The sequence below is a fragment of the Anguilla rostrata genome, chromosome 17 (genome assembly GCF_018555375.3).
Source record: "Anguilla rostrata isolate EN2019 chromosome 17, ASM1855537v3, whole genome shotgun sequence".
Lineage (NCBI taxonomy): Eukaryota > Metazoa > Chordata > Actinopteri > Anguilliformes > Anguillidae > Anguilla > Anguilla rostrata.
This window is the reverse complement of record NC_057949.1, coordinates 6,918,487-7,058,180: the sequence shown is the minus strand read 5'-3', so window position 1 is coordinate 7,058,180 and position 139,694 is coordinate 6,918,487. Positions and strand designations below refer to the sequence as shown.

Genomic DNA, 139,694 nt, shown 5'->3' with positions numbered 1-139,694 from the left:
AAGATGGAAGAAAACGGTGGCTGTACTGCTGCAATATTAATTTAAATTTTCACGCAAGTCCGAGTTTTCATTCTATTTATTCTTGTCATTTTGCGATTGTGTGGAAATGACGATGAGAGTCGAATGAATCAATTCAACAGCCGAAAATGTTTACGACGTGCGCATGTTTTCTGCTATAAATGTTACCAGTAATTTGTGGAATGTGAATGCATTCTGTCGCCTCGGATGTCAAAACATAATGAATGTGTTTGAGAGGATTATAAAAGTTACAATCTGTGTATTGGTCTGTTATATCCTGTTTGTTGCATAACAACGGTCCAAGTCGAACCACCAACGAGAGTTTAGCTTGACAACGGTAAAATGTCCAAACGGCTGCGGAAAAATATTTCAATTTCAGGTGATTAAGTTGATAAAAATCAATAAATACTAAAGTAACCATATATAGTCATTATTGGTAACCCGTTGTGTAAATGGAATAAACCCCTCCGGGCTGTCCTGTTAATGGAAAATAACATACTTCGGTGGCAGTATGGAGTTACAGAAGAAATCATAGGACAGATGGACTGACGATGACGTCCCTTTTATCACACGTCAGCAGACTAATTTGCCTAATCTTCGCGGGACTTTAGACCGCGGTGGAAATGCAGACAACAGTGGGCTGAAGGAACCTTTCAGTTCCTTGAAAAGTAGTTCCTGGGACTAGTTCCGGGTACTTTGGGGGGGGGCGCGGCTGAAGTGTGCTTCAGAAGCCTTCCTGCTGTGGCTCTTTCCAGCAGACGCTGTGAGCTGATCCCGGTTTTTCTACCCTCTTTAGGAGCAGCAGGAAGTCACAGAGCCGATCTCCTACCCGAAAACGAAGGAAATGATCTTGTTGGGGCCTCCCCGGGAGAGTCTCCTCGACGCTTCGGCTTGGTCACTCCGTGCTGAACGGGGGCCCAGGTTGGACGGAAAAACATCTGGAACTCGAGAGGAGATCGGTGGCAGCAGCAGCAGCGCATTAAACGAAGGACACTGATTTATGCGAGGGGGGAGCATGATGAATCGCCTGATTTTTGTTGAACAAGTGAAGAGGATCTTGTACAAAAGGAACAATAGACCCAAAAACCCTGTTTGTAATTCAAGTTTTTTTTTAAGGGGTAGATCAATTTTATTTTAATTGTGGTAAGAAAAATGCTAAATAAAAATGGAACACGGAGAGGAAGGGAGCCATGAATATACGAGACCTGTTGCAGTGTCACTGTACCTACCGATGAATTCATATACGACTGTACAAACCATACAAGTAAAAAAGTGAAATACGTGGACGTACTACACTGAAGAAAATTCACACTGTACCTTCTCTCTTTTTACCTCCAGCTCTGTTTAAAAAAAAAAAAAAAAAAAAAGGCTTCTGTACTTTGTGTATCACTGTAATGAGGGGGTGCAGTTGCAGGTGTCTGTGAGTGGAAGTTTTGAGTCCTGTTTTTTTTCCCCGCTTTGAGAAATGATTAAATAAAAAAAATGCAATAGTTGCTTTCTCCCTCTTTGTACGTGCCTAAGGAATGTATATTGCAAAGTTCATAGTTTCTATACCATCATCTTCAATGTTCTTTTGGTCCTGTTTGCAAGTGAGTACAGAACAGTGTGTTGGTAAAATTTGAAAAGTATCTTGTTCTGGATTAATTTTCCAGCACAGCAATGTGGCCATCTGTTTATTCTGTCATGTTCTCTTTTTTCAGTCTGAAGTAAAGGTCTAATACTAATTGTATTTGGGGGTTTTCACATTGCAGTTTTAAGTGGTCAAGTCAGTGGCTGATGTGCCATTTCAGTTGTTCAGCAGTTAATCCAGATCCCAGATCTGTCACTTAGATCTATTTTTACCCTACCTAGTCAATTCATTGCTTCACTTAAATGTGTATTGATATGTGGATATCGGTCTATTGTGAAAAATTTGTCTTCATTTAAAAAAAAAAAAAATTTTTTGTGGAAATAAAGGATTCATAAATATAAAACCAACCCTAGGGGTATCAGGATTGATTAACAATTAGCGATCGTAATTTGAGGGTGCTTTTTACAAAATGGTGTTGAACTGGTGGTCATTAGCAAAAACAGGCATAAAAGGAGGGTCTTTAAACCACATAGATGTATATTCCCAGGTAAATGTGTCTCTAGTCGTTTGATATACATTCTTAGAAACATCAGTGAACGTTTGTAAATGCAAGACCTGCATCCCATTTGCTCCTAGTGCTCTAAGCCTCTCCGAGTTGTTGGAGCAGTTGGATATCCCCTTGCCCCTCCTCCTCAGGTTTGAAGGGGACGATATTCTGACGTCATATTTAGGCGTCCTTGTTTGAATGGGGTAGTGCTCTCAAAGCCGTCTGGAAAAGCGGAATTTAATGCACAATTGGTTATCTATAAACAACCAACACATTGAATAAAATAACATCTGAAGAATTATTATTCCGTGGAGAGAGAAGGAAATATGGGTCCAGTTGAAGTAAGCTTGATTGTCAATGGGAGCGTTTGAATTGGAATGATGTGGTAGCTGGATGTTCTTATTCCGATCGATTTACAGCATGAGGTTGTGTGTGTAAATAGTACGCTAGGAAAGTATTTAAGACCAGTTTATATTTCAATATAACGTTATGTATACGTTGCTTAAAATTCTGGTTCGCCAGTGGTATATATCCCGTCTATGTGGTTGCTGTTTCATCGTGTATGTGCCTCTTTTTGCTTGCAGGAATCAATCAGTAATCTTTTCCCTGTGTGTATTCTAGCTTCTTCACATGTCCGTATTCTCCCAGAGCTTCTCTCACTGCGGCCGTTTCTTAGCTGCAGGGAACAATTATGGGGAGATCGCTGTGTTCAGGTGAGCTTGGTGCGGTAAGCAAACGGCACTGCCACACCATCACCAAAACGGGTGTTATTTTATTTCTGGTTTCAAAATCCTGAAGTGGTCAGATTCTGTAACTAGAGGATTCGTTTCTTTAAAAAAAAGAAAAAAAAACTTTGCAACTTTAGCATATGGAGCGCGTGTGTATGGGTGTTGGGAAATATGTTTTCATTGACGCTTTTTCTGATCATTTGTTTTCTCCGGCAGTCTGTCCTCCGCTCTCAGTCCAGAGGCCACCAAAATCAGTCAGAAACCCATCTTAACCTTCACTGGTCAGTCTCAACCTCACACATACATTTGTATGATGAATACGGTACATACAACTGTTAACTGAAATTTCTGATTGCATATTTTTTCCTGCTGTGACAACTTTTATGTCTATATGGTACACATACTATATGTTGAAAAGCACCATTTTACTGATTTGTGTGAATATAATTCAATAATTCAGCAGCTTGTATGTCAGCCTGTAGCCGATACTGAGCTTAGATAAGTACCTAATCAGTTTTGTTTTGTAAAAACACAGTCATTAATTGATCTATTGAAAACCCTTGAAAATTTTGAATGTACCTACGGTTGATATTTTATGTATAGCCGGTCCTATGATAAACACATGTGGCTAAACTGAAATTAGGGTGGGGGGTCCGGAGGGGTCAGACTGTGATCATGGGAAACCTGTAGGTCAGAGTGGCGTGCCCGTGTGAGCGCAAACGCAGAGCTAGGTGGGAGTAGTGTAGTGACATGGCCCTAGGGATGCCTAATCGCTCACAGAGAACCTCATCCTCAGCACAGCGGTTAGCCCGGCCTCCCCTCACCCCAACTTTGTTTTTCTCTCAGCGCATGAAGCTCCTGTGTTCTCCCTCCTTTCCACTGACACCCACCTCCTGAGCGCGGGGAACGGAGAGATCAGCGCCTGGAGCTGGGCGGAACTGACCAAGAGGGTAAGAGAACGGGGCAGAGCTTGTCCTGCATTTGTTTTACTTCCTGTCATTCATGTAGTCACTGGCCTCATGGATGTTTCATTTACAATAAAGACAGTACTAGTTGGGTCCAAGATACGTGCTGCTCAGACATTTTTCATTTTTTGAAAACCACAGTGTTTAACAGCAGTTATTCTGTGTGTTTTTGTGCCTCTTTCCTACTAGAACACTAAATCTATTTGGACAAGGAGACCACAGTACAAGTGAGTCAGTTAACTCATTTTAAATGGAGTATCCTGTAAAACCCAGGTTCTGTGTGTGTGTGTTTTTAAACTTACTTTTGCTTCCTCTTTCAGATCGAGTCTAGAGATTCCGGAGATAAATGCTATGATCATTAATCCAAGAGTAAGTGAAACCGGCTCGTGTCAAAAAACACTTGGAACCTTAAGAATCTTAAGTGGTAAGATTCTTCAGGGCGATTCTTTGGGGGGATGTTCCCTGGGTTGTCTGACCGTACAGAGTTCGTAACTGTTCCGTAATGTGAATAACAGCATTTCACAGCCTCGGGTTAGCCTGTTACCGTGGGAGAAACCGGTCGTCTCAGCCTAAAGGAGAAAGCGCAATCCAGGGCCGTAGATTACCTCCTCAACTACCGCGGCACCACAGATCCAACCCAGACTGCACCCTTGCGTCCGACTCTTTCATCCGATGTCTCTGAGAGGCACAGTCGGATCATTTTTGCTTGTGTAGGCATAATGCTTATAACCAGCTGCCCGTGAGAGGAAGACGTATGTGGATCAGGTTATAAGTATCAGGGCAGTGGTTTGTCAGCAGGGTTGTGCCATTTGTAGACCTTCTGTTCAGTTTCTTTCAGTTACTTTCAGTTTCGGCGATGTTACCTCGCAGAATAAAATGGAAACAAAGTGCACTGAAGGGAAATTTTGTAGTGAAGAAAGTACAGTTGGCATTGCTGTAAGAATGCAAATGAAGACGTGAATAGTTTAATTTGCGCACACACTATGTAGCGCAGCTGCTGTAAGTAATAGTGACACAGACAGTGTCCTTCACAATGACGGGATCTGCTGCTGTTCTGTGACCATGTCAGAAATGCTGGCTATGCGCTGTCTTTCAGGACAACAGTCTGGTCGTAGGCGGGGGAGACAACAACGTCCACATCATGGACCTGGAGAGCGGAGTCTTCAAGGTGGATAATGATTCAGTGCTTTTATGAGTGGTGCCATGAGCTTTTCCTGACTTCTTAACCTGTAGTTCCATCTTCAGCTGGATCTTTGATTGTATAATTGGCCATGGTTGTTGACTGTTTACCACTGATTACTACAATTAGTGCTCACAGTGACCCCTTGAGGGTAAGGACTGAAGTGCAGGTTAAATGTTTCTCAGGCCACATGTTCAGGAAGAAATCATGGCTCTGTGGTATTTGACAACTGCATCTGCACTTGGAATCTTTCCTTGAACACCCCCCCCCCCCCTTTTGGTTTCGGTAGTCGGTGTTACAGGGCCATAGTGACTACATCCACTGCCTGAGCATCAGGGAGAGAGAGGGAGAGATCCTGTCTGGAGGAGAGGACGGAGCCGTCAGGATATGGGGTGAGAGGCACTTTGCGTCATTCTTTACTTGTTTTTTTTAATGTGGGATACTTTATCATTTAATCAGGGTAAATCTGTCCATTCGTTTACCTCCAGACTCCAGGACCGGACAAACTGTGCACTGTATAGAGGTCTACAAGTACGAGGTAAAGGAGAAGGAGAGTGGCTATGTTTCTCTTGTCCTTTCAGGTGTGAGGTCACCGATGTGTCATTAGAATGTTGTTAACTGAACATTCTAATGCTGATGTAACAATCACTACTGGTAACTGAAAGCAATAAGAGTTCTAGAACACTGACTGAGAATTTTGAGGAAACATTCCAAATTCCAACATTCCAGTTCAAAGGGTTTAAGGGGTGCAATGATCCCATTTGTGAGCAGAAGGCTGCATGTTTCTCCATGTAGGATAAAGCTGATGTTGATGACAAGTAGAGCGATGACATTAATGAACTGCAGTGGCATTTCTTTTCCTCCTGTCCCCTGTGATGATCCAGGATTGTGCACGGCCCCAGTATGGAAAGTGGATCAGCTGTCTCGCTACTGATTCCGAGTGGATGGTAAGTGGCGGCGGAGTTTAGGTTTATCACGCAGCAATGAGAGCCGTTTGTTTTCGGAAACAGGGAGCGGAATAGCGATGTGAAAGGCGACGGTGGTTTGTGGGAGAGGTGGAATTGCGCTCATGGTTTTGAGTGCAGTGGCAGTGTTTTCTATGCTATGCTGTCAGTGACTGATGCTCTCTTCCTGCTATTTTGCAGCTCTGCGGAGGCGGGCCGGCCCTGTCGCTATGGCACCTGCGCACCCTCTCGCCCACTTCCGTTTTCCCGCTTTCTGGCTGTCAGCGACAAGCAGCTTTCTACCAGGACCTGGTGAGCCCAGCACGTTCCTGTACTTCTTGTAGTTATTGGCTGTTCTTGCAGTTGCCGATAGTTTTTTGTAGTATCTGTAGTTCCAGCAGTTATCTATTGGTGTTTTTTCTAGTTACCTGCAGTTCCTGTAGTTACTGGTTGTTTCTGTAGTTGGCCCTTCATTCATCCATATTCACAACAACCATAACAGAGTACTAGAGCACACTTTTTATTACCATCCTCTCTGTATTTGTGAATAAACCTTTTGTCTATGGCTGGTTCAGATCAAAAAGTCATCGGCCCACAAGATGGTCTTGGAAAGTTTTCAGAATATTTTTTCAGTGTGAAGTACTGAATTTTAAACCATTTTCTGGAAGCTGAAGTTGTCTCCACGCTGCAGTGTATTAGATCTTGAGTCCAGAATCAAAAACAAAATGGGTCCATTTAACCAACTCAAAACTCAGTTATGGAAAGGTTGTTGATTTGATCAACCTTCATTTTGATGTAGACTGTTTATACTTGGCAACATATGTTTTTTTAAATACTTGTCCTCAACTTGTCTGCTTTTGCAGCTTTGCATTGTACTCTGTTTTGGGCTGTAATGGGTACTGTTCTGGTTCTCTGTAGATCTTGTCTGTTGGAGAGGGGAAAGTTGTGTCCCACTGTCTCATGGGTGGGGAGGTAAAGTCGCTAATTCCGTGCACACCGCCATCGCTCAACACGCTGGCTATCAACACCAACAGCACTGAGCACAGGGTGAGTTGCGCTGATCGCCGTCATAACTCCTATGTTAACGCTAAAAGCCAGCTATGATCTTTGCAAATGCTCGTGGCTGTTGACACGCGGTTATGAGCCGAAGCATATCACGGGTAATTCAAGTCAGCGTGACGACGGTGATGTCATCTGTATGCGATGAAATAAAATGGGAATATGCAGTAATGAAGTTGTGGGGAGTTGTGGATAGACTGTAATAGCTTCTCTAAAATTGTTGTTCCAGGTGCTGACAGTAGGGGGCAGCAGTGACCAGATAGACGTTTTCACAAACTTGTCTTACAGAGCATTTTCCCTTTCTTTCTGAAGGGCTACAACACAATCTCAACACACACACCCCTTCCTGACACTGTAGACAAATTCTCCCAGACGCTGTGGTAATTTATCATTTGAAAATAATTCAGGAACATATTTTTTATAATAAAGTACTTTTTCCCTCTCTTCTATGCATTCGTTCTTTTTGACTCCTGTGTTTAAAATCATATTTGCATATTACTGGATGAACTGAATTGCCACTAGAAAATGCCGCACTATGCCGTTTCGAAAACGCATAAATGCATAATGATTTCCCCATTGTTCATCGGGAGGGATTATGTTAAATTCTAAACATAATTCAAAGCATAATCTGAATTTGAAAAGCAATTATTTGTGTTCAGATGTTTTGGTCATGTATTAAAGACCGCATCGCTATAATCTTTAAAGTCTTGATCAGTAAATCTGACCACATTTGGAGCGGTCATCTAGAGTAGAAAAAACGAGTTACTAACTTGGATTAAGTGGATTTACTGAGGGCTTTCAGATGACAATACGCTGTTAGCAGGCACAAGTACCGTTCTTGTTTTTATACGGAAAAGACTCGATACCAGCTGTAACAGGGAAAGAGGAACAGGGAGTGAACGGCGAATGGAGGGAGGGATCAGAAGAGAGAGAGACACATGATTATCCAAACCAAGTGACTCGATTTTCAGGTGTGGCCTAAGGCGGCGGTCCCGCACCCTCCGGCAGCCCAAAGACCACGAACTTTCCTGATCAACTTCCCCGGGAGCCGTCTGGACCGGTCAAGCGATGCTAATGTGAGACAGGCTGTCGAAGTAGTTTTCCATTTAGACGACCGTTTTATTGAGCGCCTCACAGCAGGGCGTTTAAAAATTACTGTTTCTCCAACGTGGAAAGTACACGGAATGGATAAAGAAAACTATTGTTAGCTAGTTGGCTAACGTTAGATTGCTAAATATGAACTATCCTTAGCCGAGGCTAGCCAATTTGGCTATCCTTGCTTTGTAAGCTATTGAAAACAGACAGACGGATTGCTCGTAGTTGTTAAACTATCCTAGCCATCGAAGTTAACTAAACTGTCAGAACCTCGCCAAACCGAAGTGAATCTTACTTTATGGTAAGTTATTAGTTATTTACTATCATTTTGCTATTTGTAAGGTTTGGAGTATATCATTCCATGCTAAATTTACAGATGACAACTATAACCAGGTTGGGCTAGAAGAAAAGCGCAAATACATTTTTACAGAACCAGTAAAACAGTATTAAAGTAACTAGGGAATATAAGTATAATTCGCTTACTTGACCACGGAGCTGCCGTGACTCATCTGCCTTGCTAATTGTGCAAGCCAGTTTGTAACGTTCGCTCCGCTACGCAAGCTTGACAGTTAGCCTTGGCTAACTGTTCTGTTAATGAGTTCTTTCCAGCTCATTAATAATATCATTAGCCGTTTCTGATTACTGTTGCTAAACGTCGCTGTTTAGCGCCAGTACTGGTTACCTACTTGTAGCATGTTTCACATGCGGATGGGCAACCTAGCTACGTCACTGTCAGTTTACAGCATAGGTTAGTAACTAGTAGCTAATATAATAGCTACATAAATATATTTTCGAATTTCCTGGTACACCTCGCAGTGTTAGCTGTGTGTTGTGTGTAAATATACCAATTGTAACAGTTGCTTGTTTCTTCAACAGCGTAAATTACATTGGCTAGTCGATGTTCAGGAACTAGCAAAGTCGGGATCCTTTCCTGTTTTTGTGGAAACTCCTGGTACAATTCGCTCTATGGTCTGTAGTTGCAGTGCCTCTGGATTAGACAAGGTCCAGTCAGGCGTGTATTTGCTTGTATCGTCTGCCTATTTTACACAACAGTAAATGCTGTACTAAATCACGGCAGCGCTTCCACAGAACGGTCAGCATTTGTAACCTTTCCCCCTTTTCCATTCTATATTATCAGTCTTCAGGTGTGGTTTATATGTCATCGTTAAAAAGGGAAGCAAATGAAGAACCTGTTTGATGTGTAGTCAAATTTAGTGGCACAACTTTTGTGGAGAGACCGTGAGAAAGAGAGGTATAAGCAGAAGTCTTGCTTACAAGTGGTAAATACTATATACAGAAGTATCTTACTGACCAGACATAAAGCAACTGAGGAGTTATTAATAAGGAACTGTTTGGTTAAACGGTGCCTCTTTCCTGTCATACTTTGTGAGCTGTAACCATGTTGTTTTCTTATTTCAGGTTCAGGCTGAGATGAGGGAACCACCTGGACAGAGGTGTGGACGACCAAAGTAAGGGACAAATAAACTAAGAAAGAGAGAGTGAGCAAGACCAGTCAATGCCAAGGACGTACACAGAGAAGACAACATCAGATTGAGAGGTTTCTCAAATTAAAGAAAAAAAACATCTGAATTTTGGACAACAGACTGACAGACATCTGTTCAGTTCAGGGGAAAATCAGAAAATATTATTTCACCATTATTCTGTGTTTATGTTTAAGATTACGGTGTACAGTTGGGCAAGAGCAATCGAAACACCTGTTGTTGATGGGATTCACCTCCTACAGGTATCATAAGATATTCAAGCGCATATATTTCCCACACTTAAATACACTTATATATTCCGAATTGTTTTCTCAAGTGTCCTGCAAGTTAATAACAGCACTAAATTGCCCTTGGCAATTCAGTCGCAGTAAACAGACACTGAGTAGACTGGTTGGAAACTCATTTTGGGAAAATGATACTAACGCTAAATAAACTGGTGGACGTGCAACTGGAATAAAGGTGAGTTGTGTGAAAAGCACCTTCCTGGGATTTCTGCACTGGAGCTGGTGGGGCTGGCCTACACTCCACATACTGTTGAACAGAAAGTGAAATTTAATGACAAGGATACGCTTAATCAGCAACTGAAACCGCATGTCAAGATAAACAGGCAACGGGAGGTTAAACATGAAGCAGGTGCCGTGAGGAAAACGGAATATTGGGAGAACGCTGGACGTGCCGCTATTTACTGGACTGCGGGGGCAATGAAATATCCCGTTGCTCTGAACTGGAAATTAAACCTTCTAAACTGGAAATAAAGGACCACAACAACCTGGGAGAGCCAAGCCCTGGAATTGCCTGCTACCATTAAACAGGTTTTGACTGGAATACATAAGGAAATGGCGGGAAAAGACTACAACCATCTCTTCAAACTGCTCATCATTGGAGACTCAAGTCAGTGAAATTTTAAAACCTCTTCATATAACTTTTGTCAGCTTCCGTGAACCGAAAAGATTAAAACCGTAGTTACTGTCGGTTCCTTTGCATGTCTGATTTATTTATTAATTTGAGTGATGCAATTTCAGCAGAGTTTTGGGTCATCATTGGTAACTGAACTGAGCACACCAGTAAATTGTCTAGCTAATAGGCTTCAGCTGCTGAATTGGTAGCGCAAGGCCTGGCAGTAACCTCAGGACCTGCAGTGTTTGATAGCTGGCTGACGTCAGCTGTTCATTTTTCACAGATGTGGGGAAAAGCAGTCTGCTGCTTCGATTCGCTGACAATTCTTTTTCAGGTGAGTTTTGCCTGTACTGTACCCTTCTACGTCTTGCAGGCAATCATATGGCGGTGGTTATAATGATAATTCATCGTTTCTGTCGTGTAGTGAAATGTCTTGATTTGATACACGTTCTTTATCTGGAGTCACTCAAAGCATCCAGTGATGCATGTGCAGAGTACGTGTGGTCCTGAGTGTGTGTGGAGGTTCTCTATTGGGAATGATGCTATACTTCTGTGGCCTTTTTCACTTAAAATGCTGTTGGGGGAAGAAGGAGGAGGTGCAGAAGTGTGTGCGGGGGAGGGGGAGTTACAGAATCTGTCAATACGTCAGGCTGCATTGCATTCACTTAGCAAACATTCTTATCCAAAGCTGATTGTGGGCAAAAGTGGAGAATGTCAGTATTAAACTAAGCAACACAAAAGTGTGATATCATTCAACTGTAAAGTCAGTCAAAATATCGCTATACTGTGTGTGGTTTGGTTTACGTTTTCAACAGGCAGCTACATCACGACGATCGGAGTGGACTTTAAGATCCGCACGGTGGACATCGAGGGGGAGAGGGTCAAGCTGCAGATCTGGGACACCGCGGGGCAGGAGAGATTCAGAACCATCACCTCCACGTAATTTTTTGTGCAAATAAAACCCCACACAATTGCCACTGACAACAGAGGACATGCTCAGGAGTGTCTGTGTTGGTTACTTTTGCTTTAGCACTGGAGAGAGGGTAGGAACTGTGACCATATGTTTACCAAAATGGGTGTGAGAAGTTGGCTGCATCCTGGTAGGAAGTATAATAGGGAGGGTTTCTGTGTCTCTCATATTATCCCATAAGGTACAGACAGAGAACATGTACAGTGCCCTGAAAAGTATTTGCTCCAATCCTGATTTCCTCTGTTATTGCATATTTGTAACACTGAATGGTTTCAGATCTTTAGACAAAATGTAATATTAGACAAAGGGAAGCTGAGTAAGCACAAAACATCTTTTTAAATTATTATTTTATTTATTTAATGAAAAAAGTTATCAAACACCCATATCAAAGTAATTTCCCCCTTACACCTAATAACCTTGTCTTTCACATTGCTGTGGAGGAATTTTAGCCCACTCTTCTTTGCAGAACTGCTTTAGTTCAGAGAAATTGTTAGGCTTTTGAGCATGAACTGCTCATTTCTGGTCCTGCAAAAGCATTCCTATTGGGTTACGATTTTGATTAGGCTATTCCAAAACTTTAGTTTTGTTTCTTTTCAGCCATTCAGGTGGACTTGCTTTTGTGTTTTGGATCATTGTCTTGCTGCTTAACCCCATTACGCTTCAGCTTTGGTTCATGGACAATTTTTCTGGTACAGAGCAGAATTAATGGTTCCTTCAATAATGGCAAGTCTTCCAGGTCCTGGGGCAGCAGAGTGTCTCCACACCTTCACACTACCACCCCCATATTTGACTGTTGGCATGGTGTCCTTGCAATGAAATGCTGCATTTTCTTTACGCCTGATATAATGGACCTGTGCTGTCCAAATAATTCCACTTTTGACTAATCTGCCCATAGAACATCCCAAAAGGCACGGGGATCATCCAGGTGCTTTTTTGCAAATGTGAGACAAGCATTGATGTCTCTCTTGATTAGCAGTGGTTTTCACCTAGCTAATCTCCCATGAATTATATTTTTGTCTAGGCTCTTTTTTATTGTGGAGTCATGACCACTGGATATAGCTGAGGCTAGAGAGACCTGCAGTTCTTTAGATGTTCTTATGGGATCTTTAGGGACATTTTGCTGGATGAGTTGTCACAGTGTACTTGGAGAAATTTTGGCAGGCTGGCCTTTCCTGGGAAGATTCACTACTGTTCCAAGTGTTTTCCATTTGGAGATAAGGCTCTCATATTAGTTTTTTGAGAAATTGCCTTGTAACCCTTCCCATGTATTTCAAAAACATTTTTCTCATCCCTTTTGAAATTTCCTTTGGTCGTGGCATAGTGTGCTTGTAGAAACTAGGCGATCACTACTTCACTGTGATGGCAAGGTTTAGATTCAACAGCGCTGGCTGCAATCAAACCTGGCTGAGTCCAGTCAGCTAAACCTAATTATCAATTAAATTTGGGAAATTGTTTATTGTGTTTTGTGTTTACTCAGGTTCCATTTGTCTAACATGACATTTTTTCTAAAGATCTGAAACCATTCAGTGTGACAAATATACAATAGATGAGATCAGGAAGGGAGAAAATACTTTTTCATGGCACTGTAATAACAGTCTGGATTTAAGAAAACTGGCAATAGAGAAAAACATGACACCAGTGTGGAAATGAAAATTGTGTGGTACCGTTGGTTATCCAGTTCACCTAAATTCTAACAAGCACCATTAGGTAGAGTTTATGTGATTGTTAATCATTCATTTTTCTGAGCTGTGTACAAACTGGCATACACTCTGGTTAAAGAGTAACCCATAACCAGACTAATCACCATTAATCTATATGACTTGTGTTAATACACATAACCAATGTTTGATCTCTCTCTCTCTCTCTCTCTCTCTCCCTCAGGTATTACAGGAACACCCACGGTGTAATTATTGTATATGACGTCACAAATCAAGAATCATTCATAAATGTCAAGAGATGGCTGAATGAAATTTCCCAGAACTGTGACAACGTGTGTAAGATTCTAGGTGCGTATTCTCTTCCAGGCCTGTATACATGACCACATCCACAGATGGTGAACGGTCTGAGTTTAGCGATGTTTGAGTTTCTCTCTCAAATGGCTGAAAATACTGAAATAATGAGCGAGGGTCACTGAACCTTTCTTCGCTACCATGTTTTTTTGAAGTTGGCAACAAGAACGACGACCCCTCTAAAAAGCAGGTGGACAGCCAGGATGCTCAGCGTTTTGGGGAATCAGTGGGCGTTAGAGTCTTTGAAACAAGTGCCAAGGAAAACATCAATGTGGAAGAGGTGAGTCAGACAGCATTCATATGTGTCACGTTCATATTGTGTTCACACCAGGCAGGAGAAGAAGGTGAAAGAAGCAGATCCTGTTAAAAGGGGATTGTAAGTGTATGATGTAATTACTGTCTGACCCAGGCTGACAAGGAGTGAGTGTATCAATGCAGAGCTGAGAGAACATGCTTTTCTGAAGACATTTTATTGTGTACACGTGGAACCACATCACAGCCCGCACTGCTGAATATTAATTAACTCAGTAGAACCATAGAGGTATAAACCCTTTAGGAATAGGGATTGTTCGGGACTCTGAAATGCGGTAACTTTGAAGGTGAATTCAAAACACACCAGATTTAATTTGAATAATTTATCGGAATGGTTCCTTGTATTTAGCCTTTTTTTTTTAATGGGCTCTGTTTTCGTAGCTATAAATCATTTCACATTTCATTGTCAATGACCAATGATCAAAAAAGCCATAAGTGGCCATAATAACTCTTCCCCTTTGTCAGCTTTCTGAAACATGCAGCATATTAAGACAGCACAATACAGTAGTAGCCTGTCTATAGTTGAGAACTATTAGCAAACAAATGCTACCTGTCTTGCATTCTCAAAAGTGAAGGTATTAAAAAAAACTTTAGATACGTCATAAAGAATGTTTGTTTGAGACGCTGAAATCTACTGACCAAGTGAAGACGAGAGCGAGGCAGAAGGATGCATGTACTGGACCGTGATTTTAAAGCAAAATGAGAATGATTCCAGCTTCATTATAAAATAGACCGCTTCAGTGCGGGAACACTGAAAGGGCAGCTGCGGTCCCCTGATGAGCAGACGGGTTCTGGCCAGTAGTGAGTACCCAGCTCAGCCTAAACTGCTTCTGAATGCAGTCTTCATGAGTAAAAGCATCCCGTCGCTGTGTCAAGCAACGTTTTAAAAGGCGTTTCATTGTAAACAAGGTGTCATTCTTTTAGTTTCATTGTCTCACTCCCTCAAGAACTTGCTTTCCGACTCGCAAGTTTTAGATGAGTCCGACCTGCAGTCATCGAGAGAGTTGTTTAAAAAAAAAATTATCAACAGAAAATGGAAAGTGTATTCTAGTTTCATGCAAATTTAGTTTGGGATGGGTGTTAATAACAAAGAGACTATATTGTGTAATTAGGAGCTGGAATATGGAATAATTGGTTAAGCCACTCCTAGGTTCACACCCTGTTCCATCGACCTGTAAGGTTCTTCTGCATACATTAATGTTATGATTTAAATGTGCGTTATTTTTGCAACACTTCCAGCACACACGCACACACTCACCTACACGCCAGGTGTTCTTCATGTTGTGTCTGCGGTTCACGCTCTCCTGGTCCTCCTCCTCCTCAGATGTTCATGTCCTTCACCCATATGGTCCTGCGGGCGAAGAAGGTGAGCCAGAGCCGCGCCGAGCGGGAGCGGGAGCGGGAGAAGGACACCGTGCACATCAACTCGCACCGCGACCGCGAGCGGAGGAAGAGGGGGAAGAAGTGCTGCTGAAGGAGGCCGCCAGTGTCCCATTCACACTGACTCCATTCAGTCCCACATTAACCCTAACATTGCACTGAGACGGTGAAGGAGGGGAGGAGAGGGGAGGGGAGGGGGGCAGAACCACTGTTATGTGCCGAATTTATTTTTTATTTTTATCCTTGTTGTTGTTGTGGTTGTTTTAAGAAATGTCATTCCTTTTACTGTTGAAAGGGAAAGAATGGGGACGGGCAGCGTGTTCTCATCCTTACGCTTGTGTGCGCTGAGAGCTTTATCGATTAAAAACATGAACTAGGAAGGACTAACGCGTTTGAATGGTTTAACCATGACCAGTGTGTGAAATGTTCATTTTATGTTAATAAAGAAAATGCAATAGCAGAAACAAATAAAAATAAACAATAACGGCAATAAAACTGGAAGCGTGGGTTTTCCTTATTTTTCATCTGGAGTCTTGTATTGCATTATTATTTCTGCTGTTAAGAAGGGTTCCATGTGATGTCCTTACAAGTTGCATGCATACATGGATACTTCGATCTGGCCCTCGAGCAAATCCGGCCCTGGTTTTCATTTCTCCCAGGCAATTAACTGAACAATTAGTGCTACTGATTGATCAGACTCTTCACACCACACACAGAGCGCTAGAGGATATATTTTTCCAAACCACTGAAGAAAAAAAAAAAATTTTGCTTCAGCAGTTTCTGCGCATGTTGAGATCACTTTCACGTGAAGTTGGACCCCCCTTTGCTGCTGTAACAGCCTCAACTCTTCTGGGAAGGCTTTCCAGTAGATTTTTGAACATGGCTGTGGGGATTCGCTTCCATTCAGTTACAAGAGCGTCAGTGAGGTTGGAAACTGATGTTGGGCGTAAGGCCTGGTTCACAGTCGGCATTCCAAATCATCCCAAAGGTGTTTGATGGGGGACAAGGCAGGGCCAGTCAAGTTCTTCCCCACCAAACTGCAAACCGTTTCTGTGCAAGCCTTGCTATGTGCATGGTGGCATTGTCAGACTGAAACAGGAAAGGGTTTACCCCAAACTGTAGCCACAAAGCTAGATTTTCCGTCAATGGAACTGAGGTGCCTAGCCCAAACCGCAAAAAACACCCCCAGACCATTACTCCTCCTCCACTAAAGATTACAGTTGGTGCTATTTGGGTCAGTACTACACATTCCACCAAAACAAAATTCATCCGTTAGACTGCCAAATAGTGAAGTGGTTCATCACTCCAGAGAACACGTTTCCACTGCTCAAGTCCAATGGCGGCGTGCTTTATACCACTCCAGCCGACCCTTGGCATTGCACATGGTGATCTTGGGTTTGTGAACTGCTTTTTGACCGTGGAGACCTGTTTCATGAAGCTCTTTTGACGAACACTCATTGTGCTGATGTTGTTTCCAGAGGTAGTTTGGAACCCTGTAGTGAGCGTTGCAAAACGAGGGCAGATGATTTTTATGTGCTACATGCTTCAGCACTTGGCGGTCCCGCTCTGTGAGCTTGTGTGGCCTACCATTTTGCAGCTGAGCTGTTGTTGCTCCTATACATTTCCACTTCACAATAACAGCACTTACAGTTGACTGGGGCAGCTCTAGCAGGGCAGAAATTTTACAAACTGACTTATTGAAAAGGTGGCATCCTATTACAACCTATTCTACTGCCAGTGTTTGTCAATGGAAATTGCATGGCTGTATGCTTGATTTTATGCACCTGTTAGCAATGGGTGTGGCTGAAATAGCCGAAACCACAAATTAAAAGGGGTGTCCACATACTTTTGGAAATGCCGTGTATATATTTGGTAGAATGTGCACCATCATCGCCGTCATAGTCCTAGTTTGCTGGGACAGAGTTCGTGATTATTTTGCATAGAGTTCTGGCAGGTCTGCTTATTGCTTCCGTACAATTCTGTCAAGAGTGGAGGAAAAATAAGACGAACTCAGTTCATGAGATCGAGACGAAGTACGATGATTATCGGTTCTTGGCGTGTATTCGCAAGACAAATGATTCACCAGTGATGCATCTTGCTCGACCGACCATCTTTCATGACTGTGTTGATTTTGGAAGTGCTGACAGCCTGACCGCCTGGTCCCCGGCGAAGGTAGAATGAAGATGGCTGCGGAAAGCGAGTGAGTTTGCCTGATGGAAATTTACGAGTTCACGTTAGTTTAGAACTGGAAGCAGAATGTTGAGCGAGATGGTTTACATTTTTCACAGTTTACAGATTATATCTGTACTGGAGTGTATACCACTGGTTTAGTAGCCTGCTTTGTATCCGTTTATTGGATGTAAATTTATTAGCTGGCGAGTTGGGTGGATAGCTAGTATGTCACGATTCCAGTGAAAAAATTTAAATGAGTAGCGAGTTAGTAGATTCCATAGCTTTATAAGAAAAAAACTTGACACCATACACCCGTTTAGCTAGCGTGCTACATTACATACGTAGAAATGAAAGCCGTCGTATGATTTCAGATAAGCAAGCTATAGCTAGCTAGCTAGCTACTGCATGTTTTGTTGAAGCCTTGGGATATGACTAGTGCTATCTGACCAAGATAAAATAGCTGTGTGAGGTTTGTAGTTGTAGCTGAGTTTGTGCGACGTATTCGTATTATTTAGCTCTTTGTCCTAGATCAATGCTAAGGCAGATATTTTTCTATTACGTAACCATTTTACGGGTATGGTAACTTGCTAGCTATTGATTGCAAGCAGCACTTTTTTATGTCTGAGTAGCTATCTTGGTAGTTTGCTAACATTACTTAGTCATACGTGGACGCGACAGTAGTGTTGTGAACGTCGTCCCCTGACCTGGGGTTCCGAGGCCGGGAGCCTGGCTTCGCTATTATCTCACACCTAGCCGTCCTGGAAGCGTCAATTGTTTAACTAAGTCATGCTTAGATTTTATTACGTTCAAGTTAAATCGAACATGTGCAACTGTTATTTGGAAGAATATCACAATCTGGGAAATGCTAAATTCCTATTGTCCGTGAAAACTAAAGTCAGATTGGCCCAGATTCCAACGTAGGTTTTCAACCAACAGTTCTGTGGTTGGACCTCTGGTATTCATAGTTTTCAGTTACTTGACTGCTACGAAGGGGTGGTGGGCAAAACATGGACGGCAACACTGGAAACTAATGAGGTACACCACAGACCTGTACATTTTCGTATTTTACAGCAAACGAGCATTTTGATCACCCCTCAAAATATGTGAAACAAAGATATGTTGCACGTCTTGGGCACGTAGCATACAGCACCAGCACCAGAGCTATTCACATCCTTAACAGCAGCAAAGTCCTTGACGTATTGTTTCTTTAGACACTATTTCATAGTGTTTGAAATGGCGTTATTTTTGCAAAACAAGAGGTGACATCATCGTTTCCCCCCAAACCCAAACACGGGCATATCCATTATCACAGTGAAATAAAATTCAAAACTAACACTACCGCTCTTGACATCTTTGCTGCAGAGTGTCAGCTGCCTTAAATTTACTGGCTATGTGACTATTCCTGGGCCTTATATCACAAAAGTAGCACAATTCGTTTAAGGCAAGTCCAAGTGAACCGAGTTAACCGATCTAACCATTGCAATCACGGATAACGGGTATCACTACAGTGTTTATAAATCCGCCCTGTCTACCCAGGATTTCCCACTCGAGCTGTCTGTGCGTTGAGTTCACATAAAAGGGCCAGTGTTTGAAACAACTGGCCAATCGCACAGAATCACAGAGAAAAGAGTGACGTATTGCTTTACGCAATAAATCTTTTTTTTGCAGAATAAGTTCGGTATGTTCGTGAATAATTCATCAGCGCATATTGAAGAATGGGATGTGAGGGGGACTAATTGAAATTCGTCGGAGCCTTCACGTTTTCTTTAAAAAAAAAAAAAAAAATTATTGTCAGTCAAGATACGCTTAGGTAAAGTTTCTATGAATTATTCATGAACCTTCCAAACTCATGTTTAAAAAAATAAAAACTCACTGCCCGTAAAACCAATTTTATAATCTGTGCACCGACATGAATGGATATGGAAGAATAATCCGGTCGTATTTCAAATTAAACTGCCCCAGGTTTTCAAACACCGCCACATCACGGAGACACTATGTTCAGGGGAGGCGACAGAGCATGAAATATGTTATGCTTTCACAAAGCAATTGGGATTTCATTGAATTAAATTCGACTAGGTACTGCATGGTTAAACCCCAGCAACATTTTTTATGATGCCTATTTGATAGAAGTGGCACCATATTTGAAGAGTGGAGGGTCCCAGGTTTTCAAAACACCCCCTAATCACCAAGACTCTGTGTCCAGGGGAAGGAGCAGAGCATGATGTACTGTGTAATGTGATGTTTTCACCTATACAAACATTATGTGCAAATATACTCCAATTCTCCTTGCCAAAACACAGTAATACCCAGCCACTTTTTCATGACAAGTTGCATAGTTGATGTTACAAGAACGTAAAATTATTAAAATAAAATGTCTAATTTTTTTTGTTAATAACACTGTTTACAACAGTGTCCCTCAGGTAGAGATGGTGGTGGAGTTCATGCCGTTCATATGGTTCATACTCTGCATAACTATATTTTGATTTATAAAAACATTTGCCTATGCTTGAAACTTGATTTGACTGTTTGTTTAGCTTACCTCGGTGTTATAAAAGCCTGTTGTGGCTATATAACATAGTTCAATGTTTGTTAAACACAGCTTTAAAATTGTTGTTAAACTGCATTATTATTTATATAATTGTAAAACCATGACTTTAATGCTTTAATATCTGAACAATAGCAGTGCCAGTGATTATAATGGTAAAATATTTATATAATGGCATTTTATACAGCTTTGGGTTAAACTCCACATACTTCTGGTTATAGCCACACCCACTTCCGGTTTATCCAAACCCAAATACAAATAATTTTTTGGTTGAACATTTACAGATACAAACAGTGACACCTCCCTCCACCCCTAGTGACTCTGTTCATTTCAGTCCAACAGCTGACTAATGCCTTGGCACAATCTCTGTTCAGCAGAATAGTGCACATTTCCTTCCCCTTCATTAGCTATTCAGTGTCCAGGCTGATGCAACCCTAATGTAAGAATACTGACACTAGTGCTGTTCCCTTCCGCTGTGAGGTTGTGACATTTTACCATGAATGTCCGGAGGACCTCCTCTGCATGGTCATTGTTCACAAGTTTGATCCCAAAACGCACTGCTAAAGCAACAACAGTGTTTTTCAAAGCCTAAAACTGGAAAAGTTTTGACTGGCCTAGTCATTCACCCAATATGAATCAAACTGAACATGTGTTTTACATGCTGAAGAGAACTTAAGGCAACTAGGCCCCAACAGAAGCATGAGCTGAAGATGGCCGCAGTACAGGCCTGGCAGAGCATCACCAGAGAAGACACTCGGCACCTGGTGATGGCTGTGGGTCGCAGAGTTCAAGCAGTCATTGCATTCAAAGGATATGTGACAAATTACTAAGCATGACCACTATCATTTGCATAACATTAATATGTCCCAAACAGTATGGTGCCCTGAAATGGGGGGGGGGGGGAGGTGAGTATATATAAAAAGTGTTGTAATTTCCACATGGTGAAACCAAAGTGTATAAAACACCCTTGAATAAAAGCTGAGAATGTGTACTTGAACCACATGTAAATTGTAGTTCAAGTGCACATGATTACAAATAAACAATTATGGCATACAGGGCCAAATCAAGAAAGACAATATTTAGTTATTTATCAGTAACTCTCATTTCTGTAGAGTTCCTGTTCACTGAATACAGCCCTGGGGTCTGAGCCCTTTGACACAGTGCTGCTCCCTTATGCCCTGTTGTTGGGGCGGGCATAACCAGTTACACCTTTGTCAGTAACCATAAAATTCATATCCGTCACCCTGAACCGCCTTTTTTATTTTTAACTGTGTTCAGTAGCTGGACAATATTTGCCATGTTTGGTCAGGGTGTTGGCTGTTAATTTGGCTGTGGCTCTCATTTCAGTGTGCTGTCTGAGATTGAAGTCCTCCAGTCCATCTATCTTGAAGAACTGAGGGTCTGTCGTAAAAGCGACAGGTAAGATACGTGCAAAGAACATTCCAGAACGTGACAGAGTATCTTGTGCTCAAACACATTCTTCCCTTTAATTTGATGTGACTTGTGAACACCTCAGTGCAGCCATTTTTAATTTCTGCGATAAGTTCTCGTAACCTTTACACCAAGCGTTTAACAAGTTTACCGTGTTAAATTATGCAGAATGTCTGTAAGATAAGAAAAGTTGATAGTTTTATGGCACTGAAATTCACAGGTTTAAAGGTCTACAGCAGGTTGTAAGATGGTGACCGAGGGAGTAGAGGCAGGAAAGGGATTGTGGGAGCTGAAGGAATTGAATGAGAGAAAATGGCCGCTTGTGCCGCAGTTTACTGAACCCTTGTGTTGCTGCGGTTTTTCGTGCAGGGACTGGGACGTTAGCGTGGATCTGTACCCCTCCACGGCCGAGGACTCCCTCTCCCAGTTTGTTCGGCTCACGCTCACCCTAACCCTCGACTCGCAGGTATGGTCGACCTCTCCGTCCCCTCCTTCGTTAGGACCCGTCCTCCTGTGGTTTGGCTTTTTAGGCGATTGGCAGTTTTTTTTTTTGTCGCTGTTGATTCTGTCTGAAATGGCTGCACGTGTCACAGCAGGGAACTAAAGAAGGTGTGAAAGGATGTGTGTGATTGTGTCTCGCTGGTCTTTGCAGCCACCAGCGGCAGGTGAGGCAGGCATTTGGACTGATCGCAGGTCAGCCTTTCTCCGTAGCTGTGCTCAAGCAACGCACATGCAGCCCAGCCACTGTTTTACAACACGTAAATCTGGGAAGCATTCTTGTAAACATCTGCTGTGGTTTGATTTATCAAACCAAGCAATTTTTACATTATTATTATTATTATTATTATAGCAATTATTATCGGCTAGAAATACAATACCTATTTTGTACAGCTATCTTATTGAACCTGTGTTTTGTAGTTGTCCATGACCATGAAATGCACTTTTTGTATGTCGCTTTGGATAAAATGTAATTACAGGGGGTGTCATTGAGGAAGTAACTTAGCATCAGCTATGCGCCGATCCAAGGAGTTGAGAGCCCGCTGGGCATCATTAGCATTTTAGTGTGATTCAGGAAGGCCATAATAGCCCCCGAGGGTACTCCCACTGGATCCGCGTGACAAGAATTTGTGGTGTTGTTTGTGTTCAGATAACTACTTGAGAGATGGACGTGGCATGAGCTGAAGCTAGCCTTTGCATTAGTATCCCTGTTTGCCTTGCAGATTATAAGAACTAGCATTACACGCTGAGATTGAGACAAAAAAGGTTTTTTAGTGTTCAGAGGTGACTGACTGGCTGCCTGATGAACCCTACAGTCTGGATCTTGACTGTGCCCGTGCTGATTGGCTGGGGGCCCCACAGGGTGATGCGTACTTGGCCACAGCATTAGCCAATAAGGGCCGAGTTCAGTGAGCATGGTGTACCTCACCTGCTCACTGTGATCGGGGTACTGCAGTCTGGCTGTAAAGCTCCTGTACAGCGACTGCTCAGACGAGCAGGCAGATTGCAGAGTGCGAGTTGGCGCCCCCTGGCTGCTCGCTTTGGCAGGTGCGCGCACCCGAGGGAGCATCAGCTCAAGCTGACGGAGGACCTTGAGCTGAGGTGTGAGAACGGTCTGTGCTGTAAGGAGTCTTTAAGAGTCGCATCTACAGAATAATAACTGAGAGGACGTCTCATGGGGCCACATTTATCAGACCAAGTGCAGCTTAATCGTAGTCCTAGTCGGACGGGCCACAGGGTCCGCTGGTTTTTATCGTTGTTCAACGCTATTAAAGCATTCCATTACACAGTCGAAGGGGAATTTCACCGCGAGACAACATCTGGCTCATTTAACAGATCACGGCGTAACTGACGAATTCCCTTTGTGTGGCTGGGCCAAGAAATCGATGTACTGAGATACCGGCAGACTTTTGGTATGAGGGAAATTTAGTTCTAGAAAAGGACAGCGAGGTTCCATTCGTGCATTACCACCGTTAGGATTTGGTGTGATGGCTGCTCAATCATCAGATCCATGTGTTTAAAAAATAACAGAGACTTGACAAGCTGATTACCGAAAACATTAAAGACCATGCTTGCGGTAGGATGACTGTCAATTGACGTAATTGACCCTAACCTTGTAGGTGGTGTAACTACATGCGAAGTGACTAAAAACCCTACAATTAAAACATTTCGTTTTTAACTGTTAGTAGAACTAGTGACACTGCTAATTTATTTGTCAGACCCACATGTGCAACTTTTGTATTTATTCCACTAAAATGACGAGTCAAGCAGGTAGTTGCGCCGCTGATGTGTCATTTGAGAAGCAATGAATGATCGAGAAGTGACAGATCTGTCAGCCTAAATTTATTGAAATGGGTATATGTGGAGAATATCAGCTCTCGTATGAGGGAATGGCAACCACACATTTCTCCTTCGTCTCCTCTCCCCCATTCTCTCCCCTCACTGGTATTCCATAGAAATGTCTGTTCTTGCCAGATTTATTTTGGCAACCAAATATTGAACAAGTCGTGACCGTTTCTGAAATAGCTTGTTTCGAGTTGACTGCATAAATCAATATTCAAATAGTTATTTAAATCTTTGTTACATTAAACACATGCAATTTGCCCCTCTGAAGCACCATTTTTTTTTTAGTAGAACTTAAGCAGTAAACTGAACTGAACACAAAGCTAGATTTTCTCTCTTCAGTGGCTAGCTTGCTAGCGAGAAACGTTACCCTCTCTCCAGCCAAGTAGTAATGCCCAGCCCCACTGTTTGTACTCCGTAGGAGTGGCAACCTGTGACTGGCATTGTCTGATGCAAGGCCATGGACTGTAAGTGCCTGTAGTCTTTTGTAAAGCTGGTACCTGGAGCATTCACAGTAATTTGGGTTTGTATCTTTGCAGTTACTATAGGTTGAGCTAATTTTAATCAGGAGGACAGCTACTCTTCTACAAGTAAAAGTTAATTCTATGGTGAAATTCCCCTTTAACTCACCTCACCTGGTTTCTTGGGTCCGAGTTGGTTGCTGATATTAAGGTGAAAACAAAAACCAGCAGACCCTGTGGCTCTCCAGGACCTGGAATGAAGATCACTGATATAAAGAAAGGCATATTAGAAAAGTGCATAGAACAAGTAAGATATCAGTCTCTTTTAGCTGGAGAAAACATTTGAAAAGGGTGAATAAAATTTTTGTAATCCTAAATGTGATGACATTCGTACACTTGATTGTATGGGTGGTGGGGTTGTTTGGTTATTAGCTGATACCTTGACATGCCAACTAATTGTTTCTAATGTGAGGGTTTTATGTAGATTTTCAAAAATCATTAACACTGCAGAATAAACGGCTGGTTATGCCATTAGAGGCCCAATTTTTTCTTTCCTTTTTGTGTTCGTGCTCTTGCGTTCATGTTCCTACGCTCTTCTACGTTCACGCTGTTTTAATGTTCATTGTCTTTTACGCGTATGTTCTTATCTTCATGTTCTGTGCTGACGTGTTGCCATGGCTGCATGGTGATTTTTCATTCACCTGGTGAATTAAACGTGCCATTAGTATATTTTTATATTTGCAGGCATCTCGGTGCTCTGTTGCCTTATCTGTTTTGGATGCTGTTGCAGTTTGGTGAAAGGGGGGGATGGTTTCCAAAAAAGAAGCAACATTTTTAAACGGGAGCGCTTTCTCTCCTCAAAATGGCCGAATGTGGTGTAGAGAGAGTCTTCATTGCTTGTAAGAGCAAAGCAACACCATTGCATTGCGAATTAAGTTCTGTCATCAATACTGCATATTTAAAGAGCGTTTTACAAGTTGCGTGTTTAGACAAACTGGTTATGCGGAGAAAAATTCTCCCAGGCCACATTACCTTTCCATGTATCAATGTGGGATTGCTTCTTAAGCTTTTACCATATCCCTGGAGCCCTGTCAGTATTGTATTTGCATATGTTCTGTATCGGATCGTTTGTTCTTCACCATGGACTGACGCTCTGTATGTCTTCACACGCGGTGTATATTTCTTTGTCTGTCTGTCGATCAGGACTGCACGCTTCCATTCCTCTGGAATCTCCGGCCTGTCGTTTTAAAGGCTGCTTCATACTTTCCGCGTCCGGCGTGTCCGCGAGGGTCCGCTTTGGTCCTCGTGGCGTAAATGTCGTCATCCGCCCGGAGGGTCCTGTTTTGTGAAAAATTTGTGACCGCGCAGACTGTACGCATAGCAAGCGCACCGACTGCGTATGCGCCAGATAAGAAAATTTAATGGATGCTTGTTTTGAAGAGTTGTGCGAAGAGATCTGCCGTTACCCACATTTATACTGTCTATCTGGGCATTCATAAAAATATTCTTTCACCGCTCAAAAATCCTATTCCGTCAGAGCAACAAGATAAACCCGACAATAGCCCTAAGATATGCCTATACAGCAGTGAAAACGCTGTTGACTGAATAACAAAATAAACGAGACAAAGTTTTAAAAAATGATACCATACGATGTCATTCTACAGTCAATATCTGGGACTAAATATTGAATAAATATACAACCTTCCCATTGGTTTTACGCGTAGAGAGAGTCCCCCTTTGAGACTGAGTGGTCATATATTGTCTTGGACAATCCGTTTGTGAAATACACGTGCATTTGTGATGCCTGGGTACCTTCCAAAATAGCTGTGTGTAATACCACACCTGTTGTTTACGGAGTTGTCGCCCTTTTTAGTAGCCTACAGTTTGGCTTGATTGACAATTCATGTATTCAGTAGGTGAGAGTATAAGCTTTCTAACAATGCATAGCACGTCTAATTTTGCTTTTGGAATAGCGTTTTATAGGTCAGCGTAACCAAAAATTTTCTTATCGTCGCATTCACTTACGCATTCACTCCGTGGTAATGGGACTGTAATGGAGTGTAGATCGTAAAATGCGCATGTGTGGAAAACCGGCCCGAGTGCTAATCTCTACTTCCCCCCCGCCCCCCCTTCTGTCTTTCAGTACCCTTCATCTCCTCCCACCATCTCTATTCACAATCCCCGCGGCCTCTCCGATGACAATCTGCTCAGGTAACTGATAAATCGCATTTTTCACTCCTTCATGTTATAACATGTTTCCCCATTGGTAGCGTCCAGCAATACCACACAGGAATCCAAGACTACTCAACACCAAAAGTGCACAAGACTTTCGTAACATCAAACTTTAATACGGTGGAACTTTTCCGACTGGAATTGATGATCTCTTGGTCTAATTTAACTTTATTTGTTCTGGTAAATGTCTTTATACTCTTTATTGAATATATGATCAAACCTGACACAGTGCAGATGTGCTGAACTTTACCAAAGTCTTGCCTACCCTTAAGCACGTAGCATGTACTGAGATCATTACAAGCTTCTTTGAACTTTTTTGAAAACATAATGGCAAATATATTTTACAACAGTGTAATATATTGGAATATCTGAAACAATAATGAATATATTCACCATAAATGGGGAAGTGTTGTAATATGTGGTTGATATTTTTGGTATATTACCCTGATGTAAGGGGTGGTTTAGCACTCTCACACTGTGAATAACACCCACCCCTCCTCCCTCCCATGCCTCCCTCCTCCCCTCCTCTCTCCCTCTCTTCGCCCTCTCTCTCTACCCTCTCCCCTCCTCTCTCACCCTCACAGTGTCCAGCGCTGTCTGGAGGCTGAAGCTCAGGCCTGGCTGGGGACCCCTGTTCTGTACCAGCTCATCCAGGTCATTACTGCTGTCTCTCCAGCATTGCTCACTCATCACAGAGTATAGCTACTGCTAGCATTAGCGGTGCGGGTGTGTGGGTGTGAGTGTGAGTGTGTTTAGTTTATGTAGCCGTGTGTGTGTTCATTTTTGGTATTGAGGAACAGGAAAACGACTATTCAGCATCCCTCCGTCTTTTCACACCTCTCTCTTTCTCTCTCTCTCTCTCTCTCAACAGAAAGCCAAAGAAATCCTGACGGAGAGCAATATTCCTCACGGGAACTGCGTCATTTGCCTGTACGGCTTCAAGGTAGGTGCTGATTGGCTGAACCAGAGCAGAAAAGCATGTTGCACACTTCAGCTCCGCCCAGTGTCTAGTCGTTGCTTTGATGAGTGGGCTCCCGCCCGGCTCGTCCCTCACCGACTCTGCCCCCCCCCCCCCCCACCCCCACAGGAAGGAGAGGTGTTCACCAAAACCAGCTGCTATCACTACTTCCACTCGCACTGCCTGGGCCGGTACGCCTCCCACTCACAGCACGACCTGAGAGAGAGGGAGAGAGAGCGGGAAGAGGACAAGACCCGGGGCAAAATGGAGGGACAGGTGGGGGCGCTATGGCAACAAGATTCCACGCCTGCAATTCCTACACACACCAGATACAGTTCTCCAGATACCGAAACACAGGAAGTGCCGTTTTACTGTGGAAGAATTGAGCCAATTGGGCCACAGCAGTTTGTGTGTTGATTGACACGTTATTAGACTCTCTAAGTCCTTATTTGGAAATGTGTACCTGGATTCATATGTCTAAGTTTTACTTGACAGAAAGCATTTGTTATCTTTGTTTTACGACAAGTGCAAAGAAATAATCCGCCTTCTCCCCCCCCCTCCCCCTTCTGATAGGAACTGTCAGTGGTGTGTCCAGTTTGTCGAGAGCCGCTGACCTATGACCTGGAAGTTCTTCTAAACTCTCCCGCGCCTCACTTTCCCAAGGTCAGAGTTTCAATGTGTCTGAGCTTAAAAATACAGTCTGTGTTGAGCAGTAAAATCTAAAATGCTCTTTTCATTCTTGAATGTTGTTAATTGAGTGTCACTTTACTTGTGTATTCATCTGCAAGTAATGAAGCTTGTGAATAATTGTCCTGTTGTGCTGTTAAATGTGGAGCTGTTATTTCACCTCATGACCAGTTCATTGTTGTTTTGTCATTTCCTGTGTACCACAGACGGAGGGAACAGTCCTAGGGGCGGAGTTTCAGAGGAAGTGGGCCGAACTTCAAAGTATTCTGGAGCGGCAAAGGGAAAAGGGCGGGATTATAGACCCCGAGGCGGAGTCTAACCGTTTCCTCATACATATTAATCAGGTGAGGGAGTGATTCAGCATCATCTGACAACTGCATGTCCACTAACATTCCAGTCCTATATTTTACACGTTTAAGTGCTCTGAGAGTGTTTCTCTAAATGACATTACCCTGCATGCTGTTACTGATTTGTTCTCTTTTTTCTCTTAACACAGGCACCTACTGAAGCCAGCAGCATTGGTCCTGACCCAGATTCTCCTCTCAGCCTATCGCTTCCCTCCACTGTCCCTCCCTCCACCAATCAGGTCACAGCTTCTCAGGGTCCACAGCTGTCTGGCCAATCAGAGTGCAGGACTGGATCTGGCAGCAGGAGACGAGGCCAATTGAAGTGGAGCAGGAGGCGCGAGACCCCGCAGGAGCGCAGGGGGAGTCCCAGCAGCCTTGGCGAAAAGGACATGGCTAAACTCTCCCTCTCTTCAGGGCGTGGGACTGAGCTCCGGGGGGGCGGGACCGAGCTCAAGGGTGGGGGGTCTGAGCTCAAGGGTGGGGGGTCTGAGCTCCAGGTGGGTGGGCCTGAGCTCCAGGGGGCGGGTCTGAGCTCCAGGGGGCGGGCCTGAGCTCCAGGGGGGCGGGCCTGAGCTCCAGGGGGGCGGGCCTGAGCTCCAGGGGGGCGGGCCTGAGCTCCAGGGGAGCGGGACTGAGCTCCAGGGGGGCGGGTCTGAACTCAAGGGGGGTGCGGCGGTCGATGATGACGGCATACTTGACGTTGGCGTGAACCACACTCGGCGAGACCTCGTCGTGCAGTCAAGCCGGTCGGAGAAAACCGAGGGAGAGGAGCACGTGAGAATCAGCCAACCGGAAGCTGTAGCTTGTGACGGACAGGAGCAGACGATAAACCAGTCGTGCCCGGACATTTTAAAATCCAGCAACCAGTCTGACTCTGCTGGACCTGGGAGAGGGCGGGGCCAGAGGTACGGCCAATGGGGGAGAGGCAGGAGGAGGAGCTCAGGTCAACAGCCTAGACATTTTGAGGAGAGGAACATCCACGGGGTGGACCGCTCGGACACTCCGAGGGACAGCGCACATCACAGAGGAGGCCGAGGGTTCGGCTACTGGGGAAGGAGAGGAGGCGATCACAATGCTCACTTTAGAGGAGGCGGGGCTTACAGGAAGACTGGGAGGGGCTTCACCCGGCGAGAGGCAGAGAAGGAAGTAGCCAGAGACGGAGGGCCTTGAAGTGTCATTACAGGAAATGAATGATGTGCCTCCGTTAAAATCCACCGAAATAAACCTCTACGCTCACTCTGAATCTCACTGTCGGCCTTATTTTGCACGTGTTCATTTGTCACTAACCGGATGCCCAAGAAAACTGTATATAAAGTCTGAATTCATATTTATATATTTATATACTGTGTTTCAGTGGAGTAGTTATGTTCACTGGCGCAGTGACCACATACTTTAACTTCTTGGTGAAACCTAGCTGCTCTATTAAAAATGATACTGCAGTTGCATTACACAACCCAGTCTTAGATGGATCGTCTAGAGACGATTGTCTTGTCGATAGAAAGCTCCATGGGTAATAATCTCCTTCCTTTTGGTCCTTTTTTTAAAAGGTTGGGAAGTTATATTTTTTTCCCCCCACATTGGCTCAAGTGTGGGTCTTTTCTGGTTTGTTTATTCCCTCGTGGAAAATGTCTATTGAGAAATTCTTATGTGACAACCAGTTTGTTAACAGCGCTGTACAAAATAAAGCACTGTGATTAATAACACTGGAAACAATCTGGATAAAACAACACCAGCCCGTAAAACTTTGTGAAGATTATATTGGAACTCCTATATATGTTCATTTCCCATTTTATCAAGACAATAAGGAGTACCCTCGGCCAATGTAAGTGAAACGACAGTAAGCATTGGTACCTTTATTTTGAACAATGCTATTGTAAAAATACCTAGAATATATGTGGAGGGTTGTCTGCATTTTTTAAATTATTTAACTTGAATATGCTGTTGCTATGTGCTTCTGGAGTGGCACATCCACAGAAATCATGCTAGTGAAGCACGTAACCAAAACAAATAATGCAAATAAACCTGACTGCTGAAAAATGGCCGTTTTGTTACGATCTTTTCTAATTTTACAGACATGACCTTGTACACAATTACCAAGCATCTGTTTGTCACCTGTGGCTCAGTTAAGTATAACGGACAAAAATGTTAATGAATGCCACCCATGAATGTCCGCATTCAGAAAAAGGTATATTTAATCAGTGGAATGCGAGATACGTGAAACGCCGTGAGTGCGGTTTATCACTCCTTTTAAAATTAAATCTGGAAAACAAAATGCCTGTGAATTGGCAACTTGACTCAGACTCGAAATGGAACATGATTATGACTCAGTGGAATCCACTCTTTTCTTCATTTAACCTCCAGACGAATTTATAGTCATTCCTCCCGCCCCTGTTAAGCCGTCTCTCCCTCCTCGTGCTTTACGTGTTCCTGTGCTTGTCACTTCCTCTCCGAAACTGTCCTCCGGTAGCCCCAGGTTACGGCAGGAAAAACGGCAGGATTCTCCTTACCAGCGCGTAGGGCCCGAGCGGACACTGGTGCGGTAAGTTCAATTTGTGACCAGAAGGGGGCGTTAGACATCACTGATGAAGGTGAGCAGAGCAGCAGCGTCACATGAGCAGTTTAGTCACAGGCATTGTATTTCCCCTAACACTTGAGAAAGAATGGTTTGCTACCTAGTGGATGGAATGAAACAAAACAAATGAGAAATGGCACAAAAAAAATGAGAAATGCCATGTATGTATCTGTAAAAGGAGAAAATAAGGATCGGATTCAAAAGTGCAGAATATGGATTTTGCTTTTTCTAAATTTGCATGCTTGTTGAAGTCAATTTGCATAGAACTGGTTATTTTAATTAAATAAAATAGGTAACTTGTCCCACTAATGTAATGTAGAGTCAAAGCAACCTTGTGGTCATGAGAGAATACTGAGAGTTGCTTAGTGATTGTGTTTCCAGGCATCTAGATGAGGAGGTAACTTAATGACATCCATTGTCTCTGGATTTCCTGTTGGCATAATGTTTTAGGTGTGGCTGTGTAAAGGTTATATGTTGAGTGGTACACTATTTGACCAAAAGTATCCATACTCCCCTTGGGCTGGGGCTGTTTTTCATGGTTTGGGCTAGCCCCCCGTAGTTCCAGTGAAGGGAAATCTTAATGCTATTGCATAGAATGACATTCTAGACGATTCTGTGCTTCCTAAACATTTTGGGGAAGGCCGTTTCCTGTTTCAGCATGACGATGCCCCTGGGCACACAGTGAGGTCCACATAGAAATGGTTTTGTCGAGAATGGTGTGCAAAAGCTTTAGTGGCCTGCACAGAGCCCTGACCTCAACCCCATCCAACACCTTGATGATAAATTGGAAAGCCAACTGTGAGCCAGGTCTAATCACCCAATCAGAGTCCGACCTCACTAATGCTCTTCTGGCTGAATGGAAGCGAATCCCTGCAGCAATGCTCCAACACCTACTATAAAGCCTTCCCAGAAGAGTGGAGGTTGTTCTAGCAGCAAAGGGTGGACCAAATTCATATTAATGCCCATAATTTTGGAGACGAGATGTTGGATGTCAGGTGTCCATATACCTTTGGCCATGTACTGTACTTTTGTTACAATACAAGTGGTTGTTTTAGGTTGACTTTACAAGCGTTTGCTTAAGTGAGTGTAATGTAGTGTAATGTTGTGCCTGGGCAGAAGTTGATTAAAGTGTGTTTCGAAGACAAGCGAGGTAAAAGTTTGACTTCATAACGACCGCAGCAAACCGGTTTGACAGTGAGATGGGGTTTTCTCCGGCACAGCCAGACAGGAGAGCGTTAGTTTCGTATAACACGTCAGAGCTTTACAGATTTCCACATTGCTGCTACCTTGTGGACAAATGCTGTACTGTAATTTAGGCCTAGCAAGCAAGTGATGTTTAAAAAAAAAAACAATCCTTTTATTGTGTTGGCGGTAGAGTGATCAGCGCGACCGTGCACATCATTTTAAAAGACAGCGAAAATGTCGAACGGACAATCCGGTGACATCTGAGCTGCGTTCAGTGAGAGACACTTTGTACAGTCACTGTGGTCCAGACTGCCGCGTGGACAACCGAAGAAGGATCGGGACACTCCGCACCTCCGATACCTCCAGTTAGAAACGCAGTCGACTCGGTCCGTTTTTTGGTCAATATTACTACGCGGAGAGAGAGAGCAGAATAAATATGGTCAGTGTTCATTCCCTTATTATCAATGTGAATTTAGCATTGGCTCTGTTCAGTGAGGTGCCACGCATTTGCAAATTTCAGGGCCATTTTCAGTGATGCACCTACTTATTAATAGCTATTTTGTATTCGAATATTAAATATTTTTTCAGGATTTATAATAACAACTATTACAAATTCTACACTTTTGTCTTATAATATAAAACATAATGCCCTCTGGCCAATCGTAGCATTTAGAGCTACTTTGCACCTTGATGAATAACTTTGTTCCTCTCAAAAATGCGCGAAAACAAACCATCTGAAGCGCTGGGCTCCAGATCTGACGTTGTTAGAATGGTGGTGTTGACGTCACGGTGTGGTTGTACTCTGGTTGTACTGCACCCTGGCCTTGACCTCTCAGCCCTGCTGTTCTTCCCCTGTAACCCTGGTTACAGTCAACTGTCGGCTGGACGAGTGGGTGGGGAAAGAGCGCTGGCTGTAACCCAGACGGTGAAGGGATGCGGTGAGACGGCGTGTGGAGGGAGGGATGGGAGAGCTGTAGGAACATTGCGAGCGGAAGATCAACCGAAAACCAGAATTGTAAACACGACGATATCAACCACATCCAGAAGGTAAGTTCCTCTCCCTCTGCCCCGCCTCTACCAAACAGGCCGTCTACCCCCCCCCTCCAACTCTGCCCCACTCGTTGTAGGGTGTCAATACAGAACCTTGTTAGCAACTTACTTTATTAAAGCACGTAACAGCTTAAAAATTTATAGCTGAGCTATTAACGGGTGCAATTGATGTAATGGAACAAAACACCCATTAATATATCAACCATAAATCAATGTGTGCTTTAATAAAATAAGTTTAATTTTCAGTGCATTGAGCGCCACAAAAATATGGGTCAATAGAGGTCCGTTGTATCAAGAAGAACGGCATTGAGAACTTGTCTAATCTCAGCGAAACTATCTGGGTGCATAGATGGTACTCTTGATAGGTGGAAACATAGTTTAATTTCATTTTTGGGTGAACTGCCCCTTTAAACTCTGTGGACCTGGCAGCACCAGTAGGGAGCAGTTAGAGAGTGTTGCAACTTCATGAATCCCAACCAGTCAGAACCAGCTTCATGAAGCTTTACTCAGACACTTTAGCTTTTTTCATATATTTATGTGCACCCTTTCTTCCTTCACATTTATTTAAAATGGAAGTTAACAATATGAGCATATGGCATAAAAAAGCAAGCTCCAGAGAGCAGTACGAAAGGGCATTGTAGTGTGAGCAGTTCTGCTTTCGTTGGTTGATGACGGATGTTGTACATAACCGTGCTGACTATGACATGTGCTGCTGTTTTTTTTTTTTTTTCAGACGTATGCGGAAATGGACCCAACTACAGCAGGCATTGAGAAGGAGCATGAAGCTGTAATTTTTGTGGGATGAGAGGTGGTCTGTTCCTGCTGACCTTTGCCCTCCTGCTTTTAATTCAGATTAGCTTTACTGGCACGACGGACGTACATATACGCATGCATATATATTTCCAAAGCATGAAAAAATACAACAAACATAGAATAAATATATAAACAGAATACAGGCCTCTGTCCAAGCATACATTCTGGTCCTAAAATCCATCACTGTCGATTTACTATTTGTCAAGCACTGTGGTTCCATTACATCACAGGCATTTAGCAGGCACTCTTATCCAGAGCGACTACACAACTTTAGCATGTCTACATAGTACCCAGCTGGATATTTAGTGAAGCAATCCAGTACAACAGCAGTGTCTTACCTGGGAGTCAAACCTGCAACCTTTAGGACATAGAAAAGATAACCCAGGCTGTGTTTTGGCCAAACTCACCATACTATACTTTTTTTAAAACCACAGTCCCAGTCAAATCAAAAGAACACCAGATTTATTTGCTCTGCTTAAAATGTCTTTTTCATTGCTTGCTCCTAATGACAGCAAGTAACAGGGCCTTTGTTAAAGTGCATTAGCTGGAAACTGCATTCTTCCCTTTTTATGTAATGATTACACATTGTTCTGAGTACTGGTAATTCAGATTTAATTGTCGGTATTGGAAAGGGCAGTGAGGGAGAATTGCTATTTTACTCCGATTAATCATTTTCTTTTCCCAAGGCCTTCCAGTCCAGTGTGTACCCAGGCTCACAGACTCTGTTTGCTTGCGTATGCTTTAATGAGAAGGTCTGAACAAGGAAGTGCGCTTATTTGTCTCAATAGCTCACAATCTCTATCCCCCTCCCTCCCTCCCCTCGTCATCTCTCTCTCTCTCTCAACCTCTCTCTCTCATCTCTCCCTCTCCCTCTCTCTCAATTCAATTCAATTCAAATGTGCTTTATTTGCATGAAAAGTAAACTTGTTTTGCAAAACCAATGGGATATACAAAATAACAAACAGACCCCTACAACCCGAAGAGGGGGGGAAAAAAGTAATAACCCCCTCCCATACATATATGCAAATATAGATACACACAAACACGCACACACATGCACACACACCCAGGTTAAAACACATCTAGTTCGTAATATAACAATTTATGAACCTGTCAGTATTAATAATAAACACAGATGATATTGTGTATACCACCACTCTCTCACTTTCTTTCTCTCTCTCTCTCTCACACACACACACACACACACACTCTCTCTCACAATCTCTCTCTCAGATCACTAAAGTAAAGTATGTAGATGAGATCCCGATTGGACATTTTGAGATCAATGCCTGGTACTTCTCGCCCTTCCCAGAAGACTATGGGAAGCAGCCCAAGCTGGGGATCTGTGAATACTGCCTCAAGTACATGAGATTCGAGAAGGCCTCCAGATACCACCTGGTCAGCTCACGCCTCCAGCCCCTGAAAGCAGCTTTGGTTTCTATTACATTTCGGCATTTAGCACATGCTTGTATCCCAAGCAACGTACACAAGCACATGCAGCACATACATACAGGTTTATCCAGCAAGCACAGCTGGTGCCAGGTCAGTTACAGTGAACAAAGTGAACTCTGTTGTTAGTAACAAGCTTATTCTTTAAGATGGCTTTATATCAGAGCTGGGTGGCATGGATGGGCCTGGTATCTGTTAAGGCACTGATCCAGTGTGTGGATGGACCCCACAGTCTGGTATCTGTTAAGGCACTGTGCCTTAACTGTGGCCTGCAGCCCCACAGGGCTTTGCATAAGGAGCACTGATAAATACAATTGGGCCGTACAATTTCGAGAGAAAGGCATCAAAACGTATTCAGTTTTAATTGTTCGATTGGCCCTTCCTCTTCCTCTCTTTAGTCTCAGTGTCAGTGCAGACAGCCTCCAGGGAAAGAGAGCTACAGGAGAAGCAACATCTCAGTGTACAAGCTATTGATGGCCGAGATCACGAAGTAAAAGATCATCCAGAGAGCAGTCGTTTGCCCTCTCTTTATTTACGGTATATAAAATAGCATTCTTACGTGTTCTCTCCCCTCTCCTCCGTAGATTTACAGGCAGAACATTTGCCTGCTAGCAAAACTCTTCCTCGATCACAAGACCCTGTACTGACATGGAGCCATTTGTCTTCGACATCCAAACGGAAGTAGACAAGCTGGGGGCCCACATTGTGGCGTGTTTCTCCAAAGTAACTCTTTCTTCAAAGTAACGTCTCTCAGCTTGACTCTTTCTCTAAAGTAACATCTCAGTTGTACTACAGCACGTATTGTGGGGGTATCACGTTTTTGATGTTTGGATTGCAGTTTTTCTCTTCTTGCTCTGATTGGTTTGTTGTAGTTGCCAAAGGGAAATGAGGACAACACACAAAGTTCTGCTCAGTGAAAATGATCTTTTCCTGGACCATATTCATAACTGCTAGATCTGTTGCAGTTATATTCAGGGCACTTTTGCAGTTATTTGTTTGCTAATGGTGTGAAAGTGTAAATCTGGCTTCATAGCTGCAGTATAGAAATCTCCCCTATCAGGTTCTAACAGTAATGATAAGTATGAGTAATGATCCCCGGGGGGTGTCATTTTAAGATGACCCGACTGGCTGAATAGTTGTAGTTTCTTTATTTTGAGAATAATGTGTATTTTGATTGGCTGAATGGTTGTGGTTTCTGCATTTTGAGAATAATACGCATTTTGATTGGCTGAATGGTTGTGGTTTCTGCATTTTGAGAATAATATGCATTTTCATTGGCTGAATGGTTGTGGTTTCTGCATTTTGAGAATAATGTGTATTTTGCCATGATCAGGAGAAGGAGTCCCCGGATGGGAACAAAGTAGCCTGAATTCTCAGAATGTTTCTTTACTCTCAACGAGGTGAAAACTACAGCCATGTAAATCTGTGTTATTCGATCAAGCAGCCGTAACCTGTAACTGACTGGAGGAGAAACCAAACAGCTTTGTTTTTGCTAGAGGAGTTTCATGCTTATCATAGAAACATAGAAGCTTTTCATTATGTTTGCAATCAAAAGTAAATTCGGCAGGCATGACAAAAGCTTTCTGACGTAGCCACTTTTTCAAAAACAAAAACAAAAAAACGTCGCTATTATATCCATGACTGGCGTCTTTGTTTTCGTTCAGAAAGAGAACAGCGTCCACATTCTTCGGTTTCAGACGATACCTGAAATTGTTTTCAACTGTCCCGCCTTACTGGACACCCTTTTGGAAGGGACAGATATGCTTCTTGACATATCTGTGTCCCTGCATTCGTGGTGTTTGTTTTAGAACCGCTTTCAGGAAGTGTTTGGTTATGTGATCAGCATGCGGAACATTTATTTACGCATTTTAAAAAAAGATACTGATAACACACTCTGGTGGCCTCTCCTGGGCCTCCCCTTAAAGGAAATTATATCCCGGCGTGAGAATGTGTTCCAGATAAGGGTGTTTTTTTTATACTTCCACAATGCAAAATGTGTTATTTATTTTTTTTATTGATTTTATTTTAATTTATTTTAATTTTTTTACACAAAGTAGCCAGCACTGGAACAACCTGCTATTATTTTCCACCATTTAACAAGGTTAATTTCTGTCCCACACTGTATGTTCACAATAACAACTGGAATATTAATTTCATTTTGTGTTCAGTAACTAATAGCGACATTATTGTATAACTAATTAGGCTAGTAATATTACATCGGTCAATAAAGACAGTGAAAAATGTTGATTAACTTATGTGGAAAAATAAGACATGAAAAAGCCTGTGCTGTGTCACTTTACAAAGCTTTAATAGTTTAGGCCCATCCTTAGAATGTGGCGAGTTGCCATAGGAACTAATGGCAGGCACCGTTGCAATTTGAGTGCGTGTTTCCAGCCAGTTGTTGTGGTGTAGTACGTTACTACGGTGATGATGCTGCGCTGTCACAGCACATTGCAGCGGCGGGCCCAGCCCTTTGCTATGGCGCACTCAAGCAGTTTGGGCTGCCAGACACAGCGGGCATCCCCCAGAGCAGAGGAATCCTCAGTGCTGTGTCCATGGAAACACTGCACGAAATGGAATGTATTTATTTCCTTTAGGGAAAGCGGAGGAAATTATATTTTATTGGGAATGTGTATTTCGCATGTATCGTCATTGTCCTGTAAAACCAGACTAACGAGTGTTTGAGAAAAGAGGGAATTCTCCAGTGCTGTTCTCTTTCACTCTATCTTTGAAAGAATAACTGATAACAGCACAAAACTTGTGTGGTTCTCTATAGTGGAGATTTTGTGGATTGCTAGCACAGTACCCCTGTAAATTAAGGTAATTTTGCAATAAATATTGACAAAATAGCCAACCAAATAAGTGCTTTTATGTAATTCCTACCCACTTCAGAAAGCTGATGGCGCGGAAGTTGTAACTTAGATGCATGAACAGTAGGGAACAGTTAGATGGAGACTCCATTTTGTGTTTTTTTATCCTACTAGAAATGGTGTACACAACTAAGATTACTGCATATCAGAACACCATGAGCACTCAGGTGATCCTGTTAGGATGGTGTCTTCTGTTTCCATCTAAGGATATGCCTTATGCCACCTCCTGCAATGCGCCTGACCCTAGTCACATGGCCAGCATCACCCAGAGTGACATCATCAGCACGCTGCAGTCCCTAAACATGGTGAAGTCCTCGTAAGGACAACATGTAATCTGTGTGATGGCCAGGCCGGTGGAGGAGCACATGAAGAGTGCCCGGTACAAGAAGCCAGCTCTGTTAGCATTGATATGCTACCAAATGATCATACTACCAAAGCAGCAGTTTCTTGGGTGTAAAAACGAATCAAGAAACTTATCTGGAATAGAAAAGAGATGACAGCATTGCTACATGTTTGGGTCTCTGCTCTCCATTACAGTACATTCTGCTCTCTCCGTCCACCCCCCCCCCCCCCATCCCCCATCCCCCTGCCCTTCCCCCCTCTCCTGCCCTCTCCCTCCATCCCCCTCCCCTTCCACCCTCTCTCCCTCCTCTTCCCTCTCTCTGACTTCCTGGATTTACCTGTATTCTGCTGTTGTTTCTCAGTGGACAGTGTTTGTCTGAAATTGGCTCCACCCAAGAACAAGCAGGCAAAGTTCTCCAAAGAGTGAAGGTGACAAAACAATTGTTGCGTTAGACCATTTGTGCGTGTCCCTTTCTCTTCCTTGTTTTCCTTGTCAAAGAACATGGCACACCTTTCCAATAAAAACTGGAACATAACTGTTTGTTTCTCATTCTTAAAGGGGGAGTGGTTTCCATGAAAATGTTTACACCAGACTATTTCTATAACTGTAGGTGCAGTATAGGAGCATTCACATTTGTATCTTTTTGAGAAATATGGGAAATTACAACAAAAATAACGTCGTATTGTTTTCATTTTATGATTCAGCATCGTTGTTATTGTATTCAGTTTATAATATCGTTGTTACTGTTTTCAGCTTATGATATCGTTGTTATTGTTTTCAGTTTATGATTTAGCATCTATATGTGAAAATTGTATTTTGTGAAGAGCATCGATTTCCAGAGTACTCGAAGCTGAAGGGTTTTCCGTAGTTGTTGCATTTTTTTCCACGTACGCCTCGTCATCCATCAAGATAATTTTTTTAATTTAGCGACAAGCATTGTTTTCCAGAGCCCCCAAATCCCATGAAAAACGACGATGACGGATTTCCTTTTCCAGTAACATAAATGTTAACTTGTTCGGTTTTTTAACGTTTATTTAAAGTAAGGTCCATGGGTGTTTTTTAAAGAAAAAAAAAGCTATTGAAGAATAGGTACGAAACTTTGAAAATGACCGAGCTGCCAAATAACAAAACTCCCGAGTTCTCTAATGAGCGCGTGATTGTCACAGAATTGTGAACAGATAACAATCGCGTGGCACCAGGTGAGGAGAACTGGAAAACGACACCACACGACAAACTCACCGTCACAAAGCACCGCTCGCGTACTATTGTCTCCGTAGATTTTAGGGTATTGAAAAGAAAAAGTGTCAGGTATTTTCCTGGTCTTTATAACTCCCCTCTGACTCACCTATGAAGGAAGGCTTCAGATATAGGCTAGGCTACAGTAAATTCCCAAAAATATGGAATGGCAATAACATTTCAAATGAATTTGTTCAAACAGCACATTTAGGCCTACTGTTGCTTTTTAATAATAAAGATTTTTTAACGAAATCAGTTTACGTTCATATACCAGTTCCAGGAAATTGTTCACTGATTATGTTTACCTCAGTAAAATGTAACCACAATAATATAAAACTAATATCTTCTATTGAATAAAGTAATAACTTTGTTAGTAATTGTGTCCGGCGACCTGGTTTCGGTTGAACCGCTTTGTATCGATAAGCGAGGGCAACGGTCCGCTTGGGAGTGGCCATTGATACGGAGCAAAGAGGAGGTGTGCGATCTGATTGGGTGCGTGCTGCTCAGGTAAAATACACGCAAGAATGTAATCCCGCCGGTGTTCTTCCAGTAGGCTATGTCTTTTCTCTAGTCTGTCCATTTTCTTTTCGTTTTCATTTTATCCGCGTTTTATTGTAGGCTATTTCAGTCGCAAATGCTACCAAGACCCTGTAAACCGCACACAGAGATGCGAAGTTATTAGTCGATTAGTGATTCAGTACTTTGTTATCCAGGATCCAGGTGTTTGGTTTCGGTACCCCCCCCCCCCCCCCCCCCCCCCCCGACAAGCTAGGCTATATGCAGCTACAGAAAGCTTTTGTGCTCTTGTTTTCTTAAACGGACCTCTATAATACAGGTAAGGTCACAATGGGATGTTGTTGAGCACACTTCATAAAATGTCACTGCAGTGCATCGATTATCGTGTTCGTTTCTTTAAATTGTTTCGAAATCGTGTATTACCATATATTACCTTTGAAGCGGTGTGGTGACAAATAATTTTAAAAATGTTGAACTTTTCTGGCTAGAACAAGAGGACAATACGCATAAAAAAACATTTTGTGCGTTCGCCTAGGTGATTTGAAAACAGGATGTTTTTTAAATCGAACATATTGGTCATCGCTGTTTTGACTCATTTGGGTGAGTAAACTTTGTTTTTTTTCTACTGCCTTACAGTGGATGACGTAATAGGCTAGCGTTTCTGAACCCTGGTCCCGGGGACCCACTGCATATGCTAGTTTTTATCAAAGCCAATCCCTAGGTCAGTCTAGGTTGTTCAAAATGTGTTCTAGCTCAGTTGTGTGGTTAAACCTATTTTAACACAATGTAGGTTTGCCTTGTTGCCATTTACTGTCAGTAAACACCATTCATTGCATCGCTGGGTTCTGGTTTGCGGGTTTTCTCAGCAAATGGGGCCCAACTGATTTCGCTTGTCAGTTTGCAATTGAATCAATTAAAAATGGAACCTCTTCCTTTTGGAATTATTTGGCATATAGAACATACAGCACACTAACTGAACCTAAGTTAGTCTGACTGATTGAAATTCCTGGAATGTGAATATGGGACATTTATTTATTTATTTTTAGAGCATACATGGCTAAATTATGGCACGATAACTGGCTTCAGAAAAAGGTTAAACCCAAATAGATTTTCATGTGGTATAGTCATACACATTGTTGTATATTGCTGTCTCAGAAATAACTTGCATGCAAAATGTCACGGTCAATATGTGCCAGTTATTGTTGGTTATGCTGTAGTTGAAATGAAAATGAAAATGAAATCGCCTGATCAATAATCCCTGTTTTCTTCTATTGTTTCACATAGGCTTTCGGACATGTGACGCACAAGGTAATTGTGAAACTAGTTCAGGCAGACAACTTCAGAAGCAGGAAATCACTGTGAGCTCACATGATTGCTTACGCCTGAATGGGAGAGCTGTTTAAATCACCTTACCTGTTCATGTCATTACTCATTCTGCCATGCTGCTAGGGTGGGGTGGGGGGGGGATTGGGGGGGGGGGGTTGAAGTGGTCACTCGCAGTTATCATTTTGGCCGGCTCATGCAAACAGGGAGTGATAACAACCAGAACCTTGATGCCAAAGTTGCATTTGCATTAAGCCTCGATAAATATTGCCTAATTCAAATCGTGAGCTGTGTGACTGAGCTAAGGTGAGCAGCGGTCTGTTTGTGTGGCGGTGTGCACTGCTCGTTCATGCTAACATGGACGCTAACAGCACTCCGTAAAACATGCCCACTTTAATGGGGGTTGTGGACTTGTTTCTCTCCCCGGGCATTTGTGAGCTCTAATGTGCCGGAATCTTCCAGAAAGGGGATGGATGAATGGATGGATGGATGGTTAAAACTGCGTGTGGACCGAGTGCGTGTTGTTAGCGCTTGTCTGTCTGTCGTTCACAGTGTGCGGCTACGCCCCCCTGGGTAACAGGATTGTGGGAGGGACGGCGGCACCAGAAGGGGCGTGGCCTTGGCAGGTGGACATCCAGATGGACGGAAACCACGTTTGTGGAGGAACCATCATAACTAAAGACTGGGTGCTGTCTGCAGCTCACTGCTTCCCGGAGTACGTGTCTCTATGCTTATACACTACACTGCACTTCCAACACCTACTCACTGCTCTATTTACTCTATTTACTGCACCCTGCCCCATTCCTGCTGTCCGTATAATCTGACCCCGCCCCCATTCCTGCTGTTCGTATAATCTGACCCCTCCCTCATGCCTGTCTCTCTCTCCAGGCCGTCCAAGGTGTCGTCGTATGTGCTTAACCTGGGCAGGCAGACGCTCAACGACTGGAACACGTACGAAGTGCACCGGCCGGTGCTGCGGGTGGTGGTGGCGCCGGGGTACAGCAGCCCAGAGGAGGGGCGGGACTTTGCGCTGGTGCAGCTGGCCACGCCCGTCGATTGGACAGACCGCATCCAGCCCATCTGCCTGCCGGACGCCGACGTTCTGTTCCCCAGCGGCACCCTCTGCTACGTCAGCGGCTGGGGGTACATCCAGGAGGGGGGTAAGAGGAGGGGGGCTGGGGGCACGTCCAGGAGGGGGGTAAGAGGAGGGGGGCTAGGGGCACATCCAGGAGGGGGGTAAGAGGAGGGGGACTGGGGGCACATCCAGGAGGGGGTAAGAGGAGGGGGGCTAGGGGCACATCCAGGAGGGGGTAAGAGGAGGGGGGGCTGGGGGCACATCCAGGAGGGGGTAAGAGGAGGGGGGGCTGAGGGCACATCCAGGAGGGGGTAAGAGGAGGGGGGCTGGGGGCACATCCAGGAGGGGGGTAAGAGGAGGGGGGCTGAGGGCACATCCAGGAGGGGGTAAGAGGAGGGGGGCTGGGGGCACATCCAGGAGGGGGGTAAGAGGAGGGGGGGCTGGGGGCACATCCAGGAGGGGGGTAAGAGGAGGGGGGGCTGGGGGCACGTCCAGGAGGGGGGAGGGGGGGGGGGCTGGGGACGGCGGGGGGGGGTGCCATTTGAGCAGAGAAAGGGTGGAGAGAGGGAGAAGGAGAGAGCAACCTCTGAGTGAAGCATTAGTCAAAAGTGGCCTCTTCTGTTGTTGTTGTTATTATTATTATTATTATTAATAATAATAATAATAATAATAATAATAATAATAATAATAGTGATAATAAATTTATTTTATATAGCGCTTTTCATGAACTCAAAGATGCTTTACATTATCAATAATTCCAGTAATACTCATAATGCTTATTTATACAAAGGGCTACAGCCCAAAGAAAAATGGGTTCATACTACACTTTTAGTGGCTGGTAGAAGAGATAACGAACTGCTTGGAAGCTTAGCTCAGTTCTTATTATTATTTTTAACAGGTGACAGATTAACATTTTATGTCCGGTCTGGGCGAAGGGTGTGTGAACAGACCCCTTACTTAACCGCTTAAAGCATCGCCGTTCTTTTCAAGCGCGGGCAAAAAAAAAAAAAAACTTTCTTCCCAACTGAAATGCCGTGCCGTCCTCTGCGTTCTCACGGTTTTGGGTTCCCTCGCTCCTGCGCTGTTCACTCGGGGACTCGGTTCTGTTTTCTGTGCGCTTGCCCCTCCCACAGAATGGGATTCAGTTGTGTATAGACACCTCCGCTCATAAATATTTACTGTTCTTTGTTCGACCCTTCCCTGAGCAAAGATCAAATGGCGCCCCGTCGTTTCTGCCGTCGTGTCGGATGACGTAACCGCTTATCTCACCTTTCCCCCTACCTTCTTTTTCCTCCTTCCTTCCCAGTGCCTCTGGCGGGCACCGGGCCACTACAGGAAGTGGAGGTGCCGATCATCGCGCAGTCTTCCTGTCAGTCGATGTACCAGCTCCAGCCGCCGGCCGACCGCGTGGACATCCTGTCCGACATGATCTGCGCGGGCTTCCAGGAAGGGGGCAAAGACTCCTGCCAGGTAAGGGCACACACCTGAGAGAAACGCTACATTCCTCAGTCATGACGCTGCATCGGTGGGCCCCACACTCGGTGCTGCTTTGTCTTCTAATCACAGTCGCAACCATGTCATCACATTACATTACAGGCATTTAGCAGACGCTCCTATCCAGAGCGACTTACACAAGTTTTACATGGCATTTTACATTGTATCCGTTTATACAGCTGGATATACACTGAAGCAACGCAGGTTAAGCACCTTTCTCAAGCGTACAACGGCATACCCTACCCGAGAATCGAACCTGTGACCTTTGGGTTACAAGACTAGTTCCCTGCGTCATTTGCCAGAAAAAAATGGTAGAAAATGTCTTGGTGCGGCTCTCTAACGTTTCAAAAATGCTTTCCACCCTGACCCTGCCCCAATGATGTCAGAGTACCTCTGGAGGTACTGCTACATCATATAAATGTTTGGTCATTATGACCTTTAGGTTACAAGACCAGTACCCATTATACTATACTGTCGCAACCATTGATTTGTTATTAGGCTTTCTTAATTAAAGATAAACTTTCCTTGTTGAGGGAAAGTTTAGCCTCTTAAGGGTATGTTGTACGTTGTACGCTTTTTATTTCGTTTTGTGCGATATTCACCTCCCTAGGCATTTCATCTGTTTGATTGATGAACACTTTTTTGTAATATGCCCTAATTTAAAAGGAGGTTACGTTTCTGAATCGACTAATTTATGGACTGGCAGGTGAAATCACATGGGTCCTATTTGCTGACGGTGTGGGATGCTTGGTCACTGAAGCAATTAAGAGCTCAAAGACAGAGAAAATGGTAGTGAACCAAATGCCTGCTAATGTTAATGTAGCACAATGGTGATTGATCGAGAGTGGCTGTAACTGAAAAGCATTATATTTCGGTGAAATTCTGACTGCGTCCACGGTGGCTGTGACGGGTGTTCCTGCAAAGCGAGACATAATTGCCGATTGCCGTCAACTAAGGGTTGTGGAAGGGTTCGGTTGGCCGGGCTCTCTATTACATTAATAAACGTTCTGCATGCACATACTCTTCATCATCCAAGTACAAGTTACAGTTAAATTAAATAGCACTCCACACAAAGGAGTGGCGTTAATGTTTACAGGTATAGAAAAGAGTCACACAAAGATAGAAGTTGTCAGGTGCTACTTTTGGTGCAATTTTGGGAAACGAGACCGTACACGCACTCCAGACAATGGAGTTTTTCTTTCATTTTTTTCCAGAGTTTTCTGAAAGAACCAGCTCAAACTAGCTTTGGCTGTGGTGATAATCGTTTGGAATTTTATAGGTCGTGTTTTATGATAGAGCTGGTATTTCTACTGTCTGATTTAATTGCGATTTCATTGTAACTTCCTTGTCAATGTACAAAGTTGTGATATTGACATGCACACACACAAACACACACGCACGTACACTCCCTGTCCTCTGTACATCCTGTATCATTGATACACACCCACGCGTCACTGCTCACAGCCGGTTAACCTCCCCACCCCCCCTCTTCCAGGGGGATTCTGGGGGACCTCTCATGTGTACCAAGAACCGGACGTGGGTGCAGGCCGGGGTGGTGAGTTTCGGCCTGGGCTGCGCCAAGCCCAACCAGCCGGGCGTCTACGCCAGGGCGACGGCCTTCTCCAGCTTCGTCCAGCGCACCGTGCCCGACATCCAGCTGTTCAGCCGCGGCGCCCCCAGCTGGCCCGGCGCCGCCAGGAAGGCGCTGCTCGCCGCGCTCGTCTCCCTGGCCCTGCTCCCGCTGGCTCGCTGAGCGCCGCTTCGTCCGCCGTTTCGTCTGCTGCCCCGCACTGCGCAGTCCGTGCCAACCATTCGCCGAGGGCCCGAAGCAGCAAGTATAAATATGTTGCTGCTGGTTGCTATTCTATTTGTATAATATCATCAGAACAAAAAAATGATTATTTTTTATTAATGGCCTAAGTGGCACCTTGCGTGCCGTGTGTAAAGAGGTTATTTCTCCGGTTTTTCTTGGTTTTGTTTGATTGACGCTTCAGTAGATCATGCTTACTCTGATGCTTGGCGCTGCCCAGGGTCTCCCATCTCTTGGCTATGTATTGCAGCGGTGCCCCAGACACAATTGTCTGTAGATTTTCATTCTTGGTGCCCACAGCTGGGCTATAACATGTTAAAACCTGTTCATCTGCCTATTGGTTTTACAAAACCTGAAGTGTTTGTCCATAATTTTTCAGTTTTGGTGGACGTGGCAACATCTGTGGTGACTGGTGGTCACAAAAGGTTATTTTCACACTCCAAATACCTGAGTTCCATTCGAAACAAAGCTATATTGGGGCACATCGAGTGCTTATTTTTCTTAGAGTATAATCCAACGGATGTGTATTTTGGAGAAAACTGCCTAGAGACCACTAACTATGTCCTCTGAGATGGTACTATTGAGCAACATGTAAGACTCCTTTCGGATTTTAGACACTTTCTCTCTAACAGTCGGCATGCAAGTTCCTGTGCGTGCATCATCACGTTTCAATACTTGGTAGGATTGCAAATAATATTGAACCAAATGGCAGGATTGCAAATGGTATTGAACCAGACACCACCAGTGGAAAATAGCATATAGAGGAGCAATTACAGAAGGCAAACACATTGAATCGATATTGCTACAAAAATACCATTGTAAAAAGGCATCAAACATGCCATTTTTTAATATGAAAAAAGTAAGGACGGACATTTTAAAGATTGTGCAATATGCAAAGATTTACTTTAAATTTAAATGTCTTTGAAACTCCTTTGTGTTTGCTCTGTAAAACACCTTGTTGAAGATGAATTTTATTTTTACTGAATTTACAACTTCAGTTGTAGTACCGTAATACCGGTGGCAATGCTCTTTCAAGGGAATTATATTCAGAACAGCATGCAGATGTTTGGCTTTTTAGTGGAGTAGAACCAACCAAAACGAGCCGAGAGCATTTACTGGTTTAAAGGGATAGTTGACTTCCTGGGATTTGTTAATATGTTTTTGTTTAAAAAAAAAAAAAAAAAAAAAAAAATTTATGTTTTTGATTGGCCCAAATACACTTCAGGGAACTCGAAAGCACAGACTTTTTATTTGAATTATTATTTTTATTATTTTTACTCAGTTATAAACACATGCATCAGTTTTTATATCCTGCCAGTACTTCTTTCTTTGAGCGCAGTGGTCTCAGGCTGCATATGGCAAAAGAAATAGTTCCTAATGAAAAAAAAATCATACAGAATGTTTCTAAGAATAATCAGGTAACGTGCACATGTGCAACCATAAATGACATTGCAGTTCAGTTGTTTATGAGACGAAGGTGCTTGCTGGTACATTGCAAATAGCAGAACTCTCTACTTTGTTGCACATACGTATTTGTGTGTTAATTCACAAAATTGAATTTATAAAAAAGATAAGATCTGTTGTTTGACCTCACATAGCTTCCCTGCCTAACCATAACAAACTGTGATTCACGCTTCCTGCATTTTGTGCCTGTCAGTACTTGCCATCCCAGATCAACATGTTAGACACGAAGAACAGTAATGGCAGTTAGAGTGCTTTTTCATAACTTTCTTCTTCATGATAGTTCAGCAGGTCGTGAAAAACCATGACTCCTCAGGTAGCTGTTTGCCGGTACTTATGTTTCTTACCAAGGGACTCTTTTAGGTATGAGATTCGCAAGCAACTTGCTTTTTAACTACTTTTCTGACCTAAGTGCTGACCTGGAACTACAATTTAGTTCAACTTTGTCATGGCAGCTGTGAATTTATCAACAATGAAATGAAGGATAACCTATTCACTCTAGTGATTTTTATTTTATTTTATGTACAATATGTGGATCTGTGCACATTGATATATACTTGTGTGAATTTGTCTGCCACATTAACAACTTTAAACCACTACTGGTGCGTGACTGCCTCCCAGTGGACTGGGCAATGCTGTTTTGTGCTACAGCACCAAGTGCCATGAAATTGTGCATTCTTCTGTCAACATTTCAACATTTTTAAAATAAATTTGCCTTGTTTTTTTTTTGTTTTTTACTACCCTTGAGTAATTCATTTCTTTGATTTTCCCCAACTCCATTGTCTCCCACAGAACACCAGCAAGTAAACAGTTTGTCAAGTTAAAGGAATAGTTCACTTTCCGAGTGTTATTTCACATTCTTTTGATACTGTTTCAGTTTGAGTGTATTCAGTGTAGTGTGTGTTTCAGATTGGCCCAGACAGTTTCTGCCTGTGGTGAAGGATATCTTGGATGCTTCCAGAAGTTTCCAACAAACTGCTGGCTTTATAATGGCTGGGGCAGAGCATGTATGGGCATTCGCAAGTTTGTGGTTTAAAGCAAGAAAACGCACTTCAGGCAAAGAAGCTTGTAGAGAAACATTTTGTTTCCAGAGTTCTGTACTTACGGACACATCCATTTTATACCATTTGTTCACAATTATAAACGTAAACATCGGTTTTTGTATCGTGCCAGCACCTGTTTCCTTGAGTGCATCAGTTGCATGCGAGTCGCAGGTTGCATGCGCCTCTGAAAGTGCTTAAAACAATCAGGTGAAATACGCACATGCAGCCTCTGGAGGCAAAACAACGCTGTGCAAGCGGCATTGGAGGCACCTGAAGTGTATTTACTTTGGTCCTCAAATCCCCAAATGCCTCAGTTCCAGCCATTGTAAAGCCCACACATCATCAGAAATGTGTGTATCGAAAATGTCCTTCATCACACACAAAAACTGTCTGGGCCAATCGAAGACATTCACTAAAACTGAAATGACATTTTTTCAGAAACTGCAGCAAGTGAACTGTTCCTTAAATTAGCCGCCATTACACATACCAAAACAATGCCTGTAATGAGCTTGTAAAATAAATTCATACTTGGCAATAATAATAGTAATCGATTCTGATTAAAAGTAAAATTACAATGCATAACCCTGAAGTCTTTGTGATTATAGCAATTAGTAACACCACTGTTTTCAGTAATTAGTGTGATGCTGATATATTCTTCCAACGGAGGACCCCTGCGACTGCTGAGATGTGAGAAACGGTGAGCATTTCTGAGAGGGTCGTCGAAGATCTGAGCTGATCCCGCTGAAGCAGCGATTCAGTGCAGCCCAGGCCAATCGGAGGACAAGCCCGAAAGGGGGCGGAGTCACTGGAAAAATGTGTGGACGGGCAGTTAACATGGCGCATGCTGACAGACTGAATGTTAACACCAGCTGAGACAGAGGTCACTTGACATGCAAGCGGTCTCGTCATTGCATTATTTGCTTAACGGGGGTTTTGTATCCAGGGTAACTTTCATACCATGCATTTTCCCCATACTGTGTTTATTTTTACAGCTAGCTCTTCACTGAAATATTTCGGAACAGTTCTGTAGGGTCCAATAACAATGCTTCTCCTACAAAACAAACCTAAAATTCCTCGGAAACACAGCTCATGAAACAATTGTCCATTCTGCCAACTGAATTTAACACACACAGGGCTCAGCTCGTGTACTGTGTTCATTGTGTGTGTGCTAAGAGTTGGATTCAGTTCTATTGTCATGAAAATTGTTTAGAACTGAAAAATCCCCAGAGACACTATGGGAACTAACTTACTAAGGTGACTGAACTGAAATTGATACCAAACCCTATTGTCTGTGGAATGCTGATAAGTTTAGTTCCCCTGCTCTGTGTATTGTTCTCTTTTGGGTGTGTCAATCGCACTCTTTTGCAAATAGAAAAACACTGCTGCACAAAGAGAGACAGAACATTACAGCCAAACAGGCTAAAGCACGCAGAGGGAGATGTATTATTACATATTATATATATTGTTTCATATTGTGTGGGCGGGGCTTCCTGCTTAAGTCGGGGTTAATTTTCCCCATGTTCCTGGCCCCCAGAGTTCAGGATGGGGTGCAGGCTATTCCCGCTGCGGTACCCCGGCTTGCACCCTGACTCCACAGCACCTTTTCGTGTGGACCAGCCTGGGACACTAATGGCCAAAACCCTCGGGGGCGGGGCTGACTTAGTGGGCGTGGCCTGGAGGATCAGTGCTGAAGAATGGGCAGGTCTTGCACCCCCCCCCCCCCCCCACTCCCACACACACACACACACCCCTCCTCCTCTGACCTGTCCAGTTCTGTAACATGTGATATTTCACTTCAAAGCGTGGCTGTAATCCCAGTGCTTTATTTTTAACTAATTTCCAGGCAGCCCCGAGTGAGCCTCCCGCACACCTACCTCAGCTCTAAATATGCCCACCATGTTCATGTCAGAGAGAGAGGGACAGTTCCTGGAAAATGGGTTTGTCAGTAGGACCCTGGATTGAGTGCCATTTGCTGCTGCCGATGTATCTGTGGTTCTCCTTTCTCTCTGACTCCCTCATTTCATTGGTTGTCATCAGCCTTTCTCCTCTCGATGGCTGAGCATGATTGGCTGACCTCGCAGAGAGGAGAAGTGATTTGCTGTCCCTGTCATTTTTTCCCATAAGAACATGTAGTCGCAATAGGTGTTTCTCCTTCATCGCATGTATCCCCATGTGTCAACTTTGTTAAGTTTTTGTGTTATTTGGACAATAATCAAATATATTGTGGACCGATCAGGGACAGGTTGTGTCACCGCCAAGTCACTGCGTTGTCAATCAAGATGGGGGGGTGGGGGGGGACATCGGTATGTCACACGTTTAGTAATGGCCCCGGACTGTCAATCACATTGTGTCTGGACCCGGCCGGGACTTCATGGCCATACAAGTGTCTCCACTTTTCCCTAATGCGCAGTCTCTGGCTCCATTTTTCCAAACACGATGACACAAAACACTTCAAAGCAAGCTTGCGGAAACAGTGGGTGACCTCACAGCCACTTTGTCCATATTTTTTCTACAGTCTATGAGTTGAGCATGGGAGGGAGCACTTGGGAAAAGCAGGAAGTTTGAAAGGGAGCAGAATTATGACTTCCTGCCTGAGGGGCCTTAGATGCACGGATGCACCCTTGTGCTTTGTCAGGACACAGGGTTCCTCGTGTGGAGATGAGAAAAGCTCCACTTCCTGACAGCTTGGGCTTTGGGTCAAAGAGGGCAGGGCAAAGCTATCTTGCATCAATGCTTCGGTAATGTTTCATTTGTACTTGTTGGTCTGTGAAATGTCTTTACCCAGGTCTGGTACAAGCCTATTGCTCATTTTAATGTAATCTTTCCTCTTAAGTGGGCAAGGCCGTCCGTGGTAAAGTACTCAGTGCACTGATTTTTAATGGTCATTTTGGATGGATACACAGATGGTACATGGGTTTTTATTGTGACATATGACCTGGTTTCCTTTTGCCAGAAGTTGCAGTTAAACATTGATAACTGACATTATCAATTTTGTCAATTACAAGCTAGCAACTGAAAAAAGACAAGGAATAAATATGTGTACTACTTATTAGCTGCAGTACATAGCTTTCCATGGTTACAATTATTAACTTATAAATCAATAAATAGAATATGCCCTTGTTCTGTCAACACAATACATCAAACAATACGTTAAAAAAAGCCTTGCTTCAACATTCACTGACCAAACCTGCCCATATTACTTTCCATTTATCTTTCGCTGCATGGTAGCCCCATTTCTCCACCTCAGCCTGAAATCTCCAGCCCAGCTCTGCCCTTACACACCCCACAATCCCCATGACCCTTACGTGCACATTAGACCTCACAGCCACACACCTTGCATCCCACAATGCCTTCTCAGCCAAAGAAACAACCAATAACACAAAAAATCTGTCCTTACCTCCCATTCCTTGCCATCCCTCCCCAAACAACACTCCCTTTACAGTCAATCCCTGCAACATCACGAAATCCTTTCGAAACACTCTGCCCACACCTCCTGTGTAAAGGAACAACCCCAAAATACATTCTCTACCTTTTCTACAGCAAAACAAAAATTCTGGGGACAGTACTAGTTTATTGAGACCAAAGACATGCAGGTAGGCTAATTGGTGACTCTAAATTGCGCATAGGTGTGTGTGCCCGGTGATAGATTTGCGGCCTGTCCAGGACTGTATTCCTGCCTCTTGCCCAGTGCGCGCTGGGATATGTTCCAGTACCCCTCGTGACGCTGCCCAGGATAAGCGGGTATAGAAAATGGATGGCTTTCCTTGTGTGTGGTAGTGCCTGCTGCATTCCTGGTCCTGTTGACTCACTCACTCTGCCAATTAGTAATCACATTGTGAGTCACTTTATACTTTTTCTCAATCTTGAACAACTGATAGAAGTGCTAGCACATGGCTCCTAACATTGCGACCAAAATCTAGCTAAATCTAGGTGTGATATCGCATTCCACATGCCTAATTTCCCAGTTATTTTTACTAAACAAAATCTAAACGGTTATTATTTCTTAAATAAGCCAATTTAGTCATTTAAATCAAATTTGTGTTTTGACAGGACTGGTCAAGCAGCATCACAACAACCTAAACAGTGCGCTAACTGCTGCTAACAAACCAAGAAGTGAGACATTTAATATGAATCCACGATAAGAACTTTAACATTTCTAAATAAAACCCAGTACATACAAGGTTAACCCAAGTGGTTATTTTCGCAAAGCTTAGTGGTGTCAGCATATATTAGCTATAAACGTAACGCTCAGATGCCACCCTAGAATTTTAATTCTGAGGGATGGTGCAATCCTACATTAACTGTGTTTTAAATTATAGACCAAGCCAAAGCTGGGGGGTCGGTAGTTTGTTGCGACTGTGGCGAGCAGTAGTGGATTGTCTATAGTTAGATTGATAATTCTTTCTTTTTTAACCTGTTTTTATTGTCCCCTAGGGATAATACGTGGAGATGGCGTCTAATGGTAAGACAATACAGAGTTTTGACTCGCTAGATAAGAAGATAAATGTGGGTTTCAAAAAATCCTAGACTAAAAACAGCTAAGCTAAGTTGAACCCGGGCAATTAACGTTAGCTTAGCCCATGTTGCAATTGCTGTTCGGCCGCATGAAACTCATTAACCTGCGTCGGTTGGCTGACATATCGCTATAAAATAAAATGTTAGCGGAGATTAATTTAAGTGATTAGTTATTTATGCTATGATGGACGTTAGCTATGGCTATCTGACGAAAAATGCTACTTCGCAAGCACTAGCCAGGTTGTTAGCTAGCTAGATATGCAGCTATTTAACTTACTGCCAGCCAGCAAGTCATCTGTATATTTATTTGGAGGAGCTTTTGGCGTTAGTAATTGCATTTTTGGCCTAACAGATATGCTTCACAGTTTCCCCAGTCAATTGAATTGTGTACGTATGGATATGTGTCATTGCTAGCTTTCGCCAGACAAAAGAGATGAACGTCTCCGCCATTTTGTTCACAGACCGGTTCAGGATCATTATCCATACTAGTTATACGTGCATGAATTTAGCTAACTGTGGAACTGTCTGGTTCCTTATAGTGGTCATGTTTGTCTCAGGTAATGTACCTTATAGTTGACACCCAGCCAGATGCATGTCGGATTTAGCATTTATTTGGCAAAATGTGTTTAAATCCAGCGGATGTTGTGGTTGCCCATGACAACGGCTCCACGCGTTTGCCGGCAGTATGGAATGGCGCACTTGGCCGTCTTCGTCCCTCAGCTCCGACCATGCTTAGACACCAATTCTGACTTTATTCGTAAAGCTTTCCGTCTTCGCCATTTCCCCATTCTTTCAATGAAAAGACTCAGTTCTCTGTATCGTGCCCCAGTAATGACAGATCAACAGTCGCTGTGTATATTTGTGGTTGGATTTCTATAATGTAATAGTGACAAGTGTCTAACTGTCAATCCTTCTTCCCCTCAGACTATTCCCAAACTGCATCTCAAGGGTGAGTTGAAGCTTAGTATTACTAGTTACGCCTTCCTAATATCTTTTGTTATTGCATATTTGTTCAGTCTGGAAAGGGTTACAAAGCCATTTCTATGACTCTGGGACTTCACAAACCACAGTCAGAGCTATTATCTCCAAATGGAGAACCCTTGGAACAGAGGTTAATCTTCCCAGGAGTGGCCAGCCTGCCTAAATTTCTCAAGGGGTACAGTGACAACTCATTCAGGAAGTCACAAAATATACCAGAAGAACATCCAAAGAACCGCAGGCCTCTCTAGCCTCAACTAAGGTCAGTGTTCATGACTCCACAGAAAGAGACTGGGCAAAAAATGGGATTCCTGAGATAGTACCAAGGCGGAAACCACTGCTTACCAAGAGAAACATCAGGACTAATCTCACATTTGCAACAAAGCACCTGGATGATCCCTAAGCCTTTTGAGATAATGTTCTATGGACAGATGCATAAAAAGTGGAACTTTTTGGACAACTTGGGTCCCATTATATCTGGTGTGAAGCAAATACAGGAGAACATCATACCAATAGTCAAACGTGGTGGTGTGATGGTGTGGGGATGCTTTCCATGGGACCTGGACAGCTTTCCATTATTGAAGGAACGATGAATTCTGCTCTGTAATAGAAAATTCTAAAGGAGATTGTACTGTCACCTGTCCATTAGCTGCAGCTGAGTTATGCAGCAAGACAATCCAAAACACAAAAGCAAGTCTACATCTGAATCTCTGAAAAGAAACAAAATGAAAGTTTTGGAGTGGTCTAGTCAAAGTCCTGACTTGAACCAAACAGAGATGCCTGATCGATGTTGTTGTCATGAATGTTTAATATGCCCTGGTTTAGTATTTAATTTATGAATGAATGAATGTGCAGTCTGCTGGATGGGTATGTTTTCTACGACTACATGTAATATCAGTGTGTGTGTGACCCTGTCAGAATTTGGACAATATGATCCAGTCAAGTCTGATAACTGGTCTCGCATTAGGGTTATGTTGCCTGCCTTAATGCAATACTCTTTATTTTTTTGTCTGTTTATTTTTACTTTTCAGCTATGGTGCATATGGAGGCCAGGCTGGTCAAGGCTACAGCCAGCCTGCGTCCCAGGGCTACAGTCAGCAGGGCTATGGCGGATACAGTCAGGGCACTGGCAGCAACAGCGCCACCTACAGCCAGGGAGGCTATGGGTCCAGCTACGGACAGTCGCACTCAGGTGACCTGCACTCTGTGTCATTGCACACAACAAATTGCCACACGAACATGGCGCTAACATCCAATTTCATTTAAAATTTTCATGCCGTTGCTCCTGTTCTCTAACTCAGGGGCTCCCAAACTTTTTTCTGATGTCACTCCAAATGAATGTCCACAAATTTACGTGACCCCAACACCAAACATATGCCTCGTGCCTAACAACACCCTTTAGCCTTGACTACATTAGCGATACACCATGACCTTTAAATTATTTATTTATTTATTCCCCCCCCCCCCCAAAGTTTTCAGGCCATCCCATCCTCAAATCAGGTGACCCGACATGAGGTTGTGACCTGCAGTTTGGGAACCCCTGTTTGGACAGTTTTTGAAGCCATTCATGACTCTTTATTACAATGTGCACAATCGCCCATCTTGGCTGTAGATCACTCAACCCCGCCTGTTTGCCTTAGGCAAAATGCTATATCCAGAATGCCTTTGTCTTCTTTTTTTTTTGATGGATTTTTTGAAATGTATTGTTCAGTGTGTGTATTGTTGACATTTGTAACGTAAAGTAAACTCAGGCAAGCATTGGGGTAGGAACACCCTCGTACACACATTTCTCTGTTAACTGGGGTAGACTTAAAACTCAGTCATAAGCGAGTAAGCAACTTCCCAAAGCAACTTAGAGCTTGCATATAGTTGCAGATTGATGTTATATGGGTGGATGAGAGCTTGCGCATTTAGCTGCAGATCAATGTGATATGGGTGGAGGGATAGATTAGACCTTGCACATGTAGCTGCAGATCGATGTGATATGGGTGGATTAGACCTTGCACATGTAGCTGCAGATCAGTGTGCTATGGGTGGATTAGACCTTGCTCATTTAGTTGTTGGTTGATGTGATATGGGTAGATTAGACCTTGCACATGTAGCTGCAGATCGATGTGATATGGGTGGATTAGACCTTGCACATTCGGCTGCAGATTGATGTGCTATGGGTAGATTAGACCTTGCTCATTTAGTTGTATGGGTGGATGTAGGTGGTACCAACAAAGTTCAGCTTTAAAAATATCTGCCATCAGCTTAGCCACACACGAGCAGTAAGTGAGACTCCTGCATACCACTGTACTAGGCTGCATTAGAACATCACATGTACAGCTATGGGCAGTCCGTAGAGAGCATGCTCACTGTTATTTGATTTTTATTTGTCTGAATTACTACTTAGTTGTGCTGATCAAGTTAAAATATGTAACAGTGGAGTTCCTTCATTAACTGTAGTTGACGTTTGAGTCACTTTGTGTTCTGTAGCTGTCTATTGAAGCTGTTCTCGCTCGGCGATCGTGTAACTTTTGCGTCCTCCGCTTTGCGCGCTCAGGTGGATATGGATCCCAGACGTCCCCCCAGGGTTACAGCCAGTCCAGCCAGTCCAGCCAGTCCTACGGCTCTGGGGGCTACAGCAGCGGCCAGCCTCCCCAGAACAGCTATGGCCAGCAGTCGTCCTACAGCGGGTACGGGCAGCAGCCGTCTGCAGCGGCCTCCACTGGCAGGTGAGCCTTCGGCGGCCTTTCCGCCAATCAGCATTAGATTAGGTGTGTGCCCGCTGCCGAAACAAACTTCGGCTGGTTCGTACGAACGAAACGATGCGTTTTCGGGGAAAAAAAACATAGCTCTGCGTCGACTTCGGCTACGGCAGTGTACCCGTCCCTCCTGGCCGAACTACCCAAGATGTTCGCACACTGACATCAGCGCGGACATCGCCTGCAATTAAAGTCTAAAATACTGCACGGATGGCTACACGGATGCGTCCCGTATCCTCGTCTGATGAACATGCCGTCTTCTCTTTGTGCTTTTCTGTTTTGCATGCGTTAAATAAAGTGACTTTAAAATAATCAACGTCCATCTGTCTTAAGTTTCTGCTCCTTCATCGTAGCCGTTGTTTTCTGTGCTTCGTGTGGCAAATTTCTTCTTTTTTCTTTTTTCATATCCTAAGAAATGCAAAATGTAGAAGCACCTATGGCATTCAAAGCTAAATAATAGAATTTTTGTACATATTAAGTCAAACCCATAAATAACTTCTTATTCCAACGAGCTGGTGTATACTTACAAAGTGTACGTAGGTATGAACCTGAAAATATTCTATAAGTGCCATTCAAATCTGTGCTGAAACAAAAATGCCTTGGGGGGTGGGGGGGTGGAAACTGGTTTGCATATTTGTGCCAACTTAAGAACAATAATAATAATAATAATGATGATGATGAACTCGCAGGAAAACAATAGTGGTTAAAGGCCTTCAGGCTTTAAACACTAATAATAAAAATAAATGGATAAAAATACAGAAAAAATGTATATAAGGAAAATACATTAAGGCTAATGCAAAAAAAAAAAAAAACCTTGGTAAAAGCGGTGCCAAAAAGGTGTGTCTTAAGATTCCATCCATGGATTCAGAGACCCCTAGATTCTGTCACGGCCCCCTGGAGCATCTTTTATGGTGACGCTGTCGGCTTTATAAATTAGTTACATTTAGGCAGATTTTTAGGCAGATGACAGCCTACATTAAGACCTCATTTTTTCCCCCACCTCTCTCTCTCTCTCTCTCTCTCAGCTATGGCAGTAGCTCCCAGACCTCCGGTTACGGGCAGCCCCAGAGTGGGGGGGGCTATGGGGGCCCGGCGGGCGGGTACGGGGGAGGGAGTGGTGGCCAGCAGCAGCAGCAGCAGTCCCAGCACGGGGGCGCTCCCTACAGCCAGACCCCCAGCTACAGCTCCCCCCCGCCTCAGAGCTACAGCCAGCAGAGCCCGTACAGCCAGGGTGGTGGTGAGTCCTGGCGCTTCTGTCAGTGCAGTGGGCTTCTCCTGAGTCTGCCACATGTGCTCCTATCTGCTAAAGTGTCATTGGATATTGCATAAGGTCATATTGGAAGTCGAGGATATTGTAGATTTTCAAGTTCTAAATGAATCACTTGTCTAAGGGAATTGAATAGAAGTTTCTGGGAGGTAATTTGTGCTTAGTTTCCGACGTGCAGCTGCAGGTACCCAGACTCCCATTGTGTTTGGCCATCGATGCTAAAGATGCTAGCCGTGGGTTCATGTGGACAGTAAATTGGCTAAACACTCTAGCTTAGATGTGCAGAACGAAGCACTGAAAAGCAATAAATGAGATTTGCGTAGATCGTGCCTGAACTGCCGTAGGTGTGCGTGTGCTGATTCTTCCGCTTCGTTTCCTAGGATACGGGCAGGACTCCCCACCAATGGGCGGCGGTGGCGGCGGAGGAGGCGGAGGAGGCGGTTACGGCGGCCAGGACGGTGATTACGGCGGCCAGGACCGTGGCGGGCGTGGCCGAGGGGGGGGCGGATTCGGCGGCCGCGGCGCGGGTGGCTTTGATCGCGGAGGCCGCGGGGGTCCGAGGGGGCGAGGAGGCATGGGGTAAGTGTGTCTTTAGTTTCGGCTCCGCTGTGACACTGACCCAGCCAGGCTCAGTCTGAATAATGCACTGACCCAGCCAGGCTCAGACTGAATAATGCACTGACCCAGCCAGGCTCAGTCTGAATAATGCACTGACCCAGCCAGGCTCAGACTGAATAATGCACTGACCCAGCCAGGCTCAGACTGAATAATGCAGTGACCCAGCCAGGCTCAGACTGAATAATGCACTGACCCAGCCAGGCTCAGACTGAATAATGCAGTGACCCAGCCAGGCTCAGACTGAATAATGCAGTGACCCAGCCAGGCTCAGTCTGAATAATGCACTGACCCAGCCAGGCTCAGTCTGAATAATGCAGTGACCCAGCCAGGCTCAGTCTGAATAATGCACTGACCCAGCCAGGCTCAGACTGAATAATGCACTGACCCAGCCAGGCTCAGACTGAATAATGCACTGACCCAGCCAGGCTCAGTCTGAATAATGCAGTGACCCAGCCAGGCTCAGTCTGAATAATGCAGTGACACTGACCCAGCCAGGCTCAGTCTGAATAATGCAGTGACCCAGCCAGGCTCAGACTGAATAATGCACTGACCCAGCCAGGCTCAGACTGAATAATGCAGTGACCCAGCCAGGCTCAGACTGAATAATGCACTGACCCAGCCAGGCTCAGACTGAATAATGCAGTGACACTGACCCAGCCAGGCTCAGACTGAATAATGCAGTGACACTGACCCAGCCAGGCTCAGACTGAATAATGCACTGACCCAGCCAGGCTCAGTCTGAATAATGCAGTGACCCAGCCAGGCTCAGTCTGAATAATGCACTGACCCAGCCAGGCTCAGACTGAATAATGCACTGACCCAGCCAGGCTCAGACTGAATAATGCACTGACCCAGCCAGGCTCAGACTGAATAATGCACTGACCCAGCCAGGCTCAGACTGAATAATGCACTGACCCAGCCAGGCTCAGACTGAATAATGCAGTGACTGCCAGCCAGGCTCAGTCTGAATAAATGCACTGACCCAGCCAGGCTCAGACTGAATAATGCACTGACCCAGCCAGGCTCAGACTGAATAATGCAGTGACCCAGCCAGGCTCAGACTGAATAATGCACTGACCCAGCCAGGCTCAGACTGAATAGTGCAGTGACCCAGCCAGGCTCAGACTGAATAATGCAGTGACACTGACCCAGCCAGGCTCAGACTGAATAGTGCAGTGACCCAGCCAGGCTCAGACTGAATAATGCAGTGACACTGACCCAGCCAGGCTCAGACTGAATAGTGCACTGACCCAGCCAGGCTCAGACTGAATAATGCACTGACCCAGCCAGGCTCAGACTGAACGCAGTGACAGTGACCCAGCCAGACTCCGTTTGAAGTCCAGTGCTTGCGTGTTGCAAACACACACGGCTAGCAGTTTACACGAACAGAAACTATGAAATGTGTATATATTGTTGAAATGTGTGTTTTTAAAATATGTATGTATATAAAGACATATTTATTTTTTGCATGACTTGGGTTGTGTAAGAGCTGCTTCACATACGCAGTCACATAATGTAAAGTGGGTGTCATTCACGCAAGTGGAGGCCAGGTGGTGCTGTTGAATCCAAAAACACGAGTGCTCCCATCCACAAAAGCAACAGTCGTTCAGGTTTTTGGCTGCTCGATAAACTACACACAGCCGTTTGCAGTGCAGACCCTTGGTATACTTGCTCACGCGTGTCCAGTAAAAGTCCCAAAAATCCCCTTGTGGTCAAGGAAGATCAATTTGTATGTTTTAAATATTCTGAAAATTTGAGTGTAATAGAGCTGCAGTTCGTCCATCTCTGGTGTCTGAATATAACAACTGTACCATGACTTGCTTAAGAATGCCTGGCTATGTAAGTGTTCAAGTAAATGAGCCAAGTGCTCAAATAGAGTTTTATTTTTTCTTTTATTTGACAATGCCGTGAACTTTAAGATGTGCAATCCAATGAAGCACTGTCAGCTGAATGGAATGTACCCTTTCAAGGATTATTCAGCAATGAAAACAAGTGGTCTTTAGCTGGAGCTTTCTGCGGGACTAGTTAATCTTGTTCTGGTATGAAAAGCCTGAATCGCTGGTTAAGGAGAGTAACAGAATTGCTAACGTGCTAACTAGGCAAATGCGATTTCTTGAATTTGGCACCGATGTGTACGTTTGCAATGTTTGCTATTCGCAGCTGGTCACTGTGATTACAAAACATTATGCAAATTCATTGGAAATGAGATATACAAGCAAACCTGTGTTACGTGATGAGCACAAGATTGATGAAATGCTTTTTTAAATAAACAAAACAAACCTAAATCCAAAAGTGTACAATGTAGTGTAAAAACGGAGGGTAAGCATTCTGTGCTTTTGGCGTATGGTTTGCACACAGTCCAGTTAAAAGTTAACGGGGTGCAATGTGTGCTACCTGTGCTGGGAATGAGCTGATGGAAATCACTTCCTTTCACCCATAATGCTTCACTCCCTTGTTTCTTGCCTTGTCCTTGTGATGATTTTAATTGCTTTAATGAATCTCTGCATCTCCTCCTAGGCCTTTTCTCAGGAGTTTTTTTATTTTTTATTTTTTTTATTTCTTTGTAAAAGTTCAGAGAAATTATTGGTGGTTAGGGTACTGGGGGGAATACTAGAAGGAAGGAGGGGAATTGAAATAAAACTCAAAAAAGGTGTACTGAAAGAGGTGTACTGATTCACGGTAAAGAGGTTTTCTCAGAAAAGGTGTTAATGACGGTAACGCGGTCATCTGTTCCGGCAACACCCGGTACGCCCCCAGTAATCCGGATAAGCACGCGGCCACATTGATGTCTCAGTGTCGTCAACTCTAACCTTGGGGTTGCGGTAGGTTTTTCGGGTGAACCCGCACTAATTGTAGGCACTGGTTTCAAGTACTCTTACGGTCTTTGAAACAGTATTAAAATGAAATACTATCAAAGGTCAAGATGGTTTGTAGAAGGTCTGGGTCAATTGAAAGGGTACTTTATGTGAGTGATGACTCACTATGTTCCCCAGTACACTGAATGACATCACCTTTACTATTGCCTTACTAATTTGCAAGAATGTTAAGGGTGAGTGTTAATTTACTTTAAAAAAATAAAATAAAATAAAAACCCGTGTCCTGTGACTCAAACCTGTCCAAGATGAGGGCATGCAGGTCCGGCTGGGTTAAGCTGGAGGGGGATACTTTGGGGAAGAAGAGGGTGTGTTTTGAGGGTGAAACCTGCGGATTGAGGTAGTGAAGAGGACAGAGGAAGGGTTCGGGGATTGGGGGAAGACGTCGTGACTCTGAGTACGTGAGGGGCCTGGGAAATGGCCCCGCCCAGCCCCCCCGCCCCCAGTCTTCATGGCGTCTCGCTTGTGTCTCCATCAGAATGGGCGATCGAGGAGGATTCAATAAGTATGGTGGTAAGTGACCAAAATTTTCAAACAGAATTCAGGGGAGAGAGAAGGACACTGGGTGTTGAGAGTGTGGGAGGGGGGCGGTTCTGACAGCATTTCTCAAGTTTACCATGAAACCGTATCGAACGAATGGTGGATTTAGAAGGTGGTACAAGTCACAGGTGACATGGAAATTTAATTAAAAGCTTCTGTACTGCACAGTGCAATATTAGCCTGTTGCTAAGAGTACCTCTTGTGGAGTTCGGAGAAAGGTACCAGGAAGGGCGAGACGTATGTGGGAATGCATAGCATGTTGAGGTGGGGAGAGGGATGTTTTTTTGGGGGAAAAGACAAAGTATATTTGTCTCAGATGGTTAGTATTCTCGAAGGGTAAGCTGTAAACTCTAAATACATTAGATTGACAGTACGTTAGGGTCTCCAAAAAAGGTTCCTTGAGTTTAAATTCTATGCATGGTGATTCCTAAAGCACCTCAATATGTTATGTGGCATGTGTTGTGGTCTTGCATGTGCTCAGTTTTGTTTTGTTTTTTAATTTTTAATTTTTATTTTTAAAGATGACAGAATTTTATCTGGGAACTAGCGTTTTGTGTGTGTGTGTATTTGTGTGTGTTTACACCTTTTGTATGTGTCATTGTCCAAGTGTGGGAGGAGTTGTATGATCAGGAAGTATGAGTCATCAGTTTTATTTTGTTCCTCCTTCCCTGATGGTAAATTGGAATGCATGGAGATAAAGATCTACCACCTTCACTTTTGCAATAAAACAGAGCAATTTGACCTTGGACTTCCCCATTCTCTGGGCTTGAGACAATAAAATCTGAAGAAGCCAGATTGGTTTCTGAGTGTTTGTCAGTTCTGAAAGGGGTTGCATCTTATTACATTTGATGAGCAGCAATGAAATAATTCACAGTTGTGATTGGCTGTGGATTTGTAGCCGACTTCCTGGTGATTTTCGGTAAAACTTGAATTTCGCAATTAGTCTAGAACATGCATGCAAAATATGCTATTCATTTGTCTAGGTAAAGCAATGTTTAAAACCGGGTTACAGTACCATAAACAGGAATTATTGGCATGAATGAAATGTTGAAGATGTGGTCATGTTTTAGACATCAGAGTAATTGAGCTCTGGATTAAAATATTCATGCATTTACGCCCTGGTAGTTTGTCTTTGTATCTTCAGTGTTGAATAAGCAAATGTTGGAATGGGAGTGGTCATGGGACGATAGGGTGGCTGAAGTGTAAGGCCTTCCAGCAGTTGTCCCCTGGAGGTGGGCCGGCTGTTGAGCTGCTCATCTGGACGTTTCTAAAGCCCCAGGACAGCGCTGTGTATCGGTGTGAAGGCCGCCCGAGCTTTTGGACAGAGCCCCCAAGGGTCGGTAGGGTCATTGCGGTGCCGCCTGTGGCGGGGGGGTCGAGCCGCCTCCTTTCTCTCCTTAGCCTAAGGGGCCCCGGCAATGATGCAGAACCCAATCTCAACCAGGCGAAGGTTGAAGCACTCTTGACTCTGGTCAGCAGTGAATAATGGCATGTTGTAACATTTCACTGGTTACTCCCAAGTCCTAGATGAGGCCGTACCTATCCAACAAACAAGGCCTGCTATAGTTTTTCTTTGGGTGTTTTTTTTGGGGGGGTGGGAGTGTGGCAGTTCTCCAGGGTCACTGTAGGGACATCCTGTTTTCCAGATTGTTCCGGTGAAGTATGTCAATGCCCTTCATCATATCATGAATACAAAAAAGTGGGATAAATTCTCATGAAGTGGTTCTGGCACAAAAAAAACACAAATCCAGTTTTAAACCGATGTCCTTGGAAAAGGTACACAAATCAGTGGTTGTGTAGTCGTGTGGTGACTGCGGACTAAATCAAATGTTTTATACAAGCTAAAGCTTTCAGGCCTGAGGCTCTGCTGTGATGTCCACTACATGTTGGGTATGCAAACACAAACACTGGATTAATGGTTTAGATTCCCTGGAATGGCGCTAACTGAAGGTGCAACGCATCTGGCGGTTGGTTGGCGATGGTTGGTGTGCGGTTATGTCTGGTTCCGCCGCCCTCATAACTGTGGGGAAATGCTGTTAGCGGTGTGATCTACACATGCTCAGATCAGAAGCTAATACAAGCGTTTGCACATGGGTAAAAATTGTATAAATATAGTTTGAATGTTGGTTGAACGGTCTGAAAAAATGAATCCATGTGTAATATTTGGTTTTGTGTCTGGAGAAATGCACTCTGAATTGTTTTGTTGGTGTTAACTGAGACTGAATATCTCGTTTGCTTCCTCTTGCCTCCTCTCTCAATGTCTATCTGATTGAAATGGGTGAATTTGTGGCTCCTCATTTGTGTGGTTGTGAGGTTAAGGTCCACCTTAAATGAGAGGTAGTCGCCTTGGTCTTTCCTCCATTGAGGATCATCTCAAAACTGGTGAACGTTGACCCATATGTATAGCATTTTGGTGGCAGGGAAATCCAGGTGAGAGAACGTTGGCTTCTGAAGAAATGCGCCTTTGACATCGATGGGACATCTCTTGCGTCACTCTTGACGCAAAACGTCAAATCTCCGGTGGATAAACTCGCTTCACACTGGAACTTCGGTGTACCTCTTCAATGGTGTGAGTGTACTGGCAAAACTGCCGGTCAAAACTGGAATGGTTTAAGGTGGAATGGGGCGGATCCTGGCGTTCAGCTATGCGGTAGCTACGTGTGTTTAGGAACGTGGACACGGCTGCTGTATCTGCCTTTATCAATGCACATCGGTCACAGTGGTGTATAAGTTTGCACTGCCCACGTGGTAACGCATTTGTTTGGGTGTCGGCACGTGTGAAAGGCCATGTTTATAAATGCTTCCCGTCATGAACGTGCTCTCTGATTGGAGAAGACTCACCTACATCATTAATGTGTGCTGAACTTCGTGGCTGAGCAGATGTGTCCATAACCACGTTTCCATGGCGACTCATCTTCAGATTGGTTCATGTCTGTGATTGGGTGGAGTGCGCCATTAACGAACACTGGCGTTCTGTGCGGCAGTCAGCGGTGCACGTGTAGTAACCCCACTGAGAGGTGGCGGTAGGATGTTTAAGGTTGTCAGACGGTGTGAGTGTGGGAAATGTAGTTTCGGAGGGATGATGTCTGTATGTGTTCTCACCCTGCTCTTGGCCTACATGTTTATTCCGGTCCTTTCTCTTCCCCCTGAAGGACCCAGGGACCAAGGCCTCGGCGGACCCAGTGGCAGTAAGTGTCTTCTCACCTGGCCCTTCACTTCAAAGTGCATCATTTTCACCGTTTCCAGACTTAAAAGGTTGAGTAAACCACCCATTCAGGACATTCTGGTCTGGGAGAAATGGATAAAGCTGAAAATTGTTGGTGTCTGCGTCAGGGTTGCCGTGAAAAGTGGCTGTGCTGGAAAATGTGTTTTTGTGCTTTCTGCTTATTGACTGATGGTGTGAAAGAGGGACAGATTGAATGTGCACTCTCCTCTTATGTTAATCTGTAATGTGTGAATGACTTATCTATGTAATCAACCCGAAACCTGTGGTTATCGGAATGTCCAAAAATCCATAATTGGAATGTTGAAAAGAAATCCACCATTCATATGCTAATAATGGGTACACCACACTACTCCTTACAATGGGTCTGGATCTCCATAATGCCATGGTTTATGATCACACAGTGAACTCAACTGCAGGCCGCACCTAAATTAAAACAAACTTGCGCTTGTCATCCTTGTCAATACTTAACCCTAGCCCTCAGGGCATACTTGAAGGATATGAAAGGATAAGTACTGCATTACTCACTGTTCTTTCTGTAAAAGCAATGATAAGCGCGTGTGTCTGTGTTTTAAAATAGGTCTGACCTACTTTTGAGTTTTCTGTGTGGTTATAAATGATTTTATGGAGATCCAGACCCACAGTGGGGTGTAGTGGATACCTGTTATCAGCATTTGAATGGCGGATTTCATAACCGCTTTTTTCTATTTTAATTGTGGGTTGTTTGACTGCGGGGTGACTAGGTCTGTAGTCCAGCCTTGGGGGCTGGCCTGTGTTTAGTGGTGATGCAGTATGAGGATAAATTTGGTCTCACAACAAATGTTGACTAGTTTCTTGTTTGCAGTCATTCCCAATGCATGTCAAGGGGCTGGTGGAGGATAAACGGCTCTCTCTCCCCTCTCTCTCCCCCCTTTACAGTGGAGGAACAGGATAACTCCGACAACAACACCATCTTTGTGCAGGGCCTGGGAGACGGCTACTCGGTTGAGTCAGTCGCAGACTTCTTCAAACAGATCGGCATCATCAAGGTACCATTCAGCTACTCATTTCCTCCCAAAATTTCAGCCAATCGTGGGCCCTGATTACAGGCTGCCCCCCAATGGTGCCCCATAAGCCCTGCGTTTGGGTATCGGCAGCACGCTCCGAGCAGAGGGCGGTGCCAAAACGAAGTCGGCACAGAGAGGTCGCTCAAAGAAGCCCTCGACATTGCTCCTCAATGGAGACTCCCCAAAAACCACCCCAGCAGCCACCACATGCGTCCCACAGTGCACCACAATTTGCAAACGCCTAGACCTCCTGCACACTTCCGGTCCGTAAGGGGCTCGGAAACTTCGACCCCATTATGAGCCATAATGGATCCTGTACACTAGTAGCACCAGATGAAGACGAGTGGAGCTGTGGCTTAGTGATGATTCGTTTAAGGTGCCGTCCTTAATGACCCTTATGAGCATCCCTTGGGCCCTGGAGTCAGTGCTCGATGGCCGGTGGTCAAAGGCAGTGCTCTCGATGGTTTGAGGGCTTATGCAGAATGCAGCCATGGTCTCACTTGCCATTTACTGACTGCTTCGTCTTCTCCTCCCCTCTCTCTCCCCCCCCCGTAGATCAATAAGAAGACTGGCCTGCCCATGATCAACCTGTACACGGACCGGGAGACGGGGAAGCTCAAAGGGGAGGCCACCGTTTCCTTCGACGACCCTCCGTCCGCCAAGGCCGCCATCGACTGGTTTGACGGTGCGTGTGAGGTGCCGCCGGGAGGCCGCGATGGCCGCCGCGTCTGCCTGCAGGCCTGCGCCGCGGCTCCGAGCCTTGGGTCTCCACCCACGTCCGCTCCGAGCCGCCCTGGTGGCGGGCCGGACGGAGGGAGCCCTCGAGCGTTTCTGCGTCGGGGCGTTTCCCCCGTCAGGTTGTTGACAGCTTGATTAGGAAATTTGGTTGCATTGCATTTGCTAGTTTCGCCCACAAATGAACTTCTTTTGTCAAGGTGTTCATTTGAACTGAAGTCCTTTTCTGATGTTGTTCCAGGTGCCTTTATTTACTTTTTAGTTGAATGGCCCTGAAGGTAAGGAGTGTTCTGAGCACTCAGAGCCGGTTTCTGATTGGATGAATGAAATGAATGAAATTTTTCCTAGAAAGTGTCAAACGAGTAGGCTAGCCTGTGCGAAAACGCTCTTTGATTAGATTTGTTTATTGTTGTTGCAATAACAGACTACATTATACACGCTTTGCAGTTATTTGCTGACTTTTTGTTTTTTTTGTCAAAATGTTTATGAATCTGCTGGCAAGAGCGCATTTACTCGAGTAAACGGTATCACCCCCTAGTAGGGACACACAAACCGTCTTCAGCTGTGATTAATGAGCTCATTGATAATGGAATCTATAGAAATTGAGCGAAAATGTGGGGTCATGTAAACGATCGGGCTTATTTAATGACCAAGAGCAGAAGCTGCCAAACTCCTGTGCTAACACATCTAGTGGGTAGAAAGAGGGGAAGTGTTATCGCTCACTTCCTTGCTGTGCTGCAGCTTGGGGTTGCAGAGTAGCCAGAGGAAATTCTTGCAGCACAGATTCATGGGAAATGCAGCATTTCTTAAAGGAGTAACATGGTGGTTGAACGTGACACTTCCCAGTTGTCTTTAGGCAACAACAAAACAAATTTTGTATTATTTAGTCATTTCAATGTACTTTAAAACATATTTTTTTCTAAGCCTAAATTTCCCACTATAAAAGTTCACCCGAACCGTCTGGGCGTGGTAATGAGAACTGTCAGTTAGCTATGATTGACAGACCGTGCCCCATTACCATAGCTACCCCCATGATACGCGCTCTATTTGGGAGACTGAATTTTCAAAAGCTAGCTAGCTTAGTAGTTTGTCAAGTATCGATAGATAGCTAAGGTAAGGACGTAGACTTATATCCAGTGATAATTTTTGCTATCTAGCTACCCAAGTTAAGATAAAAGCACAACTATAACGTCCTCATCAAAGCAAACTAGCTAGCTAACGTTATCGATAACATTGCCTTATGAAAGCAAACTACCTAGCTAGCTAATGTTAGCTAGCTAGCTAAATGAATATAACCAGAAATAATCTAATAGTCCTTAAAAGGCACTCTAATTTAAGTGAACCTAACGTTAGTCAAATATTTGCATTGTCTTGCCTGTAAGCCAGCGGCGCAAACTATGGCTCTCGAGTTATCCATGGGTTTACGGGGCGTGGAAAGGGGAGTGGTTACTGTGTTCGTGATGCACCAAGTTGATAACTTTCTCAACCGGTTGAAAGTAGGACGATAAATTTAAAACGCATATTTCTCCAAAAATACAGAACGGACATATTTAATACTTTACTCATTGTGTTTCTTCAATGCCTCTTGTGCAAATAGCACATACAACCGAGAACGTGTGAAAATCACCATGGTACTCCTTTAAGAAAATTTCTCTTTATACCCCATCCAAAACTTGTGGCTAGCTTCACGGGCAAGAATGTCTTGACTTGAAATGAAAGAATGTGATATGTCTCCTTGCCACAGCAATTGGATGACATTTTTCATAAACCTTGACAGACACCACAAGCAGACCTTAGTAAAATGTCAGCTGGCTAGCTGTTGGGAATGGCAAACATGATGTTATTGTAGACAACTGCAGGCCTCTTGTAACACACCCACTTTAGCCAGCCAGCTACGTGGCTGGTTCGCAGGTATTATTTCATATTGGTTGCTGTATAACTTTAACTAACTGGCAGGTGTAAAACATTAGTGACCTTAGTAGCGGGCCTAGCCAGCGGGGTAGCAACCTTGCTAAGTGGGCCAGCCTGTGAGCCTGCCCTTCAAACAGCTCTCAGAATTACACGGTCCATTATGCTCAAGCAACGTCTCAAATTCACTTCTGTAACGCAGTGGACGGACTTCATGTTCCGCTCTGTTCCCTGTTGTTAATGAATCTCAGGAATGCTGCCGTGAAGAGCCGACCAAAAGTAGCTATGCTGTGTTTAGCATCTTCATAATGCGGAAGGGGGGGGTTGTAGTTCCCGAATGCTTGCACTGTCTAGATGGATGATAGATACGGCCGGACTACAGGAAGTACGAGTCGGGGGCAGAAACTCTCTTGGGTGGGTGCGCAAAAAAAAAAACCACCGGAGGGACTGGTCTCCATTCCACATACTCAATCTCTCAGAGAGCTTCCGGAAATGTCTGAAAACGTCCTCCAAATGAGTGGAGATTACTGGAAGTGTAAGCCATGGAAGCTTCCAGATGCTCTCAGAGTTTGAGTGTGTGGAATGGAGACTAGTCCCTCAGGTGTTTTGTTGAAAGCCGCGTCATCGCTAACTGGTGTATGTTCCCGCATACAGGCAAGGATTTCAACGGAAACCCCATCAAGGTGTCCTTCGCCACCCGCAGGGCGGACTTCGGGCGCGGGGGCGGCGGCATGAGGGGAGGGCGTGGCCGCGGGGGTGAGTTACTTCCGGTTCCTTGTTTGCCCCCTGGCTCCGGCTCGGTCTGTTGTGGAGCCTGGTCAAGATGGACAGGTGGCATTGCTGCGCTACGTTATACTTTACAGATTTCTCACTTGCTTCATCTGTTAGTTCTTGACTTTAGATTTCCCCCATTTCTTTCCATATTTCTTTATAAATTTGGGATGGCTTACATCATCTTTGCCATGTGAACATATTTTCTGTTTAGCCAAGGAAAAACAGAAAATATGTTCAAAATATGTCTTTATCCAGTTCTCTGGTCCAGCCAGCCAGCAGTGCAGAATTATTTAGCTAAGGCTAAAATACTGCGGATTCGAACGTCCTGCCACCTGGCCCTGTGCCTGTCTTTAAACCTGCTCTGTCGCCCCTGCCCACAGGACCAATGGGCCGTGGTGGTTTTGGAGGGGGCCGAGGCGGAGGGTATCCCAGCAACAATGACGGAGGAGGAGGAGGAGGAAGCCAACAGAGGGCCGGAGACTGGAAGTGCTCGAACCCGTGAGTCATCCGTTGTCTTGGAGACCCAGTTCTGTGATTAGTCCCCGGGCGTGCAGGTTGTGAGTAGTCCCCGTGCAGGTTGTGATTAGCCCCTGGCCATGCAGGTTGTGATTAGACCCAGACAGTGCTGGTTGTGATTAGTCCCAGACAGTGCTGGTTGTGATTAGTCCCTGACAGTGCTGGTTGTGATTAGTCCCCGGCTGTGCAGGTTGTGAGTAGTCCCCGGCCGTGCAGGTTGTGATTAGTCCCTGACAGTGCTGGTTGTGATTAGTCCCCGTGCGGGTTGTGATTAGTCCCTGACAGTGCTGGTTGTGATTAGTCCCCGGCCGTGCAGGTTGTGATTAGGCTGCGATTATCCATCCCCACTATCTCCTCATCCTGTTATCTCAGGAGAGATTTTATCTCTATTTTTGTCATTGTCAATCTGTGACATCATTGCACTCTTCTTTCGTCTTGCTGCCATGCACAAAAATAGCTTTGAACAGGAAATGAAGGAGTATATACATGACGTAGTGGGAAGTATGTCGGAGTAAATCATCCGCAGCCAAGAGCATTTGCATTTTGGTAGAAATCTCCTGTTTACCCATTTGTTGGAGTGCAGCAAACTAATCACTGTTGCTTCTGTATTACAGTGAAACTGCCTTTAAAGGCACAATTCTCTTGTACACACTATAAAGCCGCTTTTAAAAGCACTTTTTAAAATGCTTCTAAAAGCGCAATTCTCTTATTCTTACAGTTTAACTGTTTTTAAAGCCCTATTGCTTCAGTATTACAGTAAACTGCTTTTAAAAGTACTGTTGCTTCTGTATTACGGTAAAACTGTCTTTAAAAGTACAATTTCACGCACTAAATGTGCAGTGGAACCGGAGGGACTTGGTATGAATTTGACTCGAGCTTTTCCTCGAAATCCACACACCTCTGTTAGCTATTCGCTCCATGCCTTGCCTGGGGCCCCTCTCCTTTTCAGTGCGAGCCAATCACAGCCGTTCACTCTGGCTTTGTCTCGCAGGGTGTGCGGCAACCTCAACTTCTCCTGGAGGAACGAGTGTAACCAGTGTAAAGCCCCCAAACCCGAGGGGGCGGGAGGAGGCACGTCGCCTGTAGGAGGTAGGGTCCGGGGCCACGCCCCTAAGCGATGTTGCCAGGGGCACCGTGTTCAGAGCTGTCTGGAAATGCTGATCTCATGGAGCCTGATTTTATTGCCCGACCGGTTGTTCCACTGCCTTTTCAACAACCGGGAGTGTATTGTAAACCAGGAACAAGTTCAGGTGTCTGACGGTGATGAATGGGCACCGGTGTTGCTTTACTGAATGTCCTGTGCACGTACACACCGTGAACTTTTATCTTTTGATGCTAATCGCATCGGTCACTGTTGTTGGGTTATGTTTAACATGTAGGAGCGGTTTCCTTAAGGAAGTGCCTGTGTGTTGGTGAAGTGTGCCGATGCTTGCCTTACGGCTGTTTCTGTTCGTCAGGGGGGTACGGAGGTGACCGAGGCCGAGGCGGCTTTGACCGGGGCGGGTTCAGAGGCCGAGGCGGGGACCGGGGTGGTTTCCGGGGGGGCCGAGGCGGAGACCGGGGAGGGTTCGGACCAGGCAAGATGGACAGCAGGTGAGGGACACTGCACACCCCGCTCCGGGATCTGTCTGGGGTTTGGCCTCACACGTCAGGGGAATTCTGAAAATTCAGAAAATTTGCACATTTTGTTTTTTTTTTCCCTCTGTCCTTCAACTCTTACTTTGTGCCTGCTTCCTCTTGGAACTGAAATGAACTCATAACCTACCATCAGCATTCATAACCTACCATCCACACTCATGACCTACCATCCACATTCATGACCTACCATCAACACTCATTAGATTACATTACAGTACAAGCATTTAGTTAACACAACTATTTTTTTTTTTTTTTTACATAGCATTTACATTGCATCCATTTATACAGCTGGATATATGCTGAAGCAATGCAGGTTAAGTGCCTTGATCAAGGGTACAACGGCAGTGCTCCATCCAGGAACCTGTGACCTTCAGGTTACAAGCCCAGCTCCTTTCACATTATACTACACTGCCACCCCGGTAACATACAGTCAACACTCATATCCTACCATCCACACTCATAACCTACCATCCACACTCAAGACCCACCGTCAACACTCATAACCTACCATCCACACTCAAGACCCACCGTCAACACTCATATCCTACCATCCACCATAACACCTCCACCCAAGACCCACCCTCAACTCATACCACCATCCACTCATAACCTACCGTCCACACTCATAACCTATTATCCACACTTATAACCTACCATCCACACTTATAACCTATTATCCACACTTATAACCTACCATCCACACTCAAGACCCACCGTCAACACTCATATCCTACCATCCACACTCATAACCTACCATCCACACTCAAGACCCACCGTCAACACTCATAACCCACCATCCACACTCATAACCTACCGTCCACACTCATAACCTATTATCCACACTCATAACCCACCATCCACACTCATAACCTACCGTCCACACTCATAACCTATTATCCACACTCATAACCTACCGTCCACACTCATAACCTACCATCCACACTCAAGACCTACCATCCACACTCAAGACCTACCATCCAGTCATAACCTACCGTCCACAATCATAACCTACCATTCACACTCATAACCTACCATCCACACTCATAACCTACCTTCCACACTCATAACCTACCATCCACACTCAAGACCTAACATCCACTCTCATAACCTACACTCCAATGTACAGTACAGACTTTACTGCATGCGGAATGAGATTGCAGTTCACTGGTGTAAGGAGGGCCTGTTTGCTTATTCTGTTTCAGGGGTGAACACAGACAGGATCGCAGAGACCGACCGTACTGAGGTCCACTCCTCCACCCAGGGACCTGTTTTATTCTCTCCTTCTCTCCTCACCCACCTCCCTAAGTGTTGTCTTTAAGTTGTCACTGAGCTTGTTGGTCTTTGGTGTGGAGAAACGCAGTTCTTTCCCCCCGCTGTATCACAGCGAATCTTTTATTAGCTTGCTTTTCTGAAGCACTCCTGCCATCTTGTTTTGTTAGGTTTTTTTGTTTGTGTTGGGAAGTATTGAAATGTGTTTTAAGATTAATTTGAATTAAAACGAGAAACTCTTGCACTACTCGATCTGCCGTGTCTCCTCTTTCATGCTGGCTACGAGTGATGTGATTTTGTCCCTGCAATTATCCAGCCACACCAGGATGAATGGGTGTCATTACATTGTGAAAATGATGCTTAACCAGATGTTAATCTGAGGAAAGAGGGGATGGGGTCAGTCTCCATGGTAACTAAAGCTGATCCTTGGATACAGGCTCTAACGGTACATCAGCACCATGGTGTCCAGCCAGTGGACGTTTCTCAATATCTGTTCTTGTCTGGTCTTGTGTCCATGCGAATTTGCGTGATGTAACACTTAATGGCCCAAGTTCTGTTCTAAAAGCAAGAACGCAAAGAAGGGAGAACCAGGCTGTGTGCGAATCGGCCACCTAACAAGGGCTTGACATTAACACCCGCCAAATACGGGTAGAATTCACCAGTGGCATTGCCACTCTTATCAGCTACGTTAGTGGGTGACCTTTTGGTAGCATTTTCTATGAAAAAAAAATTGTATTTTACAAAAGGCAACTGAAATAAGTCAATTTGAGGTGATACTACATGACACTACAACTCCCATGAGCACCGTGTGCACACTACACTCATCCCACTGGCCCATCCAATTTGTTCCTTTGCTTTCGACCATAGACACGCTTATTTTATTTAGTTTATTTACAGGCTATGTGCTCTCGCCTCCTCAGTCAAGCTGGGAGTATAGCTTCCTTGATTAGAAGGCGAACTTGGTCGAAATCGAACCACTGCCGAATCTGGTGCCTCATAGAAACATATGCATACTCACTGCAGCGCAAAAATGTTCTTTTTGCCACAGTCCACACCAGTGGCGAGTGCCGATTCAGATTCCGCGATCGTGATCAGAAAACACGGAAGTGTCAGCGATTGAAAAGGAGCATAAACTTGGACAGATGGACGTCCGTGATTTCAGAGTAAGGAAAAGTAAGGCAGAAAGTAGGTTGTCGCAGTGTTTGGTGGCATGCAGTGCGTGAACTGACACAGGTGGAGTTTTTCCACACTGCCAATACTAGTATTTTATAATTGCAATTTAAAATAAAGTAAAAGTAAAAAAATAAAGTGCATTTTCAGAACTTCAATGTTGGCATTATGAATATAAGCACATTATATTTATATAATTCTCAATACCATCAGATATATCCAGTTATTAGGCTATAGGTGAGTAAAAAAAGTATTTTTATTTGAATCGCAAAATAGTGGACATCCATATTCTTCATTCTCCACACTGGCATTTAGGGAATATTCATGACAAAAATTATCAAATTGAAGTATACTCTTAAAGGCTTGTTTTTTATTTTTATTTTTTTATTTTAATCTTGCTTTACAGAAAGGATATCAGTTATCACTAAACAGTATCCTGTCAGTGCCTGTTTCTCTCTCTCCTTTATGTTTGAATTTAACAAAACAAAATGAAGGAGGGTAGAAAAATAGATGTCCAGCAACTTTAATATTGTACAATTCCATTTTGGCATCACTTGTGTACATTAATGTACTATGGTAACAATAAAACTACCATAGCAGGCACTCAGCTGGAAATAGAATAGTTGACTGGTGAGTCGACTGCAAAAGCCAACAATCCAAACAGTGCAAATAAGTCCTTGGGAAGCTTTGTCTTTGAGACACCTGTAAGCACCATTGGAATGTACTTGTGGGCAATTACCTACAAAACCAGTAGGGTTAGTTTGTGAAGACGTTGCGCACAAGTTCCTTTATCTGCATCATGCTTTTCCATTTGGCTCATTTGGATAACCGCCATCTGTGTTTGAAGGTCAAGCATCACGGTGCTGTTCCTTGGACTCCGGTATCCTGCTACATCATTGGCTGAGCAGAATGCATTTTGTCTTCCCAGCCAATGATCGTGCATTAAGATGGGCTGCCCACTGAACCATGACACAGCTCGGAGGCATAAGTCTATGGCTTTACATCTCCATTGTCTAGAGCCGTGTTTGCTTTGTTAATAATAATCTCTCAAAAGTTGACTGCTGTCGTCATTCTGTTGAGAATCAATAGGTCATTGTTTCTGGTGCTTTTTGAACAATTGAAAACTTGGCTGCATTTGAGTTTGTGAATACCTTGTGACTTACACAGCATTGCGATGCGCAAATATATGTGCTTCATTTTCCTCAGTTATTTCTTCAAGTCCAAAAGCCAGTTGCTGGCCCATAATGCAATGCAGAATGACTTGCTGTTGAGACTGGGTGACACAGGTATTGATTAAGTTCTGTGGTCATTTTTGAGGGTTTTGAAGTGTGTTTTGCAAGTTTCCTGTTAAGCGTCTCCATACCTGGTGAGCTTTGAATTTGCGACCACTGTTCCTCTCACTGCTGCCGAAGCAGTTTGTCTATATGTGGCACATTCTGTCATAATCTCTGTCACTGTTCCCCCTGCCACAATGAGTGATTTTCTTTTTCTGTGACCTATACACCTAAATTTTAGGCGCCATATATTTAGCTTCATCGGTGCTCTGTTAATCAAGCCACGGAAACTTGGATATCAAAGTGCTGATCCTCAGACCTTTTTTTTTTACAGCTGACATTCAGATTAATTTGACTCGTGTACCTGCCTTTCTAATTTGGATTTAGTTACTTGAGAATTTAAGTCCTTTTTCATGTGCTGTTTCCGTCTGTCCAGCCCCTTCTTCCCCCTGCACTAGGTCTGTGAAAGGGATTCTCTATCTCAATGGGAATGCCTGCTTAAGTTATGGCTTAATAAAAGTTAATAAATGGCTTGTCATCATTCACCTTTAACAGGGAATGTTTCCCGGAAAATACACTGCGTCGGCTATGTTTACTTGCCGTGACAGTGATTGCTGATTGGCCGTTTCTACCATTAATTTATTCCCCGAGAAATGGAACGATGTGAATTTGGCAATGACAGAACTGAAACAGAAACAACATGAGATGACGCTTTGATGAACGTTTCTGTGTTCTTGAGTTCACTTGGCATTTTGACGTTTTGTTTGTCTCTTTGTATATGGTATAACTACTGAAAATGATTTAGATTGCAGCCTTTAAATTTTTGGGACTCGTTCCCGTCCGTAGCCCCAATCCCAACCCTGCGGAATGGACCGTGTTTCTGGGTCGTCTGAGCCAGAACGGATCCAACCCCTTCCAGATGGCCGTGAACGTGTCGAACATCACCCTGAGCAACCAGACCGGCGCCAACGTAGCGCTGTTGAAGCTGGCCGGCAAGCCGACGCTCACCAACTACATCCAGCCGGTGTGCGTGGACCTCGTCGGCACGGGCTTTGTCGTAGGAACACAGTGCTGGGTGACCGGCTGGGGAGCCGGCCAGGGAGGAGGTGAGCGCACGTGCGAGAACGGCTTCCTGTTTCCTGTTTCCCCCGCGTGCAGTTACCGCTAACATTGCTGGTCCTACATTATGCAGAGACCTATTGTATCTAACCTGGTGTTTGTAGTTGAACGCATGGTGGGAAACGTTGGTCAGTGCTGTGGGCAGAGTGGATCAGTGTTGAGTATCTCAGTGATGTGAGCAGAGTCGATCAGTGTTGAGTATCTCAGTGGCCTTAGCAGAGTGGATCAGTGTTGAGTATCTCAGTGGCCTGAGCAGAGTGGATCAGTGTTGAGTATCTCAGTGATGTGAGCAGAGTGGATCAGTGTTGAGTATCTCAGTGATGTGAGCAGAGTGGATCAGTGTTGAGTATCTCAGTGCTGTGAGCAGAGTGGATCAGTGTTGAGTATCTCAGTGCTGTGAGCAGAGTGGATCAGTGTTGAGTATCTCAGTGGCCTGAGCAGAGTGGATCAGTGTTGAGTATCTCAGTGCTGTGAGCAGAGTGGATCAGTGTTGAGTATCTCAGTGCTGTGAGCAGAGTGGATCAGTGTTGAGTATCTCAGTGCTGTGAGCAGAGTGGATCAGTGTTCAGTATCTCAGTGATGCAAGCAGAGTGGATCAGTGTTGAGTATCTCAGTGCTGTGAGCAGAGTGGATCAGTGTTGAGTATCTCAGTGCTGTGAGCAGAGTGGATCAGTGTTGAGTATCTCAGTGATGTGAGCAGAGTGGATCAGTGTTGAGTATCTCAGTGGCCTGAGCAGAGTGGATCAGTGTTGAGTATCTCAGTGCTGTGAGCAGAGTGGATCAGTGTTGAGTATCTCAGTGATGTGAGCAGAGTGGATCAGTGTTGAGTATCTCAGTGGCCTGAGCAGAGCAGATCAGTGTTGAGTATCTCAGTGATGTGAGCAGAGTGGATCAGTGTTGAGTATCTCAGTGGTCTGAGCAGATCGGATCAGTGTTGAGTATCTCAGTGCTGTGAGCAGAGTGGATCAGTGTTGAGTATCTCAGTGATGTGAGCAGAGTGGATCAGTGTTGAGTATCTCAGTGGCCTGAGCAGAGCAGATCAGTGTTGAGTATCTCAGTGCTGTGAGCAGAGTGGATCAGTGTTGAGTATCTCAGTGGCCTGAGCAGAGTGGATAAGTGTTGAGTATCTCAGTGGCCTGAGCAGAGTGGATCAGTGTTGAGTGTCTCAGTGCTGTGAGCAGAGTGGATCAGTGTTGAGTATCTCAGTGATGTGAGCAGAGTGGATCAGTGTTGAGTATCTCAGTGGCCTGAGCAGAGCAGATCAGTGTTGAGTATCTCAGTGCTGTGAGCAGAGTGGATCAGTGTTGAGTATTTCAGTGATGTGAGCAGAGTGGGTCAGTGTTGAGTATCTCAGTGGCCTGAGCAGAGCAGATCAGTGTTGAGTATCTCAGTGCTGTGAGCAGAGTGGATCAGTGTTGAGTATCTCATGGCCTGAGCAGAGTGGATCAGTGTTGAGTATCTCAGTGCTGTGAGCAGAGTGGATCAGTGTTGAGTATCTCAGTGATGTGAGCAGAGTGGATCAGTGTTGAGTATCTCAGTGGCCTGAGCAGAGTGGATCAGTGTTGAGTATCTCAGTGGCCTGAGCAGAGTGGATCAGTGTTGAGTATCTCAGTGGCCTGAGCAGAGTGGATCAGTGTTGAGTATCTCAGTTTTGTGAGTAGAGCAGATCAGTGTTGAGTATCTCAGTGGCCTGAACAGAGTGGATCAGTGTTGAGTATCTCAGTGATGTGAGCAGAGTGGATCAGTGTTGAGTATCTCAGTGTTGTGAGCAGAGTGGATCAGTGTTGAGTATCTCAGTGGCCTTAGCAGAGTGGATCAGTGTTGAGTGTCTCAGTGGCCTGAGCAGAGTGGATCAGTGTTGAGTATCTCAGTGGCCTTAGCAGAGTGGATCAGTGTTGAGTGTCTCAGTGGCCTGAGCAGAGTGGATCAGTGTTGAGTATCTCAGTGCTGTGAGCAGAGTGGATCAGTGTTGAGTATCTCAGTGGCCTGAGCAGAGTGGATCAGTGTTGAGTGACACACACTTTCCCCTCTACAGCGCAGCAAATTCTGCAGGAGTTCCAGACCACCATAGCCAGCTGTGGGAACGGCTCCTCCTCCGAAAACATCTGCACTCAACTTCTGCCACTGCAGCAGGTGACTACACGGCACAGCGCTCCCTCAACCGCCCTTCTGTCCTCAGACACGATTCATTACTTTGCTTGGTGTGACACCTTGTATATCATGTGTAATTTGTCATTCTCTCTCTCTCACTCTCTGCCCCGTGTGTGTGTGTGTGTGTGTGTGTGTGCATATGTGTGTCCGTGTGCATGTTTGTGTGTGTGTGTGTGTGTGTGTGTGCATGTGTGTGTCCGTGTGCATGTTTGTGTGCGTGTTTGTGTGTGCGTGTGCATGTGTGTTCTTGTGCGTGTTTGTGTGTCCTTCTGTTCATGTGTGCATGTGTGTGTGTGTGTGTACATGTGTGTGCATGCATGCATGTGTGTGTTTCTGTGCACGTGTGCGTGTGTGTGGGCGTTTCCGTCTCCAGGGAGATGAGGGCGGGCCCTTGGTGTGTAAGCAGGGAAATTCCTGGGTCCAGTTGGCAGTGATCACAGTGGACGGCAGCAGTAATGCCACTCAGAACAGCAGCAGCAGCAGAAGCAGAATGGACCCCGCTGTCCAGGTTTTCACCAAAACCGCCGCGTTTTCCATGTTCCTCCGCGAGAATGTGGGCAGCTTCCCTCCCCCGGCCTCCCCCGTCACCCCGGCACCGTCCTCCCCCGTCACCCCGGCACCGTCCTCCAGCCCCTCCCGCCCCTCCGTTTCCAAAACGACGAGCGAGGCCGCTCACCTTCTCCCTCTCTCCTCCGTCCTCCTACTCTCTCTCTTCCTTGGCTTTCTGTCCAGTTGCTCAAGCTAGGACCATGCAGCTGTTTGTGCTGCGTACTGGCTGGCTAGGGTACCACTAACCTGTTACTGTTTTTCAAACTTTCCGAAATATACCAAGAATGCATTAAATATATTAAACTCAAGAAAATTTTACCCGGGTTATATCAGAGATGCTTATGGACAGGTTCAGTGGCAGATTTTTTGAATGTATTCTTCGTATATTCATTATGGTTAAGCTCACAGGAAGCAAAAGCACTAGTCCTGGGGCAGTGCTGTACTCCACAGTTCAGAAGCGGATCCTGACGCTGTCGGTGCCTGCTGTGGGCGGGGTTTCCTCAGGCCTATGCAGGGAAGGAGGGAGGGTTTCAGTCTCCAGGGCATCCTCACTGTGCAATAGTGACTCCTCATGGAATTGCAGTGTGTGTTTTTAGGGACGCGTGCACTTGTGTGTGTTTTTTAAATCTGCAGTAGTAAGTTGCAGCTATGGTACTGTGTGATATAAAATGGAGGAACAAGTAAACACTTGATGACACAAAATATTTAGAACAGACTGTATTACTGTGTGTGTGTGTGTGTGTGTGAAAAATAGTGACACATTCACTCACCTTTGCTGTGTTTACACCTGTTGCACTAGAGATAATTTTATCTATAAATACTGATGCTCTGTTGGTGAGTTGTCAATGTATGCTTTTGAAGTAAATTGGGTTTTTCATTGTTATATTTATCCTGTGTATAGATAATTTATGGACAGCCCAATATCTCAACGTAGCCGTCACTGTCAGATGGGAGACACTGAACAAACTTATCTGAATTACAGAATAAATTGCTTGCATAGACTAAGACCCCCCAACCCCCACTGCACACCCCACCCCAGCTTCCAAAGGAATAAGCTAGCTGGTCTGAGATGCTTTTGCGCTGCTTGGCATCACTGGTCACGGTTTCTTTGGCGTTTACTAGCTTTTCAGACCTGTCAGTAACAGGGCTCTCTTCTGTTCTACTGCGCATTTCCTTCCTTCTCCAGTAGGGGCCGCTCTGCCTCTTACTTGTGGTACCTGTTAGCAGGCAGAGGACATGCTGGGTATCTATGCAGAGCTCAATATTACACTCTGTTCGGACAACGCATGCATGAATGCATGGAAATGGTCATGTGTCTAAATGTTTACAACAATAAAACTATTTTTAATGACTCTAAAATGAGCTCTTGCAGTACTCCTGGCTGGCCAGTGTGTGGCAGCATGGCGCAACCTGAGGAACTGTAGATGGCTGTTGTGAAAAGACCATAAAGTGTAATTTCCATACTATGGCAAATTAACAGATCACCAAATCCCTGTAGTACTGTAGTAACTTTTTTTTTATTAATACTGTATTGTTTTCATAATTCACAATTAAATGTATTGCCTTGATTATTATGTCCCTGAAATGGAAATATGCTCTACGCAATACACACTGTTCTGTATACCTATCAAAAATTTGGTAAATTGTAAATCATGTCCATGGAAATCATATCTGAAGCCATTTAAGTACTCAGGTGTTGTGTATATATATACAGTGTATATATATAAATATATATATATGTGTGTGTGTGTGTGTGTGTGTATATATATATATATATACAATATAATATAGAATATATGTAATCTATAAATAAAAATAATATAAAAAGAGTCTAATTAAATGTGTTTCTTGATGTTCTTGATCACCCTAAGGTTCAAAGCATTAATTAATTCATTTATTATATTGTACATCCACATGCCTAAAAGTGGATTACAATATAATAAATAAATGAATCCAGCAAGATTCTAAGATACATGTTTCTTGGTGTTCTTGATCATACTAAGGTCCTAAGTGTTTGTTTATTAGTGTGGTTGCCTTCGGCAAGCACACTATTATTATCGCACATATTTATTATTATTATTCCACCCATTTTCTAGACTGCTACTCCTCCCAGAGTTTTCGTACCACATACACGTGCAATATGTCAAATTGAGCGGCTTCTTTGGGAATAGTTTGCTATTACTTTTTGAGAAATATGACTTTGTTGGCCAATTTTTCCCATAGAGAATGAATGGGAAATGTGACGTCATAGACATGTGAGAGATGAAGTTACAGCATTGGTCAGCTTTGCACACGTAATGCAGTTGTCAATAGGTTTGACCTGCATTGTCTACTGGGAATTCAGAATCCAGAGACGGTGCATATTTCCCTTTTCGTCGTAATTACAGAAAACACACATTCGTAAACCTCAAATGCTTTGTACCACAATGTAGACAAGACCTTGACGAAGACGTACATGCACGGATTGTGTTGTTCAAACGAGGTTTCCTGGCGACTTAGCCGCCAGAAAGGTTATAGCTGAATGCGGAAGTGAACGCGATAAAAACGGTATTCCAAATGAAAAATTACCAATGAAAACACTGTCAGCTAGGTACATCAACAAACACATGGCTTAGGCATACCCAGACGTCCTCAATAATAATAGTATTTCACAAGATACTACGCAAAATCGTTCACAAAGTGGAGGGCTCCCCACCCCTAGGGGCGCCTGCGCGGTCCACACATCCACCTGTCACCTCCACCGGGCGGGGGGTCCGCAGCACCAGGTCGCACCCACCCTGTATCTGTGAGGGGGCGATGCGGGACACCGTGGCCAGGGGGCGCTGCCAGGGCAGGGAGAGAGGGTAGGGGTGTACGTTAATCAAACGGAGGGGAACCTTACCCCCCCACACGCAAACCACAGCCCGGCCCACCTGCCATTCACCTCCGTCCACCACCCCCTCCAACAAACAAACCTCCCCGTCCACCTTTTCCTACCCCTCCACAGGTAGCCACTGTACGACCTCGGAGCACGCTGGGACCTCCGTATCTGGCCCCGGGTCAACCAAACCCAACAGGGCCCTGCCCCTGCAGCGCCGACTTGCCCACCGTTGGGGGGAGCGGAGCCTGTGACTACTGCTGCTGAATCTCAGTAACTAGGGTCATCCCCAGGGTCGCCATCTGGCTCTGGAGCTCCCGCCGCAGCTCTGCTCACACCTCCTCCTTCCACCGCTCCATGTCCACAACCAGTGCTGGAACCACAGGCGCCATCGATGGTTGAGAGTGAGACACCAAACAAGCTGTCCCCTCGTCTCCACAAACATTTTTGTCCAACTCAATGAGCCATAGTATGAATTCTAAATTCTATTTTTTGAAGGCCAACGTTCCCTTCCCAATGTCCCCATGTCTCTTTTTACCATAATTCAACCGGACCGGAACTCTTTAGTATACCAATAACTCCACCAATAACGGAACTACCCAATTAACCAAAAAAAAAGGTCCCCTTTATGATTAAAGGATTTCTGTCTTGTCTCTATGACAACATCGTTGTTTCAGCCACGAAACGGTTACTAGCTGGTAATCAAACGATTTAACGTGCCAGTGATATAGTCTAAATTGTATTGTCTAGTCTTATATATTATATTTGTAATATTTATATAATGCTTAATACCATCAGATATATCCAGTTATTAGGTTATAGGTGATTGAAAAAAAAAAAAACATTTTTATTTGCATCGCAAAATTGTGTACATTTTATCGACATTATTAAAAATTGTGGACATCCATATTCTTCGTTCTCCACACTGGCATTTAGAGAATATTCATGACAAATGGTAAAAAATTTAAGTATACTCTTAAAGGCTTGTGTAATATGGAGTCCAATGCCAAGCATTTATCATTCTGTCATTCAGAGTCTCGTTCATTGCGTTTCTGTTGTGATTCCACTTTAGATCCAAACAGCAGCATTATTTCTGGTGCCAAACGTTTTTTAAACTTTGAACTGGAAACATATGGCTGACTGTATCAAACACTTTATAGACATTATAAATACCATTTTGGTCATTATCAGAACGTTTAATTAATGGGTATCCATAATTTCTCTGAGCTGGTGCTATGGTTGGTCTCTGACAAAAGAAAATCAGAGTTGATCAATAAATCCATTGATCAATTTTTGCTTGAGTCAAAAAAACAACAATCCGTTGGAGAAGAAGGTGTGGAAGGATATTAATATTACTGGAAAATGAGTAATGGATGTGATATAATCAGACTTGTATCTGTGGTTAAGAATAATACTTGTGAAACCTGTTTGTCAAACACATTCTCGATCATTTGACATAAAGATAAACATGCCGTCAGCTTGTAGCAGTGATTTAGAAAATAATTGTAACCACCTTTAAAAAATCCAAATGTGTCACCAAAGTGATACTGAACCAATACGAAGCCTCGGAATGTTCATAGTGTCAGGAGCTTATCTTAATTCTTTCGGATTTAAGTGGACCCTGGCTGCCTGTGAAATGGATTATTACCCTGTTTATGAATACTGGCTGCTAGTTATTACCCCATTCTGTGTTTATGAATACTGGCTGCTAGTTATTACCCCATTCTGTGTTTATGAATACTGGCTGCTAGTTATTACCCCATTCTGTGTTTATGAATACTGGCTGCTAGCTATTACCCCATTCTGTGTTTATGAATACTGGCTGCTAGTTATTATTCTGCTCTCTGTTTATGAATATTGGCTGCTAGTTATTACCCTGCTCTGTGTTTATGAATACTGGCTGCTAGTTATTACCCCATTCTGTGTTTATGAATACTGGCTGCTAGTTATTACCCTATTCTGTGTTTATGAATACTGGCTGCTAGTTATTACCCCATTCTGTGTTTATGAATACTGGCTGCTAGTTATTACCCCATTCTGTGTTTATGAATACTTGCTGCTAGTTATTACCCCATTCTGTGTTTATGAATACTGGCTGCTAGTTATTACCCCATTCTGTGTTTATGAATACTGGCTGCTAGTTATTACCCCATTCTGTGTTTATGAATACTGGCTGCTAGTTATTACCCCATTCTGTGTTTATGAATACTGGCTGCTAGTTATTACCCCATTCTGTGTTTATGAATACTGGCTGCTAGTTATTACCCCATTCTGTGTTTATGAATACTGGCTGCTAGTTATTACCCCATTCTGTGTTTATGAATACTGGCTGCTAGTTATTACCCTATTCTGTGTTTATGAATACTGGCTGCTAGTTATTACCCCATTCTGTGTTTATGAATACTGGCTGCTAGTTATTACCCCATTCTGTGTTTATGAATACTTGCTGCTAGTTATTACCCCATTCTGTGTTTATGAATACTGGCTGCTAGTTATTACCCCATTCTGTGTTTATGAATACTGGCTGCTAGCTATTACCCCGCCCTGTGTTTATGAATACTGGCTGCTAGTTATTACCCTGCTCTGTGTTTATGAATACTGGCTGCTAGCTATTACTCCATTCTGTGTTTATGAATACTGGCTGATAGTTATTACCCCGCTCTGTGTTTATGAATACTTGAATAGTTTTTTAGTCTGTGCTCTGCACAGACTGTAGAATTTAATATTTAACTCAAATGCACTGCTGATTAACAGGAAGCAAAAGACACAGGGGTAGAGTGTTGTGTTAAATACAAATGAGTTCTAACAGACTGAAAGAGTGAATTACAGTGAACACAAGTATAAGAAATGAAAGCGTGAAAAAGAATGATTATGACAGAATGACTGGGAACAAATCCAACATTTAACAAATATAAACAGTGCATTTATGGATTGATCAGAATCAATACTAAACAATATAATTTTATTTAGACTACTATTGTAAGTATTGATTGCTACTGTCAAATTAATCAGACTTGGTAAACTTCTGTCCATATTGAAACAAAGAAGGTGAAATCATAGCATTTGGAATTTAATTCTTTTAGCAGACATTGGCAAACAAAAATAAAAACATAAAACTTTTCAGGAACTGAAAGCAGAGGTCAACCAGTGGACATGAGAGAAAATGCAAACAGTGGACATTCACAGTATTCAAGGTGTTCCATTATATAATTTGAAACAAATGTATGAAAGGGTATCTATGCTTAAATTAATACATGAATTTGTGTTAGTACCGCCTTCCCCGGTGGGGACCACATGAATTCTCGACACCCTCAAAAAAAAAATTTTAATCTCAAAGGAATAAGGATGAATGAAGGATAAATTAAATGAAAACGGAAAAGTATTAAAAGGGTTGGTACAAGGGTTTGTACATTGGTACAACGCAAATGAAAGAGGGGCAAGAACAGGAAGAGGCTAATGTTTTTTTTTGTTGTTGACACAAGGAGGCGTGTTTAGGTTACAGGTATACATAGTGAGGGAGGTGTAAACAGGTAGACAGAAAGAGGAGAGGCATTTAAAGAGAGACGCCGACTAAGAACTTCACTCAACAAAATGGCAATTTGGAGAGGAATCTGTGTGGTGACTGTTCTTATCCTTCTGGCAACAGGTAAGTGTCCAATTTACATAAAAGCCTGTAAGGCTTTTTTTGTTTGTAACAGAATTGTCTTTAATTGCAAGCAATATTATCTGTGTCTCTGCACTCAATTAAAAAGAGCCATGCTAGAAAAGTGCAGGCTTTAGTAAAGTTTACGAGGTGTCACATTGTATTGACAATACTTACTGCTGCTAAACAATATTAGATAAAGAAAGCTATGAATTGTTTCAAGACGCATCCTGGTTGTGCACGTCAATTAGATAGTATGTTTCAAACATGATAATATAGCTATTTAATAATAGCAGTAGCTAATTATTCAGCACGGCACTAAAAGGACAACATTAAAACAACTGCAATCTGCTTCAGGATTAGTAGTTTTTGTCGTTTCTGTGTCAGAACATTTTGTAGGATTTCTCCCTCAGTTGGATCTGGTGTTTCTTGTGCCATTTTGGGACAAAACTGCGATTTTTTGACAATTCAGTAGTAAAGGTACATAGTAAAAAAAAATTGATCTCAAACTCAAATCTTGGAAAGCTGTCGTGTCTGTCTGGTTAAGTCAGTGGATGGATAAAGAGTCCACACACTTTGTCCTGATTGGCTAAAGAGCCCACACACTTTGTCTCGATTGGCTAAAGAGCGCACACACACATTGTCCTGAGGCCTAAATAGGTGGCTGATGGTAAAGAAGCCACATATTTGTGGGCACTGCTGCCCTCCAGGGCTGGAGTTTGAGATCCTCGCTTTAAATGTAGCCTCACATAATCCTGATGATGTTCCACAGGGGATCTCAATTTGTGTCCTGGAACACCCTGCAGTACTGGTCGTGTTCCAACCTTAACTGAAATTTCTGAAGAATGATAAGCTAAACATTTCTTTTTAATGACATATGTTAGTGTATGATGAGGGATTGTTTATCCTCTTAAGGGCACTTTATGTCAGAAATGGATATTGATGATATTGCTGTTACAATGAATGAATACCCCATATCAATTTCGACCAGTCAAATTAGTTCCCGGACAACTAATGATTTAATTTCCTTTAATGATTTTAACGTGCTGTGGGAAATAATTTTGAATGTTACATTTTGCATCAATTAATTAATAGGCTTACAGCTGAGATCAGTGAACATAAAAATGCTAAAACTGAACCGTTGATCATTGAATTTAAACCATTTGTGGAAAATGAAAGCTGTTCAATCAACATTTTTCCTAAACTTTGAAAGAAAGAATTAGTTATGAACAAGGCTCAGTTATTTAAGTTATTACTAAAACTAACTTGACAAAATAAGCTTGTGAAAAGTGGAACATTTGCATTTTCTTGTAATATAACAAACATTATTTTTATAGCACCTTTCAGTAAAATAGCAGGAAGTGTTTTATAGAGGTAACAGAACAGAGATAAAATAAGAAAAGAAGAAAGATAATAGTTGGAGGCAAGATATACAGTACCCCAGAGATCAAATAAAAACAAAGCTGCGATTAAAAATTTGAACTAACTTAGTCAAAGTTAAAAAGATCTAATACAGCTAGAAGAGTTTAAGAACAATGCAAATGGTAATGAGCCAAGAATCTGTGTCAGAAAAAATTATGGAACTTAAATCTGTGTTTTCAGTAATCAGAATACACAAGGGTTCTCATAGACGGGCTGGAAGTCACGCAATTCAAATGGAGAAACTTAATTGACTATTAAATGTTAATTATTAAATATTAAACACAGCCTCGCTTAAGCATGGAAATAACCAAGATGATGGATTTGACTGTGGTTATTCAGGGTCCTGGTGGGGAAGCTGTTGCTTTCATATCGGAACATTTTACTTTGATTTTCAACGATGATTCAGTGTTATGTTATTGAAGATCCAGGACAACATTTTCCACTGTGGGATTTGGGGTTGAATCAGTGTAGCATGCTAACTGAAAGTAATCTATCAAAAGAAATAAATAAATAATAATAATAATAATAATGTAAAAACAGAGAGTCAGTTATTTAAGTGGTACCGGGAATGTAACCAAAGACGCAGCATGATAGATTATCATGTTGTATTTCGCTCAAATCCTGTCTGACGCACATCGATGGAATGTGTCACTCAACTAGTCACTCTATGGTACAATAGAGCATTCCTCATGTCACTGAGCGCTGATGCAGATACTGGGAATCACCTGGCATTATTCCCTTTCAGGAAGTCTGCTGTCTTTCTTGAAATACTTGAAATGTCCATTTGCCTTTTTCGGTTAGTCTCTTGACATAGAACAAACAGCAGACATGACAGGATATTTCTTAATAGTGAATACCGATCTGCCAAATGTCAAACCATTTAGGGGAGAACAAAGTATGGAATACTAAATGAATACATTTTCTTCACAGAGTGGGGTATTTACTATATGAATAAATATTTTCCTTGTTTCTAAAGCATGGCTATTACCAGCAGCAGGTTTGAATTACACATTTTTTATAAGCAATTGCCAAGCAAACTGCCCTACAGGAACTGTTTTCTGTAAACTGACTATTCACTGCTAACGAGATTCAGCTAAGTTGTCATCCTCTTGTCTTTCAGGATCTCACTCACAGCAGAATGGTAAGTTTGCTTCCATTTTGTCGCAGAGTTTTCTATTGTCTTCCTTATGTGAAGTCATTGTCTGTGTACCTCTCCATTCAAATTGTTTTTGAAATCACAGAAAATATGCTGCAATGTCTGGGCTCTAGCTAAGTGGGGAATCAGAACCTGAGAACCTCGTCTCCACAGACCGCAAGCTCAGCCCACAGTCCGCTATCCGGCACACTTAGGCTGGTGCAGACTACGTATTGTACTATGTACTCTGAATAAAATATTTCTAATCGTTGTTATCAGGGTTTAAGTTGCATCCTTAATGAAGATCCCAATTGACTTCAATTAATTTTTTCAGCCAGTAACAGGCTGAGCACTCCTTCGTAGCAAAATTACCCATAATCCATAGTGAGGCCAATCACAACGAATGAAAGATTTGCTAATTGTTGCTACACTTCATTTGTACGAGCATTACGGCTAATGCTAGCACTTGACCAGTCTCTGCTAAAACTGTCTATGATTTGGGTGGAGTGGGGGAGGGGCTAAGGCCAAAGGCAGGGTTATCACGGTTCGCTTCATGTATTAACGCATATTTCAATGAAATATGGCGTGAACACCAAACGAGGCCTTGCGTGGGTGGGATTTAGAGAGATATTTTACCCAACGATGGAGAAGGAAGTAGAGAAGAGCGTTTGACAAGAGGGCTTAACCTGACTGGGCTGACTGTGGAAGTGTGGCTGTTGATCATTCAGCCTTCATGCTCCTCTGTCTTTTTGTCTGCAAGTGTGTGGAAGGCCGGCCCTCAACACCAGGATTGTGGGGGGTGAGGACGCCCCAGTGGGAAGCTGGCCTTGGCAAGCCAGTCTGCATCTGAACGGGAGTCATGTGTGTGGAGGGTCTCTCATCAACAACCAATGGGTGCTGTCGGCTGCTCACTGCTTCATTAGGTGAGGAATTATGGGTATTTTTTTCATAAATATGAATTTGACCATTAAAGAAGTTCCAGTAATACGGTGATATTGCTGACGGCTGTCCATTTGTTTGGAAGCCATTCTGCGCAGAGGAATTGAGGGCTGCGGTGACAGTTTAACATCAGTTCTGAATTCTATTTTACCGCCTTTCGCTCTCTCTGTCCCCTCAGCGACTCAAATCCGGCAGACTGGCTCGTTTATGTGGGTCGGCAGGTCCAGTCGGGCACCAACCCACATGAACAGAACAGAACAGTAGTAAGTATCATCCGTCATCCCGATTACAACAGTGCGACCAACGACAACGACATGGCCCTGCTGGAGCTGTCCTCCACCGTCGGCTTCAGTGACTACATTTTGCCCGTATGCCTGGCGGCAGACGGCAGCACCTTCTATAACGGCACCGACAGCTGGGTCACCGGCTTCGGCACACTCAGCGAGGGCGGTAAGCGAGTCGATCGTAGCTCATTTCATCTTGTTTTTTAAGCATCCATCCCAGGTCTCACAAAGACACATTAATACAGGTTTTAATTTTACTTTGACAGAAGCTTTGATGTGAGGTGGCTTGTTTCTTGGCTCTTATACAGACATAACAGCATTGTCTCATAATGGCATTACTGCCACTCTGCACTTAAACTAATAATATCACTTGCGTGTAACCCGCTGTATTCTCTTCCCGTCTACAGCAGGACTCACTACTCCTTCATAGAGGCCTGTGTAAGTTTTGATCTTGTGTCTCTGCAGGGTTGCTGGCTAATGTTCTGCAGGAGGTAGAAATTCCCGTGGTGGGGAACCGAAAGTGTAACTGCCTATATGGAGTCGGTTCCATCACCAGCAACATGATCTGCGCTGGCCTACTGACAGGAGGCAAAGATTCATGTCAGGTGCAATATCTTCCATGTTTTTACACTAATGAAAGAGGCTGTTAAAGGAAAACATCTTCTCTAATTTACATATTAAAATGGTGTGTCCGTAGAGATATTTCAAGTTAGTCCGAATGATGCTATGGTGCTGTGTTAAAACTGTGATTTAAGTCTACGTTATTGATACACTCACTGTATGTGAAAAATTAACCCATTGACAGAAACAAAAAAATATCCAAACTGGGGAAGTGGTACTGAGGGTCTCTCTCTGTTGTGAGCAGGGAGACTCCGGGGGTCCGATGGTGAGCAAGCAGGGCTCGCTCTGGGTCCAGTCGGGAGTCGTCAGCTTCGGAGATGGCTGCGCGCGTCCTAATTTGCCGGGGGTTTACGCCAGGGTGTCCCGCTATCAGGCCTGGATCACGTCCACTATCACGACTAACACCCCAGGTTTCGTCATGTTCACATCCAACGGGACAAACAGTGACGACAACGTCACATGCCCAGGCCTGCCTCCCATCGTACCCTCCACCACCCGGCCTTCCACCACCACCCGGCCTTCCACGCCCAGCCCCATGTGTGAGTGTTAAGCTTTTACCTGCACCCTAATAGGCACGCAGCCATTTCGCCCATTCAGATCAAACACTTGCATGCATTTCTTAAAACTCTTCAATGTCGCGTTTAGCAAAAGGCAAACAGGCACTAAACCTAGCTGGTAGCGTGATCTTTTCACTGCGAACATGAAAATATCAACGATTCCTCCAGTCACAGATATAATTTAATCGGACATACAGAAAGAACTATGCAGCAAGGTCCATAAAGAAATGGTTTTGTCATGATCAGTGTGGAAGAACTTGACTGGCCTGTACAGAGCCCTGACCCCAACCCCATCCAACACTTTTGGAATGAACTGGAAAGCCAAATGTGAGCCAGGCCTAATTGCCAAATCAGTGCCCAACCTCAGTAATGCTCTTCTGGCTGAATGGAAGCAAATCCCTGCAGCAATGGTCCAACATCCAGTATAAAGTCTTCCCAGAAGAGTGGAGGTTGTTATAGCAGCAAAGGGTGGACCAACTCTATATTGGGGCGACATAGCTCAGGAGGTAAGACCGATTGTCTGGCAGTCGGAGGGTTGCCGGTTCAAACCCCGCCCTGGCCATGTCAAAGTGTCCTTAAGCAAGACACCTAACCCCTAACTGCTCTGGCGAATGAGAGGCATCAATTGTAAAGTGCTTTGGATAAAAGCGCTATATAAATGCAGTCCATTTACCATTTAATGCCCATAATTTTGGATGAGATGTTGGATGTCAGCTGTCCACATACACTACATGGCTAAAAGTAACTCAATTTCAAATAGTTTTTTTTTGAAGTAACTAGTTACTTTTATGTTTAAATATTCAGAATTATATACATAATATAGTCTATAATGAGTCTAACTCAGTTGGCAGAAACAAGACAATAAAAATATGAATACGACAACGACTATCAATGTCTAACAGAACACTTCCTTCAGGCCTACACTGTATACCATATTCACTCTAATATAAGGTGCCATTATACTTCTGTTATAATAAAATATTGCAGCACCAAAAGTGGAGCACCATGTCAAAACCGCATTTTCAGCTGGATAAATATTAGTTGTCACGCCTCATGATTTGCCATACATTGAGGCACATAAGTTTTCTTTTGTGCATGAAGAGAAAATGGGAATAAAATATTTCTAATCGTTGTTATCAGGGTTTAAGTTGCATCCTTAATGAAGTTCCCAATTGACTTCAATTCATTTTTTCAGCCAGTAACAGGCTGAGCACTTCTTCGTAGCAAAATTACCCATAATCCACAGTGAGGCCAATCACAACGAATGAAAGACTTGCTAATTGTTGCTACCCTTCATTTGTACTAGCATTATGGCTAATGCTAGCACCTGACCAGTCTCTGCTAAAACTGTCTATGATTGGGGTGGAGTGGGGGAGGGGCTAAGATTGAAGGCAGGGTAATCACGGTTCGCTTCATGTATTAACGCATATTACATTGAAATATGGCGTGAACACCAAACGAGGCCTTGCATGGGTGGGATTTAGAGAGATATTTCACCCAATGATGGAGAAGGAAGTAGAGAAGAGTGTTTGACACTAGGGCTTAACCTGACTGGGCTGACTGTGGAAGTGTGGTTGTTGATCATTCAGCCTTCATGCTCCTCCGTCTTTTTGTCTGCAAGTGTGCGGAAGGCCGGCCCTCAACACCAGGATTGTGGGGGGTGAGGACGCCCAAGAGGGAAGCTGGCCTTGGCAAGCCAGTCTGCATCTGAGGGGGAGTCATGTTTGTGGAGGGTCTCTCATCAACAACAAATGGGTGCTGTCTGCTGCTCACTGCTTCGGGAGGTGAGGAATTATGGGTAATTTTTATATATATAATATGAATTTGACCATTAAAGTAGTTCCAGTAATACGGCAATATTGCTGACGGCTGTCCATTTGTTTGGAAGCCATTCTGGGCGGAGGAATTGAGGGCTGCGGTGACAGTTTAACATCAGTTCTGAATTCTATTTTACCGCCATTCGCTCTCTCTGTCTCCTCAGCAACTCAAATCCAGCAGACTGGCTCGTTTATGTGGGTCGGCAGGTCCAGTCGGGCACCAACCCACATGAACAGAACAGAACAGTAGTAAGTATCATCCGTCATCCCAATTACAACAGCACGGCCCTGGACAACGACATGGCCCTGCTGGAGCTGTCCTCCACCGTCGGCTTCAGCAACTACATTTTGCCCGTATGCCTGGCGGCGGACGGCAGCACCTTCTATACCGGCACCGACAGCTGGGTCACCGGCTTCGGCAGACTCATCGAAGGTGGTAAGTGAGTCGATCGTAGCCCGTTGCCGATTGACCGATTTAAAGCCACCGTTGACCAATGAATGTTTCTGGATGGTGTCTGATGGATTGATTTTTAATTTTTCACTCCCTTGCTCACTCTCTCTCTGGTTCTATGACTGCGCCTGTCTGTGTCCTGCACTACGGGCAACCTCAATAACTATCCATCTGGAATGTCTCTCCAATCAGCACATCTAGCTGAAGTTTAAGCCACAAATTGAACATCTCATGGGCCTGTGTGGTTACTGCAGCCTGACACAGATGCTGACTCATTTCATCTTATTTTTTAAGCATCCATCCCAGTTTGATGACTTCAGGTCTTGCACAGACACATAAATACATGTCACAATTTTACTGTGACAGAAGCTTTGATGTGAGGTGGCTTGTTTCTTGGCTCTTATGCAGACATACAGAATTGCTCATAATGGCATTACTGCCACTCTGCACTTAAACTAATAATATCACTTGCGTGTAACCCGCTGCATTCTCTTCCCGTCTACAGCAGGACTCACTACTCCTTCATAGAGGCCTGTGTAAGTTTTGATCTTGTGTCTCTGCAGGGTCGCTGGCTAACGTTCTGCAGGAGGTAGAAATTCCCGTGGTGGGGAACCGAAAGTGTAACTGCCTATATGGAGTCGGTACCATCACCAGCAACATGATCTGCGCTGGCCTACTGGAAGGAGGCAAAGATTCATGTCAGGTGCAATATCTTCCATATTTTTACACCTATGAAAGTTAAAGGAAAACATCTTCTCTAATTTACATATTAAAATGGTGTGTCCGTAGAGGTATTTCAAGTTAGTCCGAATGATGCTATGGTGCTGTGTTAAAACTGTGATTTAAGTCTACGTTATTGATACACTCACTGTATGTGAAAAATTAACCCATTCACAGAAACAAAAAAATATCCAAACTGGGGAAGTGGTACTGAGGGTCTCTCTCTGTTGTGAGCAGGGAGACTCCGGGGGTCCGATGGTGAGCAAGCAGGGCTCGCTCTGGGTCCAGTCAGGAGTCGTCAGCTTCGGAGATGGCTGCGCACGTCCTAATTTGCCGGGGGTTTACACCAGGGTGTCCCGCTATCAGGCCTGGATCACGTCCACTATTACGACAAACACCCCAGGTTTCATCAGATTCACATCCAGCGGGACGAACAGTGACGACAGCGTCACATGCCCAGGCCTGCCTCCCTTCGTACCCTCCGTCACCCAGCCTTCCACCACCACCCCCAAACGTGAGTGTTAAGCTTTTATCTGCACCCTAATAGGCACGCAGCCATTTCGCCCATTCAGATCAAACAATTACATTAAATTCTTTAAACTCTTTAACGTCGCGTTTAGCAAAAGGCAAACAGGCACTAAACCTAGCTAGCTAGCCTAATCTGATCACGGTGAACATGAAAATATTAATGATTCCTCCATTCACAAACATAATTTATGAAGACACACAGAAAGAACAACGTAGCTCATGTGCTGTGTGTTGCAGAGGTCAAGTGACAAACTTATTTAACCCATGGAAAAACGTGTTTTAACTAAGCGTGAGAGCTCAGTTACAGATGTTTTAATTTGCTAATTGAGTATAACCTTACACTAAAAAACTAGAAGCTTTGCTCTGCACCCACACAAGCACTTCCCTGGCAGCTTTCCTGTGGTGAATACTGCATTGTCTTCTGTTCTATTACGTTGTATGGTGTCGTGGGCTGGTTATTTCTGTGATCATGTTCTGTCGGGCAGCGGGCTTCAAATTTGGCCAGAGCTTGTTGGGCTGGTTTGGGTTGAGCTTCGGCAGCCTCAGACCTCTAAAACGCACACTAAAACACACACACGCACAGGTTGAGTTAGAATCCTGACTGATGCATTCTGGGTGTTGTAGTAACTCTTCCCTCTGTTCCTCAGCTGTGGTGTGCGGCAGCGCTCCCCTCAACAGCCGCGTTGGTGCGGGGAGTGGCCTGGCAGCGAGCGGGGTGTGGCCCTGGCAGGTCAGTCTGCAAAGGAAAGGCTCCCACGTCTGCGGGGGCACCCTCGTCTCTGAGGAGTTCGTCATGAGCGCCTCACAGTGTTTCTCCAGGTAAATACCCAAGCGGACCCGTCGCATCGCTGCCTAGACCTGGCAGGTAGACACCCGCACCAATGCATCCTCCGCAAAAAATATAAATACCACAGAGGTTACTGTGGCTGTCATCAGTTCATGAACAAAATTTCAATTCATTTCTGGAACCGTCTGAATTGACAACAAACTGACCCCTTTCGTTGTCCAAGCAGAAGAGATCAGATATGAATTGAGTGAGAATGATTCTGCTCTGAATCGCGTTTGGGAGTAGTCCAGGTCATATTTTTCCTGGTGTGGAATCTGTAAACACTCCTGCATGCATATTCTTCTGTCACAAACATTCTACCGACCATGAACCTCCCCCAATAAGCACGCGGGGGTCGTGAGACACTGGCGTAGAGCTGGATGTCGGCTCGGACAAAACCATGAGCACAGCAACCAGGAGAAACGCAATTTCAGCCTTAAAGCACCAGGATAAATGCGATTTCAGCCTTAATGCACCAGGAGAAATGCGATTTCTGCCTTAAAGCACCTGGAGAAACGCGATTTCAGCCTAAAGGCACCAGGAGAAATGGAATGGAACAACAACATATCCTGTGAAGGTTTGAGTGAAAACACCACCATTAGTTTATTCCCCGAGAAATTACATTACATTACATTACAGGCATTTGGCAGACGCTCTTATCCAGAGCGACGTACAACAAAGTGTATAACCATAACCAGGAACAAGTATGACGAAACCCCTAGAGAGAAGTACCGGTCCAAGTACAGGGAACAACCGCATAGTTCAACGTGGACCCTGGTGGTAACCCTAACACTAACAACGAGAACGGCAACAACGCAATCTATGGAAAAATAAAAATAAATAAAAATACAAGTAGTCGTTAAGACTGGCGCATCAACTAAGTCACCTATTAAACAGCTGCCTAGTTACACCCCTAAGTTTAGTCATTTACAGGGGGGAAGGGAGGGATGGGGAGAGGTGCAGCCTGAAGAGGTGGGTCTTCAGTCGTCGTTTGAAATGGGTCACAGTCTCAGCTGTTCTGACCTCCACAGGGAGGTCATTCCACCATCGTGGGGCCAGAACAGACAGGAGACGTGTTCTGGAAGTGCAGGTGCGAAGAGGGGGAGGTGCTAGGCGTCCTGAGGTAGCAGAACGGAGGGATCTGGTTGGCATGTAGGGTTTGAAAATCTTGTGAAGGTATGCTGGGGCTGATCCCTTGACTGCCTGGTATGCTAGAACCAATGTTTTGAATTTGATGCGAGCTATAACAGGCAGCCAGTGGAGGGTAGTGAGCAGGGGAGTTACGTGGGAGTGTCTGGGGAGGTTGAAGACCAGACGAGCCGCAGCATTCTGGATGAGCTGCAGGGGTCTGGTGGCAGATGCCGGTAGTCCAGCCAGAAGAGAGTTGCAGTAGTCCAGGCGGGATAGAACCATTGCTTGGACCAGGAGCTGGGTTGAGTAGGTGGTGAGAAAGGGGCGGATTCTGCGGATGTTGTATAGGAAAAATCTGCATGCCCGGGTTACTGCTGCAATGTTGTTGGAGAGGGACAGCCTGTTGTCCATCATCACTCCGAGATTCTTGGCGCAGGGTGATGATGTCACTACGGTGTCCCCTAAGGAAATGGAAAAGTCGAGGAGGGGAGAGGATAGAGCAGGAATAAAGATTAGCTCCGTCTTTCCCGGGTTGAGCTTCAGGTGGTGATTGTCCATCCAGATCTGTATGTCCCTCAGGCAAGCGGAGATGCGGGCGGGGACCTGTGTGTCCGATGGGGAGAAGGAGAGAAAGAGTTGCGTGTCGTCGGCATAGGAATGATAGGACAAGCCATGGGCAGATATTACAGGGCCAAGAGATCTGATGTACATGGAGAAGAGAAGGGGACCAAGGACTGAGCCCTGGGGAACTCCGGTGGTGAGGGGACGGGGTGGTGATACCTTACCCGCCCAGGCAACCTGGAAGGAGCGGTCAGAGAGGTAGGACTCAATCCAGTCAAGGACTGTGCCGCGGATCCCTGTTGCTGCCAGGGAGGACAGGAGGGTAGAGTGGTCCACAGTGTCAAATGCAGCGGAGAGGTCTAGAAGAATCAGGACAGAGGAGAGGGAGGCTGCTCGTGCGGCATGGAGTGACTCACTGACCGAGAGGAGTGCAGTCTCAGTCGAGTGGCCAGGCCTGAAGCCAGACTGGTGGGGATCAAGCAGGTTGTTCTCAGAGAAGAAAGCAGAGAGCTGGTTAGATGCAGCACGTTCGAGTGTTTTGGATAGGAAAGGGAGGAGAGATACCGGGCGGTAGTTCTGAATGACTGAAGGATCCAGTGTGGGTTTCTTCAGCAGCGGGGTGATGTGGGCCTTCTTGAAGGATGAGGGGAAACATCCAGAAGATCATATTGGAATGGAATGGAATGATGTGAATTTGGCAGTGACAGAACTGAAACAGAAACAACATGAGATGACGCTTTGATAAACGTTTCTGTTTGCCAAAGTGTTCTTGAGTTCACTTGGCTTTTTGACGTTTTGTTTGTCTCTTTGTATATGGTATAACTATTGAAAATGATTTAGATTGCAGCCTTTAAATTTTTGGGACTCGTTCCCGTCCGTAGCCCCAATCCCAACCCTGCGGAATGGACCGTGTTTCTGGGTCGTCTGAGCCAGAACGGATCCAACCCCTTCCAGATGGCCGTGAACGTGTCGAACATCACCCTGAGCAACCAGACCGGCGCCAACATAGCGCTGTTGAAGCTGGCCGGCAAGCCGACGCTCACCAACTACATCCAGCCGGTGTGCGTGGACCTCGTCGGCACGGGCTTTGGCGTAGGAACACAGTGCTGGGTGACCGGCTGGGGAGCCGGCCAGGGAGGAGGTGAGCGCACGCGCGAGAACGGCTTCCTGTTTCCTGTTTCCCCCGCGTGCAGTTACCGCTATCATTGCTGGTCCTACAATATGCAGAGACCTATTGTATCTAACCTGGGGTTTGTAGTTGAATGCATGCTGGGAAACGTTGGTCAGTGCTGTGAGCAGAGTGGATCAGTGTTGAGCATCTCAGTGGCCTGAGCAGAGTGGATCAGTGTTGAGTATCTCAGTGGCCTGAGCAGAGTGGATCAGTGTTGAGTATCTCAGTGGCCTTAGCAGAGTGGATCAGTGTTGAGTATCTCAGTGGCCTGAGCAGAGTGGATCAGTGTTGAGTATCTCGGCTTTGTGAGCAGAGCAGATCAGTGTTGAGTATCTCAGTGATGTGAGCAGAGTGGATCAGTGTTGAGTATCTCAGTGCTGTGAGCAGAGTGGATCAGTGTTGAGTATCTCAGTGGTCTGAGCAGAGTGGATCAGTGTTGAGTATCTCAGTGCTGTGAGCAGAGTGGATCAGTGTTGAGTATCTCAGTGATGTGAGCAGAGCAGATCAGTGTTGAGTATCTCAGTGCTGTGAGCAGAGCAGATCAGTGTTGAGTATCTCAGTGCTGTGAGCAGAGTGGATCAGTGTTGAGTATCTCAGTGCTGTGAGCAGAGTGGATCGTTGAGTATCTCAGTGCTGTGAGCAGAGTGGATCAGTGTTGAGTATCTTAGTGCTGTGAGCAGAGCAGACCAGTGTTGAGTATCTCAGTGCTGTGGGCAGAGCGGATCAGTGTTGAGTATCTCAGTGCTGTGAGCAGAGTGGATCAGTGTTGAGTATCTCGGTGCTGTGAGCAGAGCAGACCAGTGTTGAGTATCTCAGTGCTGTGAGCAGAGTGGATCAGTGTTGAGTATCTTAGTGCTGTGAGCAGAGCAGATCAGTGTTGAGTATCTCAGTGCTGTGAGCAGAGTGGATCAGTGTTGATTATCTCAGTGCTGTGAGCAGAGTGGATCGTTGAGTATCTCGGTGCTGTGAGCGGAGCAGATCAGTGTTGAGTATCTTAGTGCTGTGAGCAGAGCAGACCAGTGTTGAGTATCTCAGTGCTGTGAGCAGAGTGGATCAGTGTTGAGTATCTCAGTGCTGTGAGCAGAGTGGATCAGTGTTGAGTATCTCAGTGCTGTGAGCAGAGCAGATCAGTGTTGAGTATCTCAGTGCTGTGAGCAGAGTGGATCAGTGTTGAGTATCTCAGTGCTGTGAGCAGAGCAGACCAGTGTTGAGTATCTCAGTGCTGTGAGCAGAGTGGATCAGTGTTGATTATCTCAGTGCTGTGAGCAGAGTGGATCGTTGAGTATCTCGGTGCTGTGAGCAGAGCAGATCAGTGTTGAGTATCTCAGTGCTGTGAGCAGAGTGGATCAGTGTTGAGTATCTCAGTGGCCTGAGCAGAGTGGATCAGTGTTGAGTATCTCAGTGGCCTGAGCAGAGTGGATCAGTGTTGAGTATCTCAGTGGCCTGACCAGAGTGGATCAGTGTTGAGTATCTCAGTGATGTGAGCAGAGTGGATCAGTGTTGAGTATCTCAGTGGCCTGAGCAGAGCAGATCAGTGTTGAGTATCTCAGTGCTGTGAGCAGAGTGGATCAGTGTTGAGTATCTCAGTGGCCTGAGCAGAGTGGATCAGTGTTGAGTATCTCAGTGCTGTGAGCAGAGTGGATCAGTGTTGAGTATCTCAGTGATGTGAGCAGAGTGGATCAGTGTTGAGTATCTCAGTGGTCTGAGCAGAGTGGATCAGTGTTGAGTATCTCAGTGGCCTGAGCAGAGCAGATCAGTGTTGAGTGTCTCAGTGGCCTGAGCAGAGTGGATCAGTGTTGAGTGACACACACTCCCCTCTACAGCGCAGCAAATTCTGCAGGAGTTCCAGACCACCATAGCCAGCTGTGGGAACGGCTCCTCCTCCGAAAACATCTGCACTCAACTTCTGCCACTGCAGCAGGTGACTACACCGCACAGCGCTCCCTCAACCGCCCTTCTGTCCTCAGACACGATTCATTACTTTGCTTGGTGTGACACCTTGTATATCATGTGTAATTTCTCATTCTCTCTCTCTCACTCTCTGCCCCGTGTGTGTGTGTGTGTGTGCATGTGTGTGTGCGTGTTTATGTGTGCGTGTGCATGTGTGTTCGTGTGCGTGTTTGTGTGTGCTTCTGTTCGTGTGTGCATGTGTGTGTGTGTGTGTGTACATGTGTGTGCGTGCGTGTGCGTGTTTGTGTGTGTGTGTGCGGGCGTGTGCATGCGTGTGTGCGTTTCCGTCTCCAGGGAGATGAGGGCGGGCCCTTGGTGTGTAAGCAGGGCAATTCCTGGGTCCAGTTGGCAGTGATCACAGTGGACGGCAGCAGTAATGCCACTCAGAACAGCAGCAGCAGCAGAAGCAGAATGGACCCCGCTGTCCAGGTTTTCACCAAAACCTCAGCGTTTTCCATGTTCCTCCGCGAGAATGTGGGCAGCTTCCCTCCCCCTACCTCCCCCATCACCCCGGCACCGTCCTCCCGCCCCTCCAACACGACGAGCGAGGCCGCTCACCTTCTCCCTCTCTCCTCCGTCCTCCTACTCCCTCTCTTCCTTGGCTTTCTGTCCAGTTGCTCAAGCTAGGACCATGCAGCTGTTTGTGCTGCGTACTGGCTGGCTAGGGTACCACTAACCTGTTACTGTTTTTCAAACTTTCCGAAATATACCAAGAATGCATTAAATATATTAAACTCAAGAAGCTTTTACCCGGGTAATATCAGAGATGCTTATGGACAGGTTCAGTGGCAGATTTTTTGAATGTATTCTTCGTATATTCATTATGGTTAAGCTCACAGGAAGCAAAAGCACTAGTCCTGGGGCAGTGCTGCACTCCACAGTTCAGAAGCGGATCCTGACGCTGTCGGTGCCTGCTGTGGGTGGGGTTTCCTCAGGCCTATGCAGGGAAGGAGGGAGGGTTTCAGTCTCCAGGGCATCCTCATTGTGCAATAGTGACTCCTCATGGAATTGCAGTGTGTGTTTTTAGGGACGCGTGCACTTGTGTGTGTTTTTTAAATCTGCAGTAGTAAGTTGCAGCTATGGTACTGTGTGATATAAAATGGAGGAACAAGTAAACACTTGATGACACAAAATATTTAGAACAGACTGTATTACTGTGTGTGTGTGTGTGTGTGTGTGTGTGTGAAGAATAGTGACACATTCACTCACCTGTTGCACCAGAGATAATTTTATTTATAAATACTGATGCTCTGTTGGTGAGTTGTCAATGTATGCTTTTGAAGTAAATTGGGTTTTTCATTGTTATATTTATCCTGTGTATAGATAATTTATGGACAGCGCAATATCTCAGGGAAGACAACGTAGCCGTCACTGTCAGATGGGAGACACTGAACAAACTTATCTGAATTACAGAATAAATTGCTTGCATAGACTAAGACCCCCCAACCCCCACTGCACACCCCACCCCAGCTTCCAAAGGAATAAAGCTTAGCTGGTCTGAAGATGCTTTCTGCACTGCTTGGCATCACTGGTCACGGTTTCTTTGGCGTTTTACCTTAGCTTTTCAGTACCCTGTCAGTAACAGGGCTCTCTTCTGTTCTACTGCGCATTTCCTTCCTTCTCCAGTAGGGGCCGCTCTGCCTCTTACTTGTGGTACCTGTTACCAGGCAGAGGACATGCTGGGTATCTATGCAGAGCTCAATATTACACTCCATTAGGACAACACGGCTGACCAAGAGTATTCATGAACATAGTCATGTGTTTAAATGTTTACAACAATAAAACTCTATTTTTAATGACTCTAAAATGAGCTCTTGCAGTACTCCTGGCTGGAGCAGCATGGCACAACCTGGTGGACTGTAGATGGCTGTTGTGTAAAGACCACAAAATGTAATTTCCATAGTATGGCAAATTAACAAATCACCAAATCCCTGTAGTACTGTACTAACATTGCACATGGAATTCATACTTTTTTTTATTAATACTGTATTATTTTCATAATTCGCTATTAATTTTACTGCCTTGATTATTATGTGCCTGAAATGGAAATATGCTCTACGCAATACACACTCTTCTGTATACCTATTAAAAATTTGGTAAATTGTAAATCATCTCCATAGAAATCATATCTGAAGCCATTTAAGTACTCAGGTGTTGTATATATATATATAATTGAATATAAATAAAAATAATATAAAAACAGTCTAATTAAATGTGTTTCTTGATGTTCTTGATCATCCTAAGGTCCAAAGCATTTATTTATTTATTTTGTACATCCACATGCCTAAAAGTGGATGTACAATATAATAAATAAATAAATGAATCCAGGAAGATTCTAAGAAACATGTTTCTTGATGTTCTTGATCATACTAAGGTCCTAAGTGTTTGTTTATTTAGTTTCACTATACATCCACATGTTTACATTTACCAGATGCTCTTATCCAGAGTGACTTATGTGAGTGGACACGTACAGGTTTAGTCAAATGAACAGTGCCAAAACTAAGTCATACAGACACAGGCAATAGTTTTGGTCAGTATATCATACAACATGGCAGATGCCATAACAGGTGCAACAGGTAAATGGACAATGCACGTCCATTAGGAAGCAAATGGGTTAGGGGATATGATTTTAGATTTAGCATAGGTACCGCTAGCAAACACAGGCAAAATGCTCAGCCAAGTTGCATTTCTTGGTAGGCTAAGTGGTGGAAAATGGGTAGCAACTCTGCTGTTCTGACTGTAGTGGGAAGCTCATTCCACCACCACTAGGGGGCAGGGTTGAGAAAAGACCAGGAGGAGGGATTTTTAACAGAAAGGACAGTATGGTGGCCAGGAGTTTACCGTTTAGACCAGGGTTGAATTAGTGTGATTAAGATGCATCTTCAGTTAGACTGAGTAAGTTGGAGAGATGTTCACTAGATCAGTGTGTCAAACATATTTTCTAGAACATGGTTATTATAATAAAAGTAGCCCTCGGAAGAGTGATGAGCTCTGAAATTTCTAGTTTTAGAGCTCTCTCAGTGCACCAGAAGGTATATCACAAGCCTTTCAATTATTCAGGCTTATTTATGTACTTTATACTTCTCTATGTGAAACAGCGTTATTGCCCATAACTACCAAATTGCACCTGGTTCCCAAGTCTTAAAATGTGATTCTCTTTGTTTTCCTTTGCATAATGTTAATCTAGAACAATAATTTTTAATGGAGATTTTCTCAAAACGGATTGGAAATGGCAGACAGAATGTTCCAAATCCCTTTTTGCTGTAAACAATTATGTTCAATTATTATTGATACAACACAACAGAATTATGACCATTTACCTCATTGCCAATATTTTTTTGTTTCAGGATATATTGTCTTCATATATGTTTTCATTTCAAAATCAAAATTTAAAATGATATTTCTTTCTTTCTGAAACGTTTATCAAAACTATTTCCGGGCAAGTTACCCTTTGAAGTACTCTCAGCGCACACAAACATTTTTGTCCAAATCTATGAGCCATAGTATGAATTCTAAATTATTTTTTTGAACATTCCCTTCCCAATAGGGCTATTTCACAAGATGGCGAAACCGGATGTAGGGATACTTTGTTTCCGGTTACCGTTGCTACGGACGCAAGTCTTCTGACAGCGAAAAATTGAGTCTAAACAGTGTGGTCTCACAGTCCCTGATAGCTCTGCCAAAGTTCACTGTCCGATGTTATCCGCATTGACGAAGCATTGCCAGTGAACGTTAAGCGGTCTAAACTGGACAAGGGCTATAAATTATTTTTTTAGAAGTTTATATTCGGTTATGAAGGTAAGTATAACGTTAGCTCTGGTTCACAAGAAAGCTAAATAGCTTGCTTGCTAACCACATCAAGTTAGCTGATTAAAGAGATGTTGCACTTCGACATAACATTAATTATTTTCTGGAGGCGACTCCATTGTGTTTTCGTAGCGTGAAGCAACATCTGCTGTCCGTTAACAGCGTCTCTGTTCCTCTCGGTTGTCCCGAAAATGAATGAATAGGGAGCCTGACAACTGTGAGGAAAAGCGATTCTGTTAACGTTGACGGTCAGCAGGGGAGGCAAATGCTATGTAAGTACAATGTGTTAGGCTCCACAAAATTACTTATGTTATTATACCGAAGTGAAATATCTCTGAACTGAGTTTTGTACTACCGTTACTATTTTGTGACATGCTGTTTGTGCTGTACTTGTTCTAATAAAGATTTATATTGCTTGTCAGATCGCCTGTGTAATGGTGTTCAGTTCACTACCGAGCACATTTTTAAATCAGCTGATATATCTTAAGTAGGCTTGTCGCGATGTCCGTCAATACATTTTGTAATTACAATTAACAACTAAAATAAACGTGCATCTGCAGTTTCAACATTGAATATCCAAATATGTGCTTGCTAACAAGCTAGCTGGCTAAAACGTAATTTGCTAATCATAACATAAAATCAGTTAGCGAGCTATATGTTATGACATTCCAAGTTCCAGCGCACACCAAACTACGGAGGAAGAGGTCTGCATGCTATTTTGCCGAGGCTCTCAACCAGGCGAACGTTTCCCTGCTCCCGTTTACAACCTGAAACACTTCTCCAAACCGCGCAAAGAGTACAGATGAGCTGCTTAAATTCTGAATAACTCGCGATGTCGGTGTTTGAGGTGCTTGGCTAAGTTAGCTAGCTAGATGCGTTTCCTCTTTCAGTTTAAAATGAGCAATGACAGTGTTTCCAAACGTGTTTTTGACAATGTTGTCTTGATTATATAATCAAGGGCAAAGTATTCATACACATGAATTATTATTTTTTTGTTTCTCAAAGAGTGGTAGGGCCTATGTTTGGTGGAACTGTCATGGCAGGTGCACTGCCGCTAGCCATCTTTACCTGTTATGAAAGATGGCTAGCGGCAGGCCAACTCAGACTATAGTGCGGTATGAAAATGGCCCATGAAGTAGCCCATGAAGAAAAAAAAAATTATTCAAAAAATAAAAACGGCTGTCTTGTGAATTGCCTGATTATAAACTGAGTTATTTATATATTCGGAATTGTAATTTATATATTCGGGAATTGAATTTATATATTCAGAAATTGTATTTATATATTCAGAATAGAATTTATATATTCAGAAATTGAATTTATATATTCAGAATTAGAGGAATTGTCTTATATATTCAGAGAATTGATATATTCAATATTTATATTGAAATTGTATTTATATATTCAGAATTGAATTTATATATTCGGAATTGAATTAATTGATTTATTATATTCAGAAATTATGATTGAATTTATATATTCAGAATTTATTTATATATTCGGAATGAATTTATATATGAGGATTGTATATATAGTCAGAAGAGTTTTTGAATTTAATAATTCAGAAATGAATTTATTATTCGGAATTAATTATATATTCGGAATGTGATTTATATATTCAGGAATTGTACTTATATATTCAGAAATTGTATTTATATATTCAGAATTGAATTTATATATTCGGGAATTTAATTTATATATTGAGGAATTGTACTTATATATTCAGAATTTAATTTATATATTCGGTAATTGAATTTATATATTCAGAAATTGTATTTATATATTCAGAATTGAATTTATATATTCAGAATTGTATTATATATTCAGAATGAATTTATATATTCGGAATTGAATTTATATATTAGAATTGTACTTATATATTCAGAATTGAATTTATATATTCGGGAATTGAATTTATATATTCAGAATTGATTATATATTCGAATTAATTTATATATCAGAATTGAATTTATATATTCAGGAATTGATTATATATTCGAATTGAATTTATATATTCAGGAATTGATTATATATTCAGAAATTGTATTATATATTCAGAATTGAATTATATATCGGGAATTAATTTATATATTCGAAATGTATTATATATTCAGAATTGAATTTATATATTCGGAATTGAATTTATATATTGAAATTGTATTTATATTCAAATTGAATTTATATATTCGGGAATTGAATTTATATATTAGAATTGTTTATATATTCGAGAATTGAATTTATATATTCGGAATTGAATTTATATATTCAGAATGTATTATATATTCAGAATTGAATTTATATATTAGGAATTGAATTTATATATTCAGAATTGTATTTATATATTCAGAATTGAATTTATATATTCGGGAATTGAATTTATATATTCAGAAATTGTATTTATATATTCGGGAATTGAATGTATATATTCGAGAATTGAATTTATATATTCAGAAATTGTATTTATATATTCAGAATTGAATTTATATATAGAGGAATTGTACTTATATATTCAGAAGAGAATTTATATATTCGGGAATTGAATTTATATATTCAGAATTGAATTTATATATTCGGGAATTGAATTTATATATTCAGAAATTGTATTTATATATTCAGAATTGAATTTATATATTGAGGAATTGTACTTATATATTCAGAAGAGAATTTATATATTCGGGAATTGAATTTATATATTCAGAATTGAATTTATATATTCGGGAATTGGATTTATATATTCAGGAATTGTACTTATATATTCAGAATTGAATTTATATATTCGGGAATTGAATTTATATATTCAGGAATTGTACTTATATATTCAGAATTGAATTTATATATTCGGGAAAGATGGCTAGCGGCAGTGCGCCTGCCATGACAGTTCCACCAAACATAGGCTCTACCACTCTTTGAGAAACAAAAAATAATAATTCATGTGTGTGAATACTTTGTCCTTGGTTATATAATCAAGACAACATTGTCAAAAACACGTTTGGAATGTCATAAAATCAGTTAGCGAGCTATATGTTATGTTATGATTAGCAAATTACATTTTAGACAGCTAGCTTGTTAGCAAGCACATATTTGGATATTCAATGTTGAAACTGCAGATGCACATTTATTTTAGTTGTTAATTGTAATTACAAAATGTATTGACGGACATCGCGACAAGCCTACTTAAGATATATCAGCTGATTTCAAAATGTGTAGGTAGTTTTTATCAGCGATGAAAACAAACAGCTCGGTAGTGAACTGAACACCATTACACAGGCGATCTGACAAGCAATATAAATCTTTATTAGAACAAGTACAGCACAAACAGCATGTCACAAAATAGTAACGGTAGTACAAAACTCAGTTCAGAGATATTTCACTTCGGTATAATAACATAAGTAATTTTGTGGAGCCTAACACATTGTACTTACATAGCATTTGCCTCCCCTGCTGACCGTCAACGTTAACAGAATCGCTTTTCCTCACAGTTGTCAGGCTCCCTATTCATTCATTTTCGGGACAACCGAGAGGAACAGAGACGCTGTTAACGGACAGCAGATGTTGCTTCACGCTACGAAAACACAATGGAGTCGCCTCCAGAAAAGAATTTATGTTATGTCGAAGTGCAACATCTCTTTAATCGGCTAACTTGATGTGGTTAGCAAGCTAGCTATTTAGCTTTCTTGTGAACCAGAGCTAACGTTATACTTACCTTCATAACCGAATATAAACTTCTCAAAAAATAATTTATAGCCCTTGTCCAGTTTAGACCGCTTAACGTTCACTGGCAATGCTTCGACAATGTGGATAACATCGGACAGTGAACTTTGGCAGAGCTATCAGGGACTGTGAGACCACACGTCGCTGTTTAGGCTCAATTTTTCTCTGTCAGAAGCAGAGACTGTAAAAAATAGGTCCGAAGACTTGGGTCCGTAGCAACGGTAACCGGAAACAAAGTATCCCTACATCCGGTTTTGGTCGCCATCTTGTGAAATAGGCCTATGTCCCCATATCTCTTTTTACCATAATTCGACCGGACCGGAACTCTTTAGTTTACCTATAACTCCACGACTACCGGAACTACTGAATTAACAAAAAAAGGGTTCTCTTTATGATTTCAGGATTTCCAACTGACTGTTGTCTCTATGACAACATAGTTGTTTCAGCCACGAAACGGTAGCTAGCTGGTAATCAAACGATTTAACGTGCCAGTGATAGCGTCTAAATTGTATTATCTAGTCTACTACAATAAACAATTAATTTAGCTAGCTTTTAGAGGTTCAGTTAGCATGGTAGCCCAATGGTAAACAGCAATTATTTGGTAAAATACTACTTGGCTGTTTTCGTCATGCTCTCCATGCGATAGCTAACATTAGCATCCGCTTGTTTAACAAGTATGTTACCCTGCTATAGCTAACTTGAGCTTGTCATTCAGTAAATTTATCTTGTGTGATGTAAAATAGTGCCTGGTGTTACTAATGCTTTAACGCTAGCTATCTAGTTAGTCTGACTTAGTTGTGGATCTTACCACAGCTAGCTAGGTAGCTAATTCATTCACCAAGCTAGCTGAAGGTTACTTAGTTAAATTCATTATCTTACAGTTAGAAACAGATCATACAGCGTTAACATACATCACATACATCTGCGGAAACACGACGTTTTGGTTACTGGCTGGCAACTAGCTAGCTTGTTAACTAATTGCCGTTCATATTTTATTTTCTACAGGATTCGTTGATCTGACATGAATGAGCACACTGGTTAGCTAGCTAACTAACTTTGGTTGGTGGAAGAAGTGGCCATGACAGTAAGAATTTTAATATTGGTGTTTCTGTCTGATTAATACCTGTCCTCCATTGTGATGGTTTTTGAAACGTTTCATAGCTGTGGAGTCCCCGTCTCAGATATTGTCGTTTCTTCATCCCTCAGGTACTGTCAGTGTGGTCTCTCTCCATCCCTCTACCAGCAGTGCTGATTATAGCAGTCAGTTTCTACTTGCTAATGCTGCTGGTGGCGCTTTGGTGTCGACATTGCCTTAAAGTAAGACGGATGACCACGAATTGAACCGTAAATCGTAACAAAATGTTTTCATTGTTAACAAGCCAAACCATTCATCTCTTAAAAGCGTACACTGTCTACACATCTGTAACTTTTGCAAAAATGTGTTATCGTTGCAAAATGTTTTGTGAAACCTAAACAGTATGTAACGTTCAAGCTGTACTTGAGAGGTGTTTTTAGCATGTGTGTTAGATAGTGAAAACGGCACAATGCATTTATGAAGCTAACCTGTACAGACATATATAGAATGAGCTTCATAATTTTTGGGACACAGATATTTGTAATTAAGCAAATCACATGTGGTTAAAGTGTATATTTCCTGATTTTTAAGGGTATTATTATACATTTTGGTTTCACCATGTAGAAATTACAGTACTTTTTATACGTAGTCACCCCATTTCAGGGCACCATAATATTTGACAAAAAACACAACGTTACACAAGACAGTAGACGAATGAGTTACAAACATCAAATGGGGCATAAAAGCTGAGAATCTGCACTTTGACCACATGTGAGTTGCTTGATTACAAACTTAAAATTGTGGCGTCCGGAGCAAAATAAAATAAATAAATAAATAGATAGATAGTCTTTGTCCCAAACATTATGGAGCTCACTGTAGGTTCCTTACATATGCTTACAGCTCTGTTCAGGCATCACGTGCTGCTTCTGTTGCAGAAGAGCACTGACTGACTGAGTTTGCTCAGCGCGGCTGTGTACTTTGGTGCGTGAACAGAATAACTTTATAAGGCTATATGAGCAGATACATTCATAAAAAAGCTGGCTGCGCCTTTGTGTTTACACATGGAGTGCGTGACTTTTTAAATAGCAGGGCAGCAACCACAGATTTTCTGGCTTCCACAGCTGAGCATTAGCTTACCGAGCCGAGTGTTGCTCCACACGCAGGTTACGAAAAGAGTGGAAAAGCCAACACTCGCTCTTTCATTTTTCTCAGACCACCGTGGACCGTTATATGTGCACAAGGGGCGCTATGTTCGTGCGCTGCAGTCCACTGCGGTTTGAGAGGAATGGAAAAATAAAAAAACTTTTGCCACTCGAGAGGGCTGGCTATCGGTTATCTTTATCTTGCACCACCGGTCAGAGAAACGGAGGAGTCTGTAAGTATGGTGGCAGAGTGTATCTTTGCGTGCGAGGCTAACGTGCAGCTGAACGCGTTTTCCTGTCTCGGATGCCTATGTGAGGATGGCTGTCTCCCCCCGTAGGCCCAGTGCTCCCCTCAGTGCTGTGACTGCTGTGCTGACGTCAGCCCCTGTGAATACTGCCTGGCGTGTGCGGAGTCATGTGACTGCCGTCCGCCGTCCCTGCGCTCCTGTCTCAACCAGACCTGCCCCCCTCCCTCTGTGAGTGCCGGTGCCCCCACCCACCCCGCCCCCCCGCAAGACCTGGCCCCTTCCTTCTGAGTGTCGCTCCCCACCTCCCCCCTCTCCCCCAAACCTGCCCCCCTCCCTCTGTGAGTGCCACTTCCCCCCCCACAAACCTGCCCCCCCTCCCTCTGTGAATGCAATCTCATTTTTTCAACCTCCCCCCCCGCCCACCTTTCTTGCACATGTATTCAGGATTTCTCCTGCCGCGAACAGGCTCTTCGGCGTCCCCAACAATGGGCTAGCGCTCACGGTTACTTGTGATGGTCGCCACGCATGATTAGCATTTCCCGTCTTCTTTTTTTCCGGCGTTTCCGCTTCGGTGCTCGGCCCTGCACGCCAAAGGTCTCCCTGTGCAAGAGAAACCCTGGTGTTCGTGACCAAGCTGAAGCTGTGGTAGAACAGGACTGTCAGTCCTGGTGGGCCAATGTGTGAAGTTTCCTTTCGGCCAACTGCACGTTTGGGCAACAAAAACAGGGTGTGCAATCTCTTTATACAATCATTCACATTCATGAATTGCTATGATTTGCTTTTTAAAGGAGCAAGCCACACAAAAAGGAAAAGAATTAGTTTTTTTTATATTATCTGCGGACGGCAATGCAAACACCCAGAGCTCGCGTTGTGTAATGCCCTGCTTTATGAGCACAGGTTTGACATGTCACATCTGACGACAGGTGGAAAAAAACGCCGCTCTTTATTATGAAAGGGATGGTCATCGGCATTCGTGGTCTCGGGGAGGCGTCACCGGCTCGAAATAGACGGCTCGCGCGGGTAACTGTCGGTCGAGCGATTTGCCGCGTCTGTTGAGCGTCCCCGTCTGCAAGTTTCGCCTGAAAGACGGCGCGCGCGGCCTCTCCTGCGTTTCCCGTGGGTCATTGCACAGTCTCTGCCTGTCCCTCGAAGGTTGCGGGTTCGATTCCGAGCTGGGGCACTGCCCCATAGCGAGGCACTGAAGTGCTTTGCGCCTTGCAAGCAGGCTGCATGTAAATCGTGTGATCTGGAGAACATCTGCTACATACCAGACTGGAAACAGAAGGCTGCTTTCGACAAGACAGACAGAACTGTAAAAACGTGTGATCTAACGCGCGTAAAAATGAGCCAGGATTTGTAGTATAAACATCATAAAGAACGTACGCGTTCGGTGACGTGGGGTAATTTCTTTCCTTTTAAAGTGCTGAGACGCACCAAAAACCAGCAGACACTGTGGCCCCCCCAGGACTGGAGCGTGACGCCCCTGTGGAAAGTGTTTTTTGTGCTGATGATGTTGGCAGTTGTGAGTGAGAGTGCGTGTAGTTCTGCTCTGGTCTGCTCGCCGCCGGCCCATAATCCCTTTCTTCTTCCTCCCGCAGTGCGCCATGTGTGACTGCGCGTGCACCTGCCAGCCCCCCGACTGCGAGTCCGTCAACTGCCTGTGCTTCGAGATCAAGTTCAGATAGCGGGAGCCTGGAGACCACGCAGAAGCACCTGAAACGGCACGTACAGACTGGCGCTAACACTGCGCTTAAATGAGCTCATACTCCTGAAACAGCAGGTACAGACTGGCGCTAACACTGCGCTTAAATGAGCTCATACTCCTGAAACAGCAGGTACAGACTGGCGCTAACACTGTGCTTAAATGAGCTCATACTCCTAAAACAGCAGGTACAGACTGGCGCTAACACTGCGCTTAAATGAGCTCAGACTCCTGAAACAGCAGGTACAGACTGGCGCTAACACTGTGCTTAAATGAGCTCAGACTCCTGAAACAGCAGGTACAGACTGGCGCTAACACTGCGCTTAAATGAGCTCAGACTCCTGAAACAGCAGGTACAGACTGGCGCTAACACTGCGCTTAAATGAACTCTAGACTCCTGAAACAGCAGGTACAGACTGGCGCTAACACTGTGCTTAAATGAGCTCAGACTCCTGAAACAGCAGGTACAGACTGGCGCTAACACTGTGCTTAAATGAGCTCAGACTCCTGAAACAGCAGGTACAGACTGGCGCTAACACTGTGCTTAAATGAGCTCAGACTCCTGAAACAGCAGGTACAGACTGGCGCTAACACTGTGCTTAAATGAGCTGAGACTCCTGAAACACCACCTACAGGCTGGCACATCTACACGTAAATAGCAGCACTGATTGGTGACCCGAAAACATTTTCTTGATCCCTGTAATCAATATTTGCAGTAACACATTCGTCTCTTCTCGTCAAGCTGAAAATGTCACAGATGACTGCAGGATATGCCTCCTACCTACACGAGATCCACAACCTGCTTACTGCGTTATGTGGAAGTGTATCGCGCACGAGCCAGACCAGCTGAACAAAAGTGTATCATAGTTTCCCAAACATTAATGATGCTTTAATTCAGCGGTGTCAAACTTAAGTCCTGGAGGGCCGCGATGTCTGTAGATTTAACTCCAGTCCTGAAGGGCCACAGTGTCTGCGGGTTTAACTCCAGTCCTGAAGGGCTGCGATGTCTGCGGGTTTAACTCCAGTCCTGAAGGGCTGCGATGTCTGTAGATTTAACTCCAGTCCTGGTGGGCCGCGGTGTCTGTAGATTTAACTCCAGTCCTGGTGGGCCGCGGTGTCTGTAGATTTAACTCCAGTGCTGGTGGGTCGCGGTGTCTGTAAATGTAACTCCAGTGCTGAGGGGCTGCAGTGTCTGTAGATTTAACTCCAGTCCTAGAGGGCCGCAGCGCCTGCTGGCTTTTGGTGTGTTTCAGCACCAGTGATTCGTTTAAGTCACTGGTTGGCTAAACTGTTCACACACCCCTTGTTCTCAAGGTTTTAATTAGTTGCTGCACATGCAGACACTGCAGTCCTCTCCAGGACTGGCGTTTGAGACCCCTGCCTTAATTTGTCAGCATGAAATCTTAATCATTTACTTTGAAACATTGCAGATGCTCTCAAAGCACACTTCTGCATGCACACATTAATTAAACTTGACATGGCTTTGCATTGTCAGCTGCAGTTTATGGTTCATCCTTCTGAAATGCACAGTTTACAGGCACATTTTCGTGAATCAACATGTCTGTTCACACAGTTCTGGCAGAATTAGACTTTTAAAAACTCATTCTGCAGGTAACTGTACATAAGTGCAGTTCAAAATGTACACCAGTGTCTCCGAGTGCTGTTTATTATTTTGTAAATATCTGCCGTTTTGACTATTCTAAGGCAGTTGTTTTGACTGACAAACCTTTTCTTATGAATTGTTTTTAAAATACTTGAACACATGAGCTCAACATCCCTATTAATGATAGAAATTACTGTACAACTGCTGGTCATTAACAGCTGCTGTCCATGGCCTTAATAACTGTTTGAGAGCAGCCATAACATTTCTACATAGTCAATACTTCTAGCTTTTTCCAAGTATTTAGTTTAAATCCATTTTTATGTTTAAATTCGTGATCTATCTTTGAATACCTTGTACATATTTTTTATTCAAATTAAAAAAAATTTTTTTTAAATACACACTGAGCATTTTTTTCTTTAGTTTGACACACCTCCTCTTGTCTTTTTCATTCCCAAACTAAGTCATTCCTTCCACAGTAAAGACACCTACTTTTAAAAAATGAATTTACTGTCAGATCTCTGGTACAGGCAATGCTGGGCGTGTGCAGTTCTAAATGTAAACACCGGCCGGATAGTGGCCTCCCCTTAGTGCGTTCAGGTCAGGGGTCGAGCGGTGGAGTTCAGGTCCAGACGCATGCTCGTACACAAATAGCTTTTCAGATTCTGTTGACCTTGAGCGGTACCGTGGTGATATAACAAACACATTTAAAAGACCACTTTAATGTACATCAAGTTTGCTTTTAAGAGTTTGAGATCTTTGACCACTGAGATAGTCATACTTAAGTAATTTACTTTTTAAAAAAAAATAAAATTAAAAAAACAATTCTGACATTAAATCACCTTTAAGCAAGGCATTAATTGGGCTTTTAGAGAATAGAGGTTTTTAGAGAGGCAGGTAGGTCAGATTAACTAAAATGTTCGGATTTGCAATAGTATGTAGTTCAGCTGATAGTGAACCAGGCGTCGGCAGCCCCAGTCCTGGAGCCCCAGTGACGTTTCTGGTTTTAGTTCCATCAGAGTCCGATTCCCAGAGCGTGATGGATTATTAAGAGCAGGAGTGAACATTCTGAGCCTGAATGTGAAGCACTGAGTACCTCCAGCACATGGGTCACCTGTGTTGATTAAGCCTAATAATTAATCCAATTATGTGGTTATGGGTTTGGATGGAAAACCTCTGACAGTCAAGGAACACGGTTGCCTACCCTTATTCTAAACAAATACGAATCATTGCAAAGCACACATTCATTCAGTTACTGCATCAACTCTAGTTAGGAAATTGTGCTGTGTATAGAGAAGCGACAAGAACGTTTGGAACAGCTTTTGTGTTTGTGTGGACAGGATAAAACTAATAAGACATTATTATTATTATGAGAATATTGTTTGGAATGCATAATGAGGCAGATATTGATGCATAAATGTTAGTAACGGGCAAAGTCGAGGTCCGCAACCTGGCGTGTGAAATTTCCCGGATGCATCCGGACTTCACGTTCCATCCTAACTCAAAGGATTTGTGGGCCATCGTCTACATGACATTGTGTTTGTGAACATGACTGAATTATTGGATAATTATTGGGGTGGCAGGGCAGTAGAGAGGTGAGCAACCAGCTTAAAAATAAAGGGTTCATGGGTTCAAGGCTCAGGTGGGGCAAAGCTGTTGTACCCTTGAGCAAGGCACTTAGTGTGTATACTATATAACCAAAAGTATTGGGACACCCCTTGGTCTGGGGCTGTTTTTCGTGGTTTTGGCTAGGCCCCTTAGTTCCAGTGAAGGCAAATCTTAATGCAAAAGCATACGATCACATTCTAGACGATTCTGTGCTTCCCCAACAGTTTGGGGAAGGCCATTTCCTGTTTGAGCACACACCCCCGGACACACAGCAAGGTCCATATTGAAATGGTTTTGGCGAGAATGGTGTAGAAGAACTTTTTTGGTCTGCACAGAGCCCTGAACCTCAACCCCGTCCAGCACATTTGGGATCAATTGGAAAGGCAACTGCGAGCCAGGCCTAATCGCCCAATCAGTGCCCAACCTCACTAATGCTCTTCTGGCTGAGTGGAAGCAAATCCCTATAGCAATGCTCCAGCATATAGTTTAAAGCCTTCCCTAAGGAGTGGGGGTTATTATAGCAGCAAAGGGTGGACCAACTCCATATTAATGCCCATAATTTTGGATGAGATATTGGATGTCAGGTGTCCACATACGGCAATGCAGTGCATTAGGTAAATGTGTAAGTAGCATAAGTTGCTCTGACTGAGGGCAGCTAAGCAAGTGGTCATAAATCGCATGACATCTCAGTGTTTATCGGAGCCTGTCAACCAAAACCTTTTTAGATATACAATCCACTTACACAGCTGGATAGTTGCTGAAGCTATTCAGGCAAATTAACCAGCTCGAGGGTACAACTGAATCTCACCCACAACCTCTGAGCAACAAGCCCAGTTCCCTAACCATTGTACTGCACTGCCATTCCCAAGCTAGTTCATTGTTAAGTGCTCCATATTCCAGTGTGAGCATAAGACCATGAATAAAGTTCAGATGTGGCTTGACATCACATGGATGTTTTTAGATCTGATGATTGCAGCGATGTTGCTACTGATGATGAATATCAGGCCGTGGTTGAGGCCATGAGGTCCATAATGCACAGGAGGAATACATATGGAGAAGAAGGCATCACTGCATGGAGACAAACAGAAAATATTTCAGCTGTGACCTTTGCGATCCAATCCCTCTGACCCCGCCCCATCTAGAAAAGGTCAATAAAAGGTCAGGATTCCTCTCAGAAACTTACAGTGTGCAGATTGTATTACTCTGGTTGCGGTTAGTTATCTCAGGCAATGCCATTCCCAACGTGACAAGACCTGATGTGTGCTCAACTACGTGACCAGCACCTGTTTGCGTCCAAACTCCTATTTAACGTTTAAAGAAAGCAGGTGGCCTACCTTAAATATATATATATTTTTTCCTTTTTTTAAATAAGGTATCAGGTATCCAGACAGCAAGTCTGGATGGATACAGTAAGCACTATTTTAATGGGTGCATTGAGACTCTTTGTTACAGTGCGTGAGAAACCACCCCCCCCCCCACTCCTGCCCCTCCCCATCCCCCTCCTGCTCCCTGCCCCTCCCCCTCACCCCTGGGGTTATATAAATTTTGAAGTTTAAAAAAAAAAATCTTTTAAATATGAAAACGTAGTATGATATACATACTGTGCATTCCACTTTGGTCTATATGTACATTAGCTTACATAATCACCTTCAAACAGATATTGCAATTGTAGTACATATCTGTGCACAACCTACATCTTCCGTTTTAAGTTTTAACCTACTTTTCCAGTTATCTGAGAGATTAAATGATTTGAATGGATATTTTCTGGAAAATAACATGACCCTTTTCCACAGTCCAGAGGCAGACAATAGAGCCAATCTGCATAGTAAAATGTTCAGTGTTAAATCACCTCTGAAATGGAGCATTTCACCCCTATAGACTCTGGTAGGGTTGCATTAGCATTAAACAAGTTGCTGTGTCTGAGAAAACACAAACCACAGTCATGGCCTGTTCCTTTCTTCCTCTGCCACTTTTCTTTCTGAAAACAAACCGTATTTCTGATTTTTACTTTCTGGTTGCATCCATTTTTTTATATAATCTGCCATTTTCTGTTCTTTCACCGACCACCATTTCGTTCCCATCCCAAAACCTTCCCTCTCTTTCGTCTCAGTCCTAATCTCTTTATTTTTCTCTTCTTTCTCCATGTGCCTTTTTCCTCTTCCCCACTCTGTCATCCGTTCAGGCCTCCTCTTTCTCCACGTTTCTCTCCCTCTCTCCGCTTGACTCTTAACCTTTTAGTTTCGCGCTGGACGCTTGTCCCCCCCTGTAGTTTTTTGGGAATGTCGCCACCCTTCTCCGATTGCCGCCCCGTGCTAAGATTAGCCGGAACACCGAAATGTGAAGGGTCATGGCGAGCGTATAAATGCCGGCCTCCCTGGACCGGGGGGGTGTCGCGGATCTTTCTCCGGATCTTCACCTCTCTCTCTCTCTCGGACTCTACTGTCACACGAGTCAGTTCTCCCCTCCTTTCCTGTCCTCACTAAAGGTAAGCAGCATCCAGTTCGTTCCGTCCCGGCATGAGACTCTAGGGGATTTGGCTTTGGGTGGTAATGGCGAGGCCACTCCCTGTAGACAACAGCAGCACAGTGACTGTTTCCTTTTCGCAAGGCTACTGGTGCAACATTCTTTCAATGGTTTCAAGGTCAGATAAACAGACAGCAATTTCATTCAGGCTCAGTTTTCCAGTACAGAGTGTTCTTACGTTGCATCAGTCCCTCACGGCCAACGCTTGCCCCACAACCACGCCCATTACACTCAACACTTATCAGAGCTTAAAATTTGAACTGAATCGATGCATGTGGAAATACTGCAAAAACAGCTGAACCAGCACGGCACGACTGATTTATAAAACTGAACGATGTACTGCAAAGCGTCCTCGCAGCTGAAGCAGAGCGGCAGAGAGAGACAGAGGAGGCGTACGCTGCAGAAACTGGGTGTGAGCAGAGCGGGGTGCTCGGGGAACAGAAGGGCTGGTGCAGTCAGTCGTGCTGCTTGGCATGTTCACGTGGTCCCTCCCTCTGCTGAACGTGGACAACCACAGGTCCACTGCAAAAGAGAGGGTAGCCTAATGTGCCTATACTTAGACTGACCTTTTGATGTGGAGAAAAGGGGATAACGGGTAGCGGAATGGGGGGGTGGGGGGGGGGGGGCGTGGTGGGGGGGGGGGTCATGGGTGCTGAAGAGTTTCAGCTTCTCTAGTTCTGGGGCCCAGTGAGGGATGGTAAGGAAAACCAAAAAAAAAAAAATCATGGAGCAGGAACATGAGACATCGAGAGTTATAAATACTAAATGGCAAAGGAAAACATATCTGCTGCTTAAGATAATTCCACCAGCACCAGCCCTGCAAACACTGAACTTCATTATCCCAAGGCGGCTGTTTCACTATAAATAGAAGTCCTCTGCAGCAACAGGCGCGCCGATGACTCGATGACATAATGTTACAGACAGTGCAGAGGTCAGTGACTGCAACCAGTGCTGCAGCGTTCCCCAGTATCTTTACGTGTCTCCACCCGAAAGCGATAAAAGAACGATAAAGAGATACGCAACGCGTAAATTAAGAGGAAACGTGCCATTCCGGCGATAGAGTAAAAGCACAATATGAATATATTACATAAAGATTTAATTCAATAAAACCGAGAAAGGATCATAAAGGATGATAAAGAAAAATAACTGTTCAACGACCGACAGCTCGTAACTGCCTATTGCCGAACCTTGAATGATGCGCCTAGTAACTGTGCATAAGACCGTAATGTTGGTATTAGGCGCGCAACAATCATTATGATGACATCCTAAAAGTGATGCTTTCAAACAAGACTGCAACACCCTCATACTGCCGTTTGCTGCTGCAAAAGGCACACGGGATGTGCGAACTGTCACGTATTGCGAATTCTTTTTCCCCGTTACTCAATGGGTACTCCCCGTTCCCTGTGTCGGTCTCAAGAACACGCCTTCGAATACAGATGCCCAGCCCCCCTTCTTTTAATTTCCATTTTGTAATACACGTCAATCATCAGAAAATTCGCCATTCAGTTGGATAAACCCTACCCACTGTGCTTTAGGAGACCAATCTCGTCTGTCCACCGAACTCAAGCACCTGCCCCCTTTTCTGTCCAGTAGTCATTTACAGAAACGCGAATTCCACCCACACTATCAGCTCTTATAAAACTCCATCTTACGCTTTCTCGTCTTCCACTTGAGGTACGGTTGGACTTCTCTACGCAGACGAATTGACTGGTGAGTTGTTTATTATAAGCCGCGTTTACTTGCAGCGCAACCGTTTCCGATTAACGTAACAATACTTTTCATTTTAAAATGCTCCCTGGAAATCCAATCTTTTTCCGGGTTTGAACTAGTGGTTTTGTAGCGTCGTGATTCCGGCAACTCCCAGAACAGCAAGAGACAAGGTCAAATAGATGCAGCGTCAAGGACGAATGCAAATCCTATCTACCCGGATGAATGCTGAAACCAATTTAATAACACACGCACATTGTTTGAATAACCACATGCGTTGTGTTCTTAAAGTATCGTTAATATCCGCGATGAAGCTGGTGGCAGAATATACCCACCCGTAAATGTCATTATATACGCTCAGGAACTCCCATCACGTCCTATAGGAGTAAATTCCTGAGCGGAAGCGCTGATCTCGCGCTGCTTTAGGCGACGCAGTGGCAGTATTAAAATTTCATGCTTGGAGCTCAATGCTTACAGCTATCAGTTTCACCATGGCATCCGCCTTGAAGGTCATTGTAGCTGGTCCAGCCGGTCTCATGTCCTTTGTGTTGACAGCCCAGTAATTAATAGCTATACTGTTAATGTAAAATAATTAATTTGATCATTACATTTAGAAATTCCGTCGGCTGTGTGAGCTATCCTCGACAATCTGCAGTCTGTTCTATCATTAATTTAGTTCTCTTTGGAATCTAAAAGCACTGTTCATTCGATATGTTTTTATTTTTTTCTGTTAAGATTTTGTGTTTTGACCAGCAGCTTGTCTCTCTGTGTCATGTGGGCCACAGTGCAGCGCTGGCCCAGTCGCTGTGCGCTACGTGCGTAAGCGAGACTTAACTCGTACCGCTGGCTTCTCTTCCCTTTCCTTCAGAGCCAGAATGCCACACGCTTACCCTTTCTTGACTCCTGAGCAGAAGAAGGAGCTCAGTGACATTGCTCAGAGGATTGTTGCTCCCGGCAAGGGCATCCTCGCTGCGGACGAGTCCACAGGTGAATACGCTAACAGCACGGGCATATAGAACACTGACAAATCAATATTAGCTCCTCGGGTAATGGAGATTGTGTTACCCTAGAGATTACAACTTTAGATTTTTGTAGAGGTAATAAATATATATATATCATTTCGCTGATTAAAATGATAAGTAGACTGTTTAACGGGTTAGTGGAAAGATAAACTGTTTTACTGAGAAATCCGAAAACATAAACGGAAATAAAGCATCAAAATGGCACGTAACAAAAGCGTGTCTGTGTGTTGAGCTGACTGGAAACCCGTCTGACCCCGCCTCCTTTCACTCCAGGCAGCGTTGCTAAGCGCTTCCAGAGCATCAATGCGGAGAACACCGAGGAGAACAGGAGGCTGTACAGGCAGCTGCTGTTCACCGCCGACGACCGCGTCAAGCCCTGCATCGGAGGCGTGATCTTCTTCCACGAGACCCTCTACCAGAAGGCCGACGATGGCAAGCTCTTCCCCCAGCTGATCAAGGAGAAAGGCATGGTGGTCGGCATCAAGGTCGATAAGGGTGTTGTCCCCCTGGCCGGCACCAACGGCGAGACCACCACCCAGGGTGAGACTCCTTCCCCTGCCCACACAGACAAATAAAAGCATCAAATACATATCTATAATGCTTCCTGTTTAGAATATAGAATGTAAAACCACTGCAGATTACTGAGAATTTTCTACAAAGCATATTGCTAACCAGGGCATACAAGAATAGTGGAAAAATAGGAATTTTAAAATACATTTTTGGTAAAAGTGTATGCACAGGAATTTTACTGGAATCTAAAGGGTTAAAGTATTTCAACTGATGTTCTGACTGAGTCATGAATCCCTGGACCCTCCCACTTCACTTCCTGCCATGTATTGCGTCTTCCTGACTCTCTCTCTCTCTTCTCCCATGTTTCTCTCTCTCTCTGTCTCTCTCTCTCTCGCTTTCTCCACCTTGTCTCTCTCTTTCTCTTTCTTTCTCTCTCTCTCTCTCTCTCTCTCTCTCTTGCTTTCTCCACTTTGTCTCTCTCTCTCTCTCTCTCTCTTTCCCCTCCTTTCTCTCTCAGGTCTTGACGGACTGTACGAGCGCTGTGCTCAGTACAAGAAGGATGGCGCCGACTTTGCCAAGTGGCGCTGCGTGCTGAAGATCACCCCCACCACCCCCTCCCGCCTGGCCATCATTGAGAACGCCAACGTCCTGGCCAGATATGCCAGCATCTGCCAGATGGTAAGGTCCTGAGGAGGAAGATGAGGAGGTCTTGGTGGGGTTTGTGAGGCTGTGCCGTAGTGTCCAGTTCGACCAGTAAAACACACAGACCAGTAAAACACACAGACCCTTTATCTCATCAACACGTTTGATTCTGGTCTTTTCTGGGGGCGCCTCTTTCACAGCAGCTCCCAGCTCTTCAGGCGAATTCCATCGATTGCATTTTCGGCTTGAGTTTAAGCGTGCAGCTGGCAGCTGGCATGTCTGAATGTGGGCCATAGAAACGTCCCTCAAGCCTTAATCCGCCGATGGATTCCAGTCACGCGAGACCAAAGCTGGCCAGTTGGCATCGCGGGTTCCGTTCCGGTGATTTAATCTTGAATCCGGCCTACCTCCCTCGCCCCCCTCTCCCTCCCCCCCCCCCCCCCCCCAGCATGGCATCGTGCCCATCGTGGAGCCCGAGATTCTGCCTGACGGCGACCACGACCTGAAGCGCTGCCAGTACGTGACCGAGAAGGTCCTGGCCGCCGTCTACAAGGCCCTGTCCGACCACCACGTCTACCTGGAGGGGACCCTGCTCAAGCCCAACATGGTCACCGCCGGACACTCCTGCTCCCACAAGTACACTCCCCAGGAGGTCGCCATGGCTACTGTTACCGCCCTGCGTCGTACAGTGCCCCCTGCAGTTCCCGGTGAGAAGTGCACGTCAGCGCACACTCCTGTGGTTAATTCACTCTTTTCATAGAAAATACTTCCTGACAACAGCACGGATTTTTCCTTTAACTAATTTATATTCACTGGAAAATATTCAGTAGTTTGCTTTGTTTATCTCTTTTATGAGTTGAACTTCACTCAAATCCTTCTGTTATATTTCAGTTATTTAATCATCACGTAGCAAACACTCTTATCAACAGCGACACAGAAAACATCAGTGTAACACTCAGGATTGCTTAAGTGCAATATCACCACAAAGACAAAGAAGGCCTGTTTTTAAGCAATAAGTATAACGTTAGCCAAATAAAAAAATGATTACTATCATAATAAAAAGTAAATTCTACTATACAGATAATCTTTACACAGGCATACCTATAACATTCCTATCCCCAAAGGAAATTCGAAAAGAAAGAGGCTTAGTTCTTTGTGCTATATCAGATCTATAAGCATGCTCTGAAAATGGGTGCAGAATTTGGGGGGGGGCGTGTCAGAAGGCTCACTCTTCGGCTCTTTCACTCCCCCAGGAGTCACCTTCCTGTCTGGTGGCCAGAGTGAGGAGGAGGCCTCCATCCACCTGAACGCCATCAACCAGTGTCCTCTGCACAGGCCATGGGCCCTCACCTTCTCCTACGGCCGCGCCCTGCAGGCATCTGCCCTCAAGGCCTGGGGAGGCAAGAAGGAGAACGGCAAGGCCTGCCAGGAGGAGTACATCAAGAGAGCCCTGGTACGTAGCCTAGCCTACCGTAGCCTATCCTAGCGTAGCTGCTCGGGCATAGCACAGTCAGACAAGGCCTGCCAGGAGGAGTACATCAAGAGAGCCCTGGTACGTATCCTAGCCTAGCCTAGCATAGCGTAGCCGCTCAGGTGTAGCACAGTCAAGCAAGGCCTGCCAGGAGGAGTGAATGAATAAATGAATGATCTTTATTACAACAAGAGAGCATCAAGAGAGCCCTGTTACGTAGCCTAGCCTACCGTAGTCTATCCTAGCAAAGCCGCCCTGGTGTAGTGCAGTCAGGGGCTTGTTCTCTGTGCTAACCCCTCCCGTCTGTCTCTCTCCTGCCGCAGAACAACAGCCAGGCTGCCCTGGGCAAATACGTGTCCGCCGGGGACAAGGGCGCCGCCGCCGGGGAGTCCCTCTTCGTGGCCAACCACGCCTATTAGACGCCGACGCTTTTCTGCGCACCGCCCCCCCTCACCCCCCACACCCCAAGGAAGTGGAACCGCCAGGGCTCCCGTAACGTTCACTCTGCTAAGACTCCTCCCACCTCCCATTCTGTACTAGTGATGCCATTTCGATGTCTAGCGAGGGAGAGAGAAGCACGTCCCACAAACATGGCCGTTTGCTTTCCGACTCTGGTGCGGGAGATGGAAGATCCAGAAATCATCCGCCCCCATTCCTGTCTCTGCTCCACCCCCCCCCCTGTCTCCAAGCACCTCTAAGGTGTGAGGATTCCATTTCCTTTGTGATGTAATTACATGATTCCACACATGAGCCTTTTCTTGCCTCTAACAGCTAAGGCAAGAAGATATTGAGCATATTGTAAACACTGGAAATAGAGAAATAAATTATCTTATCCACCATTGCTTGCTTTGTGACATCATTTTGTGTCAGTCACAGTTCATGTTGTCCATGTTACAATTAATAAGGGAAAGGGAAATGACAGTATATTTTACTTTAAAATGGAAGTGCTGCCCGCACACAAAAAATAACACACTGGGGTCCAGCAAATATTAATTATGTACTTGTGTAAGTACAAAAAAAAAAAGGAAAAAGCAAATGTTTCAACATTAGGCTATCGTCAGAACCACAGCAACTTTAGTGTCATTTGTTTGGGAGTGTGTGGATCTTATTGTACAGTTACCTCCTGGCTCCACACACCTGCAATAAGCACTTTTACCTTTCACCTTTTCCCTGCAATTATATTGTGCTTTGAAACACAAAATAATTATAAAAGGAATGGGCTAATGTTAGCCGTGAAACATTTATCGAATGAATGGGAGCTGGAATTACATGGAACTGACCTTCCGCCAAGGTCCAAGAAGACTATCATTTATGGCATTTATGGGGGGGGGGGAGTAGGGGGGTTACAACCCCCAATATTACAAAACAGATGAAATAACCCCCTAATAATAATAATAGCATGATGATTAGAAAAATGATTTCATATAATAAAAGTGGGGATTTCACGCTGTGATTGGGTGATACTGATCAGTACTCTGAAGTATTTTGGAATTCATCGGAATTTATAATTTCACAGCTGTTCTTTTCAAAAATATCTCCCAGGATGGAGATATTTCTGAATATCCCCCCCCCCCCCCCAAACCGTTTCAGTTCTCAAGGCCAATGCGTTTAAACCCCCCAAAATTAAAACTAAACTTACACCCTTGCCCTCTACAAGTAGAAGGGGAATGCTTAACATTATGAAAATGCTTTCATAATATGCACATCTATTTGTCAGCTGTGGAATGGAACTTCAGTACAACCGGTAATAAATATATCTGACTGTATGTTGGAACTTCAGTAAAGCGTGTAACTGATATATCTGACTGTATGTTGGGACTTCAGTAAAGCATGTAACTGATATATATGACTATATGTTGGGACTTAAGTAAAGCATGTAACTGATATATCTGACTGTATATTGGAACTTCAGTAAAGCATGTAACTGATATATCTGACTGTGGCAGGCTTCGGTCCTTGGTAGAGGTTCAGGGCAATTAAAGGACCACGTCCACTGGTTAAGTAGGGACACGCACCTGGAGTGCATTACCAATTAGTCCAGGCGTTTAAAGTGTGCTCTCTTCCCAGTAGGCAGCTGTGACCGGGGAAGCCCCAAACCAAGAGAGCTGCACCGACCGCAATGAGCGGAAAAGCTGCTGTTCAGCCTTATTCTGACAACAGCAGCAATACGGAGTCCTTCTGCAGGGGTCATACAGCCCAGCGTGACAACCATGCCAAAATCAAAGAGGGACAGGAAGATGTATATAAGAAAAACAACTGAAAAGGGATTGGAAGTGAAACAGAACTTACTAAGAGTCACGGAAATGTGTGGATGTGTACAGATACGTCTTCATTCTCACCGTTGCCAGCATGAGGAACAACAAACTAAAAGACATCTGGATGGCATGGCAACACCGTAGATTTTTTTTGGTGAAAAAAAGTCATGATGATCGCTCTGGGAAAGGGGCCAACAGACGAGTACAAGGACAATTTACACAAGATCAGCAAGTGCCTGAAAGGTGAAGTGGGGGTCCTGTTCTCTAATAAAACCAAGGAAGAGGTGCTAGATTTTTTCAGTAACTTCGAGGAGATGGTTTTTGCTCGGGCAGGAAACAAGGCACCCATGGCCATAATTCTGGATTAAGGGCCCCTCACTCAGTTCCCCCACTCTATGGAGCCTCCATTGAGGCACCTGGCACTGCCCACAGCCCTCAAGAAAGGCCTGGTGAAATTGCTGAAGGATCATGTGGTGTGTAAAGATGGGGATGCACAGATACCAGAGCAGGCACGGATCTTGAAACTCTTCAGTGTTGAGATGGTGATGAAGACTTCGAGAAACTGCAGGGGGAGGAAGAGGATGAAGAGGCCATGCAGGGTGAAGATGTTCATTTATTTCCTTTTGTGTTTGTGTGGGTGAATTCTCTCTCTCTCTCTCTCTCTCCATGTGGCAACCAATGGTGTTTCCCGGAACTGCCGCATCACCCTCCCAGGGGTGTCACGCTGGCGTGTGACAAGGAATATCTGACTGTATGTTGGAAGGTTCCTCCTAGGCAAACTGAAAATGTAGAGGTCTGTAGTGCACAACCGACCCTCTGTCTGTGTTTGTGCTAGAGTACAGACATTATGCACTAAAACACAGTTTCTGAATCTACCGTTAGTCCATTTCTCTATGGTAGGGGTGACCAATCTTATCCGAAAATGGCCGGTGTGGGTGCAGTTTTTTGTTTTAGCCCAGCGCTAAGACACCTGATTCTACTCACTGAGGTCTTGATTGAAGACTGTGATTCATTAATTAGTAGAATCAGGTGTCATCGTGCTTGGCTAAAACAAAAACATGCACCAGCCCTTTTCGGATTGGATTGGACACCCCTGTTCCACAGACAGTACAAGCTGTAAACTTTTTCACTCTAACATAAAAAAAATATGTAAACTGTTCATTTGTATGATGTGGAGTTTATTCTGCTTTGCAGTGTGCCAGGTAGATCCTATTTTTATGAGCGTGTTGTAATTATCAGTCCCTGCAATTGTGTTGCTCAATTATGTTTCGCTTTGTTGTCTTTGATATGTGCTTCATAAAAGGCTGTAGATCTCCCCGTCTTTCTTCCTCTTGCGGGTACAATGTGGTGTTGCCTTCCTGTGTGTGTGCGTGTATGCTCGCACGTGTGTGTGAGCGTGTGTGCGTGTGTGTTTTCTCAAGTTGGATAACCAATTTGATTAATTTATCAAGTTCATCAATTATCCCCCATGTTTAAATAATCTTAATTTAAGCTCTGTTCTGCATTAAAAGAAAGCTGTAACAAGTAAAGTAATTCAAGGTATTACAACAAACCACAGTGACTATGTCTACTTTACATATAATTTACCCTCTCTGAGAAATTCATCTTCTGGATGAATAAAGACCAACAATTGTCAGTACAGTTACAGCAGCATGTCTAATTTTAGCTTCAAAGCAGACAAATGGCAGATCTGAAACAGATCAGCCCATAGCCTTGCATTACGGACAGTACGTTTAACAAATGTACAGTTGCTTTTCGTCAATCATGCATGTCACATGGCGAGCAAACACGAAGACAACATGGACAAATTAATTGTTGAGCGCTTGCAAATTTTGGTCAGGTTGAAACCCATAACTGTATTACTGGCTTCTCGCTGCATTCGAGGTGATTGCAACAACTGAGGCAAGAGGATATGATGCGTATCTTTAAATGTGGGGTATGGACTAGTGAGGATTGGACGAGGTGGAGAAGGGAAAAGGAGAGAGATTTCAGGGCAGTTACCTGTAAGGATTTAGACATGGCCACACGGAGGAAAAAAAGCATATCTGACTCCAACAACTTCAAATCCTGTAACGTGAATGTTCGTTTGAATATGCTTTTGCATATACATGTGTTGACCGAGGCGTGCTGACATAATGGGCGGCAAGACTTTGTATTGCTGCCAGGCATTCATCTAATCGTTCTCTGACAGCAGGTAAAGGTGCTACTCATTTGGGAAACTTGCAAGTAATGTTTCTGCACCATAACGAAGCGACTTCAACCTGAAAAAATGTGTATGTCCAGGTACCGAATATAACAGCTGACCCAGGGAACCCTAACTAAGGTTACTCCATCTGGTAAGTGAAGCTATCTAAATATCCTGGACTATGATCCCTCTATTATTTTATATGGAATTACACTGGGATCCATCTGGACACTGGCTCGAACAGCTAGACCAGAGCAGCTGCATGTGCAGTGACTGAACCTCTCACAGTATTACCCCAACCCGCATATAAGACCAGTGCTCTGATTGGTCCTCACAGAGATGCACGCCCCGGTCAGCGTATATGCTAACCACGTGCTTTAGATGCACTGAAAAAGGGAAAACAGTTTATAATGGCACAATATGACAGTTGGCTATAACCAAAGATAGGCAGTTTCAACAATGCTGAACGGTGTACATTTTATCTACAAAGGAAGACAAATGAAGAACGCTATTCTATGAGAAGGGAAAAACGTACACTCTAACAAAATAAGACAAAGAAAAGAAACATAAAGAGAGGTTTGATGTATACCAAAAATGCTCGTAGGAGAGGACTATGGTACCAGGAGAGCTGTTAAGCAGATTCCCCTCAAATGTTCATTTGGTCTTCCCTTAAATGCAATCCTGAGCAAGCCTTCCACTTTACACACTTCCCTTTGTACGTCCAAATAAGGTCTTGCCAGGAATCCCCACCACCAAGAGCCCGCCCCCCTACTCTCTTCCAGGGAATATACTTCCTTGGACACTCCCTGTAGACACAGAGGAAGCATTAAAAGCTAGAGAGGTCCATCACAGGGGATATCTAGAGGTCCATATGTGGGCTGATGGGAACTGGAGTTGAGCTGGATTTTAAGTGAGGACAAAGCCCAGCTAACACTAAATGTTGTCACAATGTTACCGGAATGTTTGTCAATGTTATAACATTGCCACACAAGGCAGCAACATTGTGAGAAGGTTGTGTGTTAGCTGGGCGGTGAGCTCACACTTCCTTTTCCTGTTGTTAGGGGTTATTTTGGCAGGTGGCCGAGACACTGTGGAGACCCGGAGGTTATCCTTTTTGTGTTTCACCAGGCTTACGCAACACAGGTTAGGTTCGGTTTGAGGAAGGTTTGTGTACAGTCGCCATAACTATCAGGGGAAGCTACACGTAATGCAGTCCTCTGTCAACCATGGAGTACACTAGTAACAACAAACTAGCTTGAAGGTTATTGGTGGATAATTTCTGTCTGCACTTTGTATGCCTCTGTAGGATTTTCCAGATAGTTCTAGAACACATACATCAATCACCATCAGCACTGTTCCACTGGTTGTTATCGGTGTGCTACATTAGTTTAGTTATCTCAGAGTGAGGTTAAATTACAGCCATATAATTCATATTGCACTATTCATGAGAGCGATGAGGAAGGAACACAGAAAAATGACAGAGGGGGCCAGGGGTATGTTACTGCAAAAGAAGTACAGTATTGGAGTTCAGGAGTAAGTTACTGCAAAAGAACTACAGTCATGGAGGTCAGGGCTTTCACTGCAAGGCTTCATGGGCCCACCCCTAGCCAGCAGAGGTAGTCCATGTGGGACAAATCCTTGAGCCCAGGGAGATGGGCAGGAAATGAGAAAGAAAGAAAGCCTTTGTCCTAGACGGCCAAAGCAGTGGAGGTGTGGTGAATTAGCCCATGAGCTGCCAGACATACTGCCTGGACACAGAATTTGACAACAAGCCGTTGATTTCCAGCCTCACAGTGGTGCCCAGGCCTCAAAGCCCTGGGGAACATGTCAGTATTTTTTAAATCATAGTTCAGCACAAAACATTACTATTACTGTCATTTATCAACAATATAATTATAGGGGGACAATTGAATGGTCAATTATTAAACCAATATATTAATTTATGATCAGGGAAGGACCAGAGAGTGTGGTTTGTACCACTTTTAACATTTTTGATTTATGATCACTAAACAATAAAAGAAAACTTTTCAAGGTTATCATGAAAATAGTCGTTTCATGATCAACATGGTTGAGACACCACGGTGCTATGGTAGGGTTTGGTTATAAAGGGAATGTTGCAACATTATGCTGGGGGACAAGGTCAGGCAGAATGAATGGAATAGAGACAGTAAAGGGTGACATTTGCCATTAATCCACTGGTTGGGAATATAAGGTCTGGTGGGGGAAACAGGAAAGAGGAGGATGTTATTACTAGATTATGGCTTGGTCACACAGGATTAAACTTTGTTTATCATAAAGAAACATGAATCTGGCAGGTGTGGTTAGGGTTGAGAGTAAGAAACAGTATTTCATGTCATTATAGTAAATGTAATAGTTAAAGAGGAATATGTAGGACTACTTTGCGAGATAGGGGGAGAATTTAATGTTAATAACATTCTGAAATAGGGTACAGAAGATATAGGAATTAAATTTTGGAATGTTGATTCAGAAATTAGAGGTTTTTTGTTGTTGATGAAATTCATGATTCATGTAGTCTGTAAATAAGCCTTAAGACTCCTCAGTCCACACTCCAGATCCACTAGATTGACAAACAATCCTAAAATGGTGAAAAGGTGTCATGAAATCCACTATTCATATGCTGACAATGGGTACCCATTGCACCTCACAATCGATCTGGATCTCCATAAAATCGTCATTTATAACCACACTGTGAACTGAACTGTAGGCCACACCTATTTTCAAACACACATGTGCGTATCCCATAGACATGCATACTTCCTAGACTTCACCGACTGGCCCCTCCTACCCTCTCCAGTTCCTATGTACGGTCTATGGCCTATTCTCGTTGTTTATGGAAAGAACGATAGATAATGCCGCGATTATCCTTTTGGATCCTTCACGTGCATCGTTCTCTACATAACATATTTTCAAAATACCATCGGGGAAGTTATATTTTGCCTTCAAAAGTGTGATATTCCCCATTCACTTTAATGCGAGCTCCAGTGTTTCGCCCACAACTTGCGTATTTGTACATGCGCAGTAGAGGCTGCTGGTTCCCTTTACTTCCTAAGCTTCAACGCCTGGCTCCTCCTACCGTCGCCAGTTCCCATGTACGTTCTATGCGTAAAACAAAACGAGAAGGACGCGGCAATGAACCACAGGCAGTGTAGAAGTCCTAAACCAAAATGAAAGTAGTAACTGGTGCCCTGTTTGTCTACTGACCTAATTTGCGTTAAACTTCTCGTTCGCTATCGGATGTACAGCTTGATTACTTAGATTACTTCCTTGCAAGCTTAGACGTATGGCCTATTTTTATAATCAGTAGTCGGCTAGTAGCTACACTACCGGTAGCTAAAAAAATAAATGTAGATACTTTAGCTAACTCGCTAAATAAAACTACCAGAATCTTTAGATTTGGCAGATTTCCGGGTAGATTTTCAAAGGTAACTTAAGACATAATTTCTGTAATATCATCAGCGTAGGCGTGTGTTTATTTGTTTTCGCCATGGACCATACGGAAACTTTAAGTGGCGACCACGTACCTATTGTGACTTCCAATTCACGTGGTAATTATTCTTTTTTGCTTCCTGTTACATGCCACTACCGATTACCAAAATGACAGCCAAACTGACAGTTATCCCTGTTTTTGTTTTTCTGTGTTTTCATCCCTGGTATAGGTCGCGTGTCATTCTGGAGAAATCTAAGCGGGTTTTGGTGAGTTGTTAGATAATCTAAGATTTTCACATCGGAATTAAACGCATTTCTACTTCATGTCTCAACTTGAAGTCCATACTGTATGCTGTGTCCTCAAGCAATCTCATTGGAGGTATTTTCCACCTCTTTCTCCAGGTTGCTGGGACTGTGCAACAACTTTGCCTATGTAGTAATGTTGAGTGCCGCCCATGATATCCTGAAACAACAGGAGACGCACAACACCACTACCAACGTAAGACTATCCGCGTGACGGTGTCTGTCGCGTGGTACTGTCAGCAACCGCCCAGCGGTTTACTACTCATTTTTTATGTATTGTATTAACTAACTCTCCATTGCCCACCGTCTGTAGACCGTATCTGCATCGCTCATTACACCCGAGGGAAGGAATAACAGCAACAGCACTCGCTATGACTGTAACCCAGTTTCTACTGCGGTAAAATACAACTCCTCCATTTTAAAATATTCATTTTTTGGCAAATTTAATGGGCCGGCTTGTTTTACCTCGCACTGCCTTGTAGGCTCAGTGAACTATCAGCTTGTGCATGGTATGCCGAGGCCAGTGACACAGTTGGACGTCTAACTTTAATTTTAGGCTGTGCTCCTCGCCGATATTCTTCCGACTCTCCTCATCAAATTGGCTGCGCCTTTCTTCATCCACAAGTGTCCTTATGGGTAAAAGTTGATTTTACTACATTTAAATCTTTTCTGTTAACGGTCACTCAGAGGTGGGAGGTCCTGGGGTCGCAAAGTTAAAGTCCTGCCGTTTTTTCCACCCATGACCTCAGCAAGATGATTTCACTAATTAGTTCTACCTCCTGGCTGGATTGTGCTAATTAGCAAACCCAGGTAATTTAAGCAAAATATTGAGGAGGACTTTTACTTTCTGAACCTGGATTTTCTACCGCTGCCATCACAGAAGTAGTGTTGAAAATTTTGGTTGTATTAACTAACTGGGCTAATTTCATTACATTACATTACATGGTCAACAGGTTCCGTGTGTTGCTGTGTGTTGCTGCGGCAGCTTCCAGTTTCCTGTTGGTGTCCTTCTCTTCCACTGTGGGAATGAGCATTCTGGGTACTGCTTCAAATTATTAACATGATTACTGTTAGTTGTGAACAGAATATAAGTATGCATATAGAGTATGAAATATTAGATTGGACAGTTTTGTTTTTGTATCCCATTCTAGGTCTGTTTTTGAGCAAAGTTTTGCATGAGCGTGGTGAAGTAAGTTTATTGCAGCTAGTGGGGAGGGCAGTGGACATGTACCCCACAGGTTGCCTAGGCAGTGCAGGACAGGTTATTGCGTAACAATAAATGTCCTGTTCACACCCACCTGTCTCACTGCAGGAGTCATCTTTGCCAGTGTTAGTTCTGGACTGGGGGAGCTGTCATTCCTCTCTCTCACTGTGTTTTTTGACAGGTAACTACCCTCATACGCACGCACACAAATTCAAGCACACGCATGCATACGCACGCGCGCACGTGCGTACATACACACCCATGCAGACATACACACATGCACGTGCATGCACACATGCCTGTGCATACGCCTGCACACTCACACACACACACGCGCGCAAGCACACACAGTGTGTGTGTGTGCGCACACTACAGTTTTCTGGTACCATGCATGAGTGTGCTAGAGCGCATTGTTCAGGCCTGTGTCATTGACTCCGCCCCTGTGCCTCCATCAGGACGGTGTTGGGGGGCTGGGGTCTGGGACTGGTGGAGCAGGAGTGTGGTAGAGTGCATTGTTCAGCCCTGTGTCATTGACTCCGCCCCCTTGTCTTCGTCAGGACGGTGTTGGGGGGCTGGGGGTCCGGGACTGGTGGTGCAGGGGTGGCAGGAGCATTACTGTACTCCGCTCTCACACAAGTGGGTCTGTCGCCCCGGGCAACGCTGCTCATTATGCTGGTGGTCCCGGCCATCATGGCTGCCAGGTGAGTGACAGCTGGCTCATTTGACCGTTCTGAGCGTTGTTGGAATGTTGCAGTGTAGTATAATGGGTAAGAAGCAGGGTCTTGTAACCTAAAGGTTGCAGGTTCGAGTCCCGTTGTACCCTTGAGCAAGGTACTTAACCTGCATTGCTTCAGTATATATATCCAGCTGTATAAACGGATGCAATGTAAATGCTATGTAAAAAAAGTTGTGTGAGTCGCTCTGGATAAGAACTTCTGCTAAATGGCTATAGTGTAAATGAGTTGTTGGAGTGTATCTGGCATGTCGGTGGAATGCCGGAGTTTTGTTGAGATGTTGGTAGCGTGCAGCGTCGCACGTGAGCGCGTCAGTGCGGAACCTCTCTCCATTTGCTCCCCGCAGCTATTTTTTCCTCCTGGAGTTCCCGCCCTCTTTTCCTCAGTGGCGGAGCAGAAAGGGGGAGGGGCTTCTGTGTGACCCCAGCGCTCAGGAGAGACGGCCCCTGATGACGGAGGTCCCTGACGACGCGGAGCGAGAGCAGGAGGAAGAGGAGGGTGAGCGCGACAGGGTCCCAGAGTGCCGAGGGAAACCAGGAATGGGAAGAGACAGGAAGGAGAGGGAAAATATGAATGACATGGAGATGATCAGTGGGATTGAAGAGAAAAGATTTGGATGGGAATTCCAATGTATGTGTCAACACTACACCAGAGTTGGGGTTACACACGTTTTTTCAGTCACTTCAGAAAACGAATTGAAATATCCTTGTTGAACACAAGGCCTTTCTTCAGTTCCTGAATGGAATAACAGTTAACAGTTGATGAAGTGAATTTTAGTTCATGAATTGAATTTTAGTTCCTTTCTTGAACTGACTGAATTGACATGGAATTCACTCCAAACCTCTTGCACGTGGCCCCGTAATCAGAGTTTATTCCTCTTCAGGTTCAGCCTCAGGAGATCCAGGCAATGCGGGAGATCTGACTTGCGCAGAAAGACTTGTTGCCCTCCGAGTGAGTCTCTGCACTGTCCTGTGCACATCTGTGTTGCTCTACCCAACAAACATTCCTGTTCCCACATTACTGACAAATCTGACCCTTAAGCATCGTGTAGCCCATTTATATTTCTATATGAAGTCATAAATGTGTGCTTTTTAAAGGCAAGTAGTGCATGTACCTGACCGTGTGTGTACTTCAGTGCTGGTGTTTGTTTGTCCTCTATATGTGTGTGTGTTCTTTAGGGCTGGTGTTTGTTTGTCCGCTGTATGTGTGTGTGTTCTTTAGGGCTGGTGTTTGTTTGTCCTCTATATGTGTGTGTGTTCTTTAGGGCTGGTGTATGTTTGGCCTATATGTGTGTGTGTTCTTTAGGGCTGGTGTTTGTTTGTCCTCTATATGTGTGTGTGTTCTTTAGGGCTGGTGTTTGTTTTTTCTGCCATATGAATTTTGTGCTTCTTTAGGGCTGGTGTATTTTTGGCCTATATGTGTGTGTGTACTTACAGGCTGGTGTTGTTTGTCTCTATATGTGTGTGGTCTTTAGGCTGGTGTTTGTTTGTCCCTATATGAGTGTGTGTTCTTTAGGGCTGGTGTTGTTTGTCCTCTATGTGTGTGTGTGTTCTTTAGGGCTGGTGTTTGTTTGTCCTCTATATGTCTGTGTGTTCTTTAGGGTTGGTGTTTGTTTGGCCTATATGTGTGTGTGTTCTTTAGGGCTGGTGTTTGTTTGGCCTATATGTGTGTGTGTGTTCTTTAGGGCTGGTGTATGTTTGGCCTATATGAGTGTGTGTTCTTTAGGGCTAGTGTTTGTTTGTCCTCTATATGTGGGTGTGTTCTTTAGGTCTGGTGTATGTTTGTCCTCTATATGTGTGTGTGTTCTTTAGGGCTAGTGTATGTTTGTCCTGTATATAAGGGTGTGTTTGCTCCATTCCTTCTCTCAGGGTCTGCTGAAGTTCATCATTCCTCTGAGCGTTGTGTATTTTGCTGAGTATTTCATCAACCAGGGCCTGGTGAGTCCCTCTCATCTCAGACCACCACTGCCCATCACATGGCACACCCAAAGGCCCTCACACTGGCCACACCCACAATGCCCACCACACTGCCACACCCAATGGCCCATCACAGCCCACCCCATGTCCACCACATGCACACCCACAAAGTCCCCACTCCATGGCTACGCCACAATGCCATCACCTGGCCCACCCACAATGGCCCCACTCACACTGGCCACACCCACAACGGCCCCACTCACACTGGCCACCCACACGGCCCACCACACTGGCCACCCGCATGCTTCACTTACCTGCACACCCACTGGCCCATACATGCCACCCACACTTTAAAAAACTTTTTAAAAAATTTTAAGATAAATAAGAAATTTATAATCACGTGTTTGGAAAACCCTCTAAAGTGCTTATAAGTTGACCACCTTAGACAAAGGTAGGACATAGAAACAGTAAGAACACTGTGATGTACTGCTTGGGAAAAAGCTGAAAACATAATGAATATAGAAACTAAACAAAAGGGTATTGCATTAGAATTGTGAATCTGTTAAAGATAATGGGGAAACACGACTTGAATAGACAATCTGTGTATAAAAAGTTAATGAGAAGCTCATTTACACACATTTCTTCCCTCTTCCTTTCCTCTTTTTTTCCTCTAGTTGGAGCTGCTGTTTTTCCCCGGATATTACATGTCCCATGCAGAGCAGTATCGCTGGTCAGAGTCCCTCCCTCATTACTGTTACATTACAGTTACATTACAGTCACATAGCAACCAGTCGCTCTACAGCATTACTGTTACATTACCTTACAGTCACTCAGCAACCAGTCACTCTGCAGGATAAACTCTCATTACGGTTACATTAAATTACAGTCACTTAGCAACCAGTCACTCTGCAGGATCACCCTCAATACTATTACATTACAGTACAGCTACTTAGCAACCAGTCACTCTGCAGGATAAACTCTCATTACAATTACATTGCAGTCACTGACCAACCAGTCGCTTTACAGGATAAACTCTCATTACAATGACATTACATTACAGTCACTTGGCAGCCAGTCAATCTGTCGGATAAACACTCATTACAGTTACATTACATTACAGTCACATAGTAACCAGTTGCTCTGTTGGATAAACTCATTACCTACTTAGTTCAAATGAAAGAAGGGTGTGCTTATTTAGTGTCTGGGCTCTAACAGTAACTGTAAAATTGTGAGTTGAGCATTCATAACCAAAATTCAATTGAAACTTATCTGTCACTCTGACGAGACTGAGTAATTGCAAAGTTAAAAGCTGCTTATTTGGCTTCAAGTGCATCATGGGAGCTTAATTACAGTGACAGTTACACTCGTCCTTCTCTCTGTGGTGGCAGGTATCAGTCACAGTTACACTCGTCCTTCTCTCTGTGGTGACAGGTATCAGTCACAGTTACACTCATCCTTCTCTCTGTGGTGACAGGTATCAGACTCTGTACCAGATCGGAGTGTTCTTCTCCCGCTCGTCTCTCTTCTGCATGAAACTCAGGAGAGTTTGGGTCCTGTCTGTACTGCAGGTGAGAGCAGGAGGAGTGGAGAGGTGGAAGGAAGGAGGGAGGAAGGGAGAGAGGAATAAGAGAAAAGTGGTGAAAGTGAAATGTAGTGAACAGTCTGTTTTCCTGTCTTTTACTGTCTATGTGTCACTTTTGTTATTAGAGATTACAATGGAGCCAGACTGCTCGGTGCTTCACGAATGGCCGCATTTCTGTTATTCAGTATTGAAGGACTGTATGGGCCAGTTTGTTTTATGAACTCTCTCTCTTTCCCTCTTTTGCAGTGTGTGAATGCTGGGCTCCTGACAGTGGCTGTGTACTATCAGTTTCTCCCCAGTGCACCTGTGGTGTTTGCCATAGTTGTTTATGAGGGTCTGCTTGGAGGTGCAGCCTATGTCAACACCTTCTATTTCATCAGCAAGGAGGCAAGTCCATCTCCTCCTTTTCCTCTTTTCTCCCTGTCTCTCTGTGTGTCTCTCTGTGGCCGTCTGTGTGTGTGTGTGTGTGTGTGTGTCTATGCGCATGTGTGTGTGTGCGTGTGTGTTTGTATGTGTGTCTATGCATATGCGTGAGTGTGTGTGTTTGCCCATTTCACCCCCTACTCCTCTCCCTATCTGAGCGCCCTGTGTGACTGTATCCCTGCAGACTGGAAGCAGAGAGCGGGAGTTCGCCATGTCGGCCGCCAGCGTGGGAGACAGCTTCGGCATCGCCGTCTCCGGCGTCACGGCCATCCCGCTGCACAACTACTTCTGCTCTCTGTGAGGGAGGCGGAGACACCGAGGCTTTCCTTGCGCAGGCTCCGCCTCCTTGCACAGGCTCCGCCTCCTCTGCGGCTGTTACAATGCCGTGCCTTTTGTCGCGGTGCACTTTAATTGGACAGTGTGTCTGCTTTAACTCTGACAGTTACAGGGGTTGTACAAAATAACAGAAACACCACACTTCAGAAGTCTGAAGGTCCGAAGTCAAAAGCGGCGAGGTACACAGATTAATCACGTTATTTTGAATGCCAATTATCAGTATGTTTCAGTTAAAAAAAGAGGTCTGACAATCAACATTTTGATAAGTGTACGTTGACCAATACATTGCTAATGTTGATAGCTGACGGCTGATTTGTGAAATCGGCTGCTCCAAATGATACCGATTCATTTTTCTTTCGGTATGTCTGTGATTTTGTCCAACCCCTGTGCTCTTCTTTGTGGGTCTGCTACAACCTGTGTGTTGACACCTACGATTTAATTCTGTTGCTGATAATCAGCTGTGGATGAATTTTCACTAACAGGTGCTGGACTGTGTTTGCTTTTGTATCTAATGATTTTAAATTGTTTACATTGGTTGCCGTTTTGATTGATGTAATGATTGATTTTTGTCTTTTATGTACAGCTCTTGGTATTGAATGTTTTCCCTGTGAAGGTACTAATTTGACTTGATATTTAACTCCTTAGAAAGGAACATTTTGCTTTCATGTATTTACAATTAAATGACCAAATAAGGAATGCACATAGAGGAAATGGGTTAATATACTTTAAACTGACTCATGTATAACTGACTCAGTGACAGAAAAGAGGATTTACACTGTGAAAAGTATTCTATTTTTTTTTTTTTTTTACTTCCACTAAGTAATGGTCCTGTCCTATCTACTGACTATGCGTTGTATTATTAAATAGTGTATTAGAGTTCCATGGTCTCAGGTTGAATCTGGATTGTGTCAGTGCTGACTGTGGCCGGTAGCTCCAGAGGGTGACTTGCAATTTGCCGATTGCCTCACCCAGGGTATGGGAGGGGACAGTCGGGTATTTAGCGAGCCCCGCTGGCCGATAGTGCCGCAGACTCATACGGAAAGGTCTTCCTGTGACTCTGCACTGTGCGTGCTCAGCTGTGGCCTGCGGTGTTAAAAGAAGCAGGCTGGTGACACCTGGTGTTTTGGAAGGGAACTGCGGATGTCTACACTCTCCCAGTTGGGGAGTTGGGACCACAGTTGCACATAGCAAATTGGACATTCCAAATTAGGGTGGGATTTGGACATGTACAGCCCCACGTTGGACACCAATATATATTTTTCTAAAGTATCTGCATAACAAACACTTTTTTTATTTAAAAGAAGTGTAGACAGGCCTGCCCTTCTATTTTTATGTTTATCTTAAAATTATGTTTATCTTTCCTGGACTTGTGTGGCCTACAGTAAATTGGCCCAAGCTTTTTTTTAACAGGTTACCAGTTATAAGGTAGAGGTGGGTGTCTGTCAGTGCTATCCCCTGTGGTACAAGTTGCAGTTTGTTGTGTGGAAAGTAGTGCCTGGCTCACTAGAGAATGTACCTGAAAAGTGTATGCACCTGAGCTCCAGGCCTGTCTGTGTGGATGCAATAGGTTGGTGGTGATCTTAGGTGCTTCCAAATAGGACAGATAATGCTTGGGAGTTTTTTTTGTCTGTGGCTCTCCATGCTTCCATACCAGACCGTGATTTATGAAGTAGGAAGGATCTCTACGATGGATGTGTATAACCAAACCAGTTGTTTGACACTTAACTTCCTTGACTATCTGAAGAAATACTGTATTTGCTGCTTTGCTGATGATGTCAGTGTCCATATAGCATTTCAGGGAGCTACTGATGTGCATTCTAATAAATTTAAATGATTTTTTAATGGCTATTTGTTGTCTGACCCACGTCGATAACATCCGCCGTCACATAATTACGTAGCCTAGTGTAAGTGCAGTTGGAATTTCTTAGCACCGCGGTTGTGTTTTCCTAAGTCCTTATGAATTCTCCTTCATAGCTTTCCTTGACCTCATGAAGTTTTCCATCGAGGTCAAGGAAAACTGGTTAGGAAAAGACATAGGGGGTAATTTTTTTGACAATTCGGACGCAGCCACAGTCTCTGGTTGAACACCCTGTTGTGTTACGTAAGTGTGCGACTGTGGCAGCTGAGAAGGCCATTCTTTGCGTTCTTTTCGAAGAATTTTCGGAGTCTGATTACATTGGTTTAAATACGTGTTTAATACTATAAAATACTTACGACAAACTTGTCTTCTAATGTCTTCAGTTGTTGCATACACCAAGCTGCAGCGTACGCATTTGTAAAGGACTTCAGTTGGATCCATTGTGCGCACTGCCTTTTTAATACGGTGGGGTTTATATACACGTCGCCGCTGATTGGGTAACACCTCTGACACACTCACCAAACGAGAGAAAATATACCTCAAAGCCCGTTGCACAGCGTTTCGAGGAGTT

General features: G+C 44.0%; 11 protein-coding genes and 1 pseudogene across 32 annotated transcripts in view; all 12 read left to right on the top strand.

Annotated features, from left to right (window-relative positions):
• The window catches only part of srrm2 (serine/arginine repetitive matrix 2), a 12,499-nt gene extending 10,988 nt beyond the window's left edge, over positions 1-1,511 (top strand). The window contains exon 13 of the mRNA XM_064316154.1: positions 815-1,511. Coding sequence (XP_064172224.1) covers positions 815-866 — 52 coding nt within the window. The 3' untranslated portion in view covers positions 867-1,511. The remainder of the gene's footprint in view (positions 1-814) is intronic.
• A 774-nt stretch (positions 1,512-2,285) lies between these two features.
• Positions 2,286-7,454, top strand: thoc6 (THO complex 6). The gene is made up of 13 exons (XM_064316190.1): positions 2,286-2,476; positions 2,757-2,848; positions 3,080-3,144; positions 3,710-3,813; positions 4,018-4,055; positions 4,149-4,197; positions 4,925-4,996; positions 5,298-5,400; positions 5,497-5,546; positions 5,893-5,955; positions 6,154-6,264; positions 6,871-6,999; positions 7,241-7,454. The coding sequence occupies exons 1-13, from the start codon at positions 2,462-2,464 to the stop codon at positions 7,319-7,321; spliced, it is 972 nt and encodes a 323-aa protein (XP_064172260.1). The 5' UTR covers positions 2,286-2,461; the 3' UTR covers positions 7,322-7,454.
• Positions 7,455-7,771: 317 nt separating this feature from the next.
• Positions 7,772-15,671, top strand: si:dkey-16l2.16 (ras-related protein Rab-35). The gene is made up of 7 exons (XM_064316211.1): positions 7,772-8,407; positions 9,526-10,499; positions 10,789-10,839; positions 11,321-11,444; positions 13,357-13,481; positions 13,640-13,764; positions 15,121-15,671. The coding sequence occupies exons 2-7, from the start codon at positions 10,445-10,447 to the stop codon at positions 15,268-15,270; spliced, it is 630 nt and encodes a 209-aa protein (XP_064172281.1). The 5' UTR covers positions 7,772-8,407; positions 9,526-10,444; the 3' UTR covers positions 15,271-15,671.
• Positions 15,672-17,027: 1,356 nt separating this feature from the next.
• rnf25 (ring finger protein 25) lies at positions 17,028-29,592 on the top strand. 2 transcript variants are annotated; one of them, XM_064316157.1, is made up of 11 exons: positions 17,028-17,376; positions 21,241-21,312; positions 21,694-21,790; positions 26,269-26,336; positions 26,942-27,011; positions 27,229-27,300; positions 27,445-27,591; positions 27,889-27,978; positions 28,209-28,346; positions 28,499-28,805; positions 28,888-29,592. In XM_064316157.1, exons 1-11 carry the CDS (start codon positions 17,354-17,356, stop codon positions 29,517-29,519), a joined length of 1,716 nt encoding a protein of 571 aa, XP_064172227.1. In that variant the 5' UTR covers positions 17,028-17,353; the 3' UTR covers positions 29,520-29,592. The 2 variants fall into 2 exon arrangements, with proteins under 2 accessions (XP_064172227.1, XP_064172228.1); XM_064316158.1 differs by lacking the exon at positions 17,028-17,376 and adding an exon at positions 18,364-18,383.
• Positions 29,593-40,351: 10,759 nt separating this feature from the next.
• Positions 40,352-48,375, top strand: si:dkey-16l2.17 (serine protease 33). 3 transcript variants are annotated; one of them, XM_064316204.1, is made up of 7 exons: positions 40,352-40,374; positions 40,872-40,983; positions 41,668-41,691; positions 42,259-42,421; positions 42,595-42,866; positions 44,088-44,251; positions 45,771-48,375. In XM_064316204.1, exons 2-7 carry the CDS (start codon positions 40,935-40,937, stop codon positions 46,026-46,028), a joined length of 930 nt encoding a protein of 309 aa, XP_064172274.1. In that variant the 5' UTR covers positions 40,352-40,374; positions 40,872-40,934; the 3' UTR covers positions 46,029-48,375. The 3 variants fall into 3 exon arrangements, with proteins under 3 accessions (XP_064172274.1, XP_064172275.1, XP_064172273.1); XM_064316205.1 differs by lacking the exon at positions 40,352-40,374 and adding an exon at positions 40,381-40,702 and having other exon boundaries at positions 40,919-40,983; XM_064316203.1 differs by lacking the exon at positions 40,352-40,374 and adding an exon at positions 40,381-40,702.
• Positions 48,376-52,282: 3,907 nt separating this feature from the next.
• Positions 52,283-73,483, top strand: fus (FUS RNA binding protein). Of its 10 annotated transcripts, XM_064316166.1 has the most exons (17): positions 52,295-52,424; positions 52,640-52,702; positions 53,024-53,051; positions 54,029-54,053; positions 55,114-55,274; positions 56,628-56,799; positions 57,855-58,066; positions 58,477-58,675; positions 62,066-62,100; positions 65,280-65,315; positions 66,269-66,378; positions 66,952-67,081; positions 69,694-69,795; positions 70,194-70,311; positions 71,321-71,418; positions 71,787-71,922; positions 73,170-73,483. In XM_064316166.1, the coding sequence occupies exons 3-17, from the start codon at positions 53,039-53,041 to the stop codon at positions 73,207-73,209; spliced, it is 1,587 nt and encodes a 528-aa protein (XP_064172236.1). In that variant the 5' UTR covers positions 52,295-52,424; positions 52,640-52,702; positions 53,024-53,038; the 3' UTR covers positions 73,210-73,483. The 10 variants fall into 10 exon arrangements, with proteins under 10 accessions (XP_064172233.1, XP_064172236.1, XP_064172238.1 ...); XM_064316168.1 differs by lacking the exon at positions 62,066-62,100; XM_064316165.1 differs by lacking the exon at positions 52,640-52,702 and having other exon boundaries at positions 52,303-52,424.
• Positions 73,484-76,316: 2,833 nt separating this feature from the next.
• LOC135244019 (polyserase-2-like) lies at positions 76,317-81,152 on the top strand. The gene is made up of 4 exons (XM_064316212.1): positions 76,317-76,786; positions 78,835-78,932; positions 79,324-79,547; positions 79,581-81,152. The coding sequence occupies exons 1-4, from the start codon at positions 76,600-76,602 to the stop codon at positions 79,693-79,695; spliced, it is 624 nt and encodes a 207-aa protein (XP_064172282.1). The 5' UTR covers positions 76,317-76,599; the 3' UTR covers positions 79,696-81,152.
• A 4,692-nt stretch (positions 81,153-85,844) lies between these two features.
• LOC135243994 (transmembrane protease serine 9-like) lies at positions 85,845-102,220 on the top strand. Its single transcript, XM_064316155.1, has 14 exons — positions 85,845-86,002; positions 88,542-88,562; positions 89,317-89,479; positions 89,674-89,945; positions 90,245-90,384; positions 90,645-90,939; positions 92,579-92,741; positions 92,939-93,210; positions 93,789-93,928; positions 94,183-94,459; positions 95,121-95,292; positions 97,873-98,132; positions 99,986-100,083; positions 100,407-102,220. The coding sequence occupies exons 1-14, from the start codon at positions 85,948-85,950 to the stop codon at positions 100,737-100,739; spliced, it is 2,661 nt and encodes an 886-aa protein (XP_064172225.1). The 5' UTR covers positions 85,845-85,947; the 3' UTR covers positions 100,740-102,220.
• Positions 102,221-107,945: 5,725 nt separating this feature from the next.
• si:ch211-198p11.6 (uncharacterized) lies at positions 107,946-113,817 on the top strand. Of its 7 annotated transcripts, none has more exons than XM_064316221.1 (6): positions 107,949-108,304; positions 108,636-108,714; positions 108,837-108,947; positions 110,186-110,323; positions 111,694-111,820; positions 112,151-113,817. In XM_064316221.1, exons 2-5 carry the CDS (start codon positions 108,709-108,711, stop codon positions 111,778-111,780), a joined length of 342 nt encoding a protein of 113 aa, XP_064172291.1. In that variant the 5' UTR covers positions 107,949-108,304; positions 108,636-108,708; the 3' UTR covers positions 111,781-111,820; positions 112,151-113,817. The 7 variants fall into 7 exon arrangements, 6 of the variants coding, with proteins under 6 accessions (XP_064172290.1, XP_064172291.1, XP_064172287.1 ...); XM_064316217.1 differs by having other exon boundaries at positions 111,931-113,817; XR_010326876.1 differs by having other exon boundaries at positions 107,953-108,304; positions 111,694-112,150; positions 112,207-113,817.
• Positions 113,818-117,335: 3,518 nt separating this feature from the next.
• aldoaa (aldolase a, fructose-bisphosphate, a) lies at positions 117,336-123,719 on the top strand. Of its 3 annotated transcripts, none has more exons than XM_064316180.1 (7): positions 117,336-117,490; positions 120,104-120,222; positions 120,531-120,797; positions 121,285-121,445; positions 121,858-122,116; positions 122,663-122,862; positions 123,204-123,719. In XM_064316180.1, the coding sequence occupies exons 2-7, from the start codon at positions 120,111-120,113 to the stop codon at positions 123,297-123,299; spliced, it is 1,095 nt and encodes a 364-aa protein (XP_064172250.1). In that variant the 5' UTR covers positions 117,336-117,490; positions 120,104-120,110; the 3' UTR covers positions 123,300-123,719. The 3 variants fall into 3 exon arrangements, 2 of the variants coding, with proteins under 2 accessions (XP_064172250.1, XP_064172249.1); XR_010326871.1 differs by lacking the exon at positions 117,336-117,490 and adding an exon at positions 119,084-119,238 and having other exon boundaries at positions 122,663-122,961; XM_064316179.1 differs by lacking the exon at positions 117,336-117,490 and adding an exon at positions 119,084-119,238.
• A 130-nt stretch (positions 123,720-123,849) lies between these two features.
• Positions 123,850-126,450, top strand: LOC135244017 (mRNA turnover protein 4 homolog; annotated as a pseudogene).
• Positions 126,451-130,395: 3,945 nt separating this feature from the next.
• Positions 130,396-139,111, top strand: cln3 (CLN3 lysosomal/endosomal transmembrane protein, battenin). 2 transcript variants are annotated; one of them, XM_064316173.1, is made up of 15 exons: positions 130,396-130,886; positions 130,998-131,034; positions 131,170-131,266; positions 131,384-131,467; positions 131,627-131,706; positions 132,024-132,109; positions 132,383-132,455; positions 132,832-132,975; positions 133,355-133,638; positions 133,892-133,959; positions 134,877-134,945; positions 135,599-135,654; positions 136,399-136,492; positions 136,753-136,893; positions 137,114-139,111. In XM_064316173.1, exons 1-15 carry the CDS (start codon positions 130,826-130,828, stop codon positions 137,228-137,230), a joined length of 1,491 nt encoding a protein of 496 aa, XP_064172243.1. In that variant the 5' UTR covers positions 130,396-130,825; the 3' UTR covers positions 137,231-139,111. The 2 variants fall into 2 exon arrangements, with proteins under 2 accessions (XP_064172243.1, XP_064172244.1); XM_064316174.1 differs by having other exon boundaries at positions 130,398-130,886; positions 133,355-133,506.
• The last annotated feature ends 583 nt before the right edge of the window (positions 139,112-139,694 follow it).

Bases quoted from the DNA above. Each gene is read 5' to 3' on its own strand.
- thoc6 (XM_064316190.1), top strand. The intron at 3,145-3,709 runs GTCAGTCTCAAC...TTTTTCTCTCAG, and splicing joins ACCCATCTTAACCTTCACTG to CGCATGAAGCTCCTGTGTTC. The intron at 5,401-5,496 runs GTGAGAGGCACT...GTTTACCTCCAG, and splicing joins CGGAGCCGTCAGGATATGGG to ACTCCAGGACCGGACAAACT.
- si:dkey-16l2.16 (XM_064316211.1), top strand. From the start codon at position 10,445: ATGGCGGGAAAAGACTACAACCATCTCTTCAAACTGCTCATCATTGGA. The intron at 10,500-10,788 runs GTCAGTGAAATT...CATTTTTCACAG, and splicing joins GCTCATCATTGGAGACTCAA to ATGTGGGGAAAAGCAGTCTG. The intron at 13,765-15,120 runs GTGAGTCAGACA...CCTCCTCCTCAG, and splicing joins AAAACATCAATGTGGAAGAG to ATGTTCATGTCCTTCACCCA.
- rnf25 (XM_064316157.1), top strand. From the start codon at position 17,354: ATGAAGATGGCTGCGGAAAGCGA. The intron at 21,791-26,268 runs GTATGGTCGACC...TCTGTCTTTCAG, and splicing joins CCCTAACCCTCGACTCGCAG to TACCCTTCATCTCCTCCCAC. The intron at 26,337-26,941 runs GTAACTGATAAA...TCACCCTCACAG, and splicing joins TCCGATGACAATCTGCTCAG to TGTCCAGCGCTGTCTGGAGG.
- si:dkey-16l2.17 (XM_064316204.1), top strand. From the start codon at position 40,935: ATGTTTTTTAAATCGAACATATTGGTCATCGCTGTTTTGACTCATTTG. The intron at 42,422-42,594 runs GTACGTGTCTCT...CTCTCTCTCCAG, and splicing joins GCAGCTCACTGCTTCCCGGA to GCCGTCCAAGGTGTCGTCGT. The intron at 44,252-45,770 runs GTAAGGGCACAC...CCCCTCTTCCAG, and splicing joins GGGGCAAAGACTCCTGCCAG to GGGGATTCTGGGGGACCTCT.
- fus (XM_064316161.1), top strand. From the start codon at position 53,363: ATGCAGCTATTTAACTTACTGCCAGCCAGCAAGTCATCTGTATATTTA. The intron at 55,275-56,627 runs GTGACCTGCACT...TTGCGCGCTCAG, and splicing joins CTACGGACAGTCGCACTCAG to GTGGATATGGATCCCAGACG. The intron at 56,800-57,854 runs GTGAGCCTTCGG...TCTCTCTCTCAG, and splicing joins GCAGCGGCCTCCACTGGCAG to CTATGGCAGTAGCTCCCAGA.
- LOC135244019 (XM_064316212.1), top strand. From the start codon at position 76,600: ATGGCCGTGAACGTGTCGAACATCACCCTGAGCAACCAGACCGGCGCC. The intron at 76,787-78,834 runs GTGAGCGCACGT...TCCCCTCTACAG, and splicing joins GGGAGCCGGCCAGGGAGGAG to CGCAGCAAATTCTGCAGGAG. The intron at 78,933-79,323 runs GTGACTACACGG...TTCCGTCTCCAG, and splicing joins AACTTCTGCCACTGCAGCAG to GGAGATGAGGGCGGGCCCTT.
- LOC135243994 (XM_064316155.1), top strand. From the start codon at position 85,948: ATGGCAATTTGGAGAGGAATCTGTGTGGTGACTGTTCTTATCCTTCTG. The intron at 88,563-89,316 runs GTAAGTTTGCTT...TTTGTCTGCAAG, and splicing joins ATCTCACTCACAGCAGAATG to TGTGTGGAAGGCCGGCCCTC. The intron at 89,480-89,673 runs GTGAGGAATTAT...CTGTCCCCTCAG, and splicing joins GCTGCTCACTGCTTCATTAG to CGACTCAAATCCGGCAGACT.
- si:ch211-198p11.6 (XM_064316220.1), top strand. The intron at 108,948-110,185 runs GTAAGACGGATG...CTCCCCCCGTAG, and splicing joins GGTGTCGACATTGCCTTAAA to GCCCAGTGCTCCCCTCAGTG. The intron at 110,324-111,693 runs GTGAGTGCCGGT...TTCCTCCCGCAG, and splicing joins AGACCTGCCCCCCTCCCTCT to TGCGCCATGTGTGACTGCGC.
- aldoaa (XM_064316180.1), top strand. From the start codon at position 120,111: ATGCCACACGCTTACCCTTTCTTGACTCCTGAGCAGAAGAAGGAGCTC. The intron at 120,223-120,530 runs GTGAATACGCTA...CTTTCACTCCAG, and splicing joins CGCTGCGGACGAGTCCACAG to GCAGCGTTGCTAAGCGCTTC. The intron at 122,863-123,203 runs GTACGTAGCCTA...CTCCTGCCGCAG, and splicing joins AGTACATCAAGAGAGCCCTG to AACAACAGCCAGGCTGCCCT.
- cln3 (XM_064316173.1), top strand. From the start codon at position 130,826: ATGGACCATACGGAAACTTTAAGTGGCGACCACGTACCTATTGTGACT. The intron at 134,946-135,598 runs GTGAGTCCCTCT...TTTTTCCTCTAG, and splicing joins ATTTCATCAACCAGGGCCTG to TTGGAGCTGCTGTTTTTCCC. The intron at 136,493-136,752 runs GTGAGAGCAGGA...CCTCTTTTGCAG, and splicing joins GGGTCCTGTCTGTACTGCAG to TGTGTGAATGCTGGGCTCCT.